The sequence below is a fragment of the Erpetoichthys calabaricus genome, chromosome 1 (genome assembly GCF_900747795.2).
Source record: "Erpetoichthys calabaricus chromosome 1, fErpCal1.3, whole genome shotgun sequence".
NCBI classification, from domain to species: domain Eukaryota; kingdom Metazoa; phylum Chordata; class Cladistia; order Polypteriformes; family Polypteridae; genus Erpetoichthys; species Erpetoichthys calabaricus.
The window spans coordinates 335,376,830-335,509,236 of record NC_041394.2 but is presented as its reverse complement, the minus strand read 5'-3'; the positions used below and the strand labels follow the sequence as shown (position 1 = coordinate 335,509,236).

The following is a 132,407-nucleotide window of genomic DNA, read 5'->3' as shown; positions in this document are numbered from 1 at the left end:
AGCTTGAGTTGACGAACAGATGGCCGGACATTCTCCTTCAGGATTTTTTGGTAGACAGTAGAATTCATGGTTCCATCTATCACAGCAAGCCTTCCAGGTCCTGAAGCAGCAAAACAACCCCAGACCATCACACTACCACCACCATATTTTACTGTTGGTATGATGTTCTTTTTCTGAAATGCTGTGTAACGGGACATTTGCCTTCCAAAAAGTTCAACTTTTGTCTCATCAGTCCACAAGGTATTTTCCCAAAAGTCTTGGCAATCATTGAGATGTTTCTTAGCTAAATTGAGACGAGCCCTAATGTTCTTTTTGCTTAACAGTGGTTTGCGTCTTGGAAATCTGCCATGCAGGCCGTTTTTGCCCAGTCTCTTTCTTATGGTGGAGTCGTGAACACTGACCTTAATTGAGGCAAGTGAGGCCTGCAGTTCTTTAGACGTTGTCCTGGGGTCTTTTGTGACCTCTCGGATGAGTCGTCTCTGCGCTCTTGGGGTAATTTTGGTCGGCCGGCCACTCCTGGGAAGGTTCACCACTGTTCCATGTTTTTGCCATTTGTGGATAATGGCTCTCACTGTGGTTCGCTGGAGTCCCAAAGCTTTAGAAATGGCTTTATAACCTTTACCAGACTGATAGATCTCAATTACTTCTGTTCTCATTTGTTCCTGAATTTCTTTGGATCTTGGCATGATGTCTAGCTTTTGAGGTGCTTTTGGTCTACTTCTCTGTGTCAGGCAGCTCCTATTTAAGTGATTTCTTGATTGAAACAGGTGTGGCAGTAATCAGGCCTGGGGGTGGCTACAGAAATTGAACTCAGGTGTGATACACCACAGTTAGGTTATTTTTTAACAAGGGGGCAATTACTTTTTCACTCAGGGCCATGTAGGTTTGGATTTTTTTTCTCCCTAAATAACAAAAACCATCATTTAAAAACTGCATTTTGTGTTTACTTGTGTTATATTTGACTAATGGTTAAATGTGTTTGATGATCAGAAACATTTTGTGTGACAAACATGCAAAAGAATAAGAAATCAGGAAGGGGGCAAATAGTTTTTCACACCACTGTATATATGGTACATTTTAACCATGAGCTGCTTCTTCTTGCACACATGTCCATAAATACCATTCAGAAGTTCCAGAATGTTCAAAATACATGGAAACATTCCCATGTACCCCAGGTTCTGTTTTCCTTACATTTGTTTCCTGTTAAGTGGACAATGCAGTAGGAGACTCTTCTTCTTTTATTTGTGTCAATGTCATTTCACCCGCGTATCTTCAGGACTTACCTAAACTGTTTGTCTTTTCTCTCTGGTCAATATCTTTTAAGTCCAACTATTCGGCTGCTCCATGGATGTCTGGTCATTGAAGCTTTGGTTTCATTGGTGCACAACTATGGAACAAACTGTCACAGTCTGTCTGGGCTTTGTCATCACTGCCACTTTTTAAACAAAACTTAAAGTCCCATCATTTTCAATGTGCTTATAATAATAATAATACAATTTTATATATCGCCTTTCCCGTGATCATGGTAACAATGGTTATTTAATAATTACATTAAAGTTAAATAATGGTTATTTAATGTTCATGGATATTAAAATTTTTATCTTGGCATTTATTAATATTATGTTTTTATTTTATATTAATTGTAAATTATTTAAGAGATTTAGTTGTTAATGCTTTACAATAAAATGCATTATTATTAGAAATATGCGTCCCAAATCAATTTAACTAACTTCATCTCAAATGCATACAAGAAGTATTTGGTCACATGCTGGATGGCAGATGTGGTAGTGTGCCAATTTTTCCAGTGTACGTGGCAGATATACCGTACCTGTGATGTGTGTGGAGGCAGACATCACCTTTAAATGGCCTTGACCTGACATAAGAGCAGGCTGCCAGTTCTGCAATTCAAAAGTAAAGGGTTAGATACTAAGCTAAAGATAACAACTGACAAAGTGATGATCTTTGAAGTTCTGCCTGTGCCACATGCTGCTCCAGATAAGACTGAAGTGATTAGATTGCAAAAATCTTGTTGTAGGAGAGAAGGGTTAGAGTTTATGGAGCACTTGGACTCCTTTTAGATGAAATGGGACTTGTTTTGCCATGACGGGTTACATTTGGACAGAATGAGTTCCAATGAATTGGGGAGGCATATGAGTAGGTTAGTCCAGGGAATGAAGGAGCAGGGTTTAGGACAGGAAAAGTTTAGAAATTCACATAAAGGGACAGGCAGTAGTGTAAATACAAATATACAAGATAACTTTGAAAGTACTAGTCCACTTAAAATTCTAAAGTAAAGTAAGTCTCTCTATTATAAAAGAAAATCTTGAGATGAGACTATTGCCAAGAGATTTTTCTGGTTAACGGCCCACCCCCACGGTCCTCTCACCTCTCATTTGTGTTAATGCTTTGGTCAGACACAGTTCTTGCTCTATCAGCTCTTATAAATTTTTACATTTTCCCCACTTTAAGTTCCCAATAAAAAGAAGACTTATTATGTCCAAATCTTATTGAAGAATTTCATCCCGAAGGGTTATCAACAAAAGAAATGAGTACATGGGAAATCCTAGCACCGAGAAACGATGAAGTCAGTCAAATTAATATGAAAACTGTCGATCGGTTACGCTGCAAATTGGTCAAATGTGTACCAATGGACTATGCTGAAACAGTTGGTGGTGATGGTGTGGAAGATGAAAACATCAACTTACAATATCCCGAAGAATATCTACAACCAGTAACACCGTCCAGTCTTCCATCGGCCAAATTACTGTTGAAAGAAGGATGTATCATAATGTTATTGTGTAATTTATGTCTGAGTGATTGGCTATGCAATAAGACAAGATTAGTTGTATTCAAAATTGGTCGAACAATTCTGACATGTAAAATTTTAATAGGTGACAAGAAAGGTAATGTAGTACATCTTCAGGGGATAACATTAGACACCAAAGGAGATCTTGATATGCCATTCGTATTAAAACGTTTACAGTTTCCTGTTAGAATAGCTTTTGCTATGACAATTAACAAATCACAGGGACAAACATTCGAAAAAGTCATTTTTTTTATTATAGAGAAAAAAAACGAAATTCATTCACGGTCAGTTATACGTTGCGCTGTCACGATGAAAGTCCAAAGACGGAATCAAAATTCAATGCGATATTGATGAAAAGTTAATTCAAAAAATTGTTTTTACTGAAGTTTTACAGTAAAAGTGTAAGTTTAAAAAGTATTTGTGTATTAATTTCAAAACCAAACAGAACAAAAATGTATAACACAACGAATACCTCTAACGCAAAATGAGACATAATTTTCTTTCAATTACTAGCGTGTAGTGCCCTCCCGGGGGTTGGCGAGTGAAGCAAGCGGGGGCAGAGCCCCCTAGTAATACATTAAAAACAAGTGACTTGGATGTGTATGTGCACTCTTCAAAATAAAAGTGCCTCAGTGGTTCTTCAGTGTGATGCCATAGGAGAACCATTTTTGGTCCTAAAAAGACCCGTCCACATGAAGGTTCCAGAAAGAACCATGTATTTATTTATTTATTTATTTATTTAACTGGCTCCATACAGTAAATAATCATAAACAGATGGCAACAGATCTATGAAATACCAATGGGTCATCATTTTAAAAGGACTCTTGCTGCTTACAATAACACGGGCCAAGTTCAGGTCCTGCTAGGTAGCCCACCATACACTAAAGATTTTGTTTTTTTTTTTCAACATATTAGGAGGTTTTACAAAGCATGAAGAACCAACTTCATATGCAAAGAACCCTTCCCAGAATGAAATGGCACTTTGTCAAGCAATGGCTCTATGAGGAACCACACAACCCAGTAAAGTGCCATTAAAGAGCCTGGATTTTTAAGAGTGCTATAGCTGTACATAATTATAATAGCAATAACAGAAACCTGGCTAAATAAAAGAGTTGAGGATGAAAATAACATGACTGTATACCTGGAGAAAATCAAATAGTTAATTGGCTTCAAATGGAATCAGACATCACCCTAACCCCATCTTACCCTCATCTGGTCAAGAGCCTTGTCTTGAATTCAAAATCTTGAGCTTGTCTGAATGCTTCTCACATTTGTGCACTGCTTTAACTTTCCAGAAGTATTTTTTTATTCAAAAATACCTGTGTTTCAATTTTATGAGCATACAACTGGATAACTCATATGTAGATTATGGGACATGAGTATTCTTAGATTATTTCATAGGAGTTTTAATATTATTTGTAGTTGCTCAGCATTGGCCTCCATTGAAGTCCACTGTATCAGAAATTTTGTTATTGGTGTTCTCCATGAAAACACAACATAGATTTTTTTTTCTCAGCCATCACTACAAACAACTCAGGGTTATAAAAAAACAACAGTTATTTAAAAACACATTTTTGGGTGGACCATTCTTCTAATAGCAACTGGAATTAATAAACACCATTTTAAAGCACAATTGCCTTATTAAAAGATAGTTAGAGCATTATGTCTTTTACCTTCCACACAGCAGCAAATCATAACATTACTAATGTATAATATCCCTCAGCAGAATTTTCAAATCCCCCTGGTGCTTGCTTTTTGCTTTTGGCATTGTGTTGTGTAGCACCACAAAGGAGGAACAGTTGAAAGAAAGGAGAAGGGCTGTGAAAGATGGAGGGTTTAAGATAAATCAGAAGGAGACAGAATATCTGAGGTTTAATGATGATCAGAATTCAGAAGTTGGCCTGCAGGAAGAAAGAGTAGATACAGTTAAATATCTAGGATCAGTGGTAGCCTTGAATGGAAAATTAGATGAAGAGATAACCCACAGAGCACAGTGTGGATAGAACAATTGGAAGAAAATCTCAGGTGTATTGTGTGATTGAAGAATTAAGACGAAGGTTAGTGGTCTGGTTTTTAATGTTTGAACCTGAGACATGGGCAGTAAAGGGAGAGCAGGAGAAGAAGTGTCAAAAATGAGAGGGTTGAGATGGATGTGTGGAGTTACCATAAAGGACAGAATATGAAATGAGACCATCTGAGGTACAACAAAAGTGTGAGAGAAGTCTTAGAAAGTACAGGAAAGTAGATTGAGATGGCATGGACATGTGATGAAGAGAAAGATGGAAATGGCAGTACAGGGGAAGAAAAGGCAAGGGAGACCAAAGCTGAGGTTGATGGATAAAGAAAAGAAGATCTGAAGGAAAAGGGTCTGACTAGGGAGGAGGTGCAGGACTAAGCTGTTTGGAGAAGGTTGATCAGCATATCGACTCCTCTTAGAAGTGGGAAAAGATGAAGAGGAGGGGGAAGAAGAATTCAAACTTAAGATTTAATTCGGATACTTAATTTCATTTTTACAAAAATAATAAAATAGCTATTTGCTTTCATTCCCGATTTTCAAGTCATATTAATGTGATTTGCTGGTTAAATTATTTTTTAGAGAATTATGGTATTCCCACGTTGTTAATTATAATTGCAGTATAATTATTCGATTCTAAAAACGAAAACGTTTTTGATAGCGGACAGAGACTATCAAAACAGAGCAGAAACCAGAAAGAAAACTTTAATAAGTGGCAGAACGGTGGTGCGCGGGCTCGAGGAAGCAGCGGGTGATTCAACGCGCGTGCACATAAAAGGCAGACAGGGCGGAATTTGGCATTGAGCATGCGCCAAAACCGAAGGCGGCTGGTCGCGCGAGCACGAGACTCTTTCACATTAAAAGTTCGTGACGTAATAACAGCGACAAACACTAAAGTCGTTGCACGCTTCGATTCTTTCCTGTGCAATCTGGTGACAGTAGCCTACAGACGATAATTAGATTGGCGATGTCACCTGATGGGACTGGGTCTCGTTTTGTCAGTCAGAAGTGCAAGTGGCATTAAATAGAAGCACGTCACCAAAAGACAGAGGGGGTAAGTGACTGGAGTTTGGGCTCTTAGTTTAATAGAAGATGGTCTTTCCAGATCTTCCAGTTATATTTACTCCACTGGATTCGGTTCAAAGCTGAGAACCACATTAACCTTCGCTGGCCCTGGTGCAGTCGGTACTACTCGGCTGTAGTGTAACCCGAAACCCCCGCAGACACACCTTAAATCCTCTAAAGGGCCCAGACCCAAAGCAGCCGTGTCTGTGTTTCGTTTCTCGCAGTCGACGTTCATCTAGGTTCGCTGCAAACTTCGAGTTTACTAAGGCGGCGAAGCAACACGGCAACACATCAATTCCCTGCCTATCTTGTCCATCACGGAGCAGGTGTCCGATCGGCCGAGCAGTGTTCGTGAATTAAACAGCAGGCGCTCGAGTCAGTCGAATGGGGGGATCCTAGTGAAGTGGAATTTCTGCTACTGTACCGTTATCTATCTGTTTATAACACCCATCCATAAACACGTCATTATGGGGCTCCAAGTAGGAAGATCACTGAACAGGGCGTCTGTGCATCGCAGGCTTCTCCAGCATTATACAGTGGCAGCCATTTTTGTGCCAGTATTAGGTGGGAAAGGGGTGAGAGACAGTTGGCCAGTTAGAAAGAGACAGGGGATTATTAGGGCCTAATTTAGGGGGATAGAATGACCAGGTCGTGGTAGGCAGTTTAACCAGGACATTGGGGAAACACCCTTCACTTTTCAAAGGATGCCCATGGATCTTTTACAACTACGTAGTGTCAGGATCTCAGTTTTACATCTCATCCGAAGGATGGTGCCATTTTCACATCATAGTGGCCCTGTCACTACACTGGTATATTGGGATTTACACAGAGACCATGGGATGCGTACCCCCTGCTGGTCTCCCCAACACGTTTTCCTAGCAGCAACCTGAGATTTTCCTACTGTAGATGGTCTGCCAGCCAAGTCGTGGCCAGCCCCGAATTAGCTTAGCTTCAGGTACCTGTTATGAAGTTCATGACTCCCTTCTGATTTCTCTGCACAGTTTCATATTCACTGTGACACAGCAAATATATTGTGAAGTTGACAGATTTTGGCAGGCAGTCAACAAGCCTAAAGTTGAGACATGAAAATGTTCCAAGAACCTCTTCTGTATTTAAGCAGTCCATTCACCCATTTGTCTTCTATTCTTGAGTCTGTTGCTCTTCTCTGTTCTTTTTTTCTTTAAGATTTCATTGGTCTTTTCTCAGGTTGTTGCTAATTTATGCATTTTTGTATTTATTTTGCTATTCTTTAAAGTAAACATTCTTCATTTTGTGAGGACATCATGACACCATTTTATATTCCTATCTATCTATCTATCTATCTATCTATCTATCTATCTATCTATCTATCTATCTATCTATCTATGTATGATATAGTACATCTACAGTTAGGTCCATACATATTTGGACAGAGACAACTTTTTTATAATTTTGATTCTGTACATTACCACAATGAATTTTAAATTAAATTCAGTGGGGTGAACAAAACGATTGCATAAAAATGTGAGGCAACTAAAGCATTTTTTTTAACACAATCCAAATATTTATGGACCTAACTCTGTCTATGAATGATATAGTACATCTATCTACAGTGCATCTGGAAAGTATTCACAGCGCATCACTTTTTCCACATTTTGTTATGTTACAGCCTTATTCCAAAATGGATTAAATTCATTTTTGTCCTCAGAATTCTACACACAACACCCCATAATGACAACGTGAAAAAAGTTTACTTGAGGTTTTTGCGAATTTATTAAAAATAAAAAAACTGAGAAATCACACATTGCTCAATACTTTGTCGATGCACCTTTTGGCAGCAATTACAGCCTCAAGTCTTTTTGAATATGATGCCACAAGCTTGGCACACCTATCCTTGGCCAGTTTCACCCATTCCTCTTTGCAGCACCTCTCAAGCTCCATCAGGTTGGATGGGAAGCGTCGGTGCACAGCCATTTTAAGATCTCTCCAGAGATGTTCAATCAGATTCAAGTCTGGGCTCTGGCTGGGCCACTCGGGGACATTCACAGAGTTGTCCTGAAGCCACTCCTTTGATATCTTGGCTGTGTGCTTAGGGTCGTTGTCCTGCTGAAAGATGAACTGTCGCCCCAGTCTGAGGTCAAGAGCACTCTGGAGCAGGTTTTCATCCAGGATGTCTCTGTACATTGCTGCAGTCATCTTTCCCTTTATCTCCCAGTCCCTGCCGCTGAAAAACCAGGTATTGGCCTAGTGATGAGCTGTGCCTGGTTTCCTCCAAACGTGACACCTGGCATTCACACCAAAGAGTTCAATCTTTGTCTCATCAGACCAGAGAATTTTCTTTCTCATGGTCTGAGAGTCCTTCAGGTGCCTTTTGGCAAACTCCAGGCGGGCTGCCATGTGCCTTTTACTAAGGAGTGGCTTCCGTCTGGCCACTCTACCATACAGGCCTGATTGGTGGATTGCTGCAGAGATGGTTATCCTTCTGGAAGGCTCTCCTCTCTCCACAGAGGACCTCTGGAGCTCTGACAGAGTGACCATCGGGTTCTTGGTCACCTCCCTGACTAAGGCCCTTCTCCCCCGATCGCTCAGTTTAGATGGCCAGCCAGCTCTAGGAAGAGTTCTGGTGGTTTCAAACTTCTTCCACTTACAGATGATGGAGGCCACTGTCCTCATTGGGACCTTCAAAGCAGCAGAAATGTTTCTGTAACCTTCCCCAGATTTGTGCCTCGAGACAATCCTGTCTCGGAGGTCTACAGACAATTCCTTTGACTTCATGCTTGGTTTGTGCTCTGACATGAACTGTCAACTGTGGGACCTTATATAGACAGGTGTGTGCCTTTCCAAATCATGTCCAATCAACTGAATTTACCACAGGTGGACTCCAATTAAGCTGCAGAAACATCTCAAGGATGATCAGGGGAAACAGGATGCACCTGAGCTCAATTTTGAGCTTCATGGCAAAGGCTGTGAATACTTATGTACATGTGCTTTCTCAGTTCTTTTATTTTTAATAAATTTGCAAAAATCTCAAACTTTTTTAATGTTGTCATTATGGGGTGTTGTGTGTAGAATTCTTAGGAAAAAAATGAATTTAATCCATTTTGGAATAAGGCTGCAACATAACAAAATGTGGAGAAAGTGATGCTATCTATCTATCTATCTATCTATCTATCTATCTATCTATCTATCTATCTATCTATCTATCTATCTATCTATCTATCTATCTATCTATCTATCTATCTATCTATCTATCTATTATATAGTGCCTTTCATCTCTCCAGTGTAGGATTTCCACATTTTTGCATGGGTTTTATGTGTTTGTCTTTTATCAGGACACACTAACTTTTTTGGAGGTTTCTAATGATTTTCATTTGTTTTCACAAACTTTATTTTTTATTCTGTTTCATTCTGTTCTTTTGTTTATGTGGCATGGAAGGCATGTCACATGACCGCAATTACTCTTGTGATAAGGGTAAAGATTTTTGAACTTTTTCAAACCTTGGGATACCACAACAATGAACCGCCACCATATTTATAGCATAATTAATTCTTAAATGCGCCAATTGCTGTCATCTTTTTGCTTGTGTGTTTTGTATTACTTGTAGATTTCCCTCTGCCCCTTTCCCTCTGTGCAAATTGGGTCTTCCAGTGTACCTTTATGTGCCTTATATAAATTTCTATGCTAAGGCATTGTCTCTCCTGCTTGTGTTGTTTGTCTCCCTTTCTTGGATTTTCTTTTTAAATTTTTTCAGATTTTTTGGATTTTCTGTTCATTTAGGGCTTTTGCTTTTTGGTTTCTGACTTTGGATTTAGTTATTTTTTCTGAGTAGCCTCTTTGAGATAACCTATTCTTCTTGAATATTTTGTTGATTGCACTTTATTATAATAAGGACTGTTCTGTTAACATGGCTAGATGTATGTATGGTTCCCTTCTCCCTTGGGCTGGATTAACTGTGCAGACTGCAAGACTTCCCCTCGAGTTTGAGGGCCTGGCTTACTTTGTGGTACTGAGGCCTACTTACATGCCTGTGTTTTTTAAGTTATGTAAACTGCCATCAGAACACTGCAGATGTTCAGCAGCTTGGTAAGTGAGAATGGGAGAGCATCCACAACTTTGGATACTTTAACTGTGTTTGCCAGAGGCTGTCAATCGGTGGCCATCACTCAAGATACTGATGAACTGCAAAATGACTCTTATCCATGTCCATCTTTGGTATTGTTTTACTGTTTTTTGGTATTGTTCTGTTTTATTTCCAATTATTCTAATTTGTTTATGATTATTTCAGCAATGAATGTCAAAATTCCAGTCTAACGAGTGTTGCATTTATTTCCATTTGTCTATATCAATCAGCTTTGGCAAAGCACAAATAATACTCCTTGTAATTGTTCTTCTATTAAATTTGTGAGGTTTAATTCCAAGCTTCTCCGGATGTCTGTCAGCACTGAATTTTCTGTTTTAATTTTACTGTACTGATCAGCTGTATATTTTAGTTTTAATCTGGAAAGCACCACATACTAGTGCTTGCTGATCACACATGAAATAGACATGGATTGCCACATCTTAAATTGACAGTAATGTGTGTTAAATTATTATAATTATTTTGCCTGTACTAGAGTTTAGGGGTCACCACAGTAGATCATCTTCTTCCATATCTTTCTGTCCTCTGCATCTTGTTCTGTTACATCCATCACCTGCATGTCCTTTCTCACCACATCCATAAACCTCCTCTTAGGCCTTCCTCTTTTCCTCTTTTCTGGCACCTCTATCCTTAGCATCCTTCTCCCAATATACCCAGCATCTCTCCTCTGCACATGTCCAAACCAACGCAATCTCGCCTCTCTGACTTTGTCTCCCAACCGTCCTACTTGAGCTAACCCTCTAATGTCCTCATTTCTAATCCTGTCCATCCTCGTCACACCCAATGCAAATCTTAGCATATTTAACTCTGCCACCACCAGCTCTGTCTCTTGCTTTCTGGTCAGTGCCACCGTCTCCAACCCATATAACATAGCTGATCTCACTGCCGTCCTGTAGACCTTCCCTTTCACTCTTGCTGATATCCGTCTGTCACAAATCACATCTGACACTCTTCTCCACCCATTCCACCCTGCCTACACTCTCTTCTTCACCTCTCATCTACAATCTCCATTACTCTGTACTGTTGATCCCAAGTATTTAAACTCATCCGCCTTCTCCAACTCTACTCCCTATATCCTCATCATTCCACTGACCTCCCTCTCATTCACACACATGTATTCTGTCTTGTTCCTACTGACCTTCATTCATCTCCTCTCTAGAGCATATCTCCACCTATGCAATGTCTCCTCAACCTGCTCCCTACTCTTGCTACAGATCACAATGTCGTCAGCAAACATCATAGTCCATGGGGACTCCTGCCATTAATACAATGCAAAATATATGTGATTTGGGTGCCTGTCATAGTAGAGCTTTAATTTGAAACATCACAGAAGGTGCTACATAGTAAGTACTTTTGGACAGGTTTGTGAAGGTGGTCTCCGTCTAGCCCCCATCACCTTCACTAGTCATTTAACATGGTGTATGGGGAGCTGCTGTCATCATTTTATGGTGCTGTTTCTGTAAACTGACCGTCTTGATTTAATCCTTAACTAAGTAGATTTTGGTGCAATCCTGGTAGACTTTAATCTCTTTTTTATTCTTTTCTTCAGAGAAAGAAAAAACTATTATTTCCTGTAACATCTAGATGAATCTGACCAAGGAGACATGGCCGGCTGACATGAATCCCATGGAGAACATGACAGTAATTATTAAGGAGGAGGAGGATATTGAATGGGATGCTATCCAGCTTGAAGAGGAGAGTCTCAGCATTAAAGACGAGGATTATGAAGTGGAATCGGTGATCATCAAAGAGGAGCCTGAGGAGATGCCTTTCAGCATTGACATGGAGAAGCATGAGGTGATATACAGTGTGAATGAAGGTGACCTTCATTCAGAGTCTGTCAGAGTTGAGTTGCCAGCCCAAGCATTCAACAAACGCCTAAGGGCCCGATCAAAGGAAATTCCCGTAGAGATCAGAAAACAAGTTGTTGCTACCTATCAGTCTGGAAAGGGCTACAAAGCCACCTCTAAGGCTCTGGGACTACACCGAACCACGGTGAGAGCCATAATCTCCAAATGGAAAAAACTTGGAACAGTAGTAAATCTTCCCAGGAGTGGCCGGCCTTCCAAAATCAGCACGAGTGTACAGCATAAATTCATCCAGGAAGTCACAAATTCCAAGGAATTGCAGCCTTCTCTTGCCTCTGCAAAGGACAATGTTCATGATTCCATAATCAATAACAGACAGGACAAAAGTGGGCTACATTAGAAAGTACTAGGCAGAAACTACTGCTGACCAACAGGAACATACTCTAAGTGCTTGTGTCTCTTTCGCCAGGAAGGACCTGGGTGATCCCTAAGCCTCTTGGAGGAATATTCCATGGACAGATGAGACAAAAGTGTGTCTCATTGCATGCGGCTTAAACTAATACAACTTAACAGCGTTATATGTATAGTAAGAACATCATGACTACAATAAAACATGGGAATGGTAGTGTAATGGTATGGGGATGCTTTTCTGTCTCTGGACTCACCATATAATTGAAGGAACCATGAAGGCTGATCTGCATGCAGGAGAAATTCTTAAGGGGAGTGTCTGTTCATTTGTCCATGAGCTGAAGCAGATTAAGGTGATGCAGTAAGACGATGATCCTGTACAAAAAAGCAAATCCACACCAGACAGACCAAAAAGAGGAGAAAAAACAAAACTTTTGGATGGGCCAAGTGAAAGCGCAGAACTGTCTGTAATAGACGTGCTGTGGCAGGACCAGAAAATAGCTTCTTATGATTAAAGGCCTACCTGTGTTTTTGAATGAAAAGAAAGGAAGAGAAGGCTAAAGTTCCTCCATAGCGATGTGAAAGTCTGACAAAGTCCTTGTAACTGAAGGCAGCACAGCCAGCTTAGTGTAAAGGGGCAATTACTTTTTCACAGCCCAGCTGCTGGTGTTGCATGCCTTTATTCTTTCAATAAATGACATAAGGTGTTAACAGAAACTGTTTACCTATTTACTCTGGTATAATAGATGGTTTTGGTTGAAGACCTGAAATCTCTCAGTGTCAAAAATGATCAATACTTAAGGAAATCAGGTAGGGGTCACGCCCTTTTTCATACACTCTATATACTGATTCCAGAGAGCATATAATGGAGGTGAGAAAGCTTGCAGTGATGGGCTGTAGGCATTTTAAACAATAAGCTTCTGGACAAAAAAAGGGAACCATCCTGCTGTGCTGTGATAAAGTCTACCTAACACTACTTGTGCAAAGTCTGATGTCTCATCCAGACGATTCTTCACATAGTCGGCCTGACCCAATGTCAGAGCAGTTGTTTCAGAAGTAAGATGGAGGCCCAAAAGGTAAGGGTCTATTCAATAGGCTCAAAGCAGGAAGGTTTAGAGATGTGCCTTTTAATAAATCAAGTGTATTAATGAATAAGATAGATAGATAGATATATCTTTATTGTCATTGTCACTTTTACAAAGGAACAACGAAATTGAAGGTACAATCGACTCGGTGTGAGGAATAAGAGTTAAAAAGACAAAAAGACAAGAAGAGAGAAAATAGTAACAAACCGAATAGTAATAAATATACAAATTGCACTTGTTGACTCAAGGTCTGTATTGCACATTGGAAAAATAATATGGAGCAGTTTTATTCTGAGTTCAGGGCCATGATTGCTTTCGGATAAAAGCTGTTTTTAAGGCGGTTTGTCCTAGTTTTCATAGCTCTGTATCTCTTGCCCGATGGCAAAAGCTGGAAGAGGCAATGACCGGGATGTGATGAGTCCTGTGAAATGTCTATTGCTTTTTTGCGGCTTCGGGAGGTGTAGATTTGTTCCAGAGTGGGGAGGGTACAACCAATTGTTCTCTCCGCTTTCCTGACGACCCTGTGGAGCGCTTTCTTTTCTGAGGAAGTGCAGCTGCCGTACCACACACACAGTCCGTACGTGAGCACACTCTCAATGGAACAATGATAAAAAGCAAGGAGCAGATTTTTTGGGAGGTGGTTCTTCCTGAGAATTCTCAGAAAATACAGTCTCTGCTGCGCCTTCTTTAGCAGCTCCTTGGTGTTGGCGCTCCAGGTCAGGTCATCCTCCAGCTCCATACCCAGAAACCTGAACACCGGGTCCCTCTCCACACAGGCCCCGCCAATGATGAGTGGCTGGATTTCAGTTTTGTTTTTCCTAAAGTCAATAACAAGCTCCTTTGTTTTTTTGTTGTTGAGGAGCAGGTTATTGACTGTGCACCACTCTGACAGTCGCTCCACCTCGTCCCTGTATGCTAGCTCACCCTCCTTGCCCGAGATGAGTCCGATCACCGTCATGTCATCCACAAACTTTATAATCTTGTTGCTATGGTGAGTGGGGACACAGACATATGTGTATAGGGTGTAGAGGAGCGGGCTGAGCACACAACTCTGCGGCGTCCCAGTGTTGAGGCTGAGAGCAGTGGATGTGTGGAGACCCAGCCTGACCCTCTGGGAGCGACCCGACAGGAAGTCCAGTATCCAACTGCAGGTGAGTGATGGAAGTCCCAGATCTGCCAGTTTGGACACCAGTCGTTGTGGGAGGATGGTGTTAAACGCCGAGCTGAAGTCTACAAAGAGCAGTCTGGCGTAACTCCCCTGCTGCTCCAGGTGGGTCAGGGCAGCATGAAGGGCTGTGGCCACAGCATCCTCCGTGGATCTCTTTGCTTTGTAAGCAAACTGAAATGGGTCCAGGTCTGCTGGCAGGCAGGCGATGATATGACTCCGCACCAGTTTCTCAAAACACTTCATGATGACAGATGTGAGTGCCACTGGGCGGAAATCATTCAGACATTCAGATTTTTTCAGCAGCGGAACAATGATTGAGGACTTGAGGCAGGATGGGACAGTGGCCTGGGACAGGGACTGGTTGAAAATCCTGGTGAAGATTCCGGCCAGTTGATCTACACAGTCTTTCAGCACCCGTCCAGCCACACCGTCGGGTCCTGCAGCCTTCCTCGGGTTCACTTTCCTCATCACCTGCCTCACCTCACACTCTTCCACTGTGAGTATATTGCTGTTGTGAACAGGCTGTTGTGATGGAGCTGCTATTGGTGTCGTATCAAAGCGGGCAAAGAAGATGTTCAGCTCCTCTGCCAGAGAAGCATCTCCCTCAGTGGCCAAGGAGTTGCTGGATTTGTATCTGGTGATGTGCTGGTCACCCTGCCACACCTGCCTGGTGTTGTTACTCCTCAGATGATCTTCTATCCTCCTTCTGTATGCTGCCTTGGCCTCTCGGATGCCTCTCTTCAGGTTCGCTCTGGCTACACTGTAAAGAGCCCCATCCCCAGACCTGAAAGCAGTATTCCTAGCTTTCAGCAGACTCTGGACATCCCTCGTCATCCAGGGCTTCCTGTTAGGATAAATCCTTATGCGTCTGTCCCTGGTGACGTTGTCCGTGCAGCACCTGATGTAATCCAGGACTGCCGTAGTGTGGTACTCCAAGTCTTGGTGATAGAAAACCTCCCAATCGGTTCTCTGGAAGCAGTCCTGCAACTGTTGGGAGGCCTCCTCGGGCCATATGGTAACAGTCCTGGTCATAATGGGAGCTTGTTTCCTGAGGGGAGTATATGCAGGGATTAGAAGCAGAGATGCATGATCAGACTGGCCAAGGTGTGCTAGGGGTTTAGCCCTATAGGCCTGTCTGATGTTTTGTACAACTTGTCCAGTGTTTTTACTCCCCTGGTTGCACACTTTATGTGCAGTAGGAGTTTAGATGTTGTTTGTCTAGATAGATAGATTCTAATATGGTGAAATTCTATGAGGAAACAACTAAAGCAGCTGATCAGAGAGGTACATATGAATCAGTGATGGAGTTGCTGTTCTACTTAATATGTATAAACAATCTTGATAAGAAAATAGACAACAAGCTGGTCAGTTGAAAGTGATTACTAAAATAGGAGGAAGAGTGGATAATCAAGAATTGACTGAATTATTACAGAAGGACTTGGACAGCAATACATGTTTGGTCAGAATTGTGACGTGAAATTTAAGGAAAGTAAAAAATATTAGATCTGAATATGCAGTGAGAGTTTTGAAACTTGAAAGTACACCTTAGGAGAAGGGCTTAGGATTCATAGTTGACTCATCACTTTGAATCCTAAACAAAACTTTAATTGTGTAATGCCCCATTTAACATGCTATTAAGGCTGTGTAAAGTACTGACAGGTAAGAGTTATGAGAGAAAAAAAAAAAACAAAAGAAGCTGAACCTTTTTAGTGTAAGCGAATGGAGATTAAGAGATGACATGACTGAAATGTTTCAAATTATGAAAGGGATTAATGTAGTGGATACCATCTGTCACTTTAAATATATCAAACAAGAACATGGGGGCAAGGTCAAGCACCGTGGTAGACAGTAGGACTTTGAGGGCCTTCAAATCTCGACCTGATGTCATTTTGGAGACATTAGATGGATAGAATTAAAGAGCCTTTTGTGCTGAATGGCCTGTTCTTATCCAAATTGCTCTAATGTATGTAACCATATCTATCTCAACCTATCATTATGTACAAATCAGTGCACGCATTACAATCTCAAGATGCTGATCTACTAAAGATTACAAGTATTAATAAAATAACGGTGGGACGTCAAGTTTTTATTTGCAGGACCCCAAAGCTGTGGAATGATCTGCCTGCTTATATAAGAAATTCCAATAAGGTCTCTGTTTTTAAATCCAGACTATAGAGTCACAACTTTAATCCAGCATATCCCAGCTCAAGTTGTTGATTAGCTCTTCTTATTGCATTCATTTGTTACATGATCTGCAACTGACTCGGCACTATTCTGTTTTTCTTATGTTGGATTTCAAAATAAACTGGGAGGCTTGGAATTTAAAAGCACACCTCATGAGAATAACCTAGGAGTCATAGTGGACTCGTCAGTATCTACATCAGGACAGTGTAACAGAAGCAGTTAAGAAGACTTTAGTTATATAGCTCCCTTCTGTGTAGAATACAAGTCAAGGGATGTTATGCTTAAGTTATGTAACAGACCAGTGTGGCCTCACCTGGAGTACTGTGTGTAGATTCATATTACAAAAAAAAAGACACAGCAGCACTACAGAAGGTCCTGAGAAAAGCAACTGGGCTGATTAAAGATTGAGAGGTATGTGCTGTGAGGAAAGATTGAAGAAGTTAAAGTTTTCCCATTTACGCAAAACGAGACTAAGAGGGAACATGATTATAAAGTTTTTAAATAAAGATGTGAATTAGTACAGTGGATCTAGACTGTTGTTTTAAACTTCACAAAACACAGACAACCATTTTGGAAGCTCAAAGTACAGCTATAACAGTAAGCTGAAGCCTCTACATGTTGTGATGTTTCAACCTACAGCACCCTACAGACTCAGACAAACTTGTCCTCTTTACATGTCTAGATCCACTGGATAGGCCTCACCCCAGGTAGACTTGCTCCAAAATTCAAATGGCAGGCTTACAGCCTGAACAGTCCTAACAAATGGTCTATGCATTTTAAATATCACAAGTTCACAAATGCCCTAAATAGAGGAGAGGGACACCACAAAACTCAACAAAAACGTAGGTCCTTAGAGAATTTATTAAAGAAATAAAAAAAAAATACAAAAAGAGAAGGCAGGAAAATAGAGTAAAAAAGTTTTGTCTGAAAAGGGCAAAATCCTAAAGGAAACAAATCCAAACAACACAAATTAGAAAGCCATACCTTAAAAATGAAGCAGGGCTCAAAAGTTAGAAAAGTCATTGAGAAAGAGCAAATCATGAAAGCCAGGAATCCAAACCAAATAAACAAAGAGCAGAAGCTGCACAGCAGGCTCTCATTTTATACTGCTGGATACAGTCTTTCAACTGCACAATTAGGCAGCCCCACCTCCTTGGGCTTCACATAGAGGGGACAGGGCAGATAACAAAAAACACTTGCAGGAGAACAAACCAAACAATAATTAACACATCAAATTGAAACAAACTGAAAACAGCATTATACACAAAATGATATTTGAAAAACAACAAAAAGATTAAAATAATAAATAAACATAAGTTATGGCAACAGCCCTCGCTGAAACATAACAGGGAATAACAAATACATCCATCCATCCATCCATTTTCCAACCCGCTGAATCTGAACACAGGGTCACGGGGGTCTGCTGGAGCCAATCCCAGCCAACACAGGGCACAAGGCAGGAACCAATCCTCAACCCACCGCAGGAATAACAAATACAATACAATACAATTTATTTTTGTATAGCCCAAAATCACACAAGAAGTGCCGCAATGGGCTTTAACAGGCCCTGCCTCTTGACAGCCCCCCAGCCTTGACCCTCTAAGAAGATAAGGAAAAACTCCCAAAAAAAAAAAAACCTTGGAAGAAACCTTGTGAAAGGCAGTTCAAAAAGAGGCCCCTTTACAGGTAGGTTGGGCGTGCAGTGGGTGTCAAAAAGAAGGGAGTCAATACAATACAATACAATACACAGAACAGAACAAATCCTCAATACAGTATAAAAATAAAAATTTTACAAGTACAGACCAGAATTTAACAGTAGATGATATCCCATAATACGATTTGGATTTTTTTAGAGTCCAGGAGCCCTCAACCATCAAGCTGCCTGTCCCATTTGGTCATTCCACAGCTGAAAAATTGATGGGCTAGCCAATCCAATGAAAGGACCCCTCTTTCCGACAATTCCTGTGATCCTCCATCAGAGATGACTTTACCTTAGGCAGGCAAAACAACTTGGCAGGTGGGCTGTGGCACCAAGTGCCACATTTGAGTACTGAGCAGAGAAACAAAATAGGTGAGAGTTAGTAACAAATTATAACTATCATGTTACTTATGTTTTATGGCTAATGGCTAACAACAGAGATGCAGTCTGTACAGTTAATCAGCAGCTCTAGTCAGGGTGTGCTAAACTGAAGTAGTGAGTCTTCAGCTGGGATTTAAAAGCTGAGACCGAAGGGGCATCTCTTATAGTAGCAGGCAGACCATTCCACAGTTTAGGGGCCCTGTAACTAAAAGCTCAACCTCCCACTGTTATTTTATTAATCCTTGGAATCATAAGCAGACTGGCATCTTGAGATCTTAATGTGTGCTCAGGTTTGTAAGTCATGATAAGTTCAGACAAGTAAGCCGGACCTCGGCCATTTAATGCTTTATATGTTAAAAGGAGGATTTTGAAATCTGCCCTAAACTTAACCGGGAGCCAGTGTGAGGATTTAAAGAACTGGAGTTATGTGTTCGTATTTTTTTATTCTTGTAATAATTCTTGCAGCAGCATTTTGGATTAACTGGACACTGTATAGAGAATAGTTTGAACATCCAGTGAACACCACATTGCAGTAGTCAATCCTACTAGAAATAAATGCATGAATTAATTTATCAGAATCCTGTTTATTTAGAAAGCACCTTAATTTCCCAACATTTTTAAGATGGATTAAACATGATTTGGACAACATTTTAATATGCGCTTTAAATGATATGCTATAGTCAATGATAATTCCTAGATTGCAGGCTGATTCAGTAAAATTAATGGTGATTCCAACTGAGTTAAATGATGACAAAATATTGTTGTGATCAGCATCATTCCCTCCAACAATTAACATCTCTGTTTTATCAAAGAATAGCATTATAAAAAAAATGAAATCAAACTCTTTTCAGAAAGAAAAAACTAAAAATTGGGGTTCAGTCCTCCATGAAGATGTATCCTAAAATGAAAAAAACAAATTAATGTAAATCACGAAAATTATTATAATTTATTAAATTGGGAAACACCCCAATGATGATGATGTCACACAACACACTGTTCTAGCAACCAAGCCAAGAAAATGGCTGCCTGTAGTAAATGTGGACCTGTACACTGCATGGAAGGTTAATGAAAAAAAAATCTTTTTAAAATTAGAGATGGAGGTGTTGAAATGGGAGTTAGGACATAAACTCTAACGTAACCTTAACAAATAAGGGAAGGTGATTCATATTGATCTCAAACCATGAAATCATGAATCTGGAAAGTTGCTGAACTTTGCAAAAGTGTATTGTAGCAAACAGTGGCACAAAATACCATTCAAAGGACAAGTCCAAGACTGGTAAATAACTATACTAAACTATAAATAGATAAATAGGTACGTGAATAGATAGTAATGATTTAAAATAGACAGTAATAAATAAATAACACCAGCTAATAATAAAAAAAGTGTAACGAATGTCCATCCATTATCCAACCCCCTATATCCTAACTACAGGGTCACGGGGGTCTGCTGGAGTCAATCCCAGCCAACACAGGGCGCAGGGCAGGAAACAAACCCTGGGCACAGCGCCAGCCCACCGTAGGGCACACACACACCAGGTACACATTATGGACAATTTAGGATCTCCACCTAAACTGCATGTCTTTGGACTGTGGGAGGAAACCCACGCAGACATGGGGAGAACATGTAAACTCTACGCAGAGAGGACCCGGGAAGTGAACCCGGGTCTCCTAACTGCAAGACAGAAGTGCTACCCACTGCGCCACCGTGCCACCCCTGTAACAAATGTGCTGCATATAAATTTGTTACTAGGAACAGATCTGAGGGTAGGTGGACAACACAGAGTTCAGAATCTGTACAGCCAAATGGTAGAAGCTGTTGCAAATCTTAGCAGAACTGGTTCAGATGCTACAGTACCTTCTGCCAGATGTCAATGGAACAAACAGACTGTGAGAGGGGTGTGAGAGGTCATGCACAATGCTATAGGATTTGTGGATGCCATGCTTTGTAAAGATCTCTTTAATGGAGGGCAGAAGGGTCCCACCAATCTTTTCTTCAGTGTGCACTATTCATTGTAGGATCTTATGGTCAGAGACACTGCAGTTCCCAAAGCAAACACTGATGCAACTGGCCAGAGTGCTCTTGATAGTGCCTCTGTAGGATGTAAGGATGGGGGGAGGTAGGCTTGCTTTTGTTAGCCGCTGAAGGAAATAGAGATGCTAGTGCACATTCTTGTCGATGGATGTGGTGTTATTTGACCAAGCAAGGTCAGCTGCCAGGTTCACACCAAGGAATTTGTTACTCTTGACCAGTACCACCACAGAGCTCTTAATGTGAAGTGAGGTGTGGACAGCATGGGCCTTCCTGAAGTCAACAATCATCTCTTTTCTTTTTTCCATTTCTGCAATGCTTTGTAAAGATCACTTTAATGGAGGACAAAGAGGTCCCAATGATCTTTTCTGCTGTGTGCACTGTCTATTATAGGACTTTATGTTTAGAGACACTGCAGTTCCCAAACCAAACACTGATGCAACTGGTCAAAATGCTCTTGATAGTGCCCCTGTAGGATGTGGTTAGAATGGGAGGAGATAGGCTTACCTTCTTCAGCTGCTGAAGGGAATGAATATACTGTTGTGCCTTCTTGGCTATGGAGGTGGTGTTAATTGACTAAGTAAGGTCAGCTGCTAGGTTGACACCAAGGAATTTGGTGCTCTTGACCAATTTTACCTCAGAGCCCTCGATGTGCAGTGAGATGTGGCCTTCCAGAAGTCAACAATCATTTCTTTCATCTCTTCCACATTAAGAGACAAAGTGTTGCACTTGCACCAGTCCACCAATTGCTGTATGTCCATTTGTTAAGCTGATTCCACCCCATTGCTGATACGACCCTACATTAGAGTGTCAAACTTAACGATGATGTTAGTGCTGTTTACAGCTTGAGTCAGCAGAGAGAACAGAAATGGGCCAAGTACACAGCCCCGTGGGGTGCCAGTGCTCAGCATGATAGTGCTGGAGATTGTGTTCTTTAACATGGACTCTCTGGGGTGTCTCTGTAAGAAAAACCTGTATTCAGTGGCATAGGGAAGTTTAAATGTTAAGAAAAGTTACCTTTCAATGCATTATTTAGTTTTATCCACTAGATGACTAACAGAGACCACGAGATAAACTGAGTCATCTACACTTCAGGCAATCGTTTCCTTGTAGTGTGGTAACAAATACCAACAAGTGGCTCTCATCAAAAGAAATCCTCCACAGAGGATGTGTATTTGTGTATTGCTCATAACTCACATTCTGCACTGTCAGATGAAGATTTGAGCTGTCAAAAGAAAGTGACAATGAGAGTGCTGAGAGCAGTGCAACACTTACTGCAAACAGCTTGACTTAGCAATGCAGGTACTTTGTTGCCTTTAACTGTGTCATGCACTTCAAAATGATCACATATAGAGTGTTTATACATTTGTTAGTTGTATGTTTTCAACACTTTGGGAAACAAAAAAGAATTTTGACATTTTCGACAAAAAGCCCATGCAGAAATGTTCCAATTGAGAGATTCTGGTGGTGATCTCTGTCAGCGTCAGATTGTGATAGTCTGGTACAGGACTTTGCTTAGGAAAACTACACACAGGTTGGTGTGAATGACTGAAATTCATTCACAACATCTCAGAAGAACCAAATTACAAACCAGATGCCTTGTCATTAACTGCTTTTATTAAAACGTTTCCAGAGAGCCAATGAGTCGCATTCCCTTTGGGTTAAGCATGTTGATTATTGGCAGCATATATTTTATCAGATGAAAACATTTTGAAACTCTGGCACAGAGTTGCCACTTCTTTATTTAGGAACATTATGCACAAATGAGATAAAAATTACAAAAATTAATTTCCCGCATTTAAGAAAAAACAAAATTACATGCTAGAGTCCTAGTCATTAATAGGTTCTATTAATACATTTCCTTCTGCTTTATACTCCACAGAATTCCAATCAATTACGTTCCCTTGGGGCTCAGTATATCCTTCACTAGCACTGCATATTTCATCAGATGATAACGCATAATCCCACAGATGAACGTTGGTTATTTCTCCAGTAAAGCTTTGAGTGCTGTCAAATGATCTCGCCCATCTATCCTGATCTTGACCGAGAATTACAATTCCCCCATTTTGAATCTGGTGTCCCTGTCTATAAACTTTCCTGACACTCCTCCTGCCATTCACCCAAAAGGTAGTCAATCCAGATGATGACTTCCATGTTACACATAGATTTGTCCAGAATGAACTGAGCTGAGGAACCCTGAAACTTGCAGGAGTTGAGTTAAGCAAGTACAAAGTAAAAACTCCAGGTTCACTCCACAGATTTAGTGCATCTCCTGACTTATAATAGGAAAACAGGATAGTATCTCGTTTGTTGCGTAACTCTGAAGCGAGGCGCATGCAAAGTGTGAAGGCTGTGAGGCTCATGGGCTTAACTGGATGAAGGCTCACATAACTGCTGTTAGTTTCTTCAGGGAAAATCAGAGACTTCTTCTGAAGACCTGTGAAATACAAACAAAATCCTTTTAAAGTTTTATTCAAAGCTTCTAAAAATAATACCATGTAACATCAACAATAGTTGAAGTGCTCTTCTACATCGTTTTCACATCATGAAGCTGGCAATAGGTGACATGTACTGTGCCATGAAAAAGTCTTTTAATTTTCTTGATTCTCTCATACTTTTCATGGTGAGGGTTAGATCTTCAGCATCAACAAAGTATTAGGCCAAAGGGGGCATTGATTGAACAATTCACACAAACGTTTGTTTGGTAATATTTATTTAGGTAATTTAAATAATTCATCAATTGACCATGTGATCTCTATAATTGGTTACCACACTTTTCCCAGTTATGATTGCAGGAAGTTGCTTCTTGCCATTGTTGATCCAAGGAATTGTTTCAGGTTTCAGGATTCTCAGGTTTTTTTGTGGTCTGCTAGCATCTCCTGTTTAACCAAGCTACTGAACCAATATAACGCTACATAAAAAAGACTGAATTTCCAACCAAAGGTTGAGAGAAAAGAAGTAGAAATTGCAAAGTTTGGGATTAACCTTTCTCTGGAAAATATTCCTGTCAGGATGTCATCAATGAATATTTGTTTGAATTACCATGTATACTCGTGGGTAAGTCAAGGTTTGATTTTACCATGTAATTATCAGGATTTTATAATGTTGGTCGTATAAGTTGAATGTGGAAAACTCATGGTATTGATCCAAGAAATTATGATATGCCAATGCCCACCTGAGAGTGTGACCACAGAGCACACAGCCTTTTTTTCTATGTACTGTGCCCACATGACCACACGGTAATACCCAAACTATTCCGAAGTGATGTTTGCACTGCTTTGTGTTTTTTATATCTCACACCCTCATACACCTTTATCATAAGAGCATCCCTCATCTATGATGAAGCGTTCGGCCAGAAGAAAATAAGAAGCTGGTTTTAAATTAAAAGTCGTTGAAGTTGGAAAAGAAATTGGTAACTGCACTGCTGTAACAAAATTCAATGTGTCTGAGAAACTGGTGCGAGATTGGAGGAGGCATGAAGATTTAAAAAAAAAAAAAATAAGGGTCACATTTTTGAACGGGCATATAAGTCGGGGTCTGATTTTATGATCGATTTTTCGGGTTTCAAGACCCAGCTTAGACGTGAATATATACGGTAATTATTTGTCAGAATTTATTTGAAGAACCTTCTGATCTATTGTATTCTTTAACAGATTACTGTCATTTTATTGCTATTATGGTGTGCATCTAAGAGAATGTTCAACATGTGTTTTATAAAATACTAGCAAAATACCCGGGCTTCGCAGCGGCGAAGTACTGCTTTAAAATTTTAAATAATAAACTGAGGGAAAATGTACCAATAATTACTTGTTAAGGATCTCTTTGTATACCACCTTGTCAGTTCGCCCCTCCTGTTGTAATATGACCAAGCTGTGTGCTGAGCTTACTCTTGAGCATGCAACGTATAGTTGGCCATGTGAAAAGCAATCTTGCCTCAAATCAATGCCAACCTTTTGTAGGGTCTGTCCCTGAGACTTATTAATTGTCATTGCGAAGCAGAGTCTTACTGGAAATTGTAGGCATTTGAATTGAAATGGGAGATCAGAAGGTATAATGGGGATGCGAGGAATAAAAACTCTCTCCCCTGAGCCACCGCCAGTAAAAATAGTTGCCTCAATTAGGTTCTTTTGCAAGCATGTGACCTGAAGTCTCGTGCCATTACAAAGTTTCGGTGGCTGTAAGTTTCTCAGTAACATTATTGGTGCCCCAATCTTCAAAATTAGATTATGCTCAGGAGTGCCTGGAGGATTCAGAATGTGGACCGAGCTGCAGGCTATGGACGTATATACGTACGTAAGTAGGATTCAGTTAGCGTTGGGAACCCGCGTACCAAATTTCTTGAAGATGGGCCCATTAAGTAACAAAGACCATTGGAAAGTTCAATATGGCGGCCGACAGTGGTGTCATACCACCGAAATAAGTGTGTACATCGGTTTCGGTTAGCGCAGGGAAGCCTCCTACCAAATTTCGTGAAGATAGGGCCATAAATAAGAAAGTTTAACATGGCGGACGTTGTCGACCGTTATGACCGTTACGTGTAGAATTTCGAAATGCAACCTGCTTATCTTTTGTAAGTGAGCTGTAAGGAATGAGCCTGCCAAATTTCAGCCTTTTACCTACACGGGAAGTTGGAGAGTTAGTGATGAGTGAGTCAGTGAGGGCTTTGCCTTTTATTAGTATAGATTTTGAGTTATTGTTGTGGTTATTTTCATTGTAAAACATGTTTGCCTTATTTAATTACAATTTTCATTGAGAGTATCATCGTTGTTATTGTCAGAACCTCAGACAACATTCTAAAGTTGTTATTACTGTGGTTGCTTTCATTGGTATAAGTAGTGTTTTACACAGGGTAACATATTTAAAAATAAATAAATTGGGGGCTGAGAATTTCTTTAAATTGGTTTTGCTTGCTCATTCTCTTATTTAGATAAATTCAATTTCAGTTAAAGATTTTGTTTAGGTGGTCCAGGGATCTTATGGTTCCCCTCCCCCTTAATGAGATGTTAGCCCTTAGGCCTTTATTGGAGTTTTTAGGCCTCTTTTTGAAGTACTCAGACAATTTTAACCCCTTTTTGTACATTTTGGACCTGAATAATAAAACCAGTCTTCTAGAGGTCATCGATCACATCATCCAGCCACTTTGTTTTCTGTCTTTCTTTCCTTCTTTCTCCACCCAGATGACCAACCAGCACCCTTCTGTGTACCCTGTAAGTTCCAGTCCTTTTTATGTCTGGATGGGTTCTTTATATTGTCATTTCAGCTCATCATTTGGTTTTATTTTAGGCATCCAATACTCCTTAAAAGAACCAGATAACCTCCTTAATATTTTCTTCTTCTGAACAATTATTCTCTCTTCACCTATTTTGGTCAGGACTCATACTTCACTGTGGCACAAAACTCGTAGTCTTATAATTATTTTGTGTTTAGCTTTCTTCATCTCCTGTGTGACTGACATAGTGCAAATAATATTTCCAAGAACACAGCAGCATAAAATTATGCAATGTACTTCATAGGAATCTTACAAAAGTCACAAAGTGAGCCATTATTAAAACACATACCTTGTTCACAGCACACACTGACGCAGGAAACAAGGAGGAATAAAGCAAAGTGAGTCGGCTTCATTTTATTTCCTGATCAAAAGATGAAAAGCAGAAAATGTAAATTCTAAAGGAAACTCACATCGACAATCAACTTGACTTTTAACATCAAGTAAGTCTATAGAGTTGTACTGTTTCTCTTTTGTTGCAGCATTTTCATTTGTTTAGTTTTCTCTTTTTCTTGGCAGGCTGCTGCTGCCTTTATCAAAAAACCACACACACACAGCCCGTCCTGTGACTGGCACACTTGACTCTCGCCCTCAGTGCTTGCAGATTTAATAGCAATTTGTTTCATCAGGAGCCTCATGTATAACGCCGTGCGTAGAACTCACACTATAACATGGCATAAGCACAAAAGCGGGAATGTGTGTATGCACAGAAAAATCCAGATGCAGGAATCTGTGCGTACGCAAACTTCCACATTCTTCCGCTACATAAATCCCGTTCAGCGTGAAAAGTAACGCACGTGCACGCGCCAGGGTATGCGGTACCGTGGAAATGTGCGTGGCTTTACGCCAAGTTTAGGTTTTATACATCGCGATTTGAGTGTGGAAACGTTCGTACGCAACATTTCTGTGCGTACGCACCGTTTATACATGAGGCCCCAGGTCACCATGGAAGCTAGGACTGGTCTTCACTATGCCAACATTTATTTTTGTCTAACCCGTATTATATATTTGACCAGTGTAAAATACATACATAGTGGCCTCTTTTTGTGATCTTTCAAGGTGCTGGAAGTACTTCTTAGAGATTTGTGATCCATGCTCACCCTGTTCCTGCAGAAGTCCCATTAAACCTTAACCTGAACATGCTTTTTGGATTGAGATCTGGGGATTGTGCAGACTGTTAGATTAAAACGAGTTAACTGTCGTGGTGAAAAAGCCATCTTAAGATGTGTACGCAGTCAAATAAAGTTGCTAAGATCTGCCTGGTGCGCAAGCTTAAAGTGAGGCTTCCATCCATCCATCCATTATCCAACCTACTATATCCTAACACAGGGTCATGTAGGTCTGCTGGAGCCAATCCCAGCCAACACAGGGCACAAGGCAGGAACAAATCTTGGGCAGGGTGCCAGACCACTGCAGAAAGTGAGGCTTTGTATCCAAAATTATTCTTCAGGCCTCAACTTGCGGCCCAGTAAATTCAAAACAGCTGCACCCCATCTCAAGTAGCCAGTCAGTCAGTCAGTCAGTCAGTCATTATCCAACCCGTTATATCCTAACACAGGGTCACGGGGGTCTGCTGGAGCCAATCCCATCCAACACAGGGCACAAGGCAGGAACAAATCCTGGGCAGGGCGCCAGCCCACCACAGGACACACCAAGCACACGCACTAGGAACAATTTAGGATCGCCAATCCACCTAACCTGCATGTCTTTGGACTGTGGGAGGAAACCCACGCAGACACGGGGAGAACATGCAAACTCAACGCAGGGAGGACCCAGGAAGCGAACCCAGCACTAAGTGATTATCCCTCCCCCTACCCCATCAATTAAAGGTTTATTTGTTTACCTGCAAAACAGGCAAAATGACAGGATTTGCATTGTCTTGCATTTGCTGGGGTGCTATTTCACATGCTTTCTATTGTTGCATTTCACTGACCCTGCAGTGAGACAATAGGTGTTGTTCCCACTGCATCACATCTTGCATACAGTTTGTTGCTGGATGCCAAGATGATGGAAATTTCTTGTCCTGTGACTGTAACTTTAGTGATGACATAGGGCTATTCTGTCCAGACATTGCATGACCCCACAGTCTACCAGAAAGCTATGAGCACCATGAGGCATTGACATTTGTGACTAATTGTGCCCTCAATGTTGCCAATCTTTGGGGCGGAGTGGTGGCTCTGAGGCTAAAGATCTGTGCTGGTATCCAGAAGGTTTCTGGTTTGAATCCCTGTCACTGCCAAAAGAGATCCTACTCTGCTGGGCCCTTGAGCAAGACCCTTAACCTGTAATTACTCCAGGGGCGCTGTACAATGGCTGACCCTGCGCTCTGACCCCAAGGGGTATGCGAAAACTAACAAATTCCTAATACAAGAAATTGTATAAGGTGAAATAAAGAACAAAAAAAAAAAAATCTTATTCAAATGTGGCAATGGTCTGTCACTTGCCACATACCATTACTGGGCTTTGCTGCCTGAGCGAATAGCAATCAGCTGCAAGCTAGCGAAATGTCTGAAAGGTCTCACCTCATTTGTCTAGCTTACGTTCTTAATTTCTTTAAATGTTTGGGTTCAAAAAGCTCTTGACATGCAGCACTGAATTTGTGTCAGTGAAGAGAATGAATCAACATGGCATCTCAAGTCATTGATTTCTATTTGTGTGTAACACAGCGCTCAATAAAACTAAATGTTGCCCACTTACCGTCATGTAAGAATGGACTGGGAATTCTCCCTCAGGTAAAAAAAAGAAGATGTGTAAAGGTTAACACACCTCCTCACATTTATATCATGCTCTTGTTTTAATAACCGTCATAAGAAAATCAATATTTACCTAAGCAGGCCAGTGATGTGCAGGCTAGTAATAGCCTGAAATTGAAACTGTCATGGAAGCCAAGACAAACAGCAAACAAGTAAACAAGTGATAACAGCAGAGCCAAATATAATAATCTGTTCAACAGACTCTTCATGAAAATCAGCACACCCTAAAAAAGAGAGCTGTATAATTACAGAGAGCAATTGAAAAGGGTTCTTTATATTGAATTCAAAGCAAACAACAGCAGGATAATTTTTCAGATTTGCCCTTTAGAATAGAAAATAAAGCGATTATATGTAAACCCTTGCTCTATATGTTGTGGTGGGAATTTGGGAGCTCGTTTATTTAACGATATTGTATAACATTCCTCAGTCTGTCTGGTTTTAAGAAACTCTTAACAATTTAGTTAAAACACTGTGGTTATGGACACACAAGAACTTAACTTTAGCTTAGTGCTTTTTCAGTAGACGCTCGGTGTCCTTTGTAAGTAAACATGATGCCTGTTTACCTCAGGAGTGTTTAAGAATAGTGGGACATCTTGTACTGCAGGAAATGAGTGTTAATCGACAAATATTGTGAAGTGTTTTTCACAGCAAATATACTGTGTTTACTGGTAACCTTGTTTGGTAAATATTTTCCTGGAAATTCGCTGTATGGCAGGCTTGAACTAACTTTTTTTTTTTTTGTGGTGTACCATGATGCTTTGCAAAGCCAATGTGATATCATAGACTTTTAGCAGCCTAAGCCTAATCACCAACCCCAAGTGCATATAATACTGATCCTAGTAGTGGGCTAGAAATTAGTGGAAAACTTACATATAAACACAAACACAAAACAGAAGGAATGAAGAAAGAAACCAGAAATATGTTGTGTATTTGTGTCTTAAAATTAAGGTCCTATTGTAAGGACATGTTTGTGACCCGTGTGTAATACTGAGCCTACTCCTTTAATAGTATTACCCAGGGTCACACACACACGATTAGGGGGCAGCCAAAGGGCCCTATGGAGAGTGAAAACATACCAGAAGGGAGTTTATGGCAGCGTATTAATGCTTTTCTCATTTCCTCGCCAGAAAAAAGGAAGAACAAAGACATCACGCACCTTGAATTCTACGCACGAAAACATCATCCCAATAAATGAAGAAGTTTCTCATTTTCATCTGTCTGTCCCTGTTGACTTCACTTCCGGTTGCACCTCTATCACCTTCTTTTTACTTCACCCCATTTCTTCTGCCTACTTCCTGTCCAGACTACATAAATTACTCTGTTTGCTCTTGCTTGGTTATCAAGTGTTTTCATGAACTTGACCGTTGTATCAGTGCAAACTGATTTATTTTAAATCGTCGACAGTATATGCTCCTCAACCCTTAATCTATCTCTCTCACATGTATTTCTTCACACCAGAGTTCTGTGTAGTTGTTACAAACAGAAAGGTCTGAAGAATCCTCATGCTTTAGTGTTGAGCTTATTTAGGTAGCAGTGGCAGTGAACGAGTAAAAGCATCAGGGAAAAAATAAATTCTACTATTTGATTTGAGACAGATGAATACCCGCTATTGAAACTGTACGTGGTAAGCCTCATTGAATTCATGGTTCATGTCTGCTACTGTCTACAAGAATGTACTGTATATTTAATTTTGTTAATTTTATTTTAGGGAGGTCATGTTAATTTAAAGTTTAGCACTGCTGCCTCATAGCTCAGGTCCCAGTATAGTTGGCAGACATTTCCCCAGTTGTCATGGACATTTCAAAGAACGTTGCTCCATGGTAATAATCCACTCAAAGCTAGCTCAGTTTTTCTTTTCCAATTGACATCAATGCATTTCACCGAGTTTGGTGAAGTTCCAGAACTTTTCCATGATTTCGCCAAACTGGAGATGAAGTGAACTCAGCAGGGTTTACTCATTACCACTGGTAATGTTTTGTTGTGAATACCCCACCATGAGCAAATATGGAATGCATAAGCTTTAATACGATGTAAGTAAGCACACAATTTATATCTTTAGGTGTCAGTGTGTCTGGCCCTGATGAAGGGTTAGCAGTTACAAAACATGCCAATCTTGATATAAATATCCATGGATACAAGTTTTTTTTTGATTGTGAATTCCATGGCTTCATTAATTCTGGACATTTAGATTTTTAACATCACAAAGCTAAGGATTATTTCCCTAAGCTGGCTATGTTTTGAAAGTTTGTTAGAATGTGAAAATCTTTTGTGCTCAAGTAAAATATAATTGAAAGAAAGGAAGTGAAATTATTAGACATTGTAATGTCTAATAATAAAATTGACCTTGCTGTTATTTGTTTTGAATTTGTATATAAAATCTCACCTGATCTGGTATAATTGTGATGTTTTTTGATTAACCTTTATATAGAATGTAATAGCAAAAAAGATAAAATGGCTGATCACAAGCTCATTATATTAATGAGGGCAAACAATGTTTCCAGTGCTGCTTTAAACAAAAGCAATAAAGAGAATATAATAAGTCTCAGAAATGTACAAGTAGATTATTTGAAAATATGTAGTAAATAGCAAATGAACTAAATAAATATTTCATCCATATTTTTATAAGTTAACAAATTAATGGCATGCCTACAGCAGAAGAACGTAAGAACTCTTTGTGGAAAGATATTTTTGAAATTCCAGAGTAAGACATTCTTCAGGTTTTCAATGAATTAAAGAGTAATAAAATCACTCAGGTCTGAGAGGATTTTACTAATTGAACTGAAAGAGCTGAAAGACACAATTTTTTCTGGTAGTCCTTTTGCATGTAGGATGTGCCTTATTAATACAAGGTTGCTAATGCGACTGTAATCTACAAATATTACCCCTGTAAATGTTGGATTGGTAACAACTTTGTTAACGTACATCCAGACCAGTAGTGTGATGAAGTCAGGACCTAAAACTACAAAGAAGCCTAAAAAAGTCCTAGGCCGTAATTCCAAACAGACCTGGGGCCTACACTTGAAGTGAAATGGGAACTGTTTAAAAAATCCTAATTAAGATATGGTTTATTTTAAAAATAAAATTGATATTTAAAGTTTAAATATTGAAATATATAAAGCCTAAACTTGGTGTAAAGCCACACACATTTTCACAGTAGCTCATACCCTGGCATATGCAAGTTCTCCACTCGGTTTTGCATAATAATAATAATAATACATTTTATTTATATAGCGCCTTTCCCATGCTCAAGGTACTTACAGAATATAAGAAAGAATGGCAGGGTATACAGTATATGGCGTTGTACAAACCAGATAAGTAAATAAAGAAGATTATGACAGTGAATTCAGAGAAAAATCTTAACAGACAACATAATTGATGGTCTCGCACACACACATACAGGTTACATGAGCATCTTGACAGAGAAGTAAACTGAGAGAAGGGTAATAAAGTCAAGTAGAGCTATAAGCCTTCCTGAACAGATGAGTTTTGAGTTGTTTTTTAAAAGAATTCCTGGAGTCAGCTGACCTGATTAATTTTGGTAGGTCATTCCAGAGTCAGGGCGCTATACAGCTGAAGGCCCTGTCACCCATGGAGTGTAGCTTAGTGGGGGGCACAACAAGATTGCCAGAATCAGAGGACCTTAGTGGGCGGACAGGCGCATAGTGATGGAGAAGGTCACTGATGTAGTTTGGCGCGAGGTTATTTAAGGCTTTGTAGGTTATTAGTAGGATTTTATATTCGATTCTGTAGGACACAGGGAGCCAGTGAAGGCGGAGCAGGATGGGTGTGATGTGCTCACTGCTGCTGGTTCGAGTTAGGACTCTTGCAGCCGAGTTTTGAATAAGCTGGAGCTGTGATATAAGATTAGAAGGGGCACCTGCCAGTAGGGAATTACAATAATCGATGTGGGATGTGATAAAAGCATGGACAAGTTTCTCAGCATTAGAGAAGGAGAGGAAGGAGTGAACACGGGATATGTTACGGAGGTGAAAGTAAGAAAGTTTCTTAATGTGATTTATGTGGGCGGAATAAGAGAGGGAGGAATCAAAAATGACACCAAGATTCTTTGTAGTAGAGGCAGGTCTGATGAGATCACTGCCAAGATGGACTGGGAAGGAACTCATTTTATTAAGTTGCATTTTAGTCCCAATTTTCAGGAGTTCAGTTTTGTTGCAATTTTTTCAATTTTTTGCATTGGCGGCATCCAATGTCAAAGCAACGCTACTGTTCCTGTGTGGTATCCCTTTCTTTTTTACATCCACATTCATGACGCGGCTTTATAAATACATTGAAATTAACCGCATATTGTTTATTAGTTTAATGCATCTGGTTGTAATTAACATGTAGCACTATAATGGTCCAGGGAATAGCCAAAATATTCTAAATACCATAGCTGCTTTGGTGTTGTTACTCTCACTGCGCCTTCTTTTTCTTATTTCAGCTGCTCCCGCTAGGGGTTGCCACAGTGGATTATCTTTTTCCATATTACTCTCACGGCACCACTCCGAGTATTTATATTACTGTATCTGAGTGTGGAATCACAGATCTACAGCAGCTGATCGGAAAGAGAATTATCGGTTTACAGCATCAAGCACACGCTGCCTCAGCCATTCGCTATTTGAACTGCGTCACACGGCAAATGCTTCAGAGCCTTTCCTCATGGTTCAGAAACAGTTTCATCCCAAGAATTCTAAACACACTCAATCAGTCCATCAAGTGCTCCTTATAGAACTGTTTGTACTTATAAGTACAATTACCTCACTGCAAACTTGCACTGCAAGTCACGTTATAAAGCAGATATTTGCATATGTTGACGATATCATTTTTACGATGAAATGCAGCAAAATATGTTTATTATATTATACAGATAAAACTTTAACTTCATTTAAATAATCTATATTGTTAATAAATAAACATGTGAGGACATGTTGCCGCAGCGCTAGTGAGCTACTGGCGCTCCGTTCACGGTTTGTTCCTACCTCGTGCTGTATTCTTGCTGGGACTGGCGCGACACTAGAAGGATAGATGGGTAGAATAATTAAACATGCACTACGAGGATTTTTCAATGTTCCTTAAACGTTTTGAAGAATCGGCGTTCTAAGCTTACAGATGGCTTAACGTTTATTACAGAGCTGATTGTGTGGCGATTGGGTATTTGGAGAAAGAAAAGAAAGGACAGGAATTGGGGGTTAGTACGTTTGAAAGAGACAGTACTACTTCAATAAATTATTTAATCAAAGGTCGCACATAGCGCAGCAAGTATCTTGCGTGAGACATGAACAATCACTGCGCCACTGTGTTCCCATGTTTAATAACATGCTTTAACTCCTACCATCATGAAAATGATATCAAGTATACAACTCAGTATTTTAATTATTCAGAGAGCTGTAATATCATGAATGTAATGGATTCTGTGTCCTGTCGGAGGAAGAGAAAACCCGGAAGCACGTAGTGATTCACACACAAAGAGCACAATAGAAGAACAAATACAAAACAAAGCATTTAATGTGCTACTTTAGTTACAATGGGATTTGAGAAACTAGTAAATTAAGCAATTTTAAGATGACGTTTATGATGTGCTACTCTAATGACAAAATAAACTACGTGATTAAAGTGGAAATTTCGAGATTAAAGTTGACATTTCGTGCTTTTTTCCCACTGCTTTTTTTTCTGTACCCTAATAAGCTTTCATATGACACTCAGACGGTGGGCTACGACTTGCCTTTTCACGGCGACTTTGATATCTGACAACTTCTTTTTTATTTCGGGCACTGTGCGACTTTGTGAACTTGAGCTTTCGAGTTTCTCCGACATTCTATGTCACTCGATCAACTTCCTTTTGTTGATTATATCACTGTTTAAACCAACAAATTGTACGTTTTTCCTTGCCCCCACTTGGTATTCACTGAAATTCTTCTTTTTTCCCTCGTGCTTTTGCCATTGTCTTTTCACAGAAGGCTGAGCTTAAGGGCTATTTATATTGATTTGCATATTCAAAGAGGCGTAATTTTGGGAGGAGTTGGGGCAGGACAGCAGGCACATGCATGTGCGTTACTTTTCATGCTGACTGGGATTAATATAGCGAAAGAACATGGAAGTTGGCGAACGCACAGATTTATGCATCTGGATTTTTTTGTGCTTACGCCATGTTATAGTGTGAGTTCTACGCACTGCGTTATGCATGAGGCCCCAGAACTGTGTGCCACATGACCTCACAGGTGAAACAGTATAAAGGTTAGTGTTGTGAAATTCAGAATCAAACAGCATGTGTGTTACAAAGATTTTTCAGTTTCAATTTACTTATTGGTTTTTTTTGACACTATCTTTGTTGCTTTTCTGAAAATGACGTTGGCCTATCTTTTTGACAAATGCTTATCTTCTAGTTACCTTGCAAAATGACCCTTGCAGTCTGGCATATTTCTTCTCTGTTGGCAGATTACAATAGCCCTTGTCCAAAAAAACAAGATAAACAAATACTTAATTTCATTTATTAAGTCAAACAAATTAAATTACAAATGCAAAAAGTAATTATAACTCCTAAGGATGAAAAAAAAAATCACACAACAAATAATAAAATTCCAATAGAAATAAAAATATATTCAAAAGGAGTCAAAAAAAAAAAAAACTATTACAAAAACAATATCAAAAATCAAAATGCTGAAAAGAGTCAAATATAATAAAAAATCAAATGAAAAAGTAACAAGAATAAAAAAATGTACAGCGATTGTAAACATGAACATTGAACTGAACAATATGAGCAGGAACCAATGCCTCAGCACAGGAATTTAAAAAGGCAGTGTAATCAGCTAGACCTTTGAAATATAAGGAGGACCCGGCCCCTTAGGTTCATCACACAATTAACAAAACAGATAAGCAACTATATAGGCATGACTAAGAGACAAAAAATATGAAAATCAGCAAAGTAATTATTGAAAAACAGGGAACACAAAAATGAAGGAATGAGCACAATATACATAATATACAAAAAAAAAAAAAATCACCAGCAAAGTAAAACAAAAATAAAAGAAACTAAAGCCAGGAATGAAGTCCTGGGAAAATCATAGCAACTACTGTAGAGGGCACATATTGTTCAGGACAGCCAGTCCTGCGCCCCCTGGTCACATTTAATGCTGCTATGAAGACTTGCTCAGGGACACCAACTGGCCTTTGAATACCAGTCAGGTAACCTGTGTGGTGTTCTATAAAATGTGCTTGAAGTGTTGTTGTCCAATTGAGGCTCATTCAGTTCCACAAATGCAAAGTGTTTCCAGTTAACTCAAGATTGGCTTGATTATGTGAGCACTTATAAGATTTAAGCATCTCTGAAAACCGATTGTCGATAGCATCAATCAAGGCCAACAAGGGAGGCTGCAGCAGTTCTGAATTTGTGCAATGTATAACTAAATATTAATGGAATGATTCACATTAAAAAAAGCAAATGTAGTTTGTGAATGTCATATTTGAAGCACCTTTGGCAGCAACCAAAACACAAGATTACGGTGGGCTGGCGTCCTGCCCAGGGGTTTGTTCCTGCCTTGCGCCCTGTGCTGGCTAGGTTTGGCTCCAGCAGACCCCCGTTACCCTGTGGTAGGATATAACAGGTTGGAGGATGATGAATGACAAAATGCAAGAACACACTTGCCTAGAATATACATTTTTTATTCATATATTGCGCATTTAGCAATCCAAAAAAGCTGCAGGTTCTGTCACTGGTGTGATACCCCGATGTTACTCCTACTGATTAGTTTGCCTTCATCAAAATATTACAACAGTGTCATTTAAAAGGATTGACCTGGGCACTGATGCTATAAATGATCTATAATTCACATATTCAGTTTCTGATTAGCTTTTTGCTGCCATTATTCACACACGAGTGCAGTATATTGTGCCTAGGACGTTTGGGAGACTTCAGTAACTTAATCTACTGTCACTACATGTTGATGCTGCTTGCACACTGCTCAGGCACTGACTGTGGCAGGTTGACTTTGCAATGTTTGGTTTCAGCTAATTGTATATAAAGTTGAATTTTGCAATCCTCTAGTCATCATGGAAAACCAGTGGGTCTGGGTTGTTCTTTAACGATTTATTACAGACAATCCAAGCTTCCTTATTTTTCAAGGAACAGACGCACCTTGGATGATCCCACGGTGCTACTGAAAATAAACTGACTTTATATACATTAGATGAAACCACAAACATTTGTGTGAAAATCATCATCATCATCATCATGAGTACCAAACTAGACATCTCAAATTGTATAATTTTATGAGTCTATTATACTGGCAGATCGTCAATTTCAAAACATTTAGCATTTTTCATATTTTCCTAGTGGGTAAAGAAGTAATATGGATTATTATATAATAATAATAAAGAGACTGAGTGCACTTCATTATTGAATCTGTTAATATATGTTACTCTTTATTATTTTACTAAGTACGTACAAATACTGCCATAACTTATTTCTTTCTAATCCTTATTTGTGCTAGTGGTTTAAAAGCTCTGCATAGTACGTAATAACAGGAACACACCGGGGTTGATCCTAGAAAGTCTTGAAGTGTGACATGCTTTCTTGTACATTACTTTAACATCTCTGCACTGCTTTAGTGTTAGAGTTTTAGAATTGGTAGTCTTTACAAATGATGATTTTAACATTATGGAACATTTATTATATTTTTTCCTTTAATCTCTCAATGGTATAATAATTTAAATATGACATATATTTAATTCTTGTTATTTTTCAAAAAAAGTGTAGCTTTTAACATGTAACCACTTTGCAATGAATGTCATATTAATTTAAATGATAGTATAACTAACTGTTCCTGGTCTGGAAATGTTCCTGAGGATAATAGGAGGTGATACCAGAAGTACTTATGGTCTAAAAAACATAAGTGACAGATGTGAGGACTGTTACTAGACTAAATCTTATACAGTTGCATAACACCAATCAGAAGAACTGGAATGATTAGAAGAAAAGACTGGATAGTTGAGAGAAGCACTGCAGGAGGAATGGAAAGTTAGGGAAAAAGACATAGTGCCAAATTTGAAAGTTTCTATCAGTCAGAGACCTAGTTCTGGGACACTAACCCAAAATCAGCATAAACACATTTTTTTCAGGTTAATGTTTTATTGTTAAGATAAATATCATATGAAGTTTAGAATCTAATAGATAGGGATAGCGGGTCTGAAGTCCAACAGCTTTCTGTAAATGAGATTGCAGGTGACTAACATTACATAGAAAATTGTACACAGTTTGGTGAGCCTGAAAAGAAAAGCCTGGAGGCACAAAAGCTTTTAGGCCAGCAGTTCTCAAACTAGGGGGGCGTGAAGTAACAAAAAAGGGGGAGCGAATGTTGCCATATGTGGAGTAATTTCGCTATTCATAGGAAAAATTTTAGATAGAACTTTAGATGGCCCCAGGGGGAAATTTGGTGTTTTACAGAAACTCTTTAAATACATAAACAAATATATAGGTAGATATATAAATAAATAACCAAATAAATAAATCTTTATATATAATCTTCATTTGGATCTTGATCTTTGTTTGTCTGCTAATTCACTGCCTTGTGTAGTGTTCCTGCTGTGTTCAGTAGAGGGCAGTAGTGATGGAGGAGGAGAGGAAGTGAGGGGGAGGATCGTTGGATGAGGTTGGAGTGTGGTGATTAAAGAGGACTGAACTAAAGGAGACTACGTGCTGTTTGTACTAGCTGAATACACAACACCTTGGTTGTTACTTTTATTTACAAACACTGTTGATACCACTCTTTGTGTTTAGATCTGACGTCAACACCGTGCTTTGTGTTTAGATCTGGCGTTGACACCTGCTTCGTTGTCGAGACTGTGGTTTTTTGTGTTTCTATCGACCGTCATTGGCAGAACTTCGTCCAAATCGAATTTTCACCCACTTCTTGGAGTCGGCAGTCAGAGTATATAAGTGGGACACACTTCTGTGATTTTCCATCAGTCGGCGTTTGGAGTTCAAGAAAGAAGCATCGGTTCTTCCTTACTCTTTGGATTGCCACAAAGCAACCTGCGAGACTGGAGAAAGGTTGAGAAGAGATCGTGAGAGGAAACGACAGCGTCATGAAAACGAGATGGACTGTGAACGGAGAGAAGCAGAAATGCTCCTCCACCACCACATAATTACTATTCGGACAGTGATTCTGAGTAGGCTGTTCCTATCGAATCAATGTCCAAGGGTTTTGTTTTGTAATTTTGTTTCCCTTATAAAAAATCATAATGCTGTGTGACGAAGGGCCCAGTTCACGACTGGCAGACGCATTTAAACAGGGAGCCCTTCACAGACAACTTTAACACGCGCAACGTAGTTGGGCGCACATGGTTAGTCAATAAATAAACACAAACACTATTTTAAGAGCCATTTGCTAGTTACATAAGATACATAGATATTTTACTAAATGTTAGTGCATAATTCCTGCGGTGGGTTGGCACCCTGCCCGGGATTGGTTCCTGCCTTGTGCCCTGTGTTGGCTGGGATTGGCTCCAGCAGACCCCCCTGACCCTGTGTTCGGATTCAGCAGGTTGGATAATGGATGGATGGATAGTGCATAATTTTTAACCCCCATAAGTTGAATTGAATTGGTATATTCTAGCTATTTCTAGCTTCTCTGACTAAACATTATTCTCAGTTAGTTATCAGCTTTGCCATGTGTAAGGTGTAGAGGGCACATGGTTTTAAATCGTGCCTTTCGTGCCTTGTGTGCCAAGTAACACGTAAGGCAAAGCACTTAATTGGATGTGCTGCGCTTTACATTTAAAGCGTACAGAAGAAGAAGTTAAGAATCTTTAAGTTTAGAAACAAAGTTTTACAAGAAAAGATAAGTTTAGAGAAGATACATTTTTTCTTTTTTTTGCATTTTATTCTACGTGTGTAACAAGTTTTTTCTTTATTCTTACGTGGATTGTTTGCTTTGAATTTTCACTAAATATTTTAAATGAACTTTTTGACTGAGAGATTTCTTTCGCCACGTGTTTTACCCGTGCTTGAACTCACCTTACACTCTTGCAGCTACAACTATGATCTGAACAGACACCAGAATGACTAAAAAGATAGAAAACTTTTGACTTGGCTGTCACAGTCCCAGTGAAGCACTATACAGGCCTATTGCTATTGCGTTTCTTGACACACTTCTGCTGAATAAGTTCTTGGCTGAAAGTTCTCTGTGTTATTGTGTCACAGAGAAGATATGCACCATTGTTCATAATGGCACTCAGTGTTGTTTTAATTCTCTCCTTTGCTAAGACCACCAGAGGGTCCTCCTATATTTGAGCCTGCTCTTTTACCGTGTTGATTTGGTGGACCTCTCTTGAAGTGATGTTACAAGCTCAGCACACCACAATGGCCATCTCTGGGCTGTAGAAGATGTAAAGGGTGTCACTGCCCACATTAAAGGAGCGCACCCTCCTAAGGAAGAAGAGCCTGTGCTGCCTTTTCTTATATAGTTCTGTATTATGAGACCAGTCCATCCTGGCATTAATGTGGACCCCAAAGTACTTGCAGGATTGGACCACCTCTACATCCACTCCTTAAATAGTGACCAGACATAGATGCTTTTTAGAGTGGAAAAATTTAATTCATTGGCTTTACTGATGTCAAGGTGCAGACAGTTTTCTTTGCACTGAGAAACAAACTTCTACACCTGACTCATCTCCTTTGTCTCATCCCCTTTAGCAATACACCCCATAAGTTCAGAATCATCTTAGAATATCTTCAAGTGACATGACCTGGTGTTATACTTATAGTTGGAAGTGCACAGAGTAAAGAGAAAAGGAGACAGACCTGCTCCTTGTGGTGCTCCAGTGTTGCTCACACAGTCCATGAGTCTCACAAACTCCAGTCTGCCTGAATGGACACCATAGGCTCATCCACCTAAATATTTCTGACTTTACCCCTTAACAGGGATGGTTGGATGGTATAGAAAGCACTGGAGACAGTTTGTATTATCCAGACATACCAGGATGGCATGAAGTGCTGGGTAAATGGCCTACTCTGTGGACTGGTTGGGATGATATACAAGCTGAAGGTGTTTCAGGACTATCTGGATTATTATGCTTAATGCGTCCCAACATCAGGCTCTCAAAACACTTCATTAAGACTGGACTGAATGAAGTGTGATTTGTGATGCCTAAAATGATAAATTTAAAAGGTCTAAATTGAGAATGTAGAGTCATGCACACAGTTATCAAAAATGCTCAAGTCTGTGGTGGAATTTAAATGATATTCAGGTGGCAGTAAGAGGCCAATGTGCCACAAGAAAATAAAAATTGATAGTCAAGGAGACAAGAACTTGAAATTCTACAGCTGTTTTGTGAGAGTGAGCTTTTCCCCTTACTTTATAAAAGATTTAGATTCTAACTGCACCCAACCTCTATCCTAAATAACAGAATCAAATCCTAAATAACATGGCATCACACATCTCCACTCTAATGATCTCAGGCAAATCAAAAGTAGCGCTATTATCAGGCGATGGCACAAAGTGGGCCAGACAACCAAAGTCAAAGAGGTGTGCTCGTCATTGTCACAACAGTAGGGTGCACGGGGGCTGTAGCAGGAAATTGATCCGAATTACATCATCTGTGCAACAATATTAGAACTGGATGTGCATGAAAGTAACCGTCCTGTTAAGATTTTTTCTGGGTTTATTGGAAACTCTTCTTACATGTTTTATGATCCAGTTGAGGTTTTTGAAAATGTAGAATCTGAACTTTGTTTTCACGTTAGTCCTCATTTTGAACATGATGAACGTTTTTCACATCTTATTGCTGTGCCATTTTGTTTTGTATGGATGCCATCATTTTGTTGTTTATCTGTTTATGTTTGCCATCTTGGTTGCTACTGCGTGACAACAGGAAGTGTGCCACGTGTGATGTCACGATTGCCAGTTTTTGGGATTGTCTTATCTTGTTTGTGTGACTCCAATGCTAATCTGAGCTGCTCTGAGGAGCCACTGCAGGATCTTGCAGTCTATCAGGTAGGTATGAACAGCAGTAGGCAAAGGAATTTGTAACCAAAAGTGTCCCAAATAATGCAAAACTCAAGGAACAATGACTTGTTTATAACAGACACTCCTTCAGCCCAGATTAGTTTCTTGTTTATATTTTTACAAAATGCAACACTCACTTGAACTGCAGACCTACATGGCTTGCAGTCTCAGATTCTGTTCCCATATTACTGGTTTTGCTGTGTGAGGGACAGCAATCAGCCATTAGATAACCAAACAGGCTTGATGGACTAAAAAGTCTCACCTCGTTTAAATTTTACAGTTCACAAAATTTCCACCATGAAGCATGGAATCACTGACAGCGAAGAAACTAAATCAAGATGTCACTTAAAGTCCTTGGTTTCTGTGTGTGTGTAACTCAAAGCTCAGTAAAACTAAACATTTCCCACTTACCCTTCTGCTGGAATAGACTGAGATCCCCACTTAAGAACATTGGAGACGTGTACAGATTAACAAAACTCCTCCGGTTTATACTGTGCTCTTGTTTTAATAACCTTCATGAGGGGTTCAGTATTTACAAAGTGGGTCAGTGATACAGAGGTTAGTAACAGACGGAAAGTGGAACTGCAATGGAAGCCAAAACAAACAGCAAACAACTCAACAAATGAAAGCAGCAGAGCCAAGCACAGCAATCTGTTCCAAGAATACTCCATGAAAATCTCCACTCAAACCCCACTGAACAGAAAGGGCCACACGATTACAGAGCTCTTTCTGCCTCAACGAGAAGAACTTCAAATTAGTAGCAAATAGCAAATGAACTAAAGAGATATTCCATTTATATAACAAATTAAGAAAGTAATCAGACCACTTCACTTTTTCACATTTTGCTATGATGAAGGTCAGGTCAAGTCAAGTCAGGTCAGGTTGGGGAGTATGCACTGGTACAGCACGTTGCTGCACCCACCATACAATGAAACAGCACAGGATTCTGGTTGGCAACCCCCCAGGCAGACACACGTTGTCCAGTCCCACCCTCCTGAAATGAACCTCTATCTGCTGCATCCAGGTGTTATGTAGGCATCCCCTGGGCCTGGCCAAGCCACTAGGGTCCTCAACAATGAGGATCCTGCGAGCCAGATCACCCTTGGGGAGTCGTAAGACATGGCTGTAGTGCCGTAACTGACACTCCCTCACAATGCAGGTAATGTGCCTCATTCGGGACTCCATGAGCAACTGCTCATTTGACACAAAGTCCGAAGAGACACAGTACCAAAGGAGTCCAGTCTTTGTCTCAGGTCACTGGAGAGCGTCCATGTCTCACAACCATATAGCAAGACAGGTAGCACCAGGACTCTAAAGACTTGGCATAGATATCAGGAGTGCCACACACCCCTTTCTAGCAACTTCGTGACCCCTCATGCTCTCCCAATCTGTCTACTGACTTTGTAGGAAGAGTCACCAGAGACTTGAATGTCACTGCCGAGGTAAGCAAACCTCTCGACAAGGCTGACATATGATGAAGCCTCGTGCTAAAATTATTTTAATTAATTTATTTTCATCATCAAGCAACACTCAATACTCTAGAAAGGCAAAGTGAAAACTTTTTGCCAATTTATTGTAAATAAAAAACTGAGTATTCTGACTATTTGCTCAGTACTTTCTTGAAATACCTTTTGCAGTGATTACAGCCTTCTTAGGTTTCATGCAACAAACTTTGTACACCTGGATTTAGGGATTTTCTGCCATCTTTCTTTGCAGATTTTCTCAAGCTCTGTCAGGTCAGATGCAGACATACAGTGGACAACTATTTTAAATATTCTTTAGAGATATTTGATTGAGTTCAAGAACATTCAAAGAGTGGACCATAAACCACTCCTGTATTGTCTTTGCTTCATCTGTTGGAAGAATGACACTTTGGCCCAGTCTGAGGTCTAGAGTGCTCTGGAACAGGTTTTCATTCAGGATTGCTCTGTACTTTGCTCCAGTAAGCTCTCCATCAACCCTGTCTAGTCACCCAGTCCCTGCTGCTGAAAAGCAACCCCATGGTGTGATGCTGTCGCCACCATGCTTCACCACTGGAATGGTATTGAACGGATGATGAACAGTGCCTAGTGTCCTCCAAACATGATGCTAATCTTGGTTTTATCAGAACACGGAATCTTGTTTCTCACAGTCTGAGGGTCCTTCATGCACTTTTCTGTAAACATCAAGCAGGCTTCTATTTGTCTTTTACTGAGGAGAAGCTTCTGTCTGGCCACTCTGTCACAAAGCCCAGATCGGTGGAGTGTTGAGTAATGGTTGCCACCTTTGGAAGTTTCTCCCATCTCCACAGAGAATCTCTGGAGCTCAGCTAGAGTAGCCATCAGGTTTTTGGTCACCTCTCTTAACAAACCACTTCTTAGTCAGCTCTAGGAAGAGTTGTGGTTGTTCCAAAACTCTTCCATTTAAGAATTAGGAAGGCAACTGCGCTCTTGGGGACCTTTAATGCATCAAGAATCTTTTTGTAGCCTTCCCCAGATTTGCGTCTTGAGACAATCCTGGCTGTCACGGTTCCAGGGAGGCACAAAGCAGTTGAATTGCTGTTGGTATAAAGGAGCCACTGTAGCATTTCTTGATGCACTTCAATTGAATAATCTCTGGGCTGAAAATAGCTTTTTTGGTTTAATTTTTACAGGGATGATCATTATATTTGTTTGTTTCTCTAGTGTGGGCATTTTGCATTTTAAACTTAAAATGAGGCTTTGTCTCCAACATGTAGCCTCGGGACACCTCTGAGGCCTAGAAAACAGTCTGCCTTGTTGCAACTAAAAAACAGGCTTCGGCCTACGCAGACTATGAAGAGAGAAAAGGCCCAGAATGCACTCACAATGTCAAAAAATAAGAAAAGGGAGGAGGTAAACTGTCAAACCCTGTGCTCACAATAATAAAACAAGTTTCTTTAATTTGAAAAAATGTATGACACAAAAGTATATGGTGAACAAAAAGAGATTATGCTAAAAAGGAGGATCTGAGTTAACAAACCTAGTCTGGAACCCAATAATCATAATCCCTTTAACACAGTTAAAGTTCAAAAACTAAAAATAATTGAAAAGAAACATTTTACAAAGGTTATATAAAGAAAGCCAAAACAGGAAAGTTCACAATCAATGTTTCCATTAATCATCAGTGTTAGAGAGTGGTGCCCCAGCTGTGGCATTTGCTGCTGTGTTATTTCCGCCTACATGGCACAAGGAATATAATACATTAAAATAGAATAAACATTAAAAAATGCAAGAAAATGAATTAACTAAATAATATTTGTCAATGCATTGTGACAGGTAGGGGGTGCCACTGAACCCCAGACTCGAGACACAATGCATGTTCACAGCCAAGGGTTCAACAATAAGTGCATTTTATTATTCACACATGCCCGTTTTCAGTTTTCTTCCAAAAGTATTGACACACACAGTTTATATATTAATTCTCCTCTGCTCTCCTTCAGGCAAGTATTGTCCTCAACCTCCCAACTCTAGCTCCCCTGGATGAGGTTGATCGGCTTCTGGGAGTATTTCTGGTATCACATGATTACATTCTCAAAGCACTTCCGGGTCAGGTAGAACCTCCTTAAAATGTGTAAGTCCTCTCCCTACAGTTCCCTCTGGTGCCACCCACATACTCTGACAGGGCTGTCCATCAAGACTACAGGATATCGCCCTGCGAGGGTGGAAATGGGAGCTCTACTCGAGTGATGCTGCCATCTGACATACTGGGGGACTACATGGCCCCAAGAGACAGACCTTCCCTGTCCTTCTGTTATATCTTCTGTGACACTAGGGGTCGCTGTTGCCCCGTAAAACCCATAGACAACACGTCCAAACACCAGGTAAAAGTCCCAGTAATATTTTTAATTTCTTTTATAATGTGCACAAAGCACCTCCACCTCCACAAAACACAATAATAATCAATAATCACAACAATAAATCCTCCTCTTCCACCCAGCAGCTCCGTCACACTTCCTCCCAACTCCGGCTCTCCTACTGGGTTTCCCACAGTCCTTTAAATAGTCCTTGACCCGGAAGTGTTCCTGTCCTTCAGTCCACGTGATTCCATAGCACTTCCAGGTCAGATAAAGAGTTATATTTTTCTTCAGCCCGGAAGTACTTCAGTTCTTCCGTCCCCATGACTTGGGAGTACTTCCAGGCTATACGGGAAATAAAAACCCCCTGTCTTCCTGCAGCGTCCCACAGTGGCCCCCAGGGTCCCCAACAGGGCTGTGAAACCGAACTCCATCTCCCTTTGCTGCAGGGAAGACACCATCTAACGGCCTGGATGTGTCTGCTGGGATGAGTTGCCGGCCGTCCATCACACTTCCCAGCCAGGAATGGTATCAACAACTACCCCAGAAGTGACACTTTTCCTTCCATAGCCTTCCTTTATGACCTCCTATCTGGGTAAGTAACCACCCTTCCTCCTCATCAAGATGCCAGTCTATTCAACTTGGTACCTACAACATGAAAAGAGAAAACTAAACATATTAATATTTAGCAAATAATAAACAGACAATCATACAAAGATTCAATAAATGAAAAAAAATCATCTCATTATTTTAGCTTTTCCAACATTTGTTAGGGTCACAGTCATGACTTTCTAATAACTTGTTTCTTATAATTGTTATGATTTTCAGAGTTTCTTCTCATATTGAACACTACTAATTTCTTTTTAAGGTTGTTATTATTTTTTATTGTTAATTTAATGATTTCCATACTTCCATTTCATTTATTGTTTCTGACTGCTGTGGATATTGCACAACTTGTCTGCACATTTAGTTAGTGTTAAAACTACTTAGGGAGTAACAACCTTTCCACTGTGTGATTCAGACCTTTAAACCTGATCCATCCATAAGGCTAAGTCTTCATGCTGGACAAAAACTTTATTTTTTTTGGGTGTTTTCACTTTGCTGCCTTTTTGACTTGTCAAATTCTCTCTGTCCTGAATGATTATAACTGATTCTTTATTTCTCATGTTTACATGAGATTGCTTTCAATTGCTGGTTTAACCTGCATGGAGGGCTAGTGTGGTACAAATCAAACATATTAATTAAGGAAAGACACTAATCCTGTACTAGGACAAGTTTGATAAAACCTCTTTGAGGCAGAAAGTAAGAAGAAACCTGTTCATTGGTTCTTTAATTATCCCTTCAGTTAATGCTGAAGAGGGAGTATTCATCAGATCAATCAAATTGTTTTGTCTGCCTAAGGTAAAGTCATCTCTGATGGAGGATTGCAGGAATTGTCGGGTAGAGGGGTCCTTTCATCAGATTGGCTGGCCCAGCACTGGCTCAGCTATGGAATGGCCATTAGGGGGAGGCAGCTTGATCTAATGGATCTAATTCTTCCATGTGAAGTCTGAGGACTGATTTAGATCATTTATTTTAGATAGAATGCATACTGATTTGGCAAAATTTTACACCGAATGCCCTTCCTGACGTAACCATCCCCATTTATTAGGAAACTAGAGAGGAATAAAATTGATGAGCCACAGCATGAAGTTATAGGAAAGAATGGCGGAAGCTAGGTTAAGAAGTGAGGTGATGATTAGTGAGCAGCATTATGGTTTCATGAAAAGAAAGAGCACCACAGATGCAATGTTTGCTCTGAGGATGTTGATGGAGAAGTTTAGAGAAGGCCAGGAGGAGTTGCATTGCGTCTTTGTGGACCTGGGGAACGCATATGACAGGGTGCCTTGAGAGGAGCTGTGGTATTGTATGAGGAAGTCGGGAATGGCAGAGAAGTACATAAGGGTTGTACAGAATATGTACGAGGGAAGTGTGACAGTGGTGAGGTCTGTGGTAGGACCGACGGATGCATTCAAGGTGGAGGTGGGATTACATCAGGGATCATCTCTGAGCCCTTTCTTATTTGCAATGGTGATGGACAGTTTGACAGATGAAATTTGACAGGAGTCCCTGTGGACTATAATGTTTGCTGATGACATTGTGATCTGTAGCGATAGCAGGAAGCAGGTTGAGGAGATCCTGAAAAGGTGGAGATATGCTCTAGAGAGGAGAGGAATGAAGGTCAGTAGGAACAAGACAGAATACTTGTGTGTAAATGAGAGGGAGGTCAGTGGAATGGTGAGGATGCAGGGAGTAGAATTGCCGAAGGTGGATGAGTTTAAATACTTGGGATCAACAGTACAGAGTAATGGGGGTTGTGTAAGATAGATAGGTGATAAAGAGATTGCAGGCAGGGTGGAATGGGTGGAGAAGAGTGTCAGGAGTAATTTGTGACAGACTAGTATCAGCAAGAGTGAAAGGGAAGGTCTATAGGACAGTAGTGACACCTGCTATGTTATATGGGTTGGAGACGGTGGCACTGACCAGAAAGCAGGAGACAGAGCTGGAGGTGGCAGAGTTAAAGATGTTAAGATTTGCATTGGATGTGATGAGGATGGACAGGATTAGAAATGAGGAGATTAGAGAGTCAGCTCAAGTTGAACGGTTGGGAGACAAAGTCAGAGAGGTGAGATTGCATTGGTTTGGACATGTGCAGAGGAGAGATGCTGGGTATATTGGGAGAAGGATGCTAAGGATAGAGCTGCCAGGGAAGAGGAAAAGAGGAAGGCCTAAGAGAAGGTTTATGGATGTGGTGAGAGAGGACATGCAGGTGATGGATGTAACAGAACAAGATGCAGAGGACTGAAAGATATGGAAGAATATGATCCGCTGTGGCAACCCCTAATGGGAGCAGCCGAAAGAAGAAGAAGAAGAAGAAGAAGAAGATGTTAAATAGAATGCCCATTCATGACTGGGTGGTCTCGTGATCTCGGACCCCCTGCAGATTTTGTTTTTTTTTCTCCAACCCTCTAGAGAATTTTTTTTTGTTTTTGTTTTATCTGTCCTCTTGGCCAACGGACATTACTTTATTGTTTGTAACTTAGTATTGCCTAATCTTATTTTTATACTTTTCTTATCTTGTAAAGCACTTTGAGTTACATCATTTGCATGAAAATATGCCATATAAATACATGTTGTTGTTGTTTCTGACATTTATTGACTCTTTATTCTATTTCTTAAGATGAATGCTATGTTACCACTTAATAATTCTCTCATGCTGGTTGGGCTATTACTGCTAATTCCACAGGCATGCTGTTAAAATGGACTGCTGAGCCCCATGCACTTTGCATTGGCATTTGTGTTTTCTCCTGTTTTTTTTACCAAGATTAATTTGATGGTTGGTCAGAAGGAAATTTAATGAGAGGACTGGGAGAAGAACTGATTGTCAGAATCAGTCAGGGTCTAAAGCTGTTAAATCAGTACTAACCAAAACATCAAAACCTAACTGAAAATTACAAAATAGTAATAGTCGATAGATAGAAATTATAAGAATTCAGAATTTTAGTGCGTATAACTACTGTAGGTCCCTGAGCGATAGGAGGCCATAATGGATAGACTGGCCAATTGGTCATCCCAGGAGCAGTTTATTCCCTCACATGAGAAGGGACAGTGTCATTCAGGGCTGAACCTGATTAGAACACCCACAGGGTGGCATGGGAGTTGGAGTCTGGAAACACAGCCTTTTAGGGGTCTTTGGCAGGACCTTCTTAATAGCATTATAGGCCTCCCACTGGGACCCCCACCTACACAACCACTCACAGAAATAAAGATGTAAATTGTTGATAAAATTAAACGCATATTTATTGCATTGGTACTTCCAACAAAATCAGTGTTTAAACATTAAATGGCGACGATTAATCAACACAAAGATTTGAACAATATAACATGAGCCTTGAAAAACACAAAAATGTCAACATATAAATAATACTTAATTGGTAAACCATACAGAAGGAGATGGCACAATATGAAATTAATATGAATTATTTTTTTTTAATCGAATGTTCAACACAAATGTTTGCGAAATTTCTTTGCAGAGAATTGAGTTGAAGTGACGTTAACATATACGCTTTTACGTTATGTAGTGCATGAGATCCGTACACATACATGCACATGAGGTTGCAGAGGTGACCATGATGATAAATCAGTGGCGAATGCCAATGTTCACTTGTAACACAATAACATATATTTATAGTTTAGTATAGTATAGTATTTATTTATTGACAGCAAATCATAAAATTCATAGATTAGCATGAGGCCCCTATGCTTGTCGGGCCCCCGGGCAATTGCCCAGTGTAGCCATACGTTAAGACAGCCCTGGTCTTTAGGTACCATCAGAAGGTGCTGCAAATGGAGGACTGCACTAGTTTCCACACAACATGGAAATGCTGGGTATGACAACGGAAGGAGTTTCTGGGTCGGATTCAAAAGGGAGCCTTCATCCTCACTTAACTGAGTCAGAGTTAGGAGGCAGTGGAAAACACTCTGCGGGAAGTGGAAGGAAAGAATTTGTATTTGTGCATTGTGGCTGGTGATTGCATACAGAAGGTGCTGGAGACAAATAAAAACCTTTTTATAGAACCTGGAATCGTGTTAGGCATTATTGTGTCTGTGGTTTGGGGGTCTTTGACGCCCCCTTGTGGTCACACTAGCTTACCTCAAAACTTTTACCTTCCTTACCTTGAAACTTCTGTTTTCATTACTGTGTATGAGAAATCTCATAGAATTAGCAATATTTTCTTTTGATTTTGTTAATTTTCCAGTGATTGCTTCATTGAGTAATTTTGCTTTAGCTTGTTTCGCTTGTTTCGTTATTTAATGGCTCATCCTTCAAACGTTTCGAGCCTTTTCATCAGAATGTAACCCTCCACTTACTGAATCTTTCTCATTCTTACTTTATTTGCTCAATGTCCTGTGATGTCACTTGGTGTCACCTCTGCTTTGATCAAGTTATTCTTTCTCGCCCAAGAATGGAATCTGAGAAGATCCATGACTTTTGTCATATTCAATGTAGATAAGTAACAGTAAACTGTAGAATGGATGGCTAGATAGCCTCTGTCAGATGACTCTTGACCTCCCTTCATCCCAGTTTCCACTGAATCTATAATTCTGTTATTACTGAATTTTCTTTCTGGATAGAATTTTGCTTTGCCATCTTAGCTTGCTAGCTGACTTTACCTTTATCTGTTGAAATGTTACAATTTTCTCAGGTCTTTACTTTTTAGAGGTTTTATAAACCCAACTAAAGTGCTCGGTGGTTAAACTATAAGAGCTGTCACCCACGCATGCCAGAGGATTTCCTTTCAGGCTCTGTCAAGGTATGTAATACCTGCCAGGATGAGAGGGGCATGCTATCGCTAACATTGCCATCTCCTTCTTTGCCTGCGGTGTGGAGAAACCACCCAGTAAGGGCATTTGACTCTGCTCCTTCCAATTCTCCGTCCATAAAAGCCCAGAAGTAGGAGTCATTTTTGGTTAGAGTGACCTTCTAGACGGCACATGCCCCTGACTTCTGGCTAGTAGCCTAATATTTTTTTTGTAGCCCAAGGGCAAAGAGGCCAAAGAGTGAACCTTTTTGTTTTGTCAAAATCTTAAATGGTTGGCGGCCCAGATTTTCTTCTGGCACCCTGTCATTCCTGTCACAGAGGATATATATTCATTGCATATAATATACTTTTTTAGATTAATTAGGTATTTATTTATTTTTTATAACTTTTATATTTGTGAATATATGCAGTATACCTAAATTGAAAATAGAATAGAGCAATCCATATAAAAAGTCATTAAATGGACAGAATAGTAGCAAAAGAAGGAGTCACAGAAGTGCACAATGCCATCTTTAGAATTCTTGTAATTTATATATGTTATATATTTAATGTGAGTGGGTTGTGTGGAGACTCTTGGATTGAAATTCTGCTACTGAACTCCACGTATAATAACTTCATGTTTCGATAGTCTGGTGCAGCTTCAGGTCTTTCTAGTTTAATTCGGAACACCTTACACAAATAAGAATAGATTACCAACATTTATTCACCACATTTTAGAGGAACTAACTGACGTGCAAAATTTATAGTTGTTAACGGGTTTTATTAAAACATTTCCTCTAGCTTCATAACCCACAGTATTCCAATCAATCACATTCCCTTTAGGCTCAGTATGTCCTTGACTGACAAGGCATAGTTCATCAGACGGTAGCACATAGTCCCAAAGATGAACGCTGGTTATTTCCCCAATAAAGCTTTGCTTTTTGTCAAACTCATTCCCTGGATTATCCTGATCTTGTCCCAGAATTACAATTCCCCCATCCTGAACCTCGTGTCCTTGTCTATAAACTTTCCTGCCACTACTTTTACCATCAACCCAAATGGCAGTCAGTCCAGACGACGACTCCCATGTTACACATAGATTTGTCCAGAATGAGTTGAGCTGAGGAAGTCTGAAACTTACAGGATTTGAGTGAAGCAAGTAAAAATTAAATTTTCCATATTCAACCCACAGATTTAGTGCATCTCCTGAGTTATAATAGGAAAATAGTACAGTTTCCCGCAATAAATGTAACTCCGAAGCGACGCACATGCAGAGTGTGAAGGCTGTGAAGCTCATGGGCTTAGCTGGACGAAGCATCACATAACTGTTGTCAGTTTCCTCAGGAAAAATCAATGACATCTTTTTAAGACCTGTGAAATAATAAAAAAAAGAATGTTACTTTTATATTAAGCTAGATGTCCCCTGCGGCTCCGCCTGTGTATTCGTGAAACAGGACAAACTTTAAAAAACAATAAACAAGCAGGTATCACTAGCTAAGTGGAGGCAAGGCACGCTCCAAAACGTGGCCAAGGGTACTGTATACCGACTCAAATGGAGGCTGGCGTGTGAGTGATGAGGGCCCTGCCCGGCTCCCCACTCCTGATGTCACGCTTCCCCCTCCCGCAGCCTCTGTCTTGGATTAACGCAAATATATCACTCATGTAAGTGAACTATGATACTTAGTGTGATGAGAGAAGTCGCAAAATCATCCGGAATGTTCAAGCAAATTATAGAAAAAACCCCATCTAAATTTGTTAAGTAGTTCTCTCGTGAAAAGTGGACAGACAGATAGATGCTGGATTTTATATATATATATACTAGTCATTAAACCCGTTACAATAACGGGCGCTAGAACAATAGTGCATAAACATCAGTAGGAACAGTCTATATTAAATGGCAAGGGACTTTGACCTCATTCATTTTGTTGGTCGTATTTTTCTTTGTCTTTCAGCCTTTCTTTTGTTGATGTTTACTTGCTGAGCTGACTTCTTTGTGGGCTGCCGCCGTGTATTGTGTGACTTTAATTTTCTGTGACAATAATACTGTCTTGTACATCTGCTGGCTTGTACGTCCGTAATATACCTTTAATTTTCTCTGGCGGTAATACAGGCGTGCGCGTCGGTAATATGCCTTTAATCTCCTCTGACAGTAATACTGGCTTGTATGTGGCTGTAATATGCGTCACTGTATTGTGTACCTTTAATTTCCTCTCGCAGTAATACTGGTTTGTATTTCCGTAAAATGCCTGTAACTTTCTCTGACAGTAATATTGCACCGTGCCCTGCGCATGCGCACTTCACCAGAAGACACACACATGGACACCTGGACGCACACAGGGATTTTATTAAAGAGGATATAGAGATTAAACATTTCTAAAAATAAAGGCAGGCATGGTGGGACAATGGTAGTGCTGCTGCCTTCCAGTAAGGACACCAGGGTTCACATCCCTGGGTGGAGTTTACATCTCTGCATGGGTTTCTTCCGGGTGCTCCAGTTTCCTCCAGCTGTCCAAAGACATGATGGTTAAGTGAAATGGGCGATGCTAAATTGGCTGTGGCTGCAGTGTGTGTGTTCACCTTGCAATGGACTGCCACCCTGTCCGGTGTTTGTTCCTGTCTTGCTCTTCATGTTAGTTGAGATAGGCTCAAAGCACCCTGCAACACTGGTCTGGATTAAGCTGGGTAGAAAATGACATGGCAATTTCTAAACAGCAACAACAGCAACAAAATTTTTTAGATAGCTCGTTTTCATTCAAATGATGGTGCTCAAAGTGCTTTACAAGATGAAGAAAGAAAAAAGAAAAATATACAAGGAAAATTAGGCAATAGGTAAGCCTATAATCAACAATTGATCGTAAATACTGTATTTGTATTAGATTAGATTAGATAAAACTTTCTTAGCCCCATGGGGAAATTCAAAATATTGCTCCACCATGTCCATATTCTACACATTTATGATTTATCATAGGGGGAAGAAGAGCAACGTCAAAAATCTACAGCCATATACTTTGTCTTAGAGATTTTTCAATGTAAAAAAGAATGATCACACCATTGTAGAAGCTCATCAACAACAGGTCCACAGCTGTCCTCCTTATCTTGTCAAAGACTCACAATGAGAGAGTCAAATTTCAGGATATGTCTGTCAACTCCTGCAGTCATTTGCGTATATAAGATAAAAAGAAACAGAGATGGACCAATGGCAACATGGATGTGTTCATTCAACAGTGCTTGTGTTCTGTGAATTTAGAAAGTTGAGAATCCAGCTGTTTTACACCTGTGATGTGTACATAACACGAAAGGCACCCACTAAACTCTTAGATTCTTTTGTTAAAGGAGGAAAAGAAGAAATGTCAAAACCAGCGATTGTCACACACTATCGAGTAGGACGGATCAAGGGACCCCTTTTACCTTGGAGACGTTCAGGGAGACGGCCAAATTACTGAAAATAAAACATTTAAAGACCTCGGTATATCATCCTCAAACCAATGGTCTAGTCGATGGTCTAGTCTGGTCTTAATCAAACTCTCAAACAGATGCTGTGCAAGGTAGTCAATGAGGATGGAAGGAACTGGGATCAGCACCTCCCCCTCATCCTTTTTGCATATCGAGAAGTCCCACAACCATCTACGGGGTTCTCACCCTTTGAATTATTATATGGACGACAACCCTGAGGTATAATAGTTATTTTAAAAGAGTGTTGGGAGGAGGAGGCGCTCCCCTGTATAAATATACTTGAATATATTGCACAGTTATGCGATAGATTTGCCAAAATTAGACTTATTCTAAAATCTCACATGGAGAAGGTGCAAGCAGCCCAGGTTTGTTGCTATACAGTGCATCCAGAAAGTATTCACAGCGCATCACTTTTTCCACATTTTGTTATGTTACAGCCTTATTCCAAAATGGATTAAATTCATTTTTTTCCTCTACACACAACACCCCATAATGACAAGGTGAAAAAAGTTTACTTGAGATTTTTGCAAATTTTTTAAAAATAAAAAAATTTAGAAAGCACATGTACATAAGTATTCACAGCCTTTGACATGAAGCTCAAAATTGAGCTCCGGTGCATCCTGTTTCCCCTGATCATCCTTGAGATGTTTCTACAGCTTAATTGGAGTCCACCTGTGGTAAATTCAGCTGACTGGACATGATTTGGAAAGGCACACACCTGTCTATATAAGGTCCCACAGTTGACAGTTCATGTCAGAGCACAAACCAAGCATGAAGTCAAAGGAATTGTCTGTAGACCTCCGAGACAGGATTGTCTTGAGGCACAAATCTGGGGAAGGTTACAGAAAAATTTCTGCTGCTTTGAAGGTCCCAATGAGCACAGTGGCCTCCATCATCCATAAGTGGAAGAAGTTCGAAACCACCAGGACTCTTCCTAGAGCTGGCCGGCCATCTAAACTGAGTGATTGGGGGAGAAGGGCCTTAGTCAGGGAGGTGACCAAGAACCCGATGGTCACTCTGTCAGAGCTCCAGAGGTCCTCTGTGGAGAGAGGAGAACCTTCCAGAAGGACAACCATCTCTGCAGCAATCCACCAATCAGGGCTGTATGATAGAGTGGCCAGACAGAATCCACTCCTTAGTAAAAGGCACATGGCAGCCCTCCTGGAGTTTGCCAAAAGGCACCTGAAGGACTCTCAGACCATGAGAAAGAAAATTCTCTGGTCTGATGAGACAAAGATTGAACTCTTTGGTGTGAATGCCAGGTGTCACGTTTGGAGGAAACCAGGCACCGCTCATCACTAGGCCAATACCATCCTTACAGTGAAGCATGGTGGTGGCAGCATCATGTTGTGGGGATGTTTTTCAGCGGCAGGAACTGGGAGACTAGTCAGGATAAAGGGAAAGATGACTGCAGCAATGTACAGAGACATCCTGGATGAAAACCTGCTCCAGAGTGCTCTTGACCTCAGACTGGGGCGACGGTTCATCTTTCAGCAGGACAACGACCCTAAGCACACAGCCAAGATATCAAAGGAGTGGCTTCAGGACAACTCTGTGAATGTCCTTGAATCCGATTGAACATCTCTGGAGAGATCTTAAAATGGCTGTGCACCGACGCTTCCCATCCAACCTGATGGAGCTTGAGAGGTGCTGCAAAGAGGAATGGGCGAAACTGGCCAAGGATAGGTGTGCCAAGCTTGTGGCATCATATTCAAAAAGACTGTAATTGAGGCTGTAATTGCTGCCAAAGGTGCATCGACAAAGTATTGAGCAAAGGTTGTGAATACTTATGTGCATGTGATTTCTCAGTTTTTTTATTTTTAATAAATTTGTAAAAACCTTGAGTAAACTTTTTTCACGTTGTCATTAAGGGGTGTTGAAAAAAATGAATTTAATCCATTTTGGAATAAGGCTGTAACATAACAAAATGTGGAAAAAGTGATGCGCCTTCTTCTCTACCTCAGCAGTGTGTGTTCCCCAGGTCAAGTGCTCCCTAATGGTGACTCCCAAGAAGCGGAAGTCTGAGGCCCTCTCCACACAGTCCCTGTTGATGATGAGTGGCTGGATGTTGTCTGCCTTCTTCCTGAATTCCATGATGAGCTCCTTGGTCTTGGCTGTATTTAGGAGCAAGTTGTTATTCCTACACCACATTGTCAGCTGCTCCACCTTATCCCTGTAGGCGGACTCATCCCTTCCAGAGTTGAGCCCTACTACCGTGGTATCATCAGTGAACTTAACAATGGTGTTACTGCAATGGGCAGGAATGCAAGTGTGGGTGCAGAGGGTATAGAGCAGGGGGCTCAGCACACAGCCCTGTGGGGAGCCAGTGCTGAGGCTGATGGGTTTGGAGAAGTAGGGGCCCACTCTAAACCTCTGAGTGCTATCACTCAGGAAGTCCTTGATCCAAAGGCAGATGGAGTGTGGAAGTCCTATGTCTGACAGCTTGGTCACCAGTCTGTGGGGTAAGATGGTATTCAAGGTAGAGCTGAAGTCTATGAAGAGCAGCCGTGCGTAGCTCCCCTGCTGCTCCAGATGGGACAGAACAGCATGGAGAACAGTGGCCACAGCGTCCTCCATAGACTTGTTTGCTCTGTAGGCAAACTGGTGCAGATCAAGCATGGGAGGAATGAATGACATGATGTGGTTCCTGATGAGCTTCTCAAAGCACTTCATAACCACAGGGGTCAGTGCAACTGGCCTGTAGTCATTAAGACTGGTCTGGTCTGTTTCTTGGCCAGAGGCGCTATGACAGGGGATTTCAGGCAGGGTGGCACAGTGGACTGAGACACAGACTGGTTGAATATCCTTCTGAAGACCCCAGCCAGTTGGTCTGCACAGTCTTTCAGCATGCGTCCTGAGATACCGTCAGGTTCAGCTGCCTTCCGTGGGTTGATAGCCCGCAGCATGTGTCTCACCTCGTGCTCCCCCACTGTGAAGATGGGGCTGTTGTTGGTTTCTGGATAGGGTCTGGCTGTGGATCCACTTCAAACTGGGCAAAGTAGTGGTTCAGTTCCTCAGCCAGTGATAAATCACCTCCCACAGCTCCAGGACTTGTCCTGTAGTTGGTCATATGCTGGACATCCATCCACACTTGCCTGCCATTGTTACTGTCCAGTTGTTCCTCGATCTTCCTTTTATAGCCTGACTTAGCCTCTCGGATGCCCCTCTTTAGGCTGGCACAGTCTGTTCTAAGGAGGACCTTGTCACCAGACCTGAAGGCAGTGTTCCTCTCTTTCAGCAGCCTCTGGACTTCCCTGGTCATCCAGGTCTTCTGATTGGGGTAGACCCAGATACATTTATCCACTGTGACAATGTCTGTGCAGTTCTTAATATAACACAGTACGCTGTCACTAAACACTTCAAGGTCTGGGTGTTCAAAGATGTCCCAGTTGGTCCTACTGAAACAGTCCTGCAGCTGCTGAGAGGCTCCATCTGGCCAAGTTTTAACTGTCCTTGTGCTATTAGGGGCAGTTTTCCTGAGTGGGATGTATGCCAGGATTAAAAACAGTGACGTGTGTTCAGAGTGGCCCAGGTGTGGTAGCGATGTGGCCCTGTTTAATGTTTGTGTAGACTTTATCCAATGTGTTAGCTCCTCTGGTGGCACACTTGACGTGCTGATGGAATTTAGGGAGCACAAGTTTTAAATCCACATGGTTAAAGTCCCCAGCAATGATATACACAGCATCAGGGTGCTTGGTCAGCTGACTGGTCAGCATCCGGTGCTATGAAAACAGCGGTAATCATGACCACAGTAAACTCTCTAGGGAGATATATAGATAGATAGATAGATAGATAGATACTTTATTAATCCCAATGGGAATGGGTCTACATCTAACAGTCACATACTTCAGATTCGGGGAGCAGTGACTGTCTACAGTCACTGTATTTGTACACCAGTTGTTATTTACGTACACACACAGCCCCCCTCCTCTGTTCTTACCGGAGTCACTGGTCCTATCATGGCGCTGTGCAGTATAGCCTGTTAGCTGGATAGCAGAGTCCAGGATCAATTCAATCATAGTGGATTCTTTTCGATTTGGCAATTGACGCAGCACATTTTGCTTGAGTGAAAGAGTTAAATTGTGTTTGGAGATGAGGGAAATATTCGGGTACACACAGCTGAAGTCCAATCTTATATCCACTTTTGTCTCAGCATTCAAATTCCATTGACCCCAAATGAGATAAAAATCAATACAAACTATGAGAAGCTTCAACAGGTCACTAGTATTGACATGCTTACCTTTTTCACAGCACACATTGCAGCCGGAGAGAAGAAGACAGAAAGCAAAGAGAGGCCACTTCATTGTGATTTCTGATGAAAGGAAGGAAAAGTAATTTAAATTGTAAAAAAAAAAAAAAAAAACAAACAAAAAAAAAACAGAATGACAATGTGCTTGACTTAAAATGTTGGCGTGCTGTTATGTCCAGGATATCCTGTGATAATATTACTGTATCCACACCCAATCTGTATCCACATCCAGTCTTTGCTTTATAATAGCACTCAAAAAACGACCAAGAAAAGGAGGTTATCAGGACTGTGTGGAGACACCTAATAAAGCATACTTAGCCACACTTTTCAGTATTAAAACTGCATGAAAGCAGTTGACAAGTGACATGAATTACGTCCCTCTGCTTGATGGCATGGTGTCTGTATGGAGTCTCTGAAACATCTTCAGACGTTTCACTAGAGGTGTGCTGTTGGCCTTCTTTAGCCGCGGAGATCGTAGTTTGAGTAGAGGGTGTTGGAATATCAGGTGACTTTATCTCCTGAGATTCAGCTTTGAGAACGCGTCTTGTTCCTCTGAAGCCCAAACTTTATCCACATGACATTTTCATATTCTTGTATCCCCCAAATCCTCAAAGTTAAGAGACTGTTCCACTTTGAGAAGTCATTTCTTCTGGTGTTCACCTCTGTCCTCTTCTATTCTATTTTATTCTTTTCAAGTTTATTGTCCCAGTAGGTAAATTTCATTTGTCAGCACATTTTTTTTAAAGAGAAACAGTAATATTACATTTAAAACACAGTAAAACAAGAACTTACCTGTCAAACACAACTTTGCACTAATAAACAAACTGTAGTAAAGAACATACGTTGCCAGTTGAAGGTTTGATGGAGGTCACTCAGAATTTTCCTTGCTTTTGATAGAAATCGATACCTTTTTTTATCTAAATACCATTAAACAGATTTAAAGCCAAGGTAACATTAAGCTCTTGACTTATCTGCAGGAGAATTTAAATGCGAGTATATACAGTATGGTAAATACTGTATTTTGATGTCCTTTTTCTCTTATGTAGTTGTGCTTCTCCGTCTTCCCCTTCTTGTTCTATTCTGGTTAAATCCAGTTTCTCTCAAGACAGTAACAGACTCCTTTGTATGAAATCGTCAGTCTCTTGACAATCTGTCACAGGAATAATCTTCACTCTGTAAAAAAAAAAACAACAAACCAACATGTTTGAAGAGTGCTATAAAAATAAAATAAACAACTCATTTGATACTAAATCAAATGCTACAATATCACAAAGGGGCATACAGCTGTCACGTCAAGCCATTTCTTTAGGATTCTCTTCTCCTGTCTGTGTGACTCCAGTGATGAACTAAGCTGCCCTCTCAGATCACTGCAGGGTCTCACAGTCCACCAGAGAGCAGTGAGCACCAGTAGGCAAGGTAGCACCTAAATGGTGCCAGTCTTATGTGGCAATGGCTTGTCTAGAACAAGCAGGCCTTTAGCTGAAATTCAATCAATCAATCAGTCAATCAATCATTTATTTATAAAGCACCTTAAAACAAGAGTTGAGGCCATAGTGCTGTACAAGGAGAATAACCAATTAATATAAAAAATAATGACAGAAACAAATACAAAAATTAAAACGTCACAAGTGAAGACAAGCTACACTCAAGGTGAAGTATTTCTATGCGGTGGTGTGCTGGGGAGGCAGCATTAAGAAGAAAGACGCCTCACGCCTGGACAAACTGGTGAGGAAGGCAGGCTCTATTGTTGGCATGGAGCTGGACAGTTTAACATCTGTGGCAGAGCGACGGGCGCTCAGCAGGCTCCTATCAATTATGGAGAATCCACTGCATCCACTAAATAATGTCATCTCTAGACAGAGGAGCAGCTTCAGATCGTTCCTCCCCCAAACTATGTGACTCTTCAATTCCACCCAGGGTGGTAAACGTTAACATTATATAAAGTTATTGTCTGTTTTTACCTGCATTATTATCAATCTTTAATTTAATATTGTTTTTTGTATCAGTAAGGTGCTGCTGGAGTATGTGAATTTCCCCTTGGGATTAATAAAGTATCTATCTATCTATCTATCTATCTATCTATCTATCTATCTATCTATCTATCTATCTATCTATCTATCTATCTATCTATCTATCTATCTATCTATCTATCTATCTATCTATCTATCTATCTATCTATCTATCTATCTATCTATCTATCTAATTAAAAGCCAGACAATGAAAATGAATTTGGAGATGAGATTTAAAAATCAAGAATGATGGAGCCATCATAATATTTAAAGGTAACTCATTCCGTAATTTTGCAGCCAGGACAGAAAATGCCCGGTCACCTCTCCGTTTTTGTGTTGTCAGCGGATCTCAGAGACCTAGCAGGAATGTAGGGGCTAATCAGGTCACATAAACAGCCCTGGGCCAGACCTTTAAAAATTCAAAAGGTAATTGTAAGAAACTTAAATCGAACCCTATACTTAATAGGAAGCCAATGTAATGCCTTAAGTATTGGGGTAATATTTTTTTAGACACAGTTAAAAGACGGGCAGTAACATTCTGAACCAACTGGAGACGGGAGAGAGAAGCCTGACTAACCCCAAAATAATGGTCATTACAATAGTCGAGGCGTGATGAAACAAAAGCATGTATGACTTTCTCAAAAATCCTCAAAAGGAAATAAAGCCTTTACCTAGGATAGGAGTCTCATCTGGAAGAAAAATAGACTTAATAACCAAATTAATGTGGCCTTCCGTTTTAAAATCCCCATCCATGATTACTCCCAAGTTCTTAACAGACGTCTTCACAGAAAGTTCCAATGGGCCAAGAAATTAATTGTATTTCTTATATTTTTACAAAATGCTACTTTCACATAACTACAGACCCACATGACCAGTGCTTTTGTGTTATTATTATTATTAGATAGATAGATAGATAGATAGATAGATAGATAGATAGATAGATAGATAGATAGATAGATAGATAGATAGATAGATAGATAGATAGATAGATAGATAGATAGATAGATAGATACTTTATTAATCCCAAGGGGAAATTCACAATTATTAAAATAATAAGAATATGCTTTATTTATATAGCTCCTTTCTCTTCCTCAATCTGCTTAATACAACAAACTGATGGGTCTCCTCTTCATTTGTTCTTTATTTCTTTTAAATTTCATTATAAAGCTTTGGAACTGCAGCATGGCATCAATGAAAGTGATGACAATAAACCAATAATTTGATTCTGTTTGTGTTTAAAGCACTGCTTTGTAAAATAAAAGTTGCCCACTTACCCTTGAGTTAGAATTGGCTGAGAATCCTCCCTTAGAAAATGTGCAAGGACCTCTGAAACTCGTTCATTTATACTGGGCTCTTTTTTTCAATAACCTTCATCTGAAGTCCAGTGTTGACCCACACACGTCATTGATATGCTTTACTAACAGACTAATATTTACACCACCAGGAAAGCTGAGACAAACAGCAAACACATTTTCTAGGAATGAGCCAAGGAAAAAGCCCAGTAAAAAAAGCAAAAAAGCAACTTAATGAAATAATTTGTTCTTTTGAGTATTTATAATAAAAGAAACAAATGGAAATAAAGAACTTTGAGTTTAAAGATGTTAAAATTACATAACCTCGCATGTTTACTTTATAAGTTCATGCCAGAAAATTCTGAGCAGATCCTTGTGGAAAGATTTAGACTTTATTTTCCATTTTTTAAGATAATATATAACATCATGTCCACAGTGACTTAAAGAACATGGACTGGGATTCTTCCAGTCAAGGCAGAATAAGCCTGCACGTTAAAGGTGTGGTATAGAATATGACAACTGAGTGTTCATAGCACACTCTTATCCATCTGGTATCACTCCATATACTGCTGTTGAGGTGTTAGGAGATCTATGACTTACTATTTGGGTACACTAGACTGGTTTCTGGTTGTATTTAGGTAGGAAGTGAGTACCAAAGAGGTTAGATGAATCCAGGGCTGTTCTGCAGTGGGACATGTAATCTAAACCAACTATCAATCAGAGGATAAAGAGCATAATTGGAACAAGAGTTTAAATAAGAACCACCACTGGGCAACTTGTATAAGTAACTGAAATTAAAAAATAGTATAATACCAGATCAAAAAATCTTTTCAGTTTAAATTGATGTTTATTTAACATTCACCCTCTTGGAGAGTAAAGAGCTTAAATAAATAATATATTAAATATAAGATCAGATTTGTGTCTTCTTACTGAAACCTGTCTTAGTCGATCTGACACGTTTCCTTTAGCTGCGGTGGCACCAAATGGTTATAACATTCCTTTATAAATCATTGAGAAGTCAAGGAGATGCCCCTAGGATAATTCTGTAGGATGAACTGCAAACAGTTTCTAAAAATTTAGACTAACTTAAATCCTTTGAGGATGTATAATTGATATTAAAACAGAGAAAAGCAGAGCTATAGCACAAGTCTACAGAACCTCCAGGGGCGTATTCATTTTTCAAGATTGAATTTAAGTTTTTTTTATCTGATTTAGCTCTAAATTATGATCATGTACCGTTGATGGGGAATTTTATTATATACATTGATATGGAAACTAATACTTTAAGCAAATGTTTTATTCATCCATTAAACACAATAGGGTTAAGCCAGATTGTCAATAGACTGACTCATTGTCACAACCACTGTGAAATAATCAGCCTTAACAGGTACAAAAAGGTTAGGGGCAACCACCTGTATACTTGAGATCTGGCTGCAAAAAGTGAAAATAGGTTGCACAGTTTTGTACAGATTGAGTCCAAAACAGAACTGATTAACAGAGGAAAGATGGCAGGGTTTTTCGGGTCAGTCAGGGGAAGTGATGTAACCGGAATTGAGGTCATTGGCCCAGAACTGGAAGTGATGTCATCAGACAAGGAACTGGAAGTGACGTTGTTGGACCCAGGCAGAATTTCCCGTGTTTGATCTGCAGGAATAACAAAGTAAGGATTATTGTACTCTGCTACCCCCTGGCCTGGCATGGAATTACCTTCTTTGAGTTCTTTATTTTTTTAACATTTTATTGAATTTATTAAAATCAAACAACTTTCCAGTCAAGTCAACACCCACCCACGAGAAAGAGAGCTATGCCAACATAGTGAAACTTTAATAGTAAAAAAGATAAGTAAATCAATAGAATAAAAAGAGGAAGAGAATCCACTTCCTCAATTTAAATGCTTATTCTAAAACGTTATTAATTAGATTCTGCCAGGTAGTATATAACATCGGTTACCCACTGACTTAAAAGAGGTGAGTTAGGATTCTTCCAGTTGACCAAGATAAGTCTACGTGCCAATAGTGAAGTAAAGGGAATTCCAGTTTTGTTTGTTCTTCTCCATTTTAAGCCCCGCTGTGAGCCCACCAAACACAGCTGTTAATGGGTTAGGAGGGATTGGGACACCAAAGCTGTCTGAGAGGCATTTAAAGATTTTGGTCCAGAATGATGTTAATTTGGTGCAAGCCCAGAACATGTGGCCCAGTGAGGCTGGAACTTGATTGCAACATTCGCAAGCTGGATCTTGCCCTGGAAACATTTTCGGACAATTTTAAACGAGAGAGATGTGCTTGATAGATGATTTTAAGTTGAATGATTGTATGCTTTGCACATATGGAGCTAGAGTGGATTCTTTGTATTGCTGCCTTCCATTCCTGTTTCGAAATGTGTTAAACAAAGTTTCTAATTTGGAAGTAGTAAAAGAAATGTGTTGCTGGAAGGTTAAATTTGGAGTGTAATTGTTCATAGGATGCGAAGACGTTGTCTATGTACAGATCTCTGAGTGATCTAGTACCAAATGTTTTCCAGACATTAAAAGCTGCGTACGTTTGAGAGAAAAAGGTGGTTCTCGTGCAGAGGTGCCACAGATAAAAGCTTCTCTATCTAAAATGCTTCCTACATTGTTTCCATATTCTGAGTGAATGAAACACAATTGGGTTGTTAGTATATTGGTGATAACTTGTATTTATTGGGGTACAAAGCAAGGAATATAAAGAAGTGCTGCAGGATTTTATTTCTATTGCGGACCAAGCCTGTGTATGTTCAAGTCCTTCTCTGATAATCCTCTTTAACTAAATAGCATTTCGACAGTGAATTGCCAGTGGTTCAATGGCGATTGCAAAAAGTAGTGGTGACAGGGGGCATCCTTGTCTTGTACCAAGTTCTAGTTTGAAGTAGTCTATAATAATGTTGTTAATACAAACTGAAGTTTCTGAACTGGTGTAATCCATGCACATATGTTCGGGCCAACCCAAATTTTTCCAATGTCATGATAAGGTAGTTCCTTTCAACTTTTGAGCCCTTTAGCTGTCTCCCATGCGCACTTGTGTGACACCACACAGATGATCTAATTATAATGTACAAAGTTGAGATTTAATTTTTATATTACTCTACTAAGTTGTTATTTCTGGCCACTATTTAAATAGGTTTTATTTAGTTATGCCCTAACCAGTACAATCATATACTAAAATAAGGACAATGCAACATCCAGATTGTAACTCTTCATCAAAATGTGTGTGTATTTGGAGAAACTCCAACAAACATTATTTAAATCACCTGACATCTAATTATAATATAACTTAGAAAGAGGCTTTGAACACAGTAGCTCATATTAAAACAAAGGTGATCACTTCACCAAACATTGTGGGCTAACTTCTCTACCAAGCAATAATAACATATCGGACACCTTTGTGGTGTATTTAGAATAAAACTTGGCCATCTCTCTTATAATAAATATAAAAGATACAACTGGGGCCTTACATTAGATTCAATAAATAAGTTTGATATTATTCGAGAGAACTGGATTGATTAGAGCATTGGAAGTTATTGGAAAGATGAAAGAATATAAAGGGAATGAAAGCCTTCCTACAATTTTAAAGTTTTCTATCAGTCCGAGTCCTAATTTTGTTGGAGCACATCCCAAATCATTGTAAAAACATGTTAATAATAAAAACCTTCCATGGTCAGTTAAATATTTGACTAAATTCAGGGTCTAATAAATAGAGATGGCAGGTCTGAAGTTCATGATGTATTTACTTTAAATCTGTGTCCCGGGAAGCAGGTGAAGAAATTGACCAATCAGACTGCAGCAGGCTAACATTATTTAGAAGAGAGTAGACAATGGGGGATGCGTGAAATAAAGTGACCAGCTGCTGCAATAAACAACAGTAAGTTATTATTAGTTTATTATTAATATTTCTGAATATCAGTATTAGATCTGTTAGGTAAACTTTCACTTTGACAGGTCATATTTATATCTTTATAAATATATTGTATTGCAGAGAGACCTTTGTTCCCACATTACAGTCCTTGTTTTGTCAGATGTCTGTGTTTTTAATTTGTTGCTTAATAAGAAAACACTAAATGATTTTCTCTGGATTTTGTACATTAGATTTGATTTTAATAATATCTTTCTTCAGTAATATCTTAACCTGGCATACTGTGAACACCTTTCCAGTTTGCTAATATCCCCTTAGTGACATAAAGTAGCACACTGGAGGCATTGAGTGAAAACATGCCAGAGGTCCACGTTAGAATTTAAAATTCTTTGGCAGTACTGAAGCAGTTTGGGACACTTACAAAATATTCTTAAATGGAGATATAGGATCACTGTTTATTAATAAATTACTGTTCATTGCATGCCTTTTTTGTACAGTTACATTCAGTTTTGCATTCCTGGCCACAACACAGCCCTTCAAGTAAACACAGGTAATCATGAATAGAATATAGTAAAGACAAAAAGTAAGGCATTCACAAAATGATAATTTCATTTATTATAAATGCTACACCTAAATTTCACATTTTTACACAAATTACAGCTGTAGCCTGAAAGGATCCATCATGTCGTGGAATGTGTTGATAATTGGGCTGATTTGGATACTAATAACAGGGGGCTCTCCACCACCAAGTAAAAATCCAGATGATCCACATGGAAGCAGCCCCGGAGGTCAGTTTGATTTTATTTTATTTTTTTGTTGGCATGTAAATGTACACACTTATCAAACTGTTAAATGACATATTCCAGAGAGGAAAAATAATCTTCTAAAAGCTAAACAGTTGTTAGAAGTACAAAGAAACTGATATCATCAAATTTCTGCTGTCCCTGGACCATTTGCCTTTAGCTTTAAACATCTTAAAGTAGTAAATGCATGAGAAAAGCATACAAAATCCACAATGTCAAGAAAAAAAATGATGCTGAGAAGAAATACCTCTGCCTTCCTTTAACTTTATAAGGTAAGTGTTATCAACCTTAGGCCAAGTGGAACCTGGTCCAGGTATGAGCCAATGTTGCTGCAGGGTGTAGCCACAGCATTAAGGTGCCATAGGCATCAAAGAAACAGGCAGCAGGTAGGAATATCTGACCATACTTACTTGTTTTTATTATTATTTTCATTTACTCAGAGATATCTGACAACTTCAATGTCAGCATAATGATCAGTTAAAACAATGGTACATATCAATTTCCTCTTGGTAAACAATGGTATTATTACTAACTATATGCTGATTAGAGACCAACATCCCCAGACTTGTTAATTTTCAAAGGAAGAAATTACAAACATGTTCTAAGGAAGCAGGTAGTTCTGTTATCACAATACTACACAGTGAGTTGATGAGCTACCAATCAAAGCAGTGACTGTTTTATGAGCGAGGTAAATATCTGTGTCCTCGTAGATGGCTACCAACAATAACCTGTAACAGGATTACTCAGAAAATTGGCCTTTTCACTCATCCCAGTCTCAAACAAAAAGGTGCCTATTGTCCCTTCATCTATTGGCTTTTCCATTTATTATTGACATGAGTTTTTTTTTCCTAAAAGCAACACGCAGAAATGTCCTTTTCTTTAAAATACCAATTTCTAGCCCATTACATAAGTCTATTTTAAAAAGACATTTGTGCTAACTGAGGATAACTTTATGATGGACCCCAAAAATGAACAGCTAAACAGAGGTGTTTCACAATTTAAGGTCCCTTATGCATTATGATTACATCTTGCCTGAAGAAGGGGCCTGAGTTGCCTCGAAAGCTTGCATATTGTAATCTTTCTAGTTAGCCAATAAAAGGTGTCATTTTGCTTGGCTTTTCTCTACATTCATAATGGCTAACACGGTACAGCACCCTAGTACTACAGGTCCCTTATGCAGCAACACTACCCATCCATCCATTCATTTTTGCCACTTATCCTGGTCCAGGTCACTGGGGCAGCAGTCTGAGCAAAGATGCCCTGACATCCCATTTCCTTGCTACCTCTTCCAACTCCTCTGGGGAGGACACCAAGGTGTTCCCAGGCTAGTTTAGAGATATAATCTTTACAGCATGTCATGGGTCTAAGCCAAAGTCTCCTCCCAGTTGGACATATCTGAAACACCCTCCCAGGGTGGCACCTAGTAGGCATTTTAATCTGAAACCTGAATCATCTCAGCTGGCTTCTTTAGATACAGAGGAGCAGCGACTCAACTTTAAGCTCTTCCCTGAATGTCAGTGCTCCTCACCCATTTATTTAAGGATGAGCCCAGACACCCTGCGAAGGAAACTCATTTTTGTCGCTTGTATCCACAGTATAGTTCTTTTGGTCATTACCCACAGCTTGTGGCCATATAGGTTTGCCTATTGGCTCAGCTCTCTCTTCACCATGACTTCCAAGTGAAGCATCCACATGACTGGAAACACTGCTCTAATCCGCCTGCCAATCACCCACTCCCTTTTACCTCACTTGTAAATAAGATCCCAAGATACTTAAACTCCTCCAGTAGAGGAAGCACATGTACTTGGGGATGACATTCCACTTTTTTCGTCTGAAAACCATAACTTCTAACTTGGAGGTGCTGATTCTCATTCCAGCCACTTCACAATTGATTACAAACCTTCACCATGCATATCTGAGGTCACAGCCCAGTGAAGTCAGCAGGGCCACATCATCCACAAGAAGCAGACATGTGTTCCTGAGGTCACTAACCTAGGCACCCTCCACTCCTTAGCTGTGCCTAGAAATTCTGTCCATAAACATTATTAGCAGAATAGTTGACAGAAGGCGGCCCTGGCACACACACACCAGGGTGTCTGGCTTACTGTCAGCAATGCAAAGCAAACTTTAACTCCTGTCGTACAAGGACCTAATAGCCCAGATCCCCATACTCACAAAGCGCCCTCCACCCCCAACAGGGCACCACAAGGGATGTGGTCAAATGCCTTTTCAATGTCCACAAAACACATGTAGACTAGTTGAAAGTAGTTGCAGAGACTACCTGCATGGGAACTAAAAGAAGACAAAGAATATGTCTAACTGCAGTTAGATAAACATACGAGTTGAGACACAAAAATAATTGTATTGGTAAAAAAAATATTTATTAATGAATTACAGCATTCTAAACATTGTCACCTTTTATATACTGCCCCTTCTGATCTCTACACTGCTCCATATGTATCTTCCATTGATTGAAACAGTGCTGGAAGCCTTTTTGCTTGAGGCTCTTCAACAAGCTTGCCATTTCTGTCTTCACTTCATCCATTGACAAATAAAAAATGTGTTCTCTTCAGGTCACTTTTGATTTTCGGGAACAAGTAAAAATCACAGGGAGCTAAATCGGATAAATAGGGTGGATGATCGAGGACCAGAATGTTTTTTGTCAGTCAAAAACTGCTTAAAGGAACAAGCATTGTGCACGGTAGCGTTGTCTTGTTTTGTATCGCTTTTTTCACCCAACATTGTCACGGCAACTTATGTAGCGATTATTGTGCAAATACTGACTGGGCTATTCATACGATATACCTAGCCGGCCAGTGGTTTGAGAGGGCGTGTAGAAGGGGATATAGTTCTATGATTCACGTACGTCCGTCCGACCTCCAGACAGTTATCCAGGAAAGCCCCAAGCCCAGTCCAGTTATTTCTGTATCTCACATCGTATGCAACTTTGTAAAGGCTGTAGAGCAGCCACGAGGAAGAACCAAGAAGCCAATGGAAGTCCTAGCAGCTCCTCAAGACTAGCAGCTCTCTTTGTATTAAGAGAGGCAACTGGACTTTCCACGGCATATCACCTTAACTTCCATGAGGCCAGAGATCCTCCTTGCCTCAGAATGAATAAACATTATCATTCTTTTGGAGCTCACAGTACCATGGGAGGACCGACTGGAGGAGGCCAACAAGAAGAAGAGGGCCAAGTATAAGGATCTTGTCCCGGACATCCATAAATAGGTATGGAAGGCAAGATGTATGCCCATCAAGGTTAGTTGCAGGGTTTTTTAGAGCCTTCATTCTATGGAGCTTTCAGAACACTTGGTATCATTGGGCAGAGGAGAAGAGCCATGAAGAACATCAGCAGGAAGGATCATGAGATGGCTCTAGAACAGGAAAGTAAGCCCATGGGGAGAAGCAGGTGTCACCTGAGCACCTACAAAAGTGGAATCTTCTTGGGGCCACCCCCACTCCAACTAAAAATCCACCAAAAATATATAAATAAATAATACTGTCAATAAACAAAGAGCACACCTCACAAACTTAACTATAACTTGTAACGTTAAATACAAATATAAAAAAAAATCAAAATTTGAAAGTGAATTAATAAGGATTTCTTCAGTCTCTTTGTTGCTTATCACAAGAGCACACATCTACATTTTCTGAGGATAAAGTCATCTATGAAATCATCACATGACAGCTTCTGTGCAGAGGCTGAGTTGATGTCGATGATAGCCAAGCTACTTATACATTCTTGTGTCATGGATAACTGAAGTATGTTGAGATGAGCTTAAGCTTTGAAAAATTTGTAACTGGGAGGGTTGTTGCAATCCAGAGGGCGACTCATAGAGCTGGACTTCAATGGTATTTAATGGTGATAATATATCAATTGATTTGTTTCCTTTGTAAATGAAGGCCTAATTAGTAATAATAATAATAATAATAATAATAATAATAATAATAATAATAATAATGGTCTATCAGTGTGATATTTTTCTTTATTACAGCCATAGCATCACTTGTGACATGTGGCATAACAGCAATACTGCTACTACCACTACTACTACTACGACTAATAATAATAATAATAACTACTATTATTAATAATAAGATAATAATATAAAATATAACTACTACTACTACTACTAATAATAATAATACATAAAATATTACAACTAATAATAGTAAAAAATAAAACCTACTAATACTACTATGTGCTTAATAGTGAAAATGAAGATGAATATTTAGATCTTTTAAAACTGAATGTATGAATATGTCAACTACACTTATGAATTTATCTAAACTTAATTTTGTCCTTCCAGTTACAGCACAGCAATAAGGCATTAATTAAATCAGTAATGCTAGCTGCCAATGAAATTAACCAACAGTTGATGTTAATCTGAGCCAATTGCTCTTTTTGTTGCTTGTTTGTAGTGCTTTCCCACAATTCAGCCAATAACCCGCTAGTAAGTCAGGGAGCCGTGTGTGTTGGTGAAATTTACAAACATGTCCTAAATACAAAAACACTCAGAACAATTCATATGTCAACTAACATTAGCAGCCTTAAACAACATGTGTAGGTCTTGAGCTCTATTTGATGGTAATAAATAATCCACAACCACGTGTCTGCTTGGTACTGTAACATCAGGTAATATCTTTTAAGTTCTCGATATTGAAATTATACTTAATCCAAAAAACACTAGCTTTAGTGTAATGGCAATTGATGTAGCATTAGCTAGCTTTCTGGAAGTTAAAAAAATTTAAATTTCTAAAATGCACCTTCAAGTGCAGCATGAGCCGCTTCTTTATGCTTTCGATTTTTTTCATTTCTGTGCTCCTGACTGGTGTTGGTTTGAAACCATCTCATTAATAGAAAATTATGAGATCATTTAACTATCAACAACATTAATTTAATGATTCACAAAACAGCAATAACCCAAACAGAGCTCTGCTCCATTGAGGAGGTTGTCTCTTTGCATTATACTTTAGTGATGTTACGTGGTGTGCTCTGTTACAGTATATGGTTAAGATTAGAGTTGTGGGGGAGTTATCTGGCTCAAGTCAAATAAACCAAGTTGCAAAAATGTAAAATCCAATTGGCTCTCCAGCAGAGCTCTTGAATCATAAAGGTCTGTGAACCGACATTGGTCATCTGGTCATCTGCATATAGAAAGGGATGGCTTTGCTCTCCAGTAAGCATACAGATGCTATAACAGAACTAGCAAAATAAATGAAAGCAAGAATGGGTATGATTAATTTAAAAGTCTTTGAATGTTATTTAATTACTGTTTCTCACGTTATAAGTACTGTTTGCTATTTTTTGCATGATACTGTTTTATCATGGTTGTGTCCAAATTATTTTGATAACAATATGGTTGTTATACATGTGAACAGTGTCACGCTGTGAGTGTATAATGATGGTAGCACACTGCATTGGTATCTTCACAAACAATCACCAGATAATACCCACACCAAAGAGCTTTTATGTCCGGTCACTGTTCAGGGATTGCATGTAGAAAGTGGCCCAATTCTACAAGTGCACAAAGGGACTACATAAGAAAGGGCAGAGCAGACTCTTTTTTTCCTTAGGAGACTGCATTCTGTTAATGTGAGAAATGACTTCCTCCACGTCTTCAACAACTCTGTGATGGCCACTGCGATTTTCTATGCTGTGGTGTGATGGGCTCACAACATCACTTTAAAAGAGGCCTACCCGATCAACAAGATAATTAAAACAGTAGGCTTAGTTATGGGACCCACACTGGATCCTCAGGAGAGAGCAGAAGAGGAGAGATGTAAAACCAAACTGAGTGTTGTTATGAACAATGCTGCACATCCTTTCTCTGACACCCCAACACTGAGGACTTTCAGTCAATGAATCACTCAGTAGAAGTGTGTCACGAAACATTATGGGGGCTCCTTTACACCAACAGCAAAATCTCTGTTTAATACCTGATTGTGACTAAGACATAGTGACATCCGGCGCCGCCGTGAGTGGCAGCCTTTTCAGCAGCTCCGTGTATGACTGTATGTGTATGTGTATTTTTCTACTTTTATTTTTCTATTTTTATTTATTGATCACTCCTATTACTTTATTTTATGTGGATTCGTTCCCTGGACACACTTACTTTTACAACGTGGGCATGGATTTTTTGTGAATTTCCCATTGGGATTAATAAAGTATCTATCTATCTATCTATCTATCTATCTATCTATCTATCTATCTATCTATCTATCTATCTATCTATCTATCTATCTATCTATCTATCTATCTATCTATCTATCTATCTATCTATCTATCTATCTATCTATCTATCTATCTATCTATCTATCTATCTATCTATCTATCTATCTATCTATCTAAGACTGCCAAGTCACAAGTTTTCTTTCTTTGGAATTTTCCTGCTTTATAGTCATTCCGATGTGTTTTCAGATGAAAGTGTGTGTGAGTATTATTTATTTACTTATCTATTTACGTGTTTACTTATTTAAAGAGCTTCTGTAAAAAGTCAAATTTCCCCCAGGGGACAAATATAGTTCTATCTATCTATCTATCTATCTATCTATCTATCTATCTATCTATCTATCTATCTATCTATCTATCTATCTATCTATCTATCTATCTATCTATCTATCTATCTATCTATCTATCTATCTATCTATCTATCTATCTATCTATCTATCTATCTATCTATCTATCTATCTATCTATCTATCTATCTATCTATCTATCTATCTATATAGATTTAAAGGCAACAATTTGCCCTCTCACATTCAGTGTCAGCAGACTGTTAACATTTGTGCTCTGAAAAGATCACATAGCACTCTTGTTACCGTGTGTCCTGTGTTTTCTTAGTTAGTTTTACTTTTACTGCTCCTCATTGCTAACATTTTTGTTTCTTTAGGTCCTCCTTCTAAATTCAGGGAGTTTGTGGACAAAAGCAATGAAGCTGAAAAGCTCATTGCAAGTGCCAGAAGGTAAGGATTGAATTCAAATTGTTCTAAAAAGGAGTCTTAAATAGTGTGTAGATAGAGTGTGTGTTAAAGCCAATTCAAATCAAAGTAATTTATTCTTGTTAAGCATGTCCTAGCTCATAATGAAATCTATATATTTAAAATTCAAAGTTAACTTACTGACTGACTGACTAACTACCTCATTTCTAAATACACTTTATCTCATTCAATTTAAAAACTGAAATTTAGAAGGATTGTACAATTAAGCAGTATTTATCCATTTTACATGTTACAACCAGCCCTCGCGAATGAATCGAGTTCGTAAGTCAAGGGTCCACTGTATTTGGAATCTTTTGTGTCCCAAAGTGAGACATGTGTTTAATGACTTTGTACCATAATTCAGGATAGGTTTCTCTGTTTGGAATTTCAGTACAGACATCATCAGCAGTTAATAATTTTTTTTTGCAAAGTAACCAATAGATGCATGTTAGGTAAACCCCGTTTTTGAAATTCTTTTGACTTAAACTTCAAAGCCTTACGATATTAACATACTTCTGACATATCACCTGTGTCCATATATATTCGATCTCTATTCGCCTTTTCGTTATTTCTCCGAGTAATAATTTCTCTTTCTTTGTGCTAATGCGATGTTTGCTTTCTTTTTTTGACGCTGTCATTTTTTTGTGCTTTCATATTCTGTATCTTGCTCTGCATGTGTTTCGCGCCTACGTTTTTTTTGAGGCTTTTGAATTCCAATTTTCATTATCTCTAACCTGCTCTGCATGTGTTTGGCCACCTTGTTTTGTAACCTTCTTTATGATGTTTTACTTTGTTTTCTACTCTGTCTTTTATTTCTGACCTCGCTTTATCCTGCTTTTTTTTCAGTGATACCTGGTCCGTGGTGATTATTTACCCTTTTTCGAGTAATAATTTCCATTTGTTTACGCTACTGCAATCTTTACTTTCTTTTTTTTATACTTTCTAATTTTCCTCATTTCATATTCTTTAACTTTTTCCACATGTGTATCGCACCAACATTTTTTTTTGAGCCTTTCAAATTCCATTGTTTTCATAATCTCTAACCTGCTCTGGACGTGCTTTTTTTTCAATTCCACTTGTTCCGGGCTGATAATTACTTTCCTTATTTTCTGAATTAGCACCTAGATTATTCTTTTTCTTTTTTGTCTCTCCAATGCTTTTGAGTCTCTTTCTTCCGCGCTGCTTTCTTCTTCACTTAGTTGTCTATGTTTCATCTATAACGTATTGTCCTTATACGCTTTATATGCGCTGAGAGCCCTGGATCTGTGTGTGCTCAAAGCCAAAACACGACTGAGCGTGTTGCTGCCCGTGGTCTTATTTGGTTGTATGTAGGGCATGTCTTGCAAGAATCTCATGTTCTACATCATCGCGAGACGCTCTGTGGCCAATCTCTTTAGTCTTGCGGGTCTTTTAAGTGTCTTCGGTGATCTTAACGTGAAGATCACGTCTTGATGCCCTACTGTTTCTCTGCAGGATTTTTTTTTATAATAGAGAGATAGTATTCCAACACAATGGTGTTAATAAGGAAAGATCTTTGATCCATTTTTGAGTGACTGGGATAGATGTAGTTACGGTAGTCACGAAGTTGAGTGTAAAGAACAGAGATGCATTTAGATAGATAGATAGATAGATAGATAGATAGATAGATAGATAGATAGATAGATAGATAGATAGATAGATAGATAGATAGATAGATAGATAGATAGATAGATAGATAGATAGATAGATAGATAGATAGATAGATAGATAGATAGATAGATAGATAGATAGATAGATAGATACTTTATTAATCCCAATGTTTAGTGGAAGGCGAGGGTGAGAAAAAGTAATCAAATAATGGGTGGCTGGAAATGGGGGCAGAAAAACTTACTCCAACATCCTGAGAATGGATTTTATCTATAAATAGAAAAAAAAGGAGGAAGGAGGAATAGAATATTTGTCTTTCAGAGACCAAAAAGATACAAGCGAATTCCATCAAACAAATCGCCGAGTGTGCTGATACCACTTGAAGCCCAAAGTGGGAAAGAGATGGAGTGCCCACCAATGTTGAGAGAGCTGTTGTGAAACAATGGTGTGAGGGAGTGTGGAACCAAGGTGCTTTTCCTCTTTGTGCCAAACATCCATCCATCCATCCATTAACCAACCCGCTATATCCCAACTACAGGGTCAAGGGGGTCTGCTGGAGCTAATCCCAGCCAACACAAAGCGCAAGGCAGGAAACAAACCCCGGGCAGGGCGCCAGCCCACCGTAGGGCGCACACACACACACTCACACACCAAGCACACACTAGGGCCAATTTAGAATCGCCAATGCATCTAACCTGCATGTCTTTGGACTGTGGGAGAAAACCGGAGTGCCCGGAGGAAACCCACGCAGACACGGGGAGAACATGCAAACTCCACGCAGGGAGGACCTAGGAAGCAAACCCAGGTCTCCTAACTGCGAGGCAGCAGCGCTACCACTGCGCCACCATGCTGCCCACATCTGTTGTTCATTTCTTTAATTTTTTTTATCTTTTATTGAATTTATTTAAAACATATAACATTCCATACAATCAAGTCAAAACTTAACAAAACTAAATTCAAATCAACCCCCACCCATGCTTCATTTCTAATTTCTACAACGTTGGCATGCAGGTTGGAAATTTTTCTCTGGATTGTCCCATTCAGGTTTGCACTTAAAACACCATTCTGCTCAGAGGCAAAAGCTTTCAATTGGTTGACAACCAAATCACTTTGATAGTGGCTTCCACCGAAGTTTTCTGGGCTTTCTTCACTGGGCTTGAACGAGGAGAGTTTGGATGATTCTGTTGACCTGAATGATCCATGAAAAATCAGCAACTGTTTAGAAAGTAATGTTGAGGCTTTGATGAGAGATTTATGAGGGTAATCCACGGAAAACGGAGTAATTGCATCTTTAGAAAGCAGCCATATGCCACCAAGAGTTTTCCGTGAGCTTTTAATCAAATTATTATTCTGAAGACCAAGGAATCTGTTTCTGATGTTGTATCCAGCAGGGGGTGTTAGCTCCCATGTTGGAATGAGTTCTTTTGTAATTGCGGCGTGTTAAATTACCGGAATCTATATAGATATGATACAAAAAGGTGATATCCCTCCCTTAGTGATACAACGGTAAGAAATCACATAGTAAAAATAACTTAGCTTTGTTTAATGACGGCTTATGCTGTATAACAGATGAAGGAAGCCAATGGCAAGAACCCATTTCAGGTGGTGGGAGCCCCATTTGTAGAGTCTGCCATTTTCATCGCTGCATTGGAAGGATTTTCAGGATCGGATGACGTTATCTCCCATCCATCCGTCGGCTTCAAAGGTGTGCATGGCAATGTTTCAAGGCTTTAAACTCTTTCTTCATGTGCAGGCCCCCACTTCGGTGAATAATACAATTCCAAACAAGGCAAAGAGGATACAATTTCATGTTGACTCTTACAGACGAAAAATAGTATACAACTGTTGTCGGTCTGACTGCACGTTTCCCCAGCTGTCTTTATCTGTCTTGTCTTATGCTTTGCCTAGCAGTTCTAAATGATGAGCCCCTTTGCTAAATCTGGCTCTGTGCATGTGAGCAGAAAGAAATGTAGATTTATAAAATATATTTGTACAGAGGAGAGTGACATATTAAACTTATGTTCTGATTACAGATGTTGGCTGTTTTTTTTTTTTTTAATTTCATAATGCAAAACATTTGTAGAATATTCATATTATGATGTTATGTCAGTTTGCATTCCTTTGTGCACTGATTTTTCGAGGACCTTTTTTCGATTGTTTGCTTTGCCATTGTTAGGCAAGGTCAACCGGAAGTGTGTACCGTGTGACATCAAAGGCATAAAAGGTCAGCATCATGCAGTTTTGGGTGCATAAAATTGCAGATGCCATTTACAAAGACTTTTAAGTGTGATTTGTCTTCACTTGTGTTTTTTAGCAATTCTCTGACTGAGGTTTGCTAAATAAAAATTTGGTTTAGTGTTTGGGGTTAGACATCATGGTTATTTGATTTTTTTGGTGTTGAACTTGGCCTGTCTTACTCACTGTTTCATTTCCTGACCCTTTCATTGAATAAAATCTTAACTTCTAGGTGGCAGAACAATAGAATTCTGCTTTTCAACTATGTTTATGGTTTTACCGTCTCTGTTTTGGTGACAACATGACTTCTGGTTAATGACTCCTGGTAATTGTAGTTTAGGTTTCGCTTGTAGTTGACCTCTTACGTTTGACTCAAGCTTACATTGCCAGTAGGCAATTCAGAAGGGACATAGTAGGTCCTTTGTTAATGCTACCAATACAGCAGATCCCCTCTGGATACTTGTGACTAGTGTGGAAGACTATATAACTGGAGGTGGTAATAAAGACAGGCAGGAGGACACGTCAATCAGTCTTCTTTACTTCATATATCTTGCAAGAAGTAATACACTCAAAGAGTCATGAACACTGGCTTTGCAATGAGTAAGTGTTACAAAGAGGAACTGGTACTGTGCCTTTATATACACTTCATCGATCAGATCACAGTTCCAAGGAATTCATTATACGAGGGGAAGTCAAAAAGTAAAGGGATTGTTTTAATTTCTCTTTCCAGAGTTTGGTAACACTGCTTGTATCCAGCGCTGAATGAGTGTAGTCGCCAACACTTCTATACAACATGTAACTCTTATTCCCGCATTATTCAGACAGTCCAGACCTGGCTCCAAGCGATTTTCATATGTTTGGACCATTAAAGGAAGCGCTAAGGGGAAGAAGATTTGCAAGTGATGAAGAAGTCATTGATGCGGTGCAAAATTGGTTGCAGATGCAACTGAAAAACTTTTTTTCCGACCGAATCAAAAAACTTGTGAAACGTTGGGAAAAGTGCATTAAAGTCCAGGGAGGTTATGTAGAAAAATAAGGTATGTTTCACATTTCTATCATTAGAATAAATGCCCCTTTTCTCAAATGTCCCTTTACTTTTTGACTTCCCCTCGTATAAGCAAAGGATCTTTAATATTATTGGTTACATTCAGTTGGTGACAGGATTTTCCAAATGGAAATAACTTAAATGGTCACAACCGACCAGGTCCACTAGGTCCATCAGTTCCATTGGCCTAAGTGTGCCTGACCTCTTTAGGTGTTAAGAGTGCCCTGCTGCATGGAGCCTCGGCATGTCCACTCCGTCTTGAACCTTCAGCTTAACCTCAAATTTTCTTTTTAGCCCGACCAGCCTGTCAGCAGGAAACTGAGTCTAACCAAAACAAGCAGCAGGCATGCTCTAAAACAGTGTTTCTCAACCTTTAAGTATTCATAACAGTTTTAATTGCGCCCCCCTAAGGTTTTTTTGAAAGGAGCCCACTAATACCAATTTGTTCTTTTTTAATTAATGATATATCATAGACTGCGGTGGGTTGGCACCCTGCCCGGGATTTGTTCCTGCCTTGTGCCCTGTGTTGGCTGGGATTGGCTCCAGCAGACCGCCATGACCCTGTGTTCGGATTCAGCGGGTTGGATAATGGATGGATGGATGGATATTTCATAGATGCATATTTTATTATACCTACTTAACTTTTATCGACATTTATCTAACTCTATATTTATTTTTCTAGTATCAGAATGTAGTTTAAGTTAATTTGTTTTGGTTTCAATCTTGTTTTCTTTTTTTCACATCTTCGCGCCCCCCTTTCTGTTACTTCGTGCCCCCCTAGGGGGGCCGCTCCACAGATTGAGAACCACTGCTCTAAAAGATCATTTTTTCTTAACTGTATTTGTTTTATATTGTGAAGCCTTGCTGTTTCTTCTATATTAGATAATACAGTCACTTAGTTGCCTTTCTCTTAATAGCTCAAACCTTTATCATAGAAAAATACCAAAATAGTACCTCAGTTTTTAAGCATAAGCTCAGAAGAGTAAGAGTCAGCACAAACCCAAATGTAATGTAGCCAATTTCTTTTTAACAGCGCACCTACATTGCTTGCTCGGTGTGCACCGAACCAGGGTTCAAATTCAACTTTCACACTGGCACGACACAAGGGATCACAGATGAAAACACAAAAGGAAAGAAATGTGAAAAGAACATTGAAAAGCATAAGCAGGTCTTTTTATTTTTCATCTGGTGAATTGAGGAGAAGACATTGTTGGCCTGAAGAAGATATGGATGGTGTTTTTCTTGAAACTTAAGTGTATTGCATCCCTTTGATTTTAACGTTTTGCTAGTGATATTTTTCAACAAACATTTAATAGGACATTTTATTATTCTTGCAAACTCACTGCATAATTGGTGTTAATGTGTGATTTGATTCTTGTAAATTGTTCTGTATCACAGTTGTTTGTGAACTGAGGATTTTTTGTAAATAGTTCAAGCATTGGGGTTTTGTGTTTTTGATTTATACAGTTGGATGCAAAAGTCTGGGCACCCTTGGTTAAAATATTTGTTACTGTGGATAGTTAAGTGAGCAGAAGATGAATTGATCACCAAAAGGCATAAAGTTAAAGATGACACATTTCTTCAATATTTTAAGCAAGATTAAGTCTTTATTTCCACCATTCATAGGTACAAAATACCAAACAAATGAAAAGGGCCTGAAGTAAAAATTTGGTCACCCAGTATGGTCAGTACTTTGCTTGGGGTATTTGTTGCAAATTTGTTCTTGCAAAGGGATTCTAATTCTGCAAGATTCTTGGGCCGTCTTGCATGCCCTGCTCTTTTGAGATCTCTCCACAGATTTGCAATGATGTTTAGGAAGGGGGACAGTGAGGGTCATGGCAAAACCGTCAGCTTGCACTTATTGAGGTATTCCATTGTAGATTTTGAGGGATGTTTCAGATCATTATCTTGCTGTAGGACCCTTCCTCTTTTTAACTTTAACTTTTTTTACAGATGGTGTGATGTTTGCTTCCAGAATTTCCTGGTATTTATTTGAATCCATTCTTCCCTCTATACCAATGACATGTTCCCTGTGCCACTGGCTGCAAAACAAGCCCAACACCTGATAGATCCACCGCCATGCATAGTAGTGTTCTATTCCTGGAATTCTGCACCCTTTTTTTCTCCAAACATACCTTTGCACATCCATCCATCCATACATTTTCCAACCCGCTGAATACGAACACAGGGTCACGGGGGTCTGCTGGAGCCAATCCCAGCCAACACAGGGCACAAGGCAGGAACCAATCCTGGGCAGGGTGCCAACCCACCGCAGGACACACACAAACACACCCACACACCAAGCACACACTAGGGCCAATTTAGAATCGCCAATCCACCTACCCTGCATGTCTTTGGACTGTGGGAGGAAACCGGAGCTCCCGGAGGAAACCCACGCAGACACGGGGAGAACATGCAAACTCCACGCAGGGAGGACCCGGGAAGTGAACCCAGGTCCCCAGGTCTCCCGAGCTGCGAGGCAGCAGTGCTACCCACTGCGCCACTGTGCCGCCCCTACCTTTGCACATTGTAGCCAAAAAGGGTGTTACCAGTGTCTGAGGAAAAGCCTACCAGAAATGAAAAAAACATGTAAAGTTCATGCAGACAATGAGCAGGCATGGTATTTGTTTCGAGTGAGATGGAGATGGCAAGTGGCCAAACCATCTTGTGTGTTATTTCACATTTTACACAAATAATACAGTTCCCTCCATAACATTTGGGAGAACAACACATTTTTCCTTGATTTACCCCTCTGCTCTACAGTTTCCGATTAAACATCAAACAGTTCAGATTAGACTAAAGTGAACATTGCAAACTTTCATATAAGGGTATTTACAGACATTTTGTCACACTGTGTAGAATTGACAACACTTTTTCTACACTGCCCCCTCCTTTCAGGGCACCATAATGTTTGGGACACAGCAATGGCAGGTCTATTAAAGCCGTCACATTTAGGATTTTGTCGTATATCCCACATAGACTCATAGACATCAGCAGGTGCTGAGGATCTTCTCTGGTGATGCTCTGCCAAATTTTTAATGCAGCCATCTTCTGTTCCTGCTTGTTTCGTGGCTTGTTGCCTTAAGCTTTCTCTTCAGCATATGGAAGGCCTGCTCAGTTGGATTTAAATCCTGTTACTGGCTTATCCATTCAAGAATATTCTCATTTTTAGCTTTGACAAATCCTGTGTTGCCTTAGCAGTATGTTTGGATCATTATTTTTTTGTAGGATGAAGCACCATCCAATTAATTTGGAGACATTGACTGCAGTGGTTCTCAACCTGTGGGGCGCGCCCCCCTAGGGGGGTACAAAGTGAAAAAAGGGGGCGCAAATGTTGCCATATGTGGCGTAATTCCGCTATTTGTAGGGAAGTTTAAAAACTTGTCGCAGTTTATCGGCAGCACAAAATATAGGAATAAATTTTATTAGGGTTTCAAAAAGGGGTTTAGGGGGGCACGATTAAAACTGTTATGAAAACTCAAATACTTAAAGGGTCGCAAATACTTAAAGGTTGAGAAACGCTGATTTACTGGAACTTGAGCAGATCAGATGTTTCGACACACTTCAGAATTCATTGTGACACTGCCATCAGCAGTTCCATCATCAATGAAGTAAAGTGTGCCAAGACCTGTGGCAGCCATACATGTCCAAGCCACAACACCTCCAGGACCACGTTGAACAGATGAAGTGGTCTGCTTTGGATCTTGGGCGGATTTTTCTTCCCCACACGTTGCTCTTGCCATCACAATGATGCAGGTTCATCTTCATCTCATCTGTCTACAAGACCTTTTCCCCAAACTCTGAAGGCTCTTTTTTAAGTTCTTTGTCATCTGTAGTACTAGGGTGTTGTACCATGTTAGCCATTATGAATGTTGAGAAAAGCCAAGCAAAATGACACCTTTTATTGGCTAACTAAAAAGATTACAATATGCAAGCTTTCGAGGCAACTCAGGCCCCTTCTTCATTCTTCTGATTCTGATTCTGATTCATTCTTCTTCTTCTGATTACATCTTGCCTGAAGAAGGGGCCTGAGTTGCCTCGAAAGCTTGCATATTGTAATCTTTTTAGTTAGCCAATAAAAGGTGTCATTTTGCTTGGCTTTTCTCTAAGTTCTTTGTCACAAACTGTAATCTGGCCATCTTGTTTTTGTGGCTAACTAGTAGTTTGCACCATGCAGTGTGTCTTCTGCATTTCTACTCATTAAATTTTCTGCTGATACTCGTCTCCGACGCACACACATCGGCCCCTTGAAGACTGTTTCTGATCTGTCAGACAGGCGTTTGGGGCTTTCTCTTTACCATAGTGAAGTTTCTTCTGTCATCAGCAGGGGAGGTTGTCCTAGGCCTTTCAGTCCCTGGGGCAAATCAAGGAAAAATGTGTCTTTGTCCCAAACATTATTGAGGGCACTGTCACACTCATTACGAATGTACATTACCCAACATATACAAACATATTTAACCTCTTACAGGATCAAAGGGTTTTCACAATGACTGCTTTTTCATATACTTTGTTCTCTTTGTTTCACAGCTATGCGGACAATCTACTGCCCAAAGCCACAGGCTCTGAAAAATTACAGGTACAGTTAACATACAGCAACTCCCCTTTTCTTTTCTTTTCTTTTCTTTTTTTCATGGATAATTTTGCAAAAGGTATAAAAGCAGATTATAATTTTACCATTCCCATTCATGTTATTTTGTGTTGTTTTTGTATGTTTAGAATCCAAAAAACATAAAGTTAAAAACACTACAGTTAAAGAGGTGCAAACTCACCCTAAAAATGAACAGCATTGACATCACTGGCAGTAAAAAGGCAAAAAAAGTTAAGAGATCTGCATGGGATGACATTAGGGTGCATTAGCAAACTTAATCATTTGTTTTTCAAAGCCAGACCATCTTTGAGTTATGTTTTTTTAAATGGCAGTTTATTTGTCCCAAGAGGGAAATTAGCTTTTTTACAGAAGCTCAACAAATATAACAAAAAAACAATAATAACAACAGCATAAATCATTTCATGTATAGCCCAAAATCACACACGGAATGCCTCAATGGGCTTTGGCAGGCCCTGTTTTTTGGCTGCCTCCACAGCCTTGACACCTTAAGAAGACAAAACTCCAGGTCAGGTCAGGTTGGGGAGCATGGAGTGATACAGCGTGTTGCTGCACCCAACACATGACGAAACAGCTCAGGATCCTGGTTTGGCAACCTCCCCAGGCAGACACATGGTCCAGTCCCTGCCTCTGGAAATGACCATCGAATCTCCCACAACGAAGTCTTATGTGGGCATCCCCTTAGTCTGGTCCAACCATTCGGGTCCTCAACAATCAGGATCCTGTGAGCCGGATCACCCTCGGGGAATCGCGCTTCATGGCCATAGTGCTGTAGCTGACGCTCCCTAAAAATGCAGTTAATGTGCCTCAATTGGGACTCCAGGAGCAACTGCTCATTTGACACAAAGTACCAAAGGAGTCCAGTCTTCATCTTAGGTCACTGGACAGCGTCCATGTCTCGCAACCATATATCAAGACAGGAAGCACCAGAACTCAAAAGACTTGGACCTTCGTCCTTTTGCATAGATATTGGGAAAACCACAAGCCCCTTTCTAGCAACCCCATGCTCTCCCAATCTGTCTACTGACTTCATAGGAAAAGTCACCAGAGACATGAATGTCACGGCCAAGGTAAGTAAACCTCTCAACAAGGTCGACACTCTCTCTGTGCAGACAGACACACTGCTGATTGCTGTGCCCAAGAGGTCATTAAAAGCCTGGATCTTGGTTTTTATCTAGGACACTCGCAAGACCAGACACTCAGACTCCTCACTCAGTCTCTCGAGAGGCCTGATCAGAGCCTCCATTGACTCCACGAAGATCACAGCATTGTCAGCAGAGTCAAGATCCGTGACTCTTTCTTCACCAACAGATGCCCCACAGCCACTGGACCCCATGATCCTTCCCAACACACAGTCCATGCAAGCATTGAACAGAGTAGGAGTAGAACACACCCTTGATGAACCCCAGAATCAACTGGGAAAAACACAGAGGTTCTGCCTCCACTCTGCACAGCACTCACAGTACCAGTGTACAGGCCGGCCATGACATCCTTCAACCTCGAGGGGATCCCGCAAAGTGTCAGGATGTCCCACAGGGCAGCTCGATCAACTGAGTCAAATGCTTTACGAAGATCAACAAAGGCTGAACGGAAACTCTACCGATATTCATGTTTTCACTGTATGAGAACTCTTAGTGCCAGGATGTGGCCGATGGTAGACTTCTTAGGCATAAAACCAGACTGCTCCAGTCGCTGGTAGGTGAACAAGTGATCACGGATCCTATTGAGGATGACACTAGCAAGGACCTTACCCGGCACCGAGAGCAGTGTTATCCACTTGTAGTTGCTGCATTCCAGGCGATCACCCTTCCCTTTCCACATCGGGATGACATGTCCCGTTATCCAGGCAGTTGGGATGATGCCTGTCTCCCAAATGGAAGCAAAGATTGGAAGACAAAACTCCCCAGTAAAAAACACTTGTAGAGAAAAAAATGAAGGAAATCTTGAGAAAGACAATTCAGAGAGAGAGAGAGATCCACTTCCAGATTAGTTGAGTGTGTAGTGGGTGTCAAAAATGGTGTAAATACATCATACAAAACAGAACACAAGTGATCCTCTTTACAGAGCTAGATCGTCAATCTATCATGGCCACCTTAGAAACAACAAACTACCTAAAATAAACTCAATGATTACAAATAAGAAGAAATAAAATCTTCTGAGCAGTCCCAATGAGGAATTATGCAGGCATATTGCTGGACCCCAAGTCGCGTGTCGCGTTTCTTGTCGCAATTCTGCTGAGTGATTTATTGGCTGAAAGTCCTCCGTGTTGTTGTGTCACAGAAAGGATGTGTAGCTTTGTTCATAATCACACTCAGTTTTGTTTTAATTCTCTCTTTTGCCTTCTTAATCAGCTTGTTAAATCAGTGGGCTTCACCTGAGGACATGTTAAACTATTACAGTTATACTTGTATTTATTTTGTGCTAGGAAACCACCTTTAAAAGTTGTTAATTTCTTCAGCTGCATTATGTTTACAACAACAACATTTATTTATATTGCACATTTTCATACAAAAAAAATAGCTCAAAGTGCTTTGCATAATGAAGAAAATAAAAATAAAAGACAAAGTAAGAAATTAAAATGAGACAACATTAATTAACATAGAAAAGAGTAAGGTCCGATGGCCAGGGAGGACAGAAAAAACAAAAAAAATCTCCAGACGGCTGGAGAAAAAAATAAAATCTGCAGGGGTTCCAGGCCACGAGACCGCCCAGTCTCCTCTGGGCATTCTACCTAACATAAATGAAATAGTCCTCTTTGTATTTAGGGTTCTCACAGAAGGACTTGATGATGATGGTCATGCAGACTTCTGGCTTTTAATCCATCAATGCTGGAACATCACGGTGCTTTGAGTAGATGGTGGTGGCACAGGTCTGAAATGCTGCCATTTTAGGATTTTGTGCATAGTCATGCCCTAATGATACAACTCATGAACAGGAAGTGACCGTATAAAGGACTATTCAAGATTGCTTAAAACTTAGCAACAATATGAAATTTCTTTTTGTGACTTCTGGTATTGAATTTACCTCACTGTCTCTTTTTAACTTTGATTGGGGCTGTGATTTGTCTATTTTCTCTTGTTTTCTGACCACATCTTTTCTCCTGGTCTTTCCTCTTTGACTTTTTTACTGATTTTCCTTGTCAGTCAGTACAAGTCACAAGTCAGTGTGAGCTGTATTGCTTCTCAGTTGTCCCCAGTTTGTTTAGCTTGAGACAACTAATTTGTCTGGGTTTTGATGTCACTTCATGTCTTTGTGTTTACTGCTGATGTCTTCACTTTTGTGAACTGATGCTTGCTATTTCCAGAATTTTCAGAGTGTGTTCTTCAGAGCAGTGCAACAGGGGAACCATTTTGGTTCCTGAAAGACCCATCCATTTATTTAGATCAGTAACAAGCGCTATACAATGAATAACCATGAATAGATGGTAACAGATTTGTGAAATACCAATGGGTCTCGCTGAATACGTCCAGTAACACAGACTGAGTCCAGTTTTAATTAAGCTGTTAGTGTCCTGCAGACCACCATAAATGAAAGATTTTGAATGTTTTTCTGCATATTGCAAAGTTTTTCAAAACACAATGAACTAACTTCAAATGTAAAGAACTAATCCCAGAATTAGTCATGCAATAGTACTATGGTGATCCATACAACCCAGTAAAGAACCACAAAGTGATTTTTAAGAGTGTAGGTGAAAACCAAGCAAGTTGTTGTTCAAATCTAGTATAATTATGACAGGGAATCTAGTGCCTTCTAACATACCTCTTTCAAAGCTCTTATATGTTTAGTCTGTTTGTTGTCTAAACTTCTTTACATAGCAATGTCTGCACCTATAACACTAACATGGAATGAGTCGATAGAGACAGACAAAAAGCAGGTAGAACCAAGAAGCTGGACATTAAACATGGTGTCTTTTTCTTCATTACTTGTATGCTTAAGTGTATACGTTTATACATTATTTATTAACAAAGTGTCATTACTGTTTAAAAACACTTTGTATTGAGACATTATGTTGAGACACTTTTTCTCCTCACTTAATCAAGTTTTAAAATAATCTGAAAATGTCTGCATTTTTTCTCTATTCAGAAACTAAACATTGTCTTGGAAGAAGGAAAAGCAGCAAAAGACCTACCTGTTATGGACAGTACTGACCACAGGGTCATTCTTGTCTTAGGAGAAGATGAAGTCGCAGTGCAAGCTGGTAAAGACTATTACGAAAAAGAATACCATAAGACTGGGACCAAAAAAACTCTTTTACAGTGGCGGGACAATGCCATTCATTTGGTTAAAAGCACACGCCAAAACCACCTTGATGTGTCCAAGGACTCCAAACTGGTCATTATCGGACATGGATCTGTGGCCGATGAGATACGAATCAATGGTCTAAATGCTGATGAACTTTCTAAAGTCATCCTTAGTCTTAAAAATCAAAATTCCCCTCTACACTTCAGGTCAAAGTCAATCAAAATGATAACATTGCTCTCCTGTGGCACTGGTGCTGGGAATGAGGGATGGAAATTTGCAGAAGATTTTCTTATCCACCTGCGTGAAAATTATTTAGAAGTTGGCAGAATCTCCGCTTTCAAAGTTGGAATTGCAGTTCTACCAACTGGAGAAAAAGTAACAAGAGGTGAGGACAACTGGCTGAGACACAAGTCTGACCACAAACTGATGGCGAAGCTGGGGGAGGATAATCGGCTGAAGGAGGTTCAGACCTCAGTGGGACAAGATGAGGGATGGATATGGATGGGGGAAACATCTAGTGAGCCAGAAGGACTGGTCAATTACCAATTTAAAATGTTTGACAGAAGTAAAAAATCCTATTGCAATTTGAATCCTGAGCAGACAGATGACATACTGGCCATAAAAACCAGACAGATATTTGAAAATGCAAAAAAGCATCCCACTAGTCCAGAAATTTCAGAAAGAGATGTAATAACCCTTACAGATGATGGAGTTAGAGTGACAGAAAAAGTAAGAGTAAGAACAATAAACAGCATAAATGACCTTTTAAACCAAATACAAGACTTAACTGAGGAGAGTCTAACGGAGAGACAAAACATGATAATGGTAGAAAAAAACAAAGACTTATTGTCACGTAAAGGAATTGCAATTAATGATGATGTAAATGAGAACTGGAAAAATATTAAAAATGTTATAGAATCAGATGTCGACATTAGACATATGTATTACGGAATAACAAATAGTCTAAAAAACAGGAATGTTTACTTTCAGTTTGGAAATTACGTCCTAAAAATGAATTTAGAAAATTTTTACATAGAGTCTTATGGCGTACTTGACAATAATATAGCGCTTCCTGACAAGCATAGCGTGGATTATCCCAGCTTTGATACACAAATGGGTCATCCTGATGAATTTGTTAACATGGCAAAAATGTGGGTGCAAGGGCAAAATACTGAGCTGGCAAGCCAATTTTCAAATTTGAACGTGTATGATGCTATGGCTGTTATTGCCACTCATGTGTCAGAAGTTATAAGAAATCCTCAAACACATTTAATGAATAGAATGCTGTGGGATTTTAGTCCAAACTGGAAACAATTTCGAAGTCTTAATCCTATGACAAGAGGGGGTTCTTGGAGCACAATCCACACAGAAATAGGGAATAACTATGAGCCAAAAGAAAAGATAACAACTCTCAGTCGTAGTGTTTTATATAACTGGCTTAAAAGTATAAAAATAAGAAATACCCTAGAGTTCATTTTCCGACAATATGATGAAATAGGTTTAAGACCAATGACTAATAATGAAATGCAAACCATAATAGACAATGATATAATTCCAACTTTGCCTTCAGAATTGGCTGACTCTCCAAATATTAAATGGAAGCCAAGCACACAATTAAGATCCTTAGGAGAAATTTTCACAATGAAAGATATGATTTTGGAAAAGGCTTTTCAGCCACGGCTGGCCATTAAAAATTCTGAGGTAAAATTTAGGTTTATTAAAGAAATGCAGCAAGTTATTGACAAGCATAGCAAAAAAGACAATGTTTTGTATGAGCCTGTGGCAGACTCCATTGAAGTGGAGGGAAATGTGTTAAAAATGAGACTGAAAAGATCTGGAGATGTACGAGTCACCAAACAAGTCACAGAAGAAATAAGCGATATCACTTTGAGCTCCAAAGACACACTAGAGGCTCAACTCCATAATCTTGAAGGAGGTTTTACTGAGAAACCTGGTGCAGTGAGCAGAGTCGGCAATGTCCTTGGCATCTATGGTACCCTTATGGGATTCAAAGCAGCAAAAGACTTTTTTCATCAAGGCAGAAATGTAGAAGGAGGAATCTCACTGGCTCAAGGAATTCACGGAGTCGGAGAGCTCACCCAAGTCAATAAGGCAGTTTTTAAAATGCTCCAGAAATCAACAGATCAGGCTTTGACGAGGATAGCACAAAACCTTGAAAACGAAGCAGCTGAAAAACTTTTAAGTGGGGTTTCGAAAGTGGGTGTTCTGGCCGAATCAGTTCCATTAATTTCCATAATGTTTACAGGATTTAATATTTACGAAGACCTTAAGCAAGCAAGTCCAATTGGTTATGCGGATGCTGCACTTGACACCACAATCCTTTTAACAAGCCTGGCAGGACCTGAACTAGAGCCTGTGGTTCTTGGCTTGATAATCATTCGACTTGGCATTGACTCGTTTTACCACGAAATTAAATATGAAATTGACTCACTCCCCCCAGACGCCACTGGCGAGGAGCGATTCTGTGCTGTTATGAAGGGAATTGGCCTTGGCACAATAGATGTCCTCGTAACTGTTTATGATGTTTGGTCCCAGTTTGCTGCTATCAGCCTTGCTTGGAGAATTCCCAAGCTTCGTGAGCAACACATTAAAGACAAGGCACTTCTTGAGGAGCTGAAACACTCTGAAAATTATTATAAAATTATAGAAGAAAGGAAGGAAGGTGGCTGCTATAAGACAATTGATTTCACGGCAGGGAAATATTCTTCTTTAGGTGGGGCTTTTGAAGTACAACTAGATGATAAGAACTGTGTGACTATAGCCATGCATGATCCAGTCAGTCAAGCAAGAATTGAAGAAACACAATGTCTCAGCCTGGATTGTGAAGTTAATGACATTGTGTTAGGAGTAGGTGAATCAAGCCATTTCCAGCTAACCAAGAAGACAGAGACAATGCTGTTCTTCATTCCTGTTTACAGTGCAGACATTATTAGTGGCTACAAGGATGACGAGACAACTTTGTTTGGCACCTACAGGGGAAACTCAAAAGCAAACCACTTTTACACAGTACAGAAGCTACCGGAAGGTTTTAAATATACGCTGAGTAATTATCAGTATAACATTTATGGACAAAATGGTAATGATGTCTTCTATGTGGGTCCGCAGAGAACCTTCACCCAAGGAGGAAATGGCCAAGACGTGTATTATATTCCAGAAACTGGTGGAAATATAGTCATTGACAATCTAGCAGAAGATGGCTTCACAGATCTTATGATTTTTAATGTCCCTTTTGAAGAGATTTCTGCAAAAAAATTGAGAAATGATCTGATGATATTTTATACAAACAGTCACTATGTGATAATTAAAAATTGGTTTCTGGGAGAACAATATAAACATATGAAATTTGAAAGTTCAGAGTCATATACATTTCAGATTGGGGAAACTAGACCTGATAATTACATTCATATTAAAATAATTTCTTTGGATTTTTCTTCTTGGCCAAAGGCGAAAATTGTCAAGTTACGGAATAAGCCATTTGAGAATGTCATCGGTTGTACCGGAAGCAAATTTGATGATACCATAATTGGCAATGATCTACCTAACGTTATATCAGGAGGACTGGGTGCAGACTATCTTGAGGGAGGGCAAGGAAAAGATATTTATTTCATAGCAGCAGATGACAGCTGTAATGTTCTCAACAACTTTGCCTCAGATGCTGAAACTGATGTGGTGAAAATCGATTCTGATTTCCACAATCTCCGTTTGAAATCTGGTGAAGGGTTGGATGTTATGTTATTGGATGAATTTTCCAGAAATACAAGTTGCATTATTTTGAAAAATTGGAGACGTGACTGGAGGTGGCAGCATGCAGTTTTTATGACCAGAGACTATTACACATTCCAAATTTCAAACAAGACTGACCCTGGCAGTATCGAAGGACTTTTAATAGATTACACGGATTCTCCCAAAGGAGTCATTGTAGACCTGGAATCGTTAGATGGAAGTGACAACATCGTAGCCATTATAGGATCTCCATATGAGGACAAAATCTATGGAAATAGTAAAGCTAATTTTCTAACTGGAGGGAGCGGAGATTATCTGGAGGGAAGAGGACAAAGTGATACATATGTGGTTCAATGCCAGGAAAATGGAAAAACAATTAAACTTAACAACTTTGACAGCAGCAGGGAGCAGGATGTTTTATTACTCTCTTCAGACTTTAATGACTTGCAGTTTTTAAAATCAGGTAAGGACATCGTGATTCAACATCATAGGCAAAATGGCTGTGATATTCTATTGGTAAATTGGTTACAATCAGAAGACTACCGGCATTTATTGATTAAGACCAAAGATGGTATCATGTTTATACTTGAGATTAATAATTCCAAAATACTTCCTCGTGTGCAGATTATTGATAAATCAAATTCCCGTGAAAAAGTCAATCTGATTAATGCAACTCCAGTTGATTTGTCTGATACAAGAACAATTATAGGGTCTCCAGCAGATGACCAGATATTTGGCAATGACCAAAGCAATTACATCGACCCAAGGAAAGGAAATGCCTTCATGCAGGGGGTCAATGGAAGAGATACTTATGTGCTCAATGGAGTAAAAGGAGATCAATACTTAATTAATAATTATGCCGAAGACTTAAAAATTGACATCTTAAAATTTGGAGCTAAATTTAGCGAAATATCCATTACGCTAAAAGGTGAAGATGTTCTGTTGTCATCTAGAAATCTGACATGTCTTCTAGCAAGTTATGCCTCGGGCCAAGCAGAATATCAGCATTTAGCAATCGTGAGTAATGATGGTGTGACATTTACTCTGTCAGACTCTAAGTCTTATAATGCAGTTCCTTTAAATATAGACATGGAGATGTTTCAGGATCAGCACTTGAACCTCACAACTGGTCCTTTCTCCTCTGTTACATCTGTCCATGGTAACAAATATCATCCAAATGTAATATTTGGTAATCAGCTGAGTAATTCACTTCTAGGTGGTGATAAATCAGACTACATACATGGGAATGAGGGGGATGATACAATTCATGGAAAAGATGGAACAGATTATTTATCGGGTGGGCCAGGGGATGATGAAATCCATGGAGGAGATGGTGATGACTGGATCCTTGGTGGAAGCGGGAACGATGTAATCTTCCCAGGACAAGGCAAGGACAGAATCCATGGTGGGCTGGGAATCGATACCTTGCTATTTTCTGGGAATCATGAGAAGCAGACCGGTGTGATGGTCAACCTAGATACTGGATATGGAATGGGCGCAGATGGTGATGGTGACCTATATTTTGATATAGAAAATGCCTTTGGTACCAGCTACAATGACATACTGATAGGCAATAACAATAACAATCTCTTGAGTGGAGACCATGGAAATGATATTATTGTCCCTTTAGATGGAGATGACTTCTTGAGTGGAGGAAACGGACATGACATTTATTACTTAGCTGGGGCATCAGGATTAAAGATCATTGACAATTTCTCAACAGACCAAAATATTGACCTAATCATTGTGGATTCCTTCACTATGCAAGATTTTGAAGTGGAGAAAAATGGCCTTGATTTGGTGTTACATGTGAAGGCTAAGGGGAAAATCAATTTGTTTGGTCCACTTTTGATGAAGAACTGGTTTAAAAGCTGTGCATACAGAAATATTCTAATCAAGCTGGATAATACATATAACATGAATTCATTTTATAGAAACTCCTGTTAGCTATGTGAAATATAGCAAAATTATAACTTTGTTTTTAAGAATGTAAGACATAATTACAAATACGGATGTAACACTAATATTACCGCAGGACATTTTGACCATATTCTGTTATGAAATGAAACATGTCTTTCAATGGCAATCATGTTTAAAGAGTCTGAAACAAAGATTTTGGATTATGTTACATGGGTCTCAAATAAAATTATTCAATCTGATATATTAGCAATGGCTCTTACGCTTAATGAAACTTTCTACAGTATATTGTTATGTAAATTAAAGAAATGTGCACCTTATTACATTCTTGTGAATCTATAACCCCTTAATCCTTCTCTTGAAGGGCTGTTTTGCGCCTCGTCCTGTTAATCTTATTTGAAAATGTCCTATGCAGCCCCCTCAGGCATTTCACTTAAGTTGATACTTCAGTACTTTATGTTATTCACCAGTTTAACAGGCAGACTTCTCTGTCTCCATTGATTCTCATTTCAGCTCTTTAATTACAAGAAATTCCTTTTTTATTGAATTTCTTTTTTTAATCAGATATCTGCTCAGGCTCTGTAGATGAGAATATATTGCCACAAAATCATGATGAGACATGAAAAACATTTGGGGCAGCCACCTGTATATTATATCCTGGCTGCAAGAGTTTAAAAATAATTGAACAGAGATATTCAAAAGACTGAGTCCAAAACAGATCTCAGTTGCTACCTTAAAATGGCAGCTTTTAAATACAAATGGAGGAAGTTGTGTCATTAGGGCCGGAACCAGAAATGACATCATCAACAATACCGAGAACAGAAGTGACATCATCAGCGGAACCGGAACAGGAAGTGACATCAATGGTGGTGCTGGAACTGGGCAGGATTTCCTGAGAATGGTCTGTAAGGGATTGAGAGAGACAATTAGTGCACTTTACCGAACCTGGTCAGGCAGGAAATTACTATTATTCAGGCCCTTTAGTTGTCTCCTAATCTCACAAATGTGACAATATGTACATTAAACAGTTCATTACAATAGAAAAATGAGCCTGGTCAAAGCTCATCAGTTCTAGAAATTGAAGAGTACCCTCATCTGGCGTGATACATTTCCATTTTTTGCAAACTTTTACATAACATTTTCTAAGGTTTTCTACTTCAGAGAATGTTATGGTGATCTTTAACACCTTGTATATTTTGATTTGAGCTTTGCTAATATTATTTAATGTTATGTATTGATTTTATTTTGCTGGTCTCTGCCATTTTGTGGCACCACTGACATGACTCAACATCTTGTTTTGAGTGGGCATGCCCAGGAATTTCACAGTATGATATGAAAGATGTGATGGTACTTTCTGGCCAGGCTCCTTCGACTCTGATTTCTTATTGAACTTGTCCCACATGAAATCAGTGTTCTGGTAATGACCCCTGCTAGTCTTTAGGTTTATGGAATCCTTGTGTCAGAACAAGATTGAGTTTGCTTGCTGGGAAACCCTAACTAGATAGCCTCTCCTTTATCATTGTCTGATTAATTGGACAAAAGTCGGCAACAGAAGGAGAGGGAGCAGAACCCAGAACTACAGAAACCGCTCCCAGAGAAAATCTCTTGTACCTGAAGTTGTAAAAGCAGTGGGTCAAAGACTGGACTACTTAGCTATCTTAGACCAGCATTACACTACAAGACCTTTCCTGCGTCATTTTTAAATGCAGACTTCATTTACATAATCTTAAGAAAATTGCAGTGAGTTTGTAGATAGTCACAGAGAGCTACCTTAATCCTCATCTGTGTAGTGTGACAGCTTGAGGAACTCAATAATAGAGGTCTACAACTTTTTACACTTGCTATGACCAAACGCTTTTAAAATGACTGTCATAGAGGTGGACTATTGGTAGAGTGAACAACAATACGCAAACTGAAGAACGATGCATGCCCATAAAAAATAAAGAACAGGGTAACTGCAAGGAAAGCAGGAAAGAAAACATTTTGGACTCTGCGAATGCAGAAGAGCCTCACCAAACTTTGGAGCCAGCACAGATGTCTGTTCAATATTTTGTGTTTCTAATACCACAGAAAAGCACATTATAAAGCAAGGGGAGCTCATATAAATGTTATAACACAGGTGTTTCATATGTGCATTTTGGCATTAGAATCTTTATTTAAATTAACATTTATTGTTTTATTATTATTATAGTGAAAACACTACATTTTGCTGGGATGTTACCATTTTGTGGTGACCTTGACATGGCCATTTTGTTTAAAGTTGCTATGCCTATTTAAGATGGCGGTGCACAGCTTCTGTAGTTCATTCATTACAAACATTTTATTTTTGCAGATTATTTTCTAGGTGCTATTATAATTACTTTGCCTTTCACTTTTCAAGAAATGTCAGGTTTTATTGTCATCTCATCCGCATATAAGTATATAGTGTGGCAAAATAGCCTGACTAATGAGACAAGGTGAGTCTCAATACAATATGCTACAATAACAAAAAACACTATACAAAGCAACATAGTAAACTGTGTTAAAATATTTTATTACATTTTTTATTGTCTTTAGATATAATTATACAAGATTTTTACTCTAGCAGAATTTAAAGTTATTTTTTATGCTTTGTTTTTTAAAAATACTTTTATTATTTGTGTTTTCCTTTTGTAATGGAAATTTTCTTTCTTTCACAGTTGCCATCATTACGTGGTTCTCTTGTTAAGTCTTATTTGGTTACAGTAGGTTTGCTAGTGAGATAGAGCTGGGTGTCATCAGCATAAAAGTGGAAGCTAATGTTATATTTACAAAAGATATTACCAAGGGGAAGGAGGTAAATAATGAAAAGGAGGGGCCCCGGGACAGAGCCCTGGGGCACACCTGAAGTAACACTGGTGGGTTGGGATGTGAAAATTTTAAGCTGAACAAACTGAGTGCGGCCTGAGAGGTCGGATCTGAACCAATCTAGTGGAGCGTGGGTAATGCCAATCGAAGATAATCTATGGAGACAAATAGTGTCAAAGGCTGCACTCAGATCAATTAGGATGAGAATAGTAATTAAACCAGAATCAGCTGCCATAAGGAGGTCATTAGTAATTTTTATAAGTGCCATTTCTGTACTGTGTTGGGGACAAAAACCAGACTGGAACTGTTCATACAGATTATTTTGAGATAAATGAGAATGAAGTTGAATAGCCAGTATTTTTTCAAGAATTTTGGAAATGAAGGGTAGATTAGAAATAGGACGAAATTTACTGAAATTAGTTGGATCGACACCAGGTTTTTTCAGTATTGGGGTTATTTCAGCAGTTTTAAAAGAGGAAGGAACAGAACCAGTAGTGAGAGAAGAGTGGATTATAGTAGAAATAAGAGGGACCAGAGAGGGGAGGCAGGCTTTGACCACAACTGTAGGGAGGGGGTCCAGTTGACAGGTGGATGGCTTAGACTTACAGACAAGATCTGAGATTTTTGAGAAAGTTGGAAGCTGAAAAGAGGAAAATAAGTGAGCTGGTGGGTGAAGTTCAAATGAAGTACTGGAGGAATCCATACCAAGAGACTGATGAATCTTCTGGATTTTTTCATTAAAAAAGGACATAAGGAAATTTCAAAAATCAGTTGAGTAAAGGTGAGAAGGTAAAGAATCCGGATGTTGTGTGATATTATTGTATGTTCTTCCCGTGTCTGCGTGGGTTTCCTCCGGGTGCTCCAGTTTCCTCCCACAGTCCAAAGACATGCAGATTAGGTGGATTGGAAATTCTAACATGTCCCTAGTGTGTGCTTGGGGTGTGTGTCCTGCAGTGGGTTGGTGCCCTGTCCAGGATTGGTTCCTGCCTTGCGCCCTGTGTTGGCTGGGATTGGCTCCAGCAGACCCCTGTGGTCAGATTCAGCAGGTTGGAAAATGGATGGACCACTTAGTTTTACTATTGAAAACTGCCCTTTTTATTAAATGGCAATGGGATTTATCGCAACACTATAGTAACTGGTAAATTATTTGCATTTTGCAAAAGTAACCAGCATTCAAATTGTATAAAACACAATTTAGATGCAGAAGGATAAGCAGTAGCATGACAAAGTGGACAAAGTGCAGCCGAGCTCATAGGACTGCAGGACACATGAAAGCAAAATGCAGTAAAGTAAATATATAGACAATTGCTGGTAGGCATTTATTTATTTAATATTTTGGTAATTATCACTTCCATATTTCCTGTATATTCATTTAATGACAAGATGATCTCCTCTTGTTCTAAAGACTATTAAGACTTTCAGCTGTAAACAGTGCATTAATGTGACAATGGGGAAATTGGTGTGGCTCCTTAAAGAATTTTTTTCTATTTCTATCTTGCAAATGTGCTACTAGAGTCCAACACATACTGATATTTTTGATAGCACACAGGAATTTGATTTTCTCAGGGTTTTAAATTTTTCACTATATTTGGTTCCTTCAAGGAGTTTTCCACCAATGCGCTCATGCCCAGTATAGGCAAAGGTCTGCATCATATGCGTTTCATTATGGCCACAGATTGTTATTGTTTAAATACACTATTTTTATATATGATTTCAAGGTGGCACCATGGCTATGTTGTTTGTCCTTTTTCCTCTACAGTCAGAAGGACTACAACATGGATAAAGAAGAACATGACCTGCCTCCATCTTAAACCTTTATGGTTTCCAGGCCTTATTGAGACCAGTGCATTGCCACACAGCAATCAATGGGGGCATTGATTCATCTTTCTTGACTATGTCCTTTTCATTCTAATTCTTTCCATAATGCTTTGCTAGGACATAATAACTTTGTAACAAACTCTTCCTCAAAAGTACACTGCATCAATACTTTAATAATCAACCTGAGTTCATGTAAAAAATCCAGACAGTGCAGCATAAATGTGAAGAATTTAATTACTATTTCACCTTTAGATGTGCACTTTATTAAAACTATAAAAAACAGACTATAGATTAAATAAAAAATCCACACAAAGTGGCGCTAATACAAATAACTTAATTACAATTTTGAACAGCCGTAACACTCCGACAATTCAGTTCTGCTCTTCTGAGACAGTAAATATAGGCTTTATTAAGTGTTAGAGTGTTAACCAACAATACGTTTTCCATTGTAATAAACTCCACAAAGAGCCATAGCAAGGTTTGGGGCAGCCACCCATATATTCTGTATCCTGGCTGCAAATTGTAAATAAATGATAGCACTGATGTGCACAAACAGGAGTCCAAAACAGAACTAAGGGAATAGGGAAAAGGTGGAGGCTTTTAAAGATCAGGATAGGAAGTGACGTCAGAAGGGCTGGGATCGTAAGGGTCTTCATCCATAGGCTCGAACCCGGATATGACATCAAGGGGGCTGGAACTGGAAAGGTCTTCATCTATAAGTTCGGACCCGGAAGTGACATCAACAGGGCCAGGTGGAATTTCCCGTAAATGGTATAAAGGAAAGCGAGAAAAAGAATCAGTGCACTCTGCCACATCCCGGTCAGATTCGGAATTGCCCTCATTCAAGCCATTTAGCTGCCTCCCATGCGCACATATGTGACACCATCAACAATCTTATTACTGATAGGAAAATCGATTTTATTGCATTAAGTGAAATGTGGCTTAGTCCTGATGGTGTGGCTGTTTTAATTGAATCTACACCTCTGAATTACAGCCTTACTCATGTGGATCGCCAAGGTAAAAAAGGCGACAGTTTAGCAAATATTTATTTCAGCCGGTTAAAGTGTAAAGATGTTGGCTTTGGCACATTCAAGTCTTTTAAGAATCTTGACATAGTTATTCATGTTGTTTTTCAGTCTCAAGTACTGTCCATGTACAGACCTCCTAAATACAATGTGTCTTTCTTTGAGGAACTCTCAGACTTAGTGTTAATTATAATTACTGTACGAACTATGACACGTTTGTAATAGTTGGCAACTTTAATTTTCATATTTATAATCAATGTGACCCGAAAGCAAAAGAATTCATGAACCTCCTGGACTCTTTTGATTTGAGCCAGCACTTTAGTCAGCCAACACACAAAGCAGGGCATACGTTGGATTTAGTGATTACTAAAGGACTAAAAGTTGATATGAAGCAGATCGTGGATATTGATTTATCAGACCATTTTCTCTTACTGTTTAATACAGAAATATTGATAGATAAAATGAATCAGATGCATATTCTTAAAAAACGCTTCTTTGATTCATCTGCAGCTTCAAAGTTTACAAATATTTTAAGCAACCAGTCCGTTTGTCGTGCTACTGCAATAATGAGGATAATGTAAATAGTAAGGTGGAAAATTTTAATACTTAAGTGAGAGCTGCCACTGACATAGTCGCTCCTGAAAAGACAGTTAAAAAATCCTCCAGCACTGTAACACCATGGAAGACCCAAAGAGTGTCTGATTTAAAGAAAACATGTCGGAGAGCTGAGCATAAATGGAGAAAAACTAAATTGATTATCCACTATGAGATATTGAAGCCTAAAATAACACAATACAACAACATAGTCCGTCTTGAGAGGCAGTGTTATTTCACTAAACGTATAAATAAATTTATTTATATATATAAATTTATTCTCTACAATTGATCATTTGCTAAACTCAGGTCACTCAATGGAATGCCTCCGAAGAACTTCCAGTGAAACTTGTGAGGCTTTTGCTATATTTTTTAATCACAAAATTAATGATATTAGAAATAATATAGTACATCCCCCCAATACTGATCCTATTAAACCCCGGTATTCCATTTTAAGCAAATGCAATTCTTTCACCAATATAGATTTGCCTGATCTATGTAGAATAATATCTCAACTGAAAACCTCCACCTGTGTCCTTGACCCAATACCAACCAGTTTTTTCAAAGAAGTATCTGATGTGCTAACTGAGTGTGTTCTGAGTGTGTTCTTCACTATTACATATGGGGATCTTCTCAGACTGTCTTAAGAGTGCTCTTGTTAAACCCCTGCTCAAGAAAAATAATCTTGACTCCTCTGTTTTTCAAAGTTTTAGACCTATTTCTAACCTTCCTTTCTTAAGTAAAATGCAGCTAAATGATCACTTGAATAAACATTAGAACAAGAAGTTTACAAGTAGTAAATGACTTGCGATTAAATGCAGACAGAGGCCGTTTATCTGTTCTCATCCTCTTAGATCTGAGTGCCACATTTGATGCCATTGATCACAATATTCTTAGAAATTGCCTTAGTCAATGGGGGGCATCTCTGGCAGTGTTTTAAACTGGTTTGACTCTTACTTAACAGGTAGAAAATTCTTTGTTAGTTGTGGAAATTATACTTCAAAGACACATAATATTCTGTATGATGTTTCACAAGGCTCTATCCTGGGTCCGCTGCTCTTTTCAATTTACATGCTTCTGTTAGGTCAGATTATCTCGGGGCATAACTTGAGCTACTACAGCTATGCTGATGACATACAAATGTATTTATCAATAGTGCCTGATGACCCCGACTCTCTTGATTCACTGACACAATGCCTTACTTGTGTTTCTGAATGGAAGTGTAGTAATTTTCTCAAACTAAATAAGGTGAAAACCGAAATCTTAGTGATTGGCAAAAATAGATATAATGAGGGTATGAGAAATAAACTTGATCAATTGTGTTAAAAAGTCAACACAGAAGTAAAGAATTTATGGGTAATTATTGACTCTGACGTAAGTTTTAAATCTTATATTAATCAGATTACCCAGGACACCATTTTTTCACTTAAGATATATACCAAAAATTAGACCCCTTATAACATTGCAAGATGCTGAAAAATTAGTTCACGCTTTTGTTTTCAGTTGGCCAGATTACTGTAACGCACTCCTCTCAGGACCACCCAAAAAAGGCATCAATCGATTGCAACGAGTGCAGAATGCAGCCGCGAGAATCTTGACTAGGAAAAGAAAATCCGAGCAAATCTCTCCAGTTTTGATGTCACTACATTGGTTAACCATGTCATTTAGAATTGACTTTAAAATACTGCTTTTGGTTTACAAAGCCTTAAATAATCTGCTCCATTTTAAATTTCAGAATGCCTTTCACCTTACACTCCAAATCGTAACTATAGATCTTCAAATGAGTGTCTGCTTATTATTCTGAGAGCAAAACTTAAAAGAAGTGGTGAGGCGGCCTTCTGCTATTATGCACCTCAAATCTGGAATAGCTTACTGATAGAAATTCATCAGGGAAATACAGTAGAGCACTTTAAAAAACTGCTAAAACCTCATTATTTTAACATGGATTTCTCATGGCTTCATTTTAGTGTAACCCTGATATTCTTTATTTGCATTAAATTATCTTTTTTTTTTTTCATAGTCTCTGAAATCCATACTAACCCCTACTTTCTCTGATGTTCTTTTTCCAGTTTTCTGTGGTGGCGATCTGCACCACCACCACCCAATCAAAGCACTGTGCTGTCCATACACTAATGAACTGAAGGCCAGAGGTCCACATGACCATGATCATCTAACTCTTCCATGTGAAGCCTGAAAACCCGACTGATGGAAGTCATTTATGTTAGGTAGAATGCACAGTGGGCGTTGGGTGGCCTCGTGGCCTCGGAACTCCTGCAGATTTTGTTTTTTTTTTCTCCAGCAGTCTGGAGTTTTTTTTTGTTGTTTTTTTCTGTCCTCCCTGGCCATCAGACCTTACTTTATTCTTTGTTAATCAGTATTGCCTAAATTTATTTTTATATTTTTTCTTTTTCCTTTCTTCATCTTGTAAGGCACTTTGAGCTACATCATTTGTATGAAAATGTGCTATATAAATAAATGTTATTGTTGTTGTTGACTCCCAGCTACACCTAAAACTCTTTTACATTTTTCTCTCTTTGCAATTGGTTTTATTGAGGGACACTTAGAATCATTTTAACTGAAGTAAGGTGAATGCAAATTACCTGTCTCATGAGGACTAGATTAGTGATGAATGGAGGAAGAGTAAGGGTGTTAAGCAAGCACTAACCACATATCTGCTTTTTTGTTTATGATGGAGGAGAATCCAACAGTCACTTCCACCCCAATGCACTAAACTCTCCTTCTTCCAGTACCTCCAGTATACAAACCAATGTCCCACCAAAAGTTAATGTTCAGCATCAAATCAGCTTGCAGGGAGTCTGGAGCTTCCAGATGAAACAAGCCTTCTTAAACTCTTGTTACCGGCATTCTGCACCTATTGGGTGATATTTTTCTTTCTTTGTTCATTGGACATCCATGAAATTAAATGGGGCTTCCCCAGGGAACCCAACACTTTATCTGTCTTTTTTGGCTTATTTTTTACACTGCTTAAATCTGAACACAATCAAAATGAGCTTTTAAAGTGTGGGTATGCACACTTACTCAACCAAACCCCCAAATGTTTTCATTTTTCTCCATTGTTTCTGTACGTTATTCATTTGATTTTTAATTAAACATTGTCAGTTACCCGTTTTTGAATGTAAAACATTTTGACATTCTAAATGTGATTCTCTCAACTTCATCAATTACATTACATAAGCTGACATTTCAATAAGGGTCTTGAGACTTTTGATATCTATTTTATATAAAGAATATATGGAAATGCAGAAATTCTGAATAGTTTTTATTAAGATTAAGATTTATTTATTATTGTATGTATACTATGTAAAGACCCTAAGAGAAACAGAAAAATCCACATTTTTGAAATGTGAAAATACTGCTAATATGGTGGACAAAGGCAAGTGGTTTGAGGTAGAGATGGTTCTCTAGATAGTGGGATTTGTTTATACAGTATAGTTATCTGACCCCGTGACCCAGAGCACTTCCTTTTATTAGATGTCATCATCTATTATATGTAAGTCTTCTGGACCATCTGTCAAGCTGTGATCTTTAGATATCATTTCTAAATTCTGTTCTAACCAATATTGCATAAGAAAAGTTTCCAATAAATACCCATAAACTCTACTTTATTAATACAAGCTCTGTGCTTTGCTCTGCATCACAGACTTGAACCACGCACTCCTCTGAAGAGCACTGGAAATTTCTTTTTCACGGTAACTGGTGAGTAACAAGCCCTCAGTGTTTTTTTTTGCATTCTATTATTATAGAATTACAGTATATATATATATATATATATAGGGCGGCACGGTGGTGCAGTGGGTAGCGCTGCTGCCTCGCAGTTGGGAGACCTGGGGACCTGGGTTCGATTCCTGGGTCCTCCCTGCGTGGAGTTTGCATGTTCTCCCCGTGTCTGCGTGGGTTTCCTCCGGGCGCTCCGGTTTCCTCCCACAGTCCAAAGACATGCAGGTTAGGTGGATTGGCGATTCTAAATTGGCCCTAGTGTGTGCTTGGTGTGTGGGTGTGTTTGTGTGTGTCCTGCGGTGGGTTGGCACCCTGCCCGGGATTGGTTCCCTGCCTTGTGCCCTGTGTTGGCTGGGATTGGCTCCAGCAGACCCCCGTGACCCTGTGTTCGGATTCAGCGGGTTGGAAAATGGATGGATGGATATATATATATATATATATTTGCAGCTGGAGATCTACAAAGGGAGAAAAAATGAATCATGTATCATAAAGTACTTTTTATTCCTGAGCTTTCAACCCCTGCCAGGGGTCTTCATCAGAGGATAATCTTTGATGATGTTTAGGTCAGGAGACTGTAAGGCACATACCAAAACTATCAGCTTGGACCTCCTGAAGTAGTCTATTGTGGATTATGAGGTGTTGTTTGAATAATTATCCTGCTGTACAAGCCATCCTCTTTTCATCTTCAGCTTTTTTACAGATGGTATGATGTTTGTTGTTGTTTGTGTGCCAGTATTTAATTGAAGACATTCTTCCGTCTACCAGTAAAGTGTTCCCCATGTCAAAGACTGCAGCAAATCATGATTGGTCCACCACGTTGCTTAACATCAGAGAGGTGTTCTTTTCATGTAATTCCATGCCCTTTTTCTCCAAATATGTCTGTTGCACCTTGTGGACAAAAGATTGTACCTTGACTTCATCAATCCATACGACTTGATTCCAAAATGCATCAGGCTTGTTTAAATGTCCAGTTTCAAACTTTTAATGTTGAATTTTGTGATGAGGATACACCAAAGGAATTTTTTTTGTTAATTTCTCTTCCATGAAGGTCATATCTGCACAGGTGTTGCACCACCACTCCCGTGTCTGATAAATCTTCAAACTGGGGATTTGATTTGCTTTTCTAGCAATCGTATTAGCTCTGAAGGTTTCTTGGTATTATAGACCTCAACTTGACCTCCACCATTCCTGTTTACTGCCATCTCTTAATTGCATTACAAGCTGAGTAAACGGTTAACTAAAAACACTTTGTTATCTTGTGTGATTTTGGGCTATACAAAAATAAACTGTATTGTATTGTATTGTATCTTCTTGTAGCCTTCTCCTGCTTTGTGGGCAACAGTTATTTAAATTTTCAGAGTGCTAGGCAGCTCTTTAGAGGAGCCCATGGCTGATGATTGTTGTGACAAGATTTGAGTAGTCCAGGTGTTTTACACAGATTTGAAATCTCATCACTTGGCCTTTCCTAATGAACATTGTGAACAAGCAATAGCCCTACTGAGCTAATTAAGGTCTGCAACCGTGAGAAAAGTCATCTGAAACCTCAAAGCTCTTGGGATGTCAAAACATTTGCTTGATGCTCCATTCCTTTTTTCACTCTACAATTGTACAAAACAAAAATAATATGCTAATCTTACATAAAATGCTGAACAGAATGTTTCATCTTTAACTTTAAATCTTTTGAAAATCAGGTAATATTCTACTTGCTTGGCTATTAACATCCATCCATCCATTATCCAACCCGCTATATCCTAACTACAGGGTCACGGGGGTCTGCTAGAGCCAATCCCAGCCAACACAAGGTGCAATAAACCCCGGGCAGGGTGCCAGCCCACTGCAGGGCGCACACACACACACACACACACACCAAGCACACACTAGGGCCAATTTAGAATCACCAGTCCACCTAACCTGCATGTCTTTGGACTGTGGGAGGAAACCGGAGCACCCGGAGGAAACCCACGCAGACACGGGGAGAACATGCAAACTCCACACAGGGAGGACCCAGAAAGCGAACCCGGGTCTCCTAACTGCGAGGCAGCAGCTCTACCCACTGCGCCACCGTGCCGCCCATTAGCTATTAGCAGTAACAGACATTTTGACCGATTTGCCCAGATTTGTCCATGCTACTGTAAATAGACATACTTTATGTGTCCCCAAAGGGAAATGAAAACTTTTGCAGAAGTTCAGCAAAAAAAAAATAAATAAATAGAGAGCTGCTGTTGTCAGTAGCGGGCTTGTAGGTGGAAGTAAGAGGTGCTCAGATTGTGTCTTAAATTTACATTTAAAGGCGTTTAACATTTGAATACAGAAGGGCCAGCTCCTTGTGTCCTCAAAAAGAACATTCCTTTAGAAGTTTTTTCAATGTAGCATTCCCAGATTGAAGTCACCAGGATTCAGAATAATAAAATACTGTTTTATTCAGACTCCCAGCTCTGATCTTGTTGTCCTAATAGATATGTTTCAAAATTTTATACACTGTACATGTTACTGACATCTTGAAACTGTTACAGGGTTCAATAGAAAAGACAAATGTAAAATAATCTTGTATATCTGCTACGAAATAAAGATGTAATGTGTGCTACATAAATTAGGCCAGTTTAATACTTGTAATAAAGAGCATCAGAAGGCTACCCCACAGCAGCATTACTAAAAGTCTAAACTTACAATGCCACAGAACTTATTACACTTTCTACTTAAACTAATTAAGTAATAAAGTATTAAAATACATGGTACATTTTCAGCAGCCAAGTAACAGGATTTGTTTTAACAAAGCAGACTATTTCAGCATAGAAAGCTGTGTAAAGGTCTACTTTTTACAAGAAAAGATATTCCTCTTCCAATAAAGTTCTGCTCCTTTCTGTAAAACATTGAGATGTAGATTTTTGTTAGTTGGCAGTTGAGAAGATGAAACAAAACCAGCATTCCCAGGGAAAATAAATGTCTGGGGGTCCATGGTCGCTCCCATTAAGTAAAGTCAAAAGTCTTGTTTATTTAGGTGAGTCAGCCACCCTCCTTCTTCTTCTTCTTGGCTTCCTACGATATTGCACAGCACATAGATTATGTTTTCTAGTCACCTTATACCTCACTCTCTGGTGGGTACCTGGGTCTTTACAGTTGATGTGACAAAAATGAGAATGGAAGATGCTCAGCCATGGTTAGCAATAGTGGTGGAATCAATTAAAGAAAAGACAAAGAATTGCCAAATGATGTTACCGGAATTTGAACTGCCTACTTGGTGTTTCAAGTAAAGGTATGCTAGACATAAAGCAGTAGCAGTGGAAGAAGTAGCATTATTTTATGCTATTGTAGCTGATGACATTGAACATTTTCTTCAGGGTGGTATTTTCTGGCATAGAGTTCCCAGGTTGCTGGAGACAGACTTAATGTGAGTTCTTCCAGGTAACTGTGACAGTGGAGGAAGAAGGGAGATGTTTAGTTTCTGGTGTACATTTATACTATTGATATCCTGCAATGGAAATATGATCAGTAAAGTCAGTCTTTCAGAATACTGGTCTTCCTATTGAATCATTAAAATGTTTGCAGACTATGTCCAAATTAGCATTCTAAAACGAATAAAATGTCCTTTCCAGAATAGATTTGCCTTTGATGCCTGCTATTGTATTTATTATTTGATTTCAGATCCTGTAGAGAAGAGAGAACATGCTGTTGCTAATCCTGGAGACCCTTATGTGTTTAACTACCCAGGCTAACTGTGAGGTTATGCGTCATCAATTTACATGCAACAGTTTTTTTTTACAAAGGAACAGAACCCAAAGGCATTATACCACAGGGTGGTGCTCGGATTTGTCAAACCTACAAAAACAAAGTTCATTTTGCAACAATGTATGACACGAGAAACCGTATCCCAATATATTCTGCCTACATACATACAAATGGAAGTAACGGTTCCTGAAGTGACGACTGGTACATTGAACCCCAGGTAAGTTTGGCCATTTGGATAATCTGAATTGATATCCTTAAAATCACTACAATGAAAGCAATCATTTCAGCTTTGTGTAAAGAAATTCATGAGCTCACTATGTGAAACAGATAGTATTTACTAAATCACCTAAATAGGAATGTCCCAATGATTGCCACAGAGAAAACTTAAAATAAGCAAACCTTGAAATGGGGTAAATTTATCAAATGCACTGGCCATTTTGCCTTCTTGGTAAGTATGAATAGTGGTCAATTTTTATTCATGGCCTTCAGTCCATTCAGACATCTCACTTCCTGTTAAACACGCTACACTATTTACAAACGTATCTATCCTGATAGATAGATAGACCTAAGATCAAAGAAGGAAGTAGCTCTGGGCACAGTACCACAACATAGCAGGACCCATTTATGGAGATACACCTACACAGGGCAAATTCAGAATCACCAGTTAATCTAACCTTACCTTCTTTGAGGATGTGGTAGAAAAACCAGTGTGCCACTGGGAAACCCTATGGGGAGAACATACAAAGTTCCAAACAACAACACAATCTGAGAGCAAAACTTGAACCAAGGACCCTGCAACACTATAGATTGTGTAAACATATACCCACAATCACACACAGGTAACCTGACCTGCACACCTTTAAAGATTTGAAGGCCAAACTGGAGAACCTAGAAGAAAGCAAATGCAGTTACTGGGAGAACATGTAAACCTTTCACAGACAACAACAAAGGCATAGAATTCAAACTGGGAAACTGCATCAATGAGGGAGTGCCTACCAAGTGCCCGACCATGTCTTCACTTACAATAGAAAACACTGAGAATTATATTTCTAAAACAAGTATAACATGGGGAGAATAAGATGAAAAAGAAGTAATGGTTGACTGTCAAGCACATATGACCAAATGAATTTCCTTCTTTGGGCAATAAAGTTCTTTTATTTGTAATCAGTCTTTTCACTCAGTCAGCATTTGTTCCCATACAGGAACCAGTATGCAAAGTGGGATGAGCAGTTAAAATAAGGTGCACCCCTTTGGCAATGTTGAACGAAAAATAGAGTGCCTTGAAGAAAACCCAAAAACTTGTAAGAAAACAGTTATCATCTGTTCAGATTAAATTTGCTCATTGCTCATACCTTATTCTTCAAATATATTACACAAAGTATTTGCTCACTAATCCCATTTTTGTCACTTAGTTTTACAACTTACCTTGATTGTTAATTTTTCAATTATTTTAGTTTTCATAGGTTTTCTTTTTTTATTTCTTTCTTTCCTTCCTAATTGCAATGAAAAAATTGATCACAAAAAATGCTTGGCCCCTCTATATCCAGCTCCTGTAAGCCACTGACATGCCCTAACAAATGATTGTAGGCATATCTTCATAGAAGAAATCAAGCAGGACGAGCTGCCCTCCTCTCTTTGACAGCCACAATCCAGAAACAGAAATGCTCATCTTTCTCACTTCCACTCTTACACCAACTCCTCTCCTTACCCTATTCCAAAAAGCCATACTTGGGGTAATTTTTGCATTAGCAAAGTATTCAGATCACTGAGCACCTGGCATTCCTGTTTGCTGGGATGTGTTTAATGGACCAGACATCCCTGAGTTATTTGGAATTCTTGGTCTATACTAAAGCAAACAAGGACTGGAGATTATCACCACTTTCTGGATGATGCTATATATTAGATGCTAATCTCATCTATAGAAAACTGATCCTTTGTTGGTTGTCACCTAAAACGTGATCTCCTTTGGTCCCTTGTCTTTCTTCTTGTGGCAGATTGTTGCTCTTCTTTTCTGTGGTTTCATTTTACATGTCAGTCTTCACTGTGTCTGTATGTGATGTCTACTCTCAGCTGTAACATTTTGACCTATGAAAGACCTTTATTTATTGTTCATTCTTCTTCTCTTGTGTGAAGATGTTTAGATAATATTTATTTGTATTTACAATGCATTCTAAATTTTTTAAATTTTTCATGATATTTTAGCTCATAGATCTGAAAAGAGAAAAGAATATGGTAATAGAGTCAAGCAACACTACCGAAGAAGCTAAAGATCGTCAGGCAGTATCAAAAGATTATACAGCAGTAGATGCCACTAGATATGATCGGGGTCACCTAAGTCCATGTATGCACCACAATAATGATGACAGCAGGACAGCAACTTTCACCTTGACTAACATTGTGCCTCAACGTACCATACTAAACCAGGGACAGTGGAATCATTATGAAACTGAAATAATGCAACAATTTGTGAATGGATGTTATAGAACATATGTTATTGTTGGAGTGATTCGAGGAAAGAGCAAGATAAACAATCGGGTTAATGTGCCTAGTCACCTCTGGACTGCTGCTTGCTGTGTAAATGACAGTAACAATCCTATAAATTTCCTTGGTTACATTGCCAAAAATGATAACAACGCAGTAGAAGATATAAATCTTGAAACATTACAGGAGCAAATAGAGCGTGATACTAAGAGAAGTGTGACTTTGTTTGAAAATAACTGTAATTGAAGCAGAAATACCCACAGCCAAATGATTTTGTCTTAAAATCCTGTTGAAAGTTTACAAGAAATAACATTTCCAAAATTGCCTGTTGTCATTGATCTCACAAAGTTGAGTTATGCAGAACTGCAGAACAGCCCTAACATGCTTTTCCTACTAGTATATTTGATTTTAAAGTTCTTTTAATAATAATAGTGTTAAAAAGAATAATACTGTTATTTATATGGCACCATTAATACAAACATGCAGATTAAAGTGCTTTCCATAGATTGTAAAAATGAATATAGTAATAAAAATAATAGTGTGATTTAAGCAATCAGAAGATCAAGCATTGTTAAAAATAATAACATGTACTAATGTATAAAGAATAAAATAAATAAAATCAACATTAGATAATAAAGCCCTGCATTTTTGCCTTGTGAGTTAATTTTCTTTCAAATTTGAATGGCAGATTTTTGTTGGCTTACTCTTTAAACGTTTCTGAGGCACTTTGTGATGTTGCTGTCTGTCTTGCTCATGCCATGCGATTCATCACACAGCGGTTCACTTTGAGCCTGACTGTCTCTTTAAGACACCAAACCTCACCAAATCCCGTAACCTGCAGGCCTTTGGAAGGAAACTGAAACATGCGGAGGGAATCCACCAGGAAAACATACAAACGCCAGGCAGGGGACACACAGAACGTAACCCTCTTACTGTAAGGCAGCAGCACTTGCACTGTGCTGCCGTGTCCCCACATTTTAAATTATTAGTTATTATTTCGTCTGTTCAATACTTGCGGAGCTCCTTAGCTCAGGTTGTTGCTTGCTCAAGTGATACCTCCATTCATGTAGTTACCATTTTTAAAGCTCAGGGACCAGAATGGTTGAAGTCAGTTGCTCTCACTGGGCATTTTGTCAGCAGTGTAACAGAAAAAAAATGACAAGACAGTTAGCATCAGCACCCCCTCTTGGCCTGGGGTGGTATCACATACCTGAGAAGAGCTTGGAGGGTGATCCTCAGACACGCATGCGTGACACAACACATTCATTCTCTTATACCAGTGCAGTTTAGAGTCAACAATTTAGTGTCACTCAAAAGGTTTTCCTGATGTGTACTTTAAGCAGCATAACTTTAGATAATAAATACACATATCAGGCAATTACATTTTAAATGAACAGAAGTTAAAATGTTACTTTTCAGTAAAATAAGCAGACTTATTAAAGGCAGACACAGTCTCTAGTCTTCAGTGTTTGTTTAATTTAATACTCCCACTGAGAGGATGAGACTCTTCAGAGGTCTTACTATCCTCAGATGCAGAGAAGCCTTTGACCCAAATACTACAGTATTTGCACTTACCATCCAAAATATCAATATAGTTGTTGAATTGCATCACTGCTACACCTGGTGAGCTATTCAGGTGAATGCTTTATAAATGGAATTGCAGTGGTGCCTGAAGGGATGGTTTGGAAACCCACCCTGCAATGTTATGCTATCACAAAGAGTTTTTTTCTATGTCTTATTACTTTTATTGTGTCACAGGTCCATTCTTTTTCCTGAAGTTACATGTTTCAACACAGGGCTTCAGGTGCCAACGCCTAGGAGTTTTAGGCATGAGGTAAGAGACAACATTGCCATCTATGTATACTGTGGTCGTCTGAGGAAAAGATAGTAGTCCTACAACAGACGAATTTTGGGGTGCCAACCTGGACTATACATTTCTGTTTCCAATGGTAGATAGTGTTTTCATGAGCAAATAACACTTAATGCTTTGTCACACACGTGCGATTAGGAGGCAGTCAAAGAGCCTAAAGGTGAGCGAACTATCGCGAGATAAAGGGTCATCACGTGGTACTTACCTGAATCTCTTCTTTCAACAGAAAACCAGAAGGAAAATAATTGCCTCCACTTCCGGGTATCAAAATGGCTGTGACGATGTCGATGCCGGCGATCATCGATGACGTCACTTCCGGCCCTCTCAGATCACTTCACTGCCGCCTCCAACGTCATTTCATGTCAACCATTTCCTGTTCCCATAATCCTTTCTGTATAAAATTGCCATGTCTCTTGAGTAAAATTGTTCAACTGTACTCGAGAAAGACTTTTGATCCGTTTATTTTCACATTGTCTTTAAGACAATATATGGGGATGGTCCCCAAACCTTAATCTTGCTTGAAGACTTGTTTTTTCACAAGATAATCTCCCACAGCCTACATAATTAGCTTTAACAACCAGCAATAAAAAAAATTCTTGTTGGTCTAGGACTTTTGCACAGTGCCTTGATTCCTAAGATGAACCAGATTCACTTTTGCTGCTTTCTAAATGGATTTTCTATTTCTTCAGGTAAGTAATTAGTTAGTGATAATGTGGCATGAAGTGTTTGAAAATATAATGCAGTTCTGAAGAGAATGTGATATCTGAACAAAGTGAGTTGTTGAGACAGAGCAGGAGGGTTGTGAAAATTGTATTTAGTCATATTTTCAAAAGTATGATGCAAAGGAAAATTGAAACAGATGGTGATTAGAGTCTGAATAACCTGTTGTTAGCATCAAACAATGTGTAAGGATATGAGCTATAGTATAACAATACTGCTTAGTTATATTTTGGACAAAGGTACCAGCAAGGTAGCAGATAGAATTCTGTATAATCAATATACTTTCTGAACTGAACATGAAGTAAGAAATAAATGTTATGTACAGTAGGCCTTGGGAGTGGTGGCTTTAGTAATTTCTTTTGTCTTTAGTATCAGTTTTTTTTCTTGAATAAGTATGAAATTTAGAGCAAATTAAGCACAATGATGAAAACATCAATGTATATAAAAGGACCCGCTCCACAGCACACACCCCCAGTAGCAGAAGTAGATCACAGAGGAGAGAAGGCACAGTATAATGTTTTGTGAGTGATGTGAAGTCTACAAGATAGGAACTACCGTCTAGTAATAAAGTGTACAGCTCACCAATAATACCCCAGTAAGCCAAGGAAAAACAACACTTGCCTCTTGATTTCGGTTCTTGGCCATTATAAAATCATATTCTTTTTTAACATTTGTATTTTTTATTGCACCTGACATACCAAACAATTTGCCAATAACCCTTAGTCATGTTAATGTTAGAAACAGAATGGGCATTTCTCAGATTTTTGATAAGTTTCTCTACTCTTAATATAAAATAGGCATTAAACTTGGAAAGCTTGTGGGGCTTTCAGAAGCCTTTGGAGGAGCGCTATTAGTCATTAGGTTTGAGAACACAATCGGACAAAACCAAGAACTCTTTGTCTCCTTGATGATGTTCAAGGGCAACATTTTCCAAAATTTACCCTTAAATTATCCAACTTGGTCTCATGTATCTGGTAGTGGTGCTGTCTGGTCACTACATCTGGGACAGTGTGGGTATTGTGTGCAATAAGGTAAGTTACACCTTTTTGTCATTAATAATATCAGATAACTTGCTTAAGAATTTTTACAGTTGTTTGAGCATGGTAATTAAAGGGATTTTTCTGTTTATCCAGTATCAATTTTGAATCAAAATAAAACGGAGGTGCTTATGGTGGGTCCATCAGCTAAAGCCCAAATTGGTCTTGGACTTCTCGGCTCTTTCTCTGTCTTCTGCAAACCTCAAGTCCGCAATCTTGGTGTTATCTTTGACAGTAACCTCTATTTTAAGAAACAGATTAATTCTGTAGTCAAGAGTTGCTTTTACCAGGTTCGTCTTTTAGGTAAGATCAAGCATTTTTTATCTTTTAGGGATCTTGAGAAAGCTACTCATGCTTTCATCTTTTCTCACCTTGATTACTGCAACTCACTGTATTCTGAGATTAGCAAATCCCTGATACACAGGTTGCAGTTGTTCCAGAATACTGCCGCTCGCTTTCTGGTTGGGGCAAGAAAGTCTGATTCTGTTTCTCCAATATTAGCTTCTTTACACTGGCTGCCTGTCAATTTTTGAATTGGTTTTTAAATCTTGTTGCTAGTTTTTAAATCTTTACATGGATTTACTCCTGCCTATTTATCTGAATTGTGTGCTTTACACAAGCCACCTAGAGTGCTTAGATCTTTGGTCAGTTGTCTCTTGTTGTCCCTTGTACCAAGTGTAAAGCTAAGGGGGACAGCCAGGGCTTTTACAGCTGCTGCTCCACGTCTGTGGAACACTTTACCTCATCACATAAAGGAGTCGTCTACAATTGAACTGTGCAAAACAAGATTAAAGACTCATTTCTATTCACTTACTTTCCGCAACCTTCAGTAATACTGATGATTTCCTCATTGTTATTATGTAATCTTACTTCTATGTATTATTTATTTTATTTATGTTCATTTATTTTATTTCTATTTATGTTAACTGTATGTTTTTTCTTCTTTTATTGTAAAGCACTTTGGCCACAGAATTTCTATGTTGTTTTAAATGTGCTATATAAATAAATTGACATTGACATTACTCCAAAACACTATTTAGTCTACTGCCCTCTTAGACTCTTTAACATTATATGAAATTTATTAGAATTGTGATTGTGAGCCAGCTACAGCATATGGTCAAAGAAGCTGTGCTATAAGTTGAACTACTCCTCTGTACAGGAGACGTGGTAACTTTTCAGGTAACAGGACTTTTGCTTTTAGTCTGACATTTTGTTAAGTTGAGTAGAATTGCAATGAATGCTGCAAAACATGGAACTTGGAGCAAAGGATTCCAGAGTGCTTTGCTTAAGACTATGCAACATTTTGCGACTTCGATTTGGAGGGGATATAAAGACTTGGCAAATGCAGTTGCTGATCTTGTCACCAGTGCATGTCAGTTTGCAGAACTAAAAATCACTGGCCCAGTCAAATTATGAAGCTGTGTGATGACTTTCCTGCACAGTATGCGCCTGTCCCTTTTTCTGGCAGCCAATAAGGCACTGCCTGACTGAGCCAATACTGTTTGAAGGTTAACATGTATGGTGAGCTCAGCCACAATCTCTGCTCTTTTTTGTTTTTTCCATTTTGTTGTGGTACATAAAACATGAGACATCAGACACACAAACCTTTCTTCTGGTTGTAAGGTCAACAAAACTCTTGTTCCTTTTTCCTCATTACTGCATTCTATGCATTGTACTTTCCGGAGAGTGCTCATTGGTTGTCAGCTCTCTTGCACAGAGAACACATCCCTACAACTAAAGACAAGATCAAACCTGTTTGATATTAATGGTGTAAGTTGTGAACTAGCTGGTGTAAGTCCCTGGGTGTGCCAGACTACGAGACTAGCCGTTACAGGAACATGTGGTGACTGCTTCCGACTCACTAAGACTATGTAAATGAAGTCTATGATTGAAAATCACTGGAAAATTTATATGACATGACTTTTAGTCAACTTTGAATTTCAGGAAGCTAACCTTATTCTTTGTGATAATGATGTCCTGTAACATTTTGATGTGACCATGCAACGAGTCAAAGTCACTGATCACAACAGAATTGATGTGACAAATCCTTGTTTAAGTACTTCTAGGAACTGTTTATTTTATTTTTGGACATTTAAGAGCATCTTTTGAGCTTTTATTTTGTTATTTTGCTGATGACATCACTGCATTGACATTTCATGTGGTTTTCTAATGTCCACAGCCTGTGGAATGTTGTTTATTATTACTAGGCCTATTGCCAGTCATATAATACAGAGATCGTGTCGGGCAATGTGTTATCAATTTCTGCCAATTAAAGATGGTGGCATTCAGCTGTTACTTATCTGTGCATTGGATGAATTCTAAAAACAAAACATCAAAGAACTGACTGAAATGTATGCAAATACAGTACTGTGGAGCAGAGAATAAATCAAGGAAAAATGTGTCTTTATCTGAAAAATAATGCATCTTTTTTGACATTGATTTTGCTTTGCCACAAGTGATCTGTGTTCCTTAGTAATTGTCCTTATTCTTTATTTTTTGGTTTACTCTTAGATCTCCACTGTTTATTCCTTCTACCATCTAGCGGGTCATATAATATTTTTAGCTGACGCTCCTTTTAGTAGCACAGAATGAGGAAGACCAAAGGTAGCAGTTGAGCAAATAAGAGTGACAATGCACACATTGATTCATAAAGTAATCAATAGCCTGAGGAATCAGCTCAGGCTTCCTTTCCCAGGTTATAAAATAATTGAGCCATCAGAATGTCTTCCTTTCAATGTTGGAAACAGCTGTTTTAAAAGTGAGGTGTAAGAAAACCTGCTTTGATTTGTCTTTAATGTTGTTCATCTGTTGTTTTATCTTGACCAAAATATAATGGAAAATTAAACTAAAATGTACAGATTTTATACACCATAACACACAGCTATTTTGTTAATTGTTGCTGCGGTGTTTGCCGGTTGTTACAAGAAATGGAAACTATCATGTGTCTCTTACAAACACATTCTTGCTTTTATTTCTGCTTTTTGCATTGATACTTGTGGTTTTCACCTCTAAGTGGATGATATTTTGGCCAATGGTTTTTGCCATTATAGTATTTTTGGTTTTCTGGTTAATGAACCTTTTGCTCAGTCCCTTGGATCCTTGCCTATTCTATTTTGCCCAGTTGTACTTTTTCAGGAAAAGACTTAGTATGCCTATGGAGAAATGTATCTGGTTCTTTTGTTACTTTCAATTTCATGTAACAAACTCCTGTCTATATTTGAAGAACACTATTATTTGTTTTATTTTGGGAAGTACATTAGCAGCAGCAGAAATAGTCTTTTATTTGATGTGACTATAGGGTGTGACTGAAAAAATAACAAAACCTAGGTGGCAACACCAGTATGGAAGACAAAATGATGGGGCCACAATGGTAATGAGTGGTGGGCTTAAATACATCAACACCAGTGTGGTTATACTGTAAATTACCATACAAATCCTTTAGATGGCAGTACAGCACCACATCATAAGTAAATGAAGAAGTGCACTAAGAGTGGGCATTTACTGCCAGTGCTTTCAAAGAGTGGCATAGTGAGGTATTATACTATTGTATTTTAACTGTAATAAACTTCAGTTAAAGAACCCACAGTGTATTCCTAGTTAAATAATAGGTGAAATGTTAAGTAGTCAGTGAATTGTGGGGACTGGTTTAATAGATGTAAGCCAGTGTGGGGAGGGTGTGGAGGCTTAAAATCATAGTGACATTAGTATAGGAAAACTTGAAACAACTGGAGATGCATCTGGAAGAGCAAAGGAAGAGCAATAGAAGAAACAACTGCAAAGAAGTTCACAAACTAGATAGTAAATGAAAAAAGTTCAAACAAATCTAGGGGGGTGGTACAGTAAAAAAAAAAAAGCAGAAGAAGAATGTGAGGAAGATGAATCTGAAAGTTAAGACAAGAAATGTAGATGAGTGACATACAAGTGTGGCAATGAACCCCAAACTGTTTTTAAGAATTAAACTAAAATAAAATGATAACTCTCTGACTGTGGCAGCACAAACTCTATCTGGCTTATGTGATGGACTTGAGCATAATGAGATCTGGTGCTCCAAGAAGATTCATGAGTTCACAACCAACAGAGGGTGGATCTGAACCCAGGAGGCATCATGTTCAGCATCACACTACAGAGTGAGGAGCTCTGGAAGGGTAATGTCACAACTGTGTGTCACTGAGTGATCACAATATGTGAAGTGGACACTTTGATGTGTTTGTAATTCATGTGGGACCCAGGGTATGTACAACCCCCTTAACCCCGACACAGACAGGCAGACACAAGTTCAAGTCCAGCACACACATTTATTCCCATGGAGAAGCCTTTTCCCTTTGCTACCAACTATGTAGAATAGTACAGTACACAAGTAGCATAACACAGTCCTTTCTCTGCCACCTCCACTCCTCTCCCATCAAGCTTTGTCCACATTCTCCTGACTCTGGCTCCTGAAATGGAAGTGCTCCAGGTGCTCCAAGATCCTCTTCTGGCAGCACTTCCGCCACCCAGGGCTCTGAAACTGTCCAGGTGCCCCCTGGCGGTGGTCATGGGATCCAGCAGGGTTGAGCTTCTAAGCTCCAAACCCATGGCCCTGCTGTGAGCCAGGGGGTTTGACCTCTTGTGTTCCAGGGGAGGTATTGCCCTGAAAATGCCCTCTCCCCAGGTACTTCCATTACAGGGGCATCCCAGCCAGGCAAGGGCACCGGCCATCTGCCACATTCAGTATAATGCAAAAAAAAAAACAAAAAACAAAAAAGAAATTCTCAAGAAAAAACATACTTTTTATGCTCAAGTTTATTGCCATATTTACCCATATATTAAACAATAACATGCTGACTTTTACTTCTCAAAATAGTGAAAGTAACACAATGCCAACAAACATTATAGGTGGGAATAAGAGACTGAGACATACTGACATAATCCTCTGTGGTGCTGTGGTGTTAGAGTTTAATAAAATGCACATTTTAGTCCTGAAAACTTTGTTTTTTTGGCTGCAGCTAAGGAGCTGACAGGGAATTGTTAAAGCTTTTTTTCACTTTAGAAGGGGCATTTTGCTTATTTTCCATCTGTTCAGGATCAAAAGTAGCATATATATATATATATACATATATATATATATATATATATATATATATATATATATATATATATATATATATATATATATACTGTATACATATGTATTGTAATCTTGTAAAGGTTTGGGGTTTTTAGCCCTGTATACTGTAACAAAATTCTTACAGTCAGTAGTTCAAAATAACTCAAAGACATAGAAGGAAGGGTAGACGAACATTTTATGGGGACGCACCGGAAATTAAATGATGGGATGCTGAGAAAATCATGGTACTAGATGGGTAGCTGATGTCATCAGAGGGGGATGACAGAAAATAAAGGAACCCGGAAGTGCTGCGGCTCTTTGGATCATCTGGCCGGTATTATGGCGTTGGAGCCTCGCTGTTTCTGAAGGAATAAAGAGAGAGAGGTTAGTATGATGCCATTGTCCCCTATTGCGGTGCATATCGGGTCCTTAAACTGCTCCCCATGCGTGCGTGCATGACAATATATACAGTATGGTGGAGTTTCAGCCCTTGAACACAGACAGACAAACAACAGATGTCCAAAAACACACATGTTTAATCTGGCGTGGCGGAAGTGCTACATGGGCACCCGCAAGCACTCCAGGTATACTTGATTCCTGTTCCGGCAGCACTTCCCGGTGTGGCGGAAGTACTGAGGGCCAATGTTCCCAAGGCATCGGGGCGCCCCCTGGCGGTGACCACGGGCCCCTACAGGGTTGAGCTTCCAAGCTCCGTACCCGTGGTCCCCAAAGCCACCAGGGAGGACGTCCCCTCGTGTCCTGGAGGAGGCACAAGCCCTCCTCCACTCCTCCTAGGCGTCACGGCCGGGTATGGATGTCCGCCGGGCACCACAATCTATAATAATAAAAGGCAAAGTCCTCACTGACTGACTGACTCACTCACTCACTGACTGACTCATCACTAATTCTCCAACTTCCCGTGTAGGTGGAAGGCTGAAATTTGGCAGGCTCATTCCTTACAGCTTACTTACAAAAGTTAGGCAGGTTTCATTTCGAAATTCAAAGCGTAATGGTCATAACTGGAACATATTTTTTGTCCGTACACTGTAATGGAGGAGGCGGAGTCACGTATCGCGTCATCACGCCTCCTACGTAATCACGTGAACTAAAAACAAGGAAGAGATTTACAGCACGAGTCACACGCGGGAACGAAGGTAAATGACGTTAATTTTTGACTGTCTTTTAATACTGTGTAAGCATACATATTAACACATGTGCAATTAAACGTGTGCATTTACGGGGTGATTTCTCAGGCTTAAAAGCTCACCTTTTATCAAACGCGGGAACAAAGGTAACTGACGTTGTTCACTGTCTTTTAATACTGTGTAACCATACATATTAACACATGTGCAATTAAACGTGTGCATTTACGGGGTGATTTCTCAGGCTTAAAAGCTCGCCTTTTACTAAAAAGGTAAATGCAAAACTATTTTCAATCAGTTTATTGAAACGCTCCCGTTAAGGATTGCAATAACATATTCGCGAGATAAAAGAACGAAGTAGGGGGAAATGGAGGAACAGCCGCAAACAGCGAAGAGCAAAAAATTAATTAAACAATTGAGAACGTAGCGAGTTAAGCATACAAGCATGTTCATAAGGGAAACAAAGCACGGTGTAAAACGTAAGTTTTAATTAAGTTTATAGAAACGCTCCCGCTGCGGCTTGCAATAACATATTCGCGAGATAAAAGTTTAATGAGAAGACACGAGGTATAAACGAACCACACGCCGTGGCGCAACGTTAGGGGCAACAGTTTCAACCATTCTATGATCTGCTTCTCGCAACTTAAAGACGGCACATGGCGGATGTTAGCCGACTTGCTGACCGCAACGTTAGGGGCTTCAACTATGGCGCTGACGCCATATCTCAGTGCCAACACTTTGCAGACTGTACTTAAAAGACACGCCCTCCTCACTGGACAGTTAAAAACACCAATCAAACTAACAATGACATCAAGTATTACCCAATCAAAAGTAGGAAAGGAGGCATTTTCATAAAATGCGTGTGGGATGATTTGCATGAGACGCTGCTTTAAAAAAAAAATGATAAAAAAAATACGGGATAAATTCCGTCCAGTATTGATTCAAAACGGGACGCGCAATTTCATTCTCAAATGCGGCACGATTCCGTATTTTAAAGGACGGGTGGCAACCCTACAGTGCCAGGTAACCACCCATACAATCAGATTCTGATTCAGACTAGGAATGCAATGAATGTAATTACCCCGATCTACATACAAGGCGAAAGTCTTGCAACATTCAAAGATGATGGTTTGGGATAACTACACCATACAACATAAAAGAGCTTATGAAGCCTTGAACCGAAAAAAGCAAGATCTCAGAGATCGTAAAAAAAAAAATAGGAGGTAATGTCGTTTTACTCGCTGTACATTTTAGTCAAACATTACCAGTTATTCCACGAGGGAGACCAGCAGATGAACTCAACGCATGTTTAAAATCCATGCTTCTCCCACGCTCGGTTATATGTCGCGTGTTCTCCGGTAGGTGCACCAAAAAATGTATACATTTAAGCATGTAATGGGCAAACAAAAAATGAGGTATACCCGAAGGCACTGCAGTAGTACTTAATGTAACTTTACTTCTTAAATGTTAATGTTTTACTGTTTAATAATTTATACGCTTCTTATATGTTGTTCAAATTCTTTTATCAAAATACCAGTGACAGCGCAATGCACGATAACATGGAGTCAATACACCATACGCATCCGCCCACGGCTGCCCTGCTGTGCGCAGATACCAGTTGATTCTACAATAAAATAAAATAAACATAAAAAGAGTAAAACAATCATCACCCATAAAGCGTGTGTGTGTGTATATATGTGTATATATATATGTTGATATGTGGATGTGTATATGTATATATCACCCATAAACCTGATAGTAGACGTGACGTACTATTTGTGTACCACATTTCAAGTGTATAGGTGAAACGCTTTGCGAGCTACAGGTCATTTAAAATCCTGGACAGACACACAAATTGCCACGGTAGCAAATTACAGAAGAAGATTTTACTGTTTAATAATTTATATTTATATTAAATGTGCTTCTTATATATTACTTCATATTCTCATATGATAATGATGTTAATGTTTATATTGATTTCTGTGTTATTAAAACTGCATGTATGTGTGTATATGTATATATATATATATATATATATACTAGCAATATACCCGCGCTTCGCAGCGGAGAAGTAGTGTGTTAAAGAGGTTATGAAAAAAAAAGGAAACATTTTAAAAATAACGTAACATGATTGTCAATGAAAGCCTGTTTCAGTCAGTAAGTCTTATGTGTGTGTTTATGTATGTGTGTATATATATGTAGATGTGTATATGTAGATATGTATATATATGTATATGTATATAAATGTTTATGTGTGTGTGTATATTATATATATAATATATATATATATATATATATATATATATATATATATATATATATAAAAGACAGCAACAGTTATAACAATGACAACACTATTACATTTGTTTCCTTTTTTTTTCATAACCTCTTTAACACACTACTTCTCCGCTGCGAAGCGCGGGTATTTTGCTAGTATATATATATATATATATATATATATATATATATATATATATATATATATATATATATATATATATCCATCCATCCATCCAGTTTCCAACCCGCTGAATCCGAACACAGGGTCACGGGGGTCTGCTGGAGCCAATCCCAGCCAACACAGGGCACAAGGCAGGAAACAATCCTGGGCAGGGTGCCAACCCACCGCAGATATATATATATATATACACACATACCAATCAACAACAACAAAAACACCATAAAACTTTGATTTACTGCTAACATTGATTGTAGTTAGCAGGAAAAATGGATGAACATAAGGATTTGTATCACTTCAACAAGGGCCAGATTGTGATGGTTAGACGACTGGGTCAGAGCATCTGCAAGACAGCTCTTGTGGGATGTTCCTGGTAAGCAGTGTTTGGTACATACCAGACGTGATCCAAGTAAAGACAAGTGGTAAACTGGAGACAGGCTCATGGGTACCCTAGACTCATTGATATGTGTGGGGACCGAAGGCAATCCTTTCTCAGCCACACCCATGGAAGTGCTACTGTGGCACAAATTGATGATAAACTTAATGCTGGCCATGAGAGGAAAGTGTCAGGGCATTTAGTGCATCTCAGCATGCTGTGTATGGGGCTGCATAGCTGTAGACCAATCAGAGCTCTCATGCTGACCCCTGTCCTCTGCCAAAAGCACCTACAATGGGCACATAAGTGTCAGAGCTGGATCTTGGAGCAATGGAAGAAGGTGGCCTGGTCTGATGAATCATGTTTTCTTTTAGATCATGAGGATGGGCAGGTGCATGTGCGTCATTTATCTGGGGAAGAAATGGCAGCAGGATGCACTGCAGGAAGAAGGCAAGTCAGCAGAGGCAGCCTGATGCTCTGGGTAATGTTTTGCTGGGAAACCTTGGGTCCAGGCATTCATGTGGATGTCATTTGAGGCATGCCACCTACTTAAAGACTGTTGCAGACCTGATGGCAGTGTCATCTTTTAGTAGGATAATGCATCATGCCGTACAGCATAAATTTTTCAGAAATAGTATGAAGAACATGGTAGATCGTTCAAGGTGCTGACTTCGGCCTCCAAATTCGCCACATGTCAATCTGATTAAACATCTGTGAGATGTGCTGGAAAAAAAAGCCCAATCTGTGGAGGCCCCATCTTGCCACATACAGGACTTAAAGTATCTGCTGCTAACGTCTTGGTGCCAGATACAATAAGACACCTTCAGAGGTCTTGTGGAGTCTAAGACATGACAGATCAGAGCTGTTTTGGTGGTGTGAGTAGTTTTAATGTTGTGACTGATTGGTGTATATGTATTGTAATAAGGAGCTATACAGCGCCACTCAGTCACTCAGAGGCACGTGTAAAATCCAAACAAGATTTTTGTTTTTCTTCAGCTGGAGGGCACGTCTTCCCTGTGATCCCCCCAGCCACAACACACTCCCAAAGCACTTAACTGCAAAACACACAACTCTCCACCTTGGCACCACCACCACCACTCCTCCTCCTCCTCCCAGGCAAACTCGTCCTCTTCCTCCTGATTTTGGCCACTTAGTGGTGGATGCTGACCCTTTTTATAGCCCACTCGGAAGGGCTCCAGGTGCTTGATCACCTGTTGCTAATTGGGTTGTGGAGAACTCCATCTCCCATGGAACCCTGCAGGAAACTGAGGCACCATCGTCAGCCAGGGATGCTGTCACCAAGCGTCCCGGGGGAGGTAGTGAGATGCCCATGGTTGCTCCCCCGGAACATATGTAGAAGGGGCGTCCCGGCCGGGCATGGGACCCGGCCGCCCACCACAGTATGTAAATAATGAAATAAAGAGGCATGTCCTTTTCCAATTAATTTATTTTAAAGTATTGTAAATGTGTAATTGTTTCTTAGGGTCTCAGCAAGACATTGTGGCAATTTGTGAAACAAAGCAGGTAACATTCAACTAATGCCAGACCTGGATGTTATGAACACCAAACAAAACAAGGATCAAAATGATTTTTTAATCTTTTTGAATCGCCAGAAGGGTGACTGCAAAGTGGAAAAAATAATAATATGATTGTAAGACAGGTTAAGATCAGGAAAGAGTAAGAAGCAAACCTGAACTAAATTTCAATGTCCAATAATAAAAAAAAACAAAGCTGAAGAAAAAAAAAATCAAGATAAAGGCCCTATACTAATCTTTGTTTGTAACTATCACTAATATTCATTGTAAGTTTTATTTTCTAAAGGTATGCATTGCCTGGACAGGACAACACTGCATGCCACAGATTTATAAAGAGTGACACAGTAATGAGATCTGTCTTGACAATATCTGATCATGAGGCTAGCAATAAACAATAAGACATCACAGAAATATAATGAAAACTTACCAAAGGGATGTCACTGTCATATTTATAAAATAAGGAAAAAGTAAAAAATAGCTTCAAATATGTAAACAACAAACAAACAAACAAAACACAAAAACCTGGACAAAATTATGATATCATCACAACTTTAGCAGACCTTCCTGGGGCTCTATGCAAAATTCTATGCGTGTCTCGACCACCCCATCACACTCCTGCATATCTTTCCTGCACTTATCAGTATCTAATGTTCTGTGTAGCCATTTGAGTGTAATACTCTTCTAAGAAATGTGGCTGCCGTTCTTCTTAAACCTGTTTGTTTTTCAACTGGTTACAACCACAGCATTACACACGGTGAGCCACAATGAAATTCCACATTTCTCAAGGTCATTGCGCGAGGCAGAGGCAGCCGAGTAGGATGGGGTGAGGGTCCTTTGATAGGCGATCCCTTGTAGTTTTCAGTCAGCCACATGCCTTGGTCCGGTGTGCACCGTGTTTTCGCTGTCAAAGTGTTTTTTAAAAACAACAAATCCACCATCACTACGCAATGCACCTTCCGAATGCACTTCAGCATTCCTCCTAATAGTGACGTCCCAAATCAGAAAACAATTCTTCAGTGGGTGGCTAAATTTAGACAGACGGGTACAACATTGAACAGAAAATCTCCAGGCCGTCCTCAGACTACAGGAACACCTGAAAACATCCAAGATGTAACGGAATCAATTTTGCAGTCTCCTAGACGTTCAGCGCGCAAACCTCCTTCTGCCTTAGGCATTTCCAACACATCTTTGAGGAGGATTCTGCATGAGGACATTAATTTCCTTCCATACAAAATGATGGCAGTGCAGGAACTCACTGAGAGAGACTAAGAGAGCATTAGAGAGTTGTGCGCGAACATTCTGCAAACCGTTCATTGAGATGCTATCATGTGTAGCGATGAGGCACATTTCCATTTGAATGGTTGCATAAATAAGCAAAACTTTTGCTACTGAGCTGAAAGCAACCCTCATGAACTTCACAGGTTACAGTTTGGTGCACCGTTGCAGAATTTGGCATTGTAAGCCCTTACTTTTTTGAGGAAAGGGGAGCAACGGTCACCATCACTTCCGAACGTTACATTGAAATGCTAGAGAACTGGAAGAAATGGATGTGGTGGATGCCTCGTGTCAACAGGATTGAGCAACAGCTTATACAGCGTGGAGATTCATTCAAGTTTTGCGCGAGATGTTTCCTGGTAAGCTGATCTCGCTACGCTCGCAAAATTGTTTGACCTTCACATTCACCTGATCTCACTCCGTGCGATTTCTTCTTGTGGGGCTACCTCAACCCGAACGTATACACACACCGACCTGAAAACCTTGAAGCCCTCAAGGACACTATTCACTGCGAAATCGCCGCTGTTCTCCTTGATATGGCTGAATGAGTCATGAGAGTGTTCAGAAAGGGTCTCAAAGAGTGTATGATGGCCACCACCTTGAAGACATCATTTTTTAAACACACTGAAAAATATCTATTTTGTATCCCATTCTTGTGTCGTAATGAAATGTATTTTATCTTGTAGCATTTTTGTTGAATAGATGTTTGGCTCACCCTTGTATTATGGATTAATTTTGAAGACAAACTTTGGAAAATAAAATAATTATGAAAAGTCCAGCTAAGCTGCAGATGGCTGAGTGATGCAAAACATGGTGCCAATTTGCTGAAGACAGTCTGGTCAGTCACCGTGAGATCTTATAATACACTAAGCACATTTGACAAACATTATTGGCTTATGACATACTGCACAACACTTCACTTTCATTTTCTTCTCTCTTCTCACACTCAAGTCATTTTTTTTCTTTTCCATTCCTGACGGGTACTGTTGTTTGGGTGCCATCCTGTCCTGTTCAGTATATTGAGGTCCAAATGAATGATGGAAAAAATTTACTTTTGTCATCAACAAAACCAAACCAAAACTAAAACAAAGTCCAAACTTACTTTTTAGGTTGCTTGTGTGATAATCTTTTGTTTTGTGTTTCCTTTAAGGGTCTGTCACGCACATGTGCATGGGAGGCAGCTAAATGGACCAAAAGAAGGTAATTCCACGCCATGCCAGGGGGTGGTGGGGTGCAGTAAACCTCTCTCTTTTATTCCTGCAGACCAAACACGGGAAATTCTGCCTGGATCTGATGACGTCGGTTCCATTTTTATGGCCCCAATGATGTCACTTCCAGTTCCGGCCCCGATGACGCCACTTCCTGTTCCAGCTATGCTGACCTCACATCCGCCAACCTGCCTCAAATAGTAGTCAACTTCCGCTTGTGAATTCAGTTCTGTTTTGGACTCAACCTGTACACAACTGTACTTCCAATTTTCATTTCTTTGCAGCCTTATTCAAGTATACGGGTGGCTGCCAAAAACATTTTTCATGTGTCAAAGACATTTCCTTTCACAGGTCTTAATGTTAGAACACATCTTATTGCATGCTGCCATTTTTTATATCATGCCAGCTGTAATGGAAGTGGCGAGTGGAGCATGACTGACAGAACGAACCTGTCGTAATGTAAAAGATGTCCTTGTAGTTAGCAGCAGAAGTGTTCATTAAGCTAGAGGAGTCCTCTTTTAAAGCAGGTCTGGCTGTTGCCATCTCAGAAAGGGGACAGAAAGCTGAAGGGAAAGGGGGATAGTTGTAAATTGGTAAGTGGAGACATCCACAATGACGTCACATATGAAGAAAGCACATGAGCAAAATCTAGCAGTGTCCATGAAAACAAAATCAGAATCAGAATTCACTTTATTGGCCAGGTACACTAATGTGAACTAAGAATTTGTCTTTATCATGTTGGTGAAGCATACAACCACAACATAGGATGCAGCAGCATCACCCTTTAAAATAATCCATAAAATGTGCATCCAGGAGATGACCATAGGGCTCATTTAATAACTGTTACACTCCAGGTCAGAGAGTGGCACTGCTGTCTAACGCCTTCTCTCACCTCCCTTCTGGAGAAAGGATGATTGACAGCTCCTCTGTCTCTGGTGTCAGAATCATTTTTCTGCCCTCGTGAACCCACCCCTTCTGACTAGCAGACGTCATAACCGACTCTAACACCATCTTGGGGCAATCTGAAGAAGGCTCTCATCTGAACAAGATCATTTCTTGCATTACAAACATTTTTTTTTCCTTTGTTTTTGTGGGGCCATACAATATAAGGGGATCACTACAGTGTCCCAGTTCTTCCTAATATTTCCCGTGTCTTCTTAAGATGTGAAAACAGAATCAGAAAGTGATGATCTAATGGCATCACCACAATAATGACAAAACATTCAGTCTCCAAAGCAGTCTCTCTGTAAACCCTTCTAAATAACTTCTGGGATCATGTGGTGGTCTTCCTTGGCTAAGAAAACCCACACCTGCTTCAAGGTTATCAGTTATTTTATTTCTAAAGAGACAATATTTCTCCTCTGTTCTACTCCAGTTGACCACCTGTACAGTGGACTGAAGGAATTGTGAAATTGTACTAGATTTTATTTTCCAAGTTCAGTATCCGGTTCCTTTTGAGTCCCATCTGTCCTCTAGCTGTCTGGATAATACTCCTCTGCTTCATCCCTCAATGTCACTTTTTCTTCTCCCAACAGGTGTCCCTGGAGGGCCCCTGCATAGACAGGCTTGAGAACAGTCTCTAAGATGCTGCATTTATTACAGGTTGAATTTTGAAAGCTGTCAGAACAGCATTTGCATTTTGAAGAAAACAGGAAATATCTCATCTCTTATTGAAAATGCATCAACACAACCTGCAGAGGAAAAAAAGGATCTGGACGGGCAGATTTCTTAACAAAAGGCTCTGATAATAGTGGGAGGTGAATGATTCTGCAAAAATACATGTTGGACTTAAGATGGTGACATTTCTCCAGTAAAATTAAGTAAATGTTTCCTCTTTAACTATGAGAAAGAATGGGAGATCTCTGGATCAGACCTCGGGCATCATGTATAAACGGTGCACATACACAAAAATGTTGCGTATTCCCACTTCTGTGCTCAAATCACGATGTATAAAACCTAAACTTAGCATAAAGCCACACACATTTTCACGGTAGCTCAAACCATGGCGAATGCAAGTTCTCCGCTCGGTTTTGCAAACTAGCACCCAGCGTCAAAGCAATGCTTTTGTTCCAGTATGGTCTCCCTTTCTTTTTCATATCCACATTCCTGACGCGGCTTTTTCATATACAATGAAATTAACTGCTTATTGTTTATTTGTTTAAGGCATCTGATTGTAATTAACCTGTAACAATATAATGGTCCATGGAATGGCCAAACTATTCCAAATACCATAGCTGCTTTAGTGTTGTTACTCTTACTGCTTCTTCTTCTTCTTCTTTCAGCTTCTCCCGTTAGGGGTTGCCACAGTGGATCATCTTTTTCCATATTACTCTCAATGCACCACTCGGAATATTTACAGTATATCACTGTATCTGAGTGTGGAATCACAGCTCTACAGCAGCTGATCGGAAAGAGAATTATCGATATACAGCATCAAGCACACACTGCCTCAGCCACGCTTTTTTCCCACTGTGTGCCTATTTTTTTTTCTCTGTACCCTAATAAGCTTCCATATGACACTCAGACGGTGGACTACAACTCACCTTTTCATGGCGACTTTGATATCTGACAACTTCTTTTTTATTTCGGCACTGTGCGACTTTGTGAACTTGAGCTTTCGAGTTTCTCTGCCACTCTATGTCACTCGATCAACTTCCTTTTGTTGTTAATGCCACTCTTTAAACCAACAAATAGTACATTTTTCCTTGTCTCCACTTGGTATTCGCTGAAATTCTTCAATTTTCAACCATTCTTTTGCCATTGCCTTTTCACAGAACGGTGAGCTTAAGGGCTATTTATATTGATTTGCATATACAAAGACTACGGTGGGTTGGCACCCTGCCCGGGATTTGTTCCTGCCTTGTGCCCTGTGTTGGCTGGGATTGGCTCCAGCAGATCCCCGTGACCCTGTGTTCGGATTCAGCGGGTTGGAAAATGGATGGATGGATATACAAAGAGGCCTAATTCTGGGAGGAGACAGGGTGGGACAGCAGGCGCATGCACGTGCGTTACTTTTCATGCTGACCAGGATTTATGTAGCGGAAGAATGTGGAAGTTGGCATTCGCACAGATTTCTGCATCTGGGTTTTTTTTTGTGTGTACGAACATTTCTGCATTTGTCCATACACCATGTTTTAGTGTGAATTCTACACACGGCATTATGCACGAGGCCCCTGGAACCTCATACTTTTGTAGCACCTTTCACAAGATAGAATGGCTGCACAATCATAAGTGGTTTCAAATTCACTAAGGTCACTTTCAAAAATATCTGAAAATATGCTTTGTTTTCATCAGTGTTATGGAAAGTGGAATGGTTTGCTACCATCTTGTGCTCAAACTTTTTCCCAGCAAACAAGCTGAAACTTTGCCAGTTTAGGCCTGGTGTAGGAAAATATATTGACCCCATGTGGGAAGCCAACAATGGCCCAGTTGAGACACTGGTTAGCTGCTATGCTCCTTTTTATCCACTCAGGTCTGTCACTGAACAGCATCTGTTGATGCAGCCTCTGTGCGTTATCAAGTCTCAATCCAGACTCTTTTCCTGTGCAGTTCCTAAATGGTGAAATGAGCTGCCCACCTCCATCCGTACTGCTGACTTCCTTAATTTATTTAAGAAGCAATTGAAAACCCATCTGTTCTGTGAACATCTGTATAATTGATGGAAAAACATCTTTGCTCTGTGATCTTTTTATATCGTTGGTTAATTTGTTGTTTAAGTTTAATTGCTTTGTAGATTGTCATCTTTCATTATTTACTAGTTATTACATCTTTTCACTTGTGGCAAACAACTTTTGTAAGTCGCTTTGGATAAATGCGTCTGCCATGCAAATACATGTAAATGTAAATGTTACTGCAATGAAATGTATTGTTTAGACCTTATTTAAGTGATTGCTAAATCCTTAGCAATCACATAAATAAGGAAGTCTTAGTGAAAGCCACAGAGACCAATTTAAAATGAGCAAACCTTAAAACCATGAGTTTAGTAAGAAATGGGAGCAAATTTCAAATGTGTCTGATCTTTTTTCCCTTCTTGGTAGTCATGAAGAGTGGTCAGCTTTAATTTGTGTCCTTTTTTCCATATTGAGGTGGTACTTTCTGATAACCAAGTGTGTTAAATTCAATTTTTTTTCTCTCTCTTTACCAGTCATACTGCCAACATTCAAAGTTCCTACTCTCAATTCCACTCTCTTTACTTTCCTCCTCTCCTCCTGCCTCCGGACATGTCTCCCCCCTCTTCTTCTCCTCCTTTTTCTTCTGCCAACAGTAGCCCAATTTCCTCCAGCACCCTGTTGGCTAACAGTACTGGCGGCGGTCGTTGTTAACCTGGGGCTTGACCGATCCGGTATGGAAATTTATATTGCTGGCTGCATATTGATTTGGCAAAATTTTACACCAGATGCCCTTCCTGACGTAACCGTCTCCATTTATCTAGGCTTGGGACCAGCACAAAGAAACACACTGGTTTGTGCATCCCCTGTGGCTGGGTTGCTTGACAGCCACACTGCAGAAAGAAAAGCAATCAATTCCATCACCATAAACTGCAGCATCACACTTTATCTGCAATTATCTCCTGAGTTCTAGCAGTGAGTGCCCATAAGTGCTCTGTTCTCAGATTCAAATCTGGGTTAATCTTCATTTACATTCTTGGTAAAAGGTTGTCCTATATAGTTGTTAGACCAATGACCACTTGACACCCCAACTGATCAAAGTATTTCATGACCACAATCAAAGTACTCCTTTGATTTCTTTGTCATGCTCAGATGTACAGTAGTGATGCTACATTATATGCCAAGCTCTTAGATAAATAGATAGACAGAACTTTATTTGTCCTCAAGGTGCAGAAGCTCTTTAAATAAATAAATAAACATACTTTGATCTGAACACACACTAGAAAAGACTAAAAAGCAAAAAAATGAAAAATAAAGAAAACTGACACAGTCACAGTGAGGGTTTACGCTTTCATATTGCTGTTGGTATAAAGGAGCTCCTATAGCAATTCTTGACACATATCAGCTGAATAATTTGTTGGCTGAAAGCCCTTAGTATGTCAGAGAGAGGATATGCACCATTGTTCATAATGACACTCAGTTTTAATTCTTTGTTTTACTATGACCTTCAGGGGGTCCCCAGTGCATCTCATAACTGATCTTTTTTTTACCCATCATTGATGTGGAACCCAAGTACTTGTAGAAGTGGACCACCTTTACATCCACTCCTTGAATAGTGACCGGACATAGAGTCTCATTGGTGTGGTGAAAGTCAATAACCAGTTCCTTGGTTTTGCTGATGTTAAGATGCAGACAATTCTCTTTGCACAAAGAAACAAAATTCACCACCTGACTCCTCTCCTCTGTCTCATCACCTTCATCAATACACACCATAATGGCAGAAACTTCAGGGAATTTATGCAAATGACCAGATCTGGTTTTATAAATATAGTTTGAGGTTAACAGAGTAAAAAAGAAAATCAGACATGCTTGGATTGTATTGAAGCCACTGGAGGAGGAGGAAGAGGTTAGGAGCACACGCTGATACAGTGCATTGCCGCACCCACCATATGACAAACCACCTCAGGATCCCAGATTAGGAACAGAGTGCAGCAATGTAATGGGTGACACCTCAGCACAACACTAGTTCACATGGAGTAGAACAGTGTGAGGTTTTACCCTGCCGGCTAGAGGGCCTACATGCAGGGCTGGATGCAGGTTAACGTCATACCCAAGATGGAGAAATTGCAGGTCAATGTCAATGCCAATCTATTTATATAGCACATTTAAAACAACATAGGAATGCTATGGACAAAGTGCTTTACAATAAAAGAAGAAAAAAAAAACATACAATTAACATAAATAACATAAATAGAAATAGAATAAATGAACATACTGTCACAGGTGGCTGGGTCGCCCCGGAGGACCGGAGGAGGGCTTATGCATCCCCCAGAGTGGAAGACCCCTGGTTTATATATTAATTACAAGTCCTCCTGCTCAACCACCTGTTCTTTGGTAAAATAAATTATTAACTCTGAAAGGAGAGAGAGTTCATTTTTCTTCTTTGAAAAGTCAAGGACTCAATGAGAGGTCCTTTATCCAGAGATGATCTCACTCCATTGTTTTTGAGGCAATTCCCCTTTGTTAAGCACATTCAGAGTCGTTGCAGGGCTCTGTCAGGTGGATCACACAGTAGAATGCAATTTATATTTTTGTCTTTTTTTATTTTTGTTTTTGATGATTTTTCCTTTATTTTTTTCTTGAGAGCAGAATGGCCACTATGTCACAAGAGCATAATCGTCTGATGCAGCAGGCAAGGTGCATGCAATGTTGTTGTGTATTTTTGGCAGCTATTTTTCAAAGACAAAAAACATTTATCTAGGAAGCATAATTAGATTGTCCGCTCTTCTCCTTGTACTGTATAGAATTGTCAGACTTTATTGCATTAATTCAATTTCTTGAAATTTTAAGATGTTTCTTCAGCAATAATCCATCCATCCATCCATTTTCCAACC

At 39.4% G+C, this 132,407-nt stretch overlaps 4 protein-coding genes across 10 annotated transcripts; 3 read left to right on the top strand and 1 right to left on the bottom strand.

The window, feature by feature from the left end:
- The first annotated feature begins 5,679 nt into the window (after nt 1-5,679).
- On the top strand, nt 5,680-12,936 carry LOC114664897 (uncharacterized). Of its 2 annotated transcripts, none has more exons than XM_028819210.2 (2): nt 5,680-5,874; nt 11,553-12,936. In XM_028819210.2, exon 2 carries the CDS (start codon nt 11,588-11,590, stop codon nt 12,209-12,211), a length of 624 nt encoding a protein of 207 aa, XP_028675043.1. In that variant the 5' UTR covers nt 5,680-5,874; nt 11,553-11,587; the 3' UTR covers nt 12,212-12,936. The 2 variants fall into 2 exon arrangements, with proteins under 2 accessions (XP_028675043.1, XP_051783477.1); XM_051927517.1 differs by having other exon boundaries at nt 5,680-5,878; nt 11,559-12,936.
- A 9,426-nt stretch (nt 12,937-22,362) lies between these two features.
- LOC114664880 (pentraxin fusion protein-like) lies at nt 22,363-61,980 on the bottom strand. 5 transcript variants are annotated; one of them, XM_028819186.2, is made up of 4 exons: nt 42,197-42,315; nt 35,172-35,231; nt 26,324-26,395; nt 22,363-23,202 (listed from the first exon to the last, which is right to left on the bottom strand). In XM_028819186.2, exons 3-4 carry the CDS (start codon nt 26,385-26,387, stop codon nt 22,595-22,597), a joined length of 672 nt encoding a protein of 223 aa, XP_028675019.1. In that variant the 5' UTR covers nt 26,388-26,395; nt 35,172-35,231; nt 42,197-42,315; the 3' UTR covers nt 22,363-22,594. The 5 variants fall into 5 exon arrangements, with proteins under 5 accessions (XP_028675019.1, XP_028675012.1, XP_028675028.1 ...); XM_028819168.2 differs by lacking the exons at nt 22,363-23,202; nt 26,324-26,395; nt 35,172-35,231; nt 42,197-42,315 and adding exons at nt 51,627-52,291; nt 58,614-58,685; nt 59,415-59,795; nt 61,906-61,980; XM_028819179.2 differs by lacking the exon at nt 35,172-35,231 and having other exon boundaries at nt 42,197-42,305.
- A 3,697-nt stretch (nt 61,981-65,677) lies between these two features.
- Nucleotides 65,678-93,232, top strand: LOC114664859 (uncharacterized). 2 transcript variants are annotated; one of them, XM_028819157.2, is made up of 5 exons: nt 65,678-65,801; nt 66,453-66,580; nt 73,488-73,560; nt 83,009-83,057; nt 87,171-93,232. In XM_028819157.2, exons 2-5 carry the CDS (start codon nt 66,475-66,477, stop codon nt 93,018-93,020), a joined length of 6,078 nt encoding a protein of 2,025 aa, XP_028674990.2. In that variant the 5' UTR covers nt 65,678-65,801; nt 66,453-66,474; the 3' UTR covers nt 93,021-93,232. The 2 variants fall into 2 exon arrangements, with proteins under 2 accessions (XP_028674990.2, XP_051780782.1); XM_051924822.1 differs by lacking the exons at nt 65,678-65,801; nt 66,453-66,580; nt 83,009-83,057 and having other exon boundaries at nt 73,486-73,560.
- Nucleotides 93,233-106,691: 13,459 nt separating this feature from the next.
- On the top strand, nt 106,692-109,550 carry LOC114666071 (endonuclease domain-containing 1 protein-like; the record flags this gene model as incomplete). The annotated part of the gene is made up of 2 exons (XM_028820838.2): nt 106,692-106,901; nt 108,920-109,550. Coding segments are annotated over 2 exons (735 nt in total), but the record flags the coding sequence as incomplete, so codon positions are not given.
- Nucleotides 109,551-132,407: the final 22,857 nt, after the last annotated feature.

Bases quoted from the DNA above. Each gene is read 5' to 3' on its own strand.
- LOC114664897 (XM_028819210.2), top strand. From the start codon at position 11,588: ATGAATCTGACCAAGGAGACATGGCCGGCTGACATGAATCCCATGGAG.
- LOC114664880 (XM_028819179.2), bottom strand. From the start codon at position 42,236: ATGTTCTTAAGTGGGGATCTCAGTCTATTCCAGCAGAAGG. The intron at 26,396-42,196 runs GTAAGTGGGAAA...TCTTTTGATCAG, and splicing joins CAGTCTATTCCAGCAGAAGG to GAAATAAAATGAAGCCGACT. The intron at 23,203-26,323 runs GTATGTGTTTTA...TGTATTTCACAG, and splicing joins CAGTGTGTGCTGTGAACAAG to GTCTTCAGAAGAAGTCTCTG.
- LOC114664859 (XM_028819157.2), top strand. From the start codon at position 66,475: ATGTCGTGGAATGTGTTGATAATTGGGCTGATTTGGATACTAATAACA. The intron at 66,581-73,487 runs GTCAGTTTGATT...TTGTTTCTTTAG, and splicing joins ACATGGAAGCAGCCCCGGAG to GTCCTCCTTCTAAATTCAGG. The intron at 73,561-83,008 runs GTAAGGATTGAA...TTTGTTTCACAG, and splicing joins CTCATTGCAAGTGCCAGAAG to CTATGCGGACAATCTACTGC.